Here is a 144,179-nt window from a genome sequence, read left to right as displayed (position 1 = left end):
ACCTTAAGTGTATTCCCTTTAATTTAGCCATTTCTGTCTTGGATAAAAGTCACCAGTTCTCCGCTCGACCTTGATCAAGTCATCTCTCAATCTCCTTTGCTCCAAAGACAAAAACCCTAGCTCGCTCAGTCTTTTCCCAAAGGACAAACTCCTCCCCCACCAACTACAAATTCACAAGACTTTAGCATGAATAAACCTGGACTAGTGATAGTGCCTGTGGAAGGGCATACCCAATGGAAGGGTATACTTGTACTTAAATAAATGCAATATAAGTTGGTTCTTGAGATGGACAGGAACAGATTAACAAGTCATGTGGTTAGTGTCTCAAGTTCAAAAGTACAAGGGATGATCTCATTGAAGCATACAAAACTCTTACAGGACCAAACAAGCAAGATGACCTTACAGGACTTAAGGTCGCTCTAAAGGGGAGTTTAGAATCTTGGATCACAGTTTGAAAATAAGGGGTGGCTATTCAGACAGCGCAGAGAAGAAATGTCTTTGTGCTTAGTAATTGATTTATTATTGTCACATGTACTGAGGGACAGTGGAAAAACTTTGTTTCGCATGCCATCTATATAGTTCATTTCACCACATCAGTACATTAAGGTAGTACAAAGGAAAAGCAATAACAGAATGAAGATTATTGTTTTACATTTACAGAAAAATTGCAGTGCAGACAGACAATAAGGTACATGTCCATGATGAGGTTGATATACCAACAGCCTACCTTATTATACCGGGGGTCCATTCAATAGGCTTAGGACAGCAGGATAGAAGCTGCCCTTGGGTCTATTGGTACATGCTTCTAGGCTTTTGCATCTTCTGCCAGATGGGAGGGAGAGAAGAAAGGATGAGGTTGCCTGATGTGGGTGGGATAAGACCATAAGATTTAGGAGCAGAAATAGGCCATTCATCCCATCGAGTCTTCTCCACCATTCAGTCATGGGCTGATCCAATTCTTCCCGTCATCCCCACTCCCCTGCCTTCTCCCCATACCCTTTGATGCCCTGGCTAATCAAGAACCTATCTATCTCTGCCTTAAATACACCCAATGACTTGGCCTCCACAGCCACTCATGGCAAAAAATTCCACAGAACACCCTCTGACTAAAGTAATTTCTCCGCATCTCTGTTCTAAATGGACATCCTTCAATCCTGAAGTCGGGCCCTCTTTTCCAAGACTCCCCTACCATGGAAAATAAATGTCATTTCTAATCCGTTCAGGCCTTTTAACATTCAGAATGTTTCTATGAGATCCCTCCTCATTCTCCTGAATGTCAGAGAATACAGCCCAAGAGCTGCCAGATGTTCCTCATACGGTAACCCTTTCATTCCTCGAATCATTCTCGTGAATCTTCTCTGAAATGCCTCTCCGATGTCAGTATATCCTTTCTAAAATAGGGAGCCCAAAACTGCACACATTACTCCACAGATGGGCTCACGGGTACCTTATAGAGTCCAACATCACATCCCTGGTCTTATAGTCTCTTTCCAGTTAACCTTGGCCAGTTCCCCTCTCATGCCATTGTAATTTTCTTTATTCCATTGAAATACTGACACATTGGAATTTAGTTTCTCCTTCTTAAATTTCAAAGTGAACTTGATCATATTCTGATCACTGTTCCCCAAGGGTTCCTTAACCTTAATCTCTCTTATCACCTCTGTATCATTGCACAACACCTAATCCAGCACAGCTGATCTTCTAGTGGGCTCAACAACAAGCTGTTCTGAAAAGCCATCTTTCAGACATTCTACAAATCCTCTCTCAAGGTCTAGTACTAGTCTGGTTGTCCCAATCCACTTTCATGTTAAAATCCCCAATGATTATCATGACGTTGCCCTTCTGACACACCTTTTCTATCTCCTGCTGTAATTTGTAATCCACATCCCGGCTGATGTTTGGAGGCCTGTATACAACTGCTATTAGGGTCCTTTAACCCTTGCCATTTCTTCACTCAGCACATAGAGACTCTGCACCTTCGGATCCTATGTAATGATTTAATGTTTTTCTAATATTTTAATTTGACTAATATGATTTAATATTATTTCTTATACACATGGCCACACCATCCCCTCTGCCTACTAATCTACCTTTCTGAATAACCGTATATCCTTGGGTATACCACATTCCTCATCTTGTTCTCTCCCTTCTGCACCACGGAACGAGGCCCAGTGCTAGAGACCTTATTGCTGTGGTCGTCCTCTGTCAGGTCACCCCCCCCCCCCAACAGTATCCAAAACAAGATAACAATTACTGAGGGGGATGGCCACAGGGGTGCTCTCTACTATCTGACAGTCACCCACTTATCTAACTCCTGCAGCCTTGGGGTGACTAACTCTTTTTAGCTCCTATCTATCTCCTGCTCACTTTCCCTAATAAGCTGCAGCTCATCGAGCCACAGCTCCAGATCCCTAACACAGTCTCTCAGAAGCTGCATCTTGGTGTACCTGGCACAGATGTGGCCATCTGGGAGACTGGAAGATTCCCAGGATTCCCATATCTGATACCAGAGCAAAGTACTTACCCTACAGACATGCTCTTCATTCCTTCAAAAAAACAAGGAGAAAACGAAGTCCACTTACCCACTTACCTCGCTGAAGCCCGGATGAGCCAAAGCCCTTTCACTCTGCCTCAGACCACCCCGTCGATGACCTCTCCTTTGACCTTTGATGATGCTGGCTGCTTTACTAAGGCTGTGAAAAGTGTAGACAGAGTTGATGGAGGAAAGGCTGATTTTCAGGATGTGCTGAACTGTGTCCACAACCCTCTGAAGTGTCTTGCAGTCTTGGGCAGAGCAGTTTCCATACCAAGTTGTGATCCGTCCACGATGGGATGCTTTCTATGGTGAATGGATAAAAATTGGCAAGGGTTAATGGGGCCATGACTTGGAAGGTAGTGAATTTTTGGAGACTAAGTTGTTCAGTATGTTCAAGACAGAGACCAACCCAACAAGTGTTTAAATATTAATAGAAACAAGGAATACAAAACTAAGAAAGGATACTGGAATGAATGATCTGGCAAAATCTTGTAGATTAATGAAGTAAGCATGAGAGCTAGGATGAACAACTCCTGTTATTCCTAATGTTCTTGTGCTTTAAATCTTATACCATTAACCTTAATTTTTCACCCCAGTCTTGTTTCTTCTCACCATGTTCATAGAGCAAAATTCTCTTCATTAGTTTTCATTTGCCAGTTTCTTCCCAGCTCATCAGAATATCCAACTTCTTGCAGTCTAAAGCTTTGCATCCTCACTACCAATCTCACAGCCACCCTATGCATCATCTTCAAATTCAGATCTAAGTTATCATTATATACTTTTTAGTATGTAAACTGGGAGAGTGAGTTTTTGACCTTGTGGAAATCTATTAGTAACAGCTTTCCAATAAAAATTGCACCCATATACCTTTACTCTTCCTGCAACTGAGTAGATCTTAGATTGAATTTCCTACTTTCCCCTGGATTCCATGGGCTTTTACTTTTTTGGAACAACTTATTATGTGGGATTTTATCTAAAGCCTTGCCCATATCTATGTAGACTACACCAAATGTTTTGCTTTCATTAACCTCTTCGTTGCTTCCTCAAAAAGTCCAACCAAGTTGGTCAGACTTGCTTCCTTTACAAAATCCCTTCTCTCTGTGCTTTTCCAAATGGAAATTCACACTGTCTCTTAATGTGGATTCCAGTGGTTTGCTCAGTACTGAGGCTGAATTAACTCGTCTATAATTACTTGATTTATCCCTTCCTTTTTAAGCTATACAATCCTCTAGAACCACTTCTGTAGACAGAGAGAATTGAAAAATTGTAGTCAGAACCTCTGCAATTTCCCCTTGTGCTTATTTTAACAGCTTGGGATATATTTCATCCAAGTTTGATGATTTATTCACTTTCAAATAAACCAAATCCCTGAATACATGTATTTAATGCTTATTCTATACAATACTTGACACTTAACTACCTTACTCACCTTATCTACAATATTGACATAACTTCCTCTTTTGTGAAGATGGTTACAAAGCATTCATAAAGAACCTTATCCACCTCCTCTGTCTCCACAAACAGTTTACCTTTTTGGTTCCTAATAGGCCCTGTTCTTTCCTTGGACATTAATTTTTATGGACATAGAACGTCTTGAGATTTTATTTTATTTTATTTCCCAATATATTGTCATCTCTTTTGTTTTCTTTCCTAATTTCCCTTTTAACTTCATTATTAATCTTCATACTTCACTAGTAATGTCTGGATTGCTGCCCATGCCATGCGCCAGTGAGGGCAAGAGTATGATTTGGCAGATGAATGTGTGGCTGAGGAACTGGTGCAGTGGGGCAAGGTTTCCTATTTCTGGTTCACTGGGAACTCTTCTGGAGAAGGTAGAAAAGGGGCAGGTTAAACCTGAACCTGAAGGGGACCAATATCCTTGTGGGCAGGTGTGCTATAACTGTTTGGGAGAGTTTAAACTAATTTGACATGGGGATAGGAGCCGGAGTAATAACGCTGAGGATGGAGTAGTTGGTTTACAAACAGAGACAGTATGTAGTGAGACTGCTAGCAAGAAGAGGTTGATCAAAGGGCAGAATTGCAGTCAATGGGATGAGTTGCAGTTTAAAAAGTGGGCAAAATCAATAAGAGTGAATGCAGGACTGAGGGGGTTATATCTAAATGAACACAGTATACAGAATAAGGTAGATGAACTTGTAGCACAATTACAAATTGGCAGGTATGATGTTGTAGGCCTTACTGAATCATGACTGAAAAAGGATTATAGCTGGGAGCTTAACATTCAAGGATACAGATTGCATCAAAATGACAGGCAGAAAGGCAAAGGGTATGGGGTGGTCTGTTGGTAAAAAATGAAATCAAATCATTAGAAAGAGGTGACATAAGATTGGAAGGTGTAGAATCTTTGTGGGTAGAGCTAAGGAACTGCAAGGGGAAAAAAACCCTGATGGGAGTTATACATAGACTTCAAAACACAGAAATAAAAATGTAGTCTTCAAATTACAATGGGAGATAGAGAATGCATATTAAAAGGGCGATGTTATGATAGTCATAGAAGATTTCAATATGTAGATAGTTTGGTAGGTTGGTGATGGATCACAAGAGGGGGAGTTTCTAGAATGCCTACGAGATGGCTTCTTAGAGCAGCTCATGGTTGACCCAACAAGGGGATCAGCTTCTGGATTGATTGTTGTGCAATGAAACGGAATTGATTAGAGAAATTAAGGTAAAGGAACCCTGAGGGGCCAGTGATCATAATATGATAGATTTCACCCTGCAATTTGAGAAGGGGAAGCTCAAGTCAAATGTTTCAGTACTACAGTGGAGAAAAGGGAATTACGGAGGTATGAGAGAGGAGCTGGGCAAAAATTGGTTGAAAGGGAACACTAGCAGAGATGATGGCAGAGCAGCAATGTCCAGAATTTCTAGGAGTAATTCAGAAGGTGCAGGATATATACTGTACTTCCCAAAGAAGTATTCTAAAGGCAGAATGATGCAACCACAGCTAACAAGAGTAGACAAAACCAATATAAAAACCAAAGGGAAGGCCTATGATAGAGCAAAAAATAGTGGGAAGTTATAGGATTAGGAAGCTTTTACAAACCAACAGAATGAAACTAAAAAGTCATAAGAAGGAAAAGATGGAATACAAAGGTAAGCTAGCCAATAATATTAAAGAGCATACCAAAAGTTTCCTCAGATATGGAAAATGACACTGGAGAGGTAGTAATGAGGGACAAGGAAATGGCAGACAAACTGAATAAGTATTTTGCATCAGTCTTCACTGAAGATACTAACAGTATACTGGAACTTTGAGAGTGTCAGGGAGCAGAAGTGTGTGAAGTTACTATTACTAGGGAGAAGGTTCATGGGAAACTGAAAGAGCTGAAGGTCTGTAGGTCATCTGGACCAGATGGAATACACCCCAGGGTTCTGAAAGATGTAGCTGAAGAGATTGTGGGGGCATTATTAACGATCTCTCAAGAATCAATTGATTCTGGCATGGTTCCAGAGGAATGGAAAATTGCAAATGTCACTCCACTCTTTAAGAACGGAGAGAACTGAAGAAAAGAAATTATAGGCCAATTAGTCTGACCTCAGTGGTTGGGAAAATGTTAGAGTCGATTGCTAAAGATGTGGTTTCAGGATACTTGGAGGTACATGATAAAATAGGTCATAGTCAGCATGGTTTTCTTAAGGGAAAATCTTTTTTGACAATTCTGTTGCAATTCTGTGAAGAAATAACAAGCAGGATAGACAAAGGAGAATTGGTTGATATTGCTTACTTGGATTTTCAGAGGGCCTTTGACAAGGTACCACACATGAGGCTGCTTAACAAGGTAAGAACCCATGGTATTACTGGAATGATACTAGAATGACTAGAAGATTGGCTGATTGGCAGGAGGCAAAGACTGGGAACAAAGGGAGCCTTTTCTGGATGGCTGACAGTGACTAGTTTTGCTCCATAGGTTTCTGTATTGGTTCCACTTCTTTTTAAGTTATATGTCAATAATTTACATGCCAGAATTGGTGGCTTTGTGGTCAAGTTTATGGGCAATATGTTGATAGGTGGGGGTGCAGACAGTTTTAAGGAAGCAGAGAGGCCACAGAAGGATTTGGACAGATTAAGAGAACTGGCAAATAAGTGGCAGATGGAATATAGTATCGGGAAGTGTATGTTCATGCACTTTGGTAGAAGAAATTTAGACTATTTTCTAAATGGAGAGAAAATTCAAAAATCTGAGGCACAATGGGAATTAGGAGTCTTCATGCAGGATTCCCAAAAGGTCAATGAGTCAGTGGTGAGGAAAGCAAATGTGATGTTAGCATTCATTTCAAGAGGACTTGAATATAAAAGCAAGAATACAATATTGAGGCTATATAAAGCACTGGTGAGACCTCACTTGGAGTATTGTGAGCAGTTTTTGGCCCCCTATCTAAGAAAGGATGAGTTGAGATTGGAGAGAGTTCAAAGAAGGTTCACAAAAATGATTCTGGGCTTGAAAAGCTTGTCATATGAGGTGCGTTTCATGTCTCTGGACCTCTACTCACTGGAATTCAGAACAATAAATGATGAACATATTGAAACCTATTGAATGTTGAAGGACCTCCATAGACTGGATGCGGAGAGGATGTCTCCTTTGGTGCGGAAACCTAAGACCAGAGGATACAGCCTCAGAATAAAGGGACATCCATTTGGAATGGAGATGAGAAGGGATTTCTTTAGCCAGAGAGTGGCGAATCTGTGGAATTCATTGCCACGTGTAGCTGTGGAGGTTAAGTTTTTGGGTATATTGAAGGCAAAGGTTGACCGATCTTGATTAGTCAGCGCATGAAGGGCTGCAAGGAGAATGGAGGAGATTGGGGCTGAGAGGTAAAATAGATCTACCATAATGAAATGGTGGAGCAGACATGATGGGCCAAATGGTCTAATTCAGCTCCTGTACCTTATGATCCTTTTCACTTTCCATACTGTTCAAGATATTCTGCTGAAAACTCTCTTTGTCTGGCACAAACTTCTCTTTTCAGCTTTATCTTATCTTTCATGGATTTTGTTAACTGAATGCACTAGATTTGGTAACCCCACCCTTGTTCATTGTACGAACATATTTACACAGGGTCCCTTGAATGTCCTTCCTAAATTCTTCTGAGACTGGTTTTCTTAATGTAGCTCATTTCTGCTAACTCAATTTCCAATGTAGGTTAAAGAGAGTGAAAATAAAGGAGGAAACGTGGCAATATTATTTCTACATTTCTTGGCTTTATCTCAGTTTTAAAAATCGGCCTCATCCACATTAGAACCATTACTGCTATCTCACTTTTGTCCCTTCTCTCACCATGCTAAGACTAACCCAATTATGAATACAACCACAACGAAGTGATGCCCCATTGGCTTTGTTCCCGAAAATTAAAACTAAAATCTCCCCTACACCCCAACCTCCTTCCATCAGGTCTTGCCAAATGATATCTAAAAATGTCTGCTCAATGAATTCCATGTCACCTTTTACACTGACTGTATCTCCCAGTGCATAAGTTAACCTTCACCATGACCGCCCCATTGCTTTTGTACTTGACAGAAGTTTGTTTACGTACTTCCTTGTCCAGCTCCCCAGATAGTTTGGAGATCTGTGGTACACCCTCAAAGATGCAACTGGCACTTTTGTGCTTTGAATTTAACCTTCTATAATGGTCCTTTGAAACTACCATGGATTTAAACAGCACTGATTATTTCTTTATCTAATGTTGCCATTCCACTCCTTTTATATCTTGGTCCTATATCAAATGAAAATCCTTAATGAAGAATGTTAATCTTCAACTCTTGTTTAATTGATAGAATTAAATAGGTCATGCAAAAGAAGAGGAAAAAACAAAATAGTAAGATAATGTACATCTGATGGCGGAGGGGAAGAAGCTGTTCCAGAAACACTGAGTGCGTGCCTTCATGCTCCTGCACCTCATCCTTGATGGTAGCAGTGAGAAGGGGGCATGTCAGGGTGATGGTGGTCCTTAATGATGAATGCCATCTATTTGAGGCATTGTCTTTTGAAGATATCCTCAATACATGAAGGAGCAGGAAGAGTTTGACACTTTCTGCATCGATTGTAATTTTTTGATTTTGTGCAGTGTTCGATCCATACAGATTGGTGATACAACTAGTTGGAATACTCTTCACAGTACATCGGTAGAAATGTCCTCAAACTCCGAATGAAATATAGCTGCTGCTGTGCCTTCTTTGTAACTGCATCAATATTTTAGACCCAGGATAGACACTCAGAGATGTTGACACCCAGGAACTTGAAATTGCCCACTCTTTCATTGCTGATTCTTCGATGAGGATAGGTGTGTGTGTGTGTGTGTGTGTGTGTGTGTGTGTGTTTTCCCTCGACTTCCCCTTCCTGAAGTCCACAATCAATTCTTTGCTCTTACTGATGCTGTATGCAAGATTGTTGTTGTGACACCACCCAATCAATTGACCTACCTCACTCCTGTACACCATCTGAAATTCAGCCAACATTATAGTCATAGAACTCTACAGCTCAGAAACAGGCACCTGAGCCCTTCCAGTCTGTTGAACTATATATCTGTCTAGTCTCATCATTCTGCACCTGGAACCCAAACAATAGCCCTCTATACCCCTTTCATTGGTGTAGCTATCCAAATATCTCTTAAATGTTGAAATTGATACGATGACCACCACCGACAGCTAGTTCTGTACTCTCACCCCTCTCTGAGTGAAGAAATACCCGCTCATGTTTCCCTTAAACATTTCACCTTTCATGCTTAACCCATGCACGACTTGTAGTTCAATCTCATCAACTTCAGTGGAAAATGCCTGCTCACATTATACCCCTCATAATTTTGTATATCTCTATCAAATCTCCTCTCATTCTTTTCCGCTCTAGGGAACAAAGTCCTAACATATTCAACATTTTCCTACAACTCAGGTCTTCAAGTGCTAGCAGCATCCATGTAACTTTTCTCTGCACACTTTCAATCTTATTGACATCTTTCCTGACCAAAACTGCACACAATATTCCATATTAGGCCTCACCAACATCTTATACAAATTGAGCATAATATCACACCTGTTGTATTCAATACTGGTTTACGAAAGCTAATATATCAAAAGCTTTCTTTATGAATTCTATCTACCTGTATTGCCACTTTCAAAGACTAATAGATCTGTATTCCCAAATCCCTCTGTCCTACCACATTTCTTGGTGCCCTATGTTCATCATACAAGTCCTATTCTGGTTTGTCCTCCCAAAGTACACCACTTCGGACGTGTCTACATTAAATTCCATCAGCCATTTTTTCAGCCCATTTTTCCCTCTGGTCCAGATCCTGCTGCAAGCTTTGATAGGCTTCCTCATTGTCCAATATTCTCCCAATCTTGGTATTATCTGCAAACTCACTGATCCATTTTACCACATTACATCCAGATCATTGATATAGATGACAAATAACAACAGACCGAGCACCAATCCCTGCAACACACCACTAGTCACAGGCCTCTAGTCGGAGAGGCAACCATCTACTACCACTCTGTAGCTTCTCCTGTGAAGCCAATATCTAATCCAATTCACTACCTCATCTTGAATGCCAAGTGACAGAACCTTCTTCACCAACACTCACTGTGGGATCTTGTCAAAGGCTTTGCTAAAGTATATGAAGATTACATCTACTGCCTTGCCTTCATTAACTTTCCTTGTAACTTCCTCGATCAACTCTATAACATTGGTTAGACATGACCTAGCATGCACAAAACCATATTGACTGAACATCCACAGAACTCTGAGGTAGAAGATTTCAAAGATTTACCATTCTGAATGAAGAGAATCCTTTCCATTTCAGTCCTAATTGGCCCATACCCTATTTAGAGATTGTGACACTGTTTCTAAACTGGTCAGCCAGAGGAAACATTTGCCTGTTTCTGCCGTGATGAACCCTCCAGTATTTTGTACATTTCAGTGAGGCCTTCTTTCATTTTTCTGAACTCTGGAGAACAGAGGCCCGGGATACTTAGATTCTCCTCATATGGTGGAACTGCCATCCAGGAAAGATCCAGCTGAATATTTGTCACGTTCGTTCCATAGCAAGTATATACTTCACCAAAAATTCAAAGTTTTGATAGAACAGGGAGAAAATATTTCTCCTTGCTCATTGACACAGAGCACAAAGCTAGAGTTGATGGGAATATGAGATAAATGTAGAATGGTTGGTGAGGGTTCAGTGTATCGCAGGGCCTGTCTCCATGTTGTATCTCTCAAAGACTCCATGACATAGGGATAAATGGCCCTTTCTGCATGTTGTCAGAGACAACTAGGTTCAGAGCTTGGAGCCTAGCAGCACAGAATGTGAATTTAATGAGGAAACTGAAAATGTTATATTTCAATCTTAAAATGATATTTTAAGTTTGCCAATGCCAGAAGACTGAATAGGATTATGAGTTGTGAGACAGACATAAAAAAAGACTTCAGAATCAGAATCAGATTTATTATCACCTGGTTCTAGGAAATTGTGAGAAATTGAGTGAATGTGCAAATAGATAGCAGATGTAATATTACATGAATAAATGTAATATTAACGACAGACTTTTGGCCTGTACTCACTGGAATTTAGACAAATGCACGTGGATCTCATTGAAGCTTACTGAATGTTGAAAGGACCAGATAGGGTGGATGTGAAGAGGATGTTCCCTGTGCTGTAGTATCCAGAACTAAAGGGTACAGCCTGTAATTTGAGGAGCGACCTTTCAGAACAGACTTCAGGAAGAATTTTTTTAGTCGGGAAGTAGTGAATTTGTCGAATGCTTTGCCACAGACTGCAGTGAAGGCTAAATCTGTGGGTATACTTAAGGTAGAAGTTGATCATTTCCTGATTAGTCGGGGCATCAGAAGTAATGGAGAGAAGTTATAGGGTTGAGTGGGATCAGTGATCAGCCATGATGCAATGGCAGGGCAGACCCGATTGGCTGAATGGCTTATTACTGCTCCTATGTCTTAGGGTCTTATCAAATTTCCTCTGAAAAACAGAAGCCGAAGTATGACTTAATTGTTGGCAGAGAGAAATGATGACGTGCAGATGTTCTCAGGCTAACAATTAAAACAAAAATCAGTTTACACTGTGAAGCTCAAATTCTAATTGTAAAAATAAATATTAACTATTTTATTACTGCATTACTCACTAATGTGGAGAACACAATATTTGAATGAAATAATTTGATTTTCCTCTCCACACTATCTTCTTCTAGTATCAGTTTAGATTCTGTACTTAAAGCAAACTCAAGGCTAGAAATTGCTCTCATCTGTTCACAGCAATGCATTGGCTGAGTAACTGCTCCATGGTGGGTAATACTTGCTGACCTGGATAAATAAAACAAGATTTCAGTAGTTTTACCTTACTTATTGCAGAAACACGGCAGGTTATCATGGCTTAGTGCTGATAGTGCCAAATTTGATCGCAAAATTATTTTGAAAGATTGATTGTAAAACATTCTTCCCTCATAGTCCCATTATATAACGTTGGCTAATCTCTACCCTCTCCCTGGTCTGGCTGGCAATTCTTCTCCCACTTCTCCTCACACCTCTGTTCTTGCTAGTGTATTTTCTCTGGGTGCCCATTCAGAACTGGTACCTGAGCTTACCTGATCCTGTTGACTTGCTATTTGAAAACTAGAGGAAGCACGTTTATGGGGAAGTAGCATGGCAGAGGAACTAAGGTAGAATAGATCAGCTGTGATCCTATTGAATGCCAGGGAGGCCTGAGGGGCCTGAAAATCCACTGCTCCTCCTATTTTCTTGGTTTGTTATGCTCCAGGGATAGATCCCTGCTTGAAACTGTGATCAGAAATTTCCAATTCTATCAAAAATCATTAAAAGTTTTTGTCAGCATTGGATCTGAAATTGCCAAGTGAGATTGAAATGAGAAATGGAACAGTTCCACTGAGCCACCTTTGACATCCACAAGATTGTGCAGGAGGTGTAACCCGTATTGTTTTTTTTTGTTCTACAAGGTTTCACAGGTTGTCTGCGAAGACCTTATTAGCTACAGTGCAAACTAGAACAACCACAATATTGTGAAATACTTCCCCAAACAGTACTTAATGATTTTGCAAATTTCCAATATTATTCATACTGATTTTGAAGCGTGATTATTCAGAATAGTTCCTTAAAATCTAAGTAAATAATTACTTGAAGTATAAAATTTTTTTTGAAAATTGCCGTGTTATCAAATCTTAAAAATGAGGTAATCCATATGCAGCAGAGCCACACGGCATTAAGTGAGAATTAATCAAATCCTGACAGATCTCTCACTTTGACACTTCGCTAACATTGAGATCATGGCATCCCTGAATGGAGTTGCCAGGTAAATCTGTGAAGTCGCTGGAAGTTGGTTCACCTTTGACATCTGGTGTGAGTAAACTGATGTCAGAGAGTCATACACTTATCCTGCTTGAGGTCTACATCCACTTACTTTGTATTGCCTCTGTACCTTAAACAGAAGAATCGCTGTGCCATTGATACAAGTAGTTAATAGAGTAAACTATATAGCAAATTCTATTTAATATCACATTGCATTATTTGGGCTGGCAGTAAATGTTATCAGGATAACTAGGAAGAATAACTAATTGTAGATGAGGAAATATTCAGAGATGGAGAGTGTGCATTGATTTAATCTCTTTCCGATACAGGATTTAGCAATAGTATCTATTTTCCAATTCTAACTTCATAAGACCACCCATGAACCTTGAGTTGCTGCATTATGCAAGTGATTGAAGAGTTATTTATTCAGCTTCTAAAAGAATGTAGTCATAGATGGAAAGATTTGTGAATTCTACCACCCAGTTCACTAGTTCAGTGTGAGTTTCAGCTCTGGAAACTACTGTCCAGTGCAGTAAAGCTTTGCTAGTCCTACATCTGATTGTTTGGAAAACCTGATGTTTGGCATCTGGTCAATCATTAGTCCAAAATGTGAGCCAAGGAATCCACAGTCAATTAGGAGGGGCAACCGGAGCTGGAAACCCCAAATGTGGCCAAGGTCAGGATCGGGACCAGATGTGCAGCCAGAGCCTGGGTCAGAATCGCTCGAGCAGTATTTCCTGCTCCCTTAAAACTCACTGTATTATACTACTGCAATAATAAAATATGTGTTTGGCTATCCATCAGAGTGGCATCTAGTAGTCCAAGCAAAAATGTCGGTTTGGCAGTCAAAGTCCCAAGTGTGCTGGATTATTGGAGTTTGCATTATTGGAATGTGCATCATCATTGGCTTCTGTAAAAGAGCTTATCCAGTTAGATGAAAATATATAATTTCTCAGAAATATTTTTCCTGTTATTCATTGACTGCTGTTCCACATTCAGTGTTATCTTATCTCTTCAATAGACTGGAAGGTGAAATAGAAACAAAAAAATGATTGATAAGTTCAGAGACTCCATATAAGTGAACAACCAGGATGCAAATCAACCAATTAGCAAGTGAGTTTCTCAACTACACCTGTTCTAAGTAAAATGATTCACACCAGATTGAAGTCTGTGAAATGAAAGTAAAACATGTTCTAAAAGAGGTGCATGATCTTTAGGTAATTACTGCAGACAAAATGTTAAAAATGAATCAGAGTCAGAACCAGGCTTATTATCACCGGCATGTGATGTGAAATTTATTAACTTAGCGACAGCGGTTCAATGCAATACATAATATAGAAGGAGGAATAAATAAATAAATTAGTTATACATATGTTGAATAGATATTGAGCAAAAAACACAAATAATATATATTTAAAAAGTGAGGTAGTGTTCACGGGTTCAATTTCCATTTAGGAATCGGATGGCAGAGGGGAAGAAGCTGTTCCTGAATCGCTGAGTGTGTGCCTTCAGGCTTCTGTATCTCCTACCTGATGGTAAGAGTGAGAAAAGGGCATGCCCTGGGTGATGGGGGAACTTAATAATGGACGCTGCCTTTCTGAGACACCGCTCCCTGACGATGTCCTGGGTACTTTGCCAACTAAATCTACGACCCTCTGTAGTTTCTTTTGGTCCTGTGCAGTAGCCCATCCCCCACCGCATACCAGACAGTGATGCAGCCTGTCAGAATGCTCTCCACGGTACATCTACAGAAGTTTTTGAGTGTACTTGTTGACATGCCAAATCTCTTCAAACTCCTAATGAAGTATAGTCGCTGTCCTACCTTCTTTATAACTGCATCGATATGGTGGTATGAGTTCCTTCATCTTATCCTTTCTGGAGTCCTGAAGTAAACAATCAGTTCTTTCACCTTACTGATTTGAATGCCAGTAACAACTGCAGCATTCTCATCCAGATTCGAAGATGAATCCCTGAATACAATCCAATCCACCAATTCAAAGCAGTCCTATAAGCACTCCTGTGCTTCCCTTGTCCATACCTTCTTGGTCCTCACTACTGGTGCTGCAGTCTTCAGTATCCGACTATACTCAGGGAGTAGAAGTACAGCCGGGTGATCAGACTTCTCAAAGTGAGGGCATAGAATAGCATGGTAGGCATTCTTGATGGTGGTGTAGCAATGGTCCAGTGTGTTGTTTCCTCTGGTATTGCGAATGATCTGTTGATGGTAATTGCTTAGTGACTTTTTCAGACTGACCTCGTTAAAACCCCCCAAAACCATGACATCCAAAGAACTAATGCAACAGGATTTTCCTACATGCAATAAGATCTGTGCAATGTTCAAGTGATGAAAAAGATTTTTCAAAAGTAACATAGAATTGAAATAAAAAAACAGAAGAACGCTGGAAACACTCAATAGATCAGGAAGTGTTTGATGTTCATTGCATAGAAATTAAATAGGATTTGGAATTCATAATGACTTGGACATATTTTGGCAGGGATAGGAGCACAGCTGACTGATTAATGATGAAGAAATGCAAAGTAAAATGAATCGGGAGGACCCATATGGAAATAATACTATACAAAGTCTGGAGGGAAATTCTTCAGGATGGTGCCTTTTTTTAAAAAAAAAGGCACATGATGCCTAAGTTATTATTATTATAAACTGGATATCTAAATTTGTTGAGTTCATTACTCCATATTCAAACCTCAAAAATATGGAAAATTGTTTGCACCCCACAAAGCACCAAAATTTAGTGTCAGCCCCTCAGTGATGAGGATGGGTGTTTATTAGTCTTTGGCCTGTGCAGCACAACTCACCCTTGCCATGAAAATTCAAACCATTTCGGGCAATGTGCATGGTAGTCACAAGACATTTGTGTCATTTGTAGACTACATGGATTTCAATAAGGCCTTTAATAATATCTCACGTGGGAGATTGGTCCAAAATGTATGTAGGCCGGTATGGAAAATTGGGAGGTGTATGGAGGGATATGGTCCGTGTGCAGGTCAGTGGGACTAGGCAGAACATGGTTCAGCACAGCCAAGAAGGGCCAAAAGGCCTGTTTCTGTGCTGTAGTTTCTATTAGCTCGTAATAGGAGCCAGGGAATGACTTGCACAGTCTACTGCAATTGGTGTTTGATGCTGGGATCCTTGCTGTTTAAAAGATCTGAATGTAAATGTAGGGACTATAATTAGTAAGAATGCTGGTATTGTTGATAGTAAGGTAGCTAGTCTTCACCAACAGAATTATAGTGATGAATTAGTTTGATAGGTAGAAAGAGAGGCAAGATATTTGAAAAGGACTAATAAGACAGGGGTACATAATGAATGGTGACATCCTATGAAGTACTGAGGAAGAGAGAGATCTTGGTGCACGTGTCCAAAAATCCTTGAAATCAGCTGCATAGGTACAACAAAGTGGTTAAGGAAGCATATGGGACTGGTGCTTCCTTTAGCTATGGCATAGATTAGAAAAGCAGGAAGGTTGTAGTAAAACTTTACAGACATTGATTATGCCACAGGGTGGGAGTACTGAAGAGTGGTGTAGGAACAGGGGGTCTTTTCTTTTTGATTTTCCATTCATCCAGCTGGTCTTTGCATATATTTTTTTGCTTCCCACTTGAAATTCATGCAGTAACCTTAATGCACGCTGAATAAATTCTGTTTCTTTATACTCACAGAAGCTGAATATTTGCAACTTCCCTTAATTTTCTTGAACTCTCTTCTAGCTTAAAACCAAGCCACATGTTGCAAGTTATTGCCTGATTCTGGTGGTGCAGTGACATCGGCGCCGGACTCTGGAACGGAGGTTCCTGGGTTCGAATCCAGTCGGGCCGCTCCCGAGTACGCCTTCCATCCGTGCTGGGTTGAGTGTTGAGCTTGCAACTCGACCTCGTAAAATAAAGAAAAATATTGCGAAGTGTCTGTGCGAGATGTGGCACCCCACACAGCTTTCCGATCCGCGACTTGTAAGGCATGAAAATGCCCAATGCTGGCCTCTCAGGCCTGAGTCGACGTTATCATCATCATGCCTGATTTACATATCATAGGCTTTCGCAGATAATTTGCCCACAATAACTATGGTAGTCAGACCACTGCTTTCATCACATTTATGGTTCTTCTGAGCAGCATTGTCCTTCCTTCATCCAATATATTGTCTAACTAGAGGTAGAGAGGTTGACATTAACACTTGTTTCCCTCTAGTTTGACAATGGTTCATGGTGTACAGCATGGAGATGGTTATGGCACTATCCAGTACCTTCCTTAATTCAGTATCAGTTGGCTCCATTGCAGGAGTTATGGGATGCAAATGGTGGATGGATCTACAGTGAAGTTGAAGTTGCCTTACCCAATCACATCTGCAAAATGCTGACCCTTCTGTTTTTACCACATCCAAGCTCAACGTGGCTTATTTCTTGTTCCGTTTCACTGTTATGAATGTCAAACCCACAGGTGTTATCTTCTCCCCTGTATAAGTTTTTAGATGCATATCCAATGGATTCAGTTCAGTATCTTCGAAATGCTATTCAAACTCATTTTGTGGATGACTGAAACAGCCGAACCAGTGTCCAATTCCATTTTAATTAATTTGCTGCTTACTTCTGGTGTAAACCATATTGTTCATTGTTAATTTTCACACTGTAAATCTCAAAGCTACGAAGTCCATTTGTCAGATTTTTCATCAACAGCATGCAGATTAGTGCTGTTCTTGAAACTGCAACTTGATTTTCTCTTCCTTGAGCAGTCCATTGTCTGCTTGACATACAAAGAGTATCTTTGAAAGTGTCCTACTTTGTCACATTTCTTGCAAGTTTCACCTTCAAGTGTACATTTGTTTAATGTATCTGAGTTTCTGCTAAAATGGTAACACAATTTGAAGGCCAGGCTGTTTTCTGTTTAGACGTTGCAATTTTCTTCATGCTTTCTTTCATTCTTGACTGCATCTCAATTTCATCTCTGTCTGCTGTCTCCATTAAAACAGCAATTTCAACTGCTATATTAAATGTGAGCTGTGCTTCAGTTATGAACCTTGTTTGAATGCTTTCTTGTAAGTTTCCACAAACTAATCAATCTCTCAATGCATCACTAATCCCACTACTAAGCTGAAAATGCTCAGTGAGCTGAAATGGACTCCCTTTCTTTTTGATTCCACTTATGAAACCTAAAGCAGTCCACAATCAACAATGGCTTTGGTTCAAAATATTCCGGCATTACTTTGACAATATCAGTAAAGCACATTTTTGATGGTTTGGTTGGAGCAGTTAAACTTCAAAGTGAACTCTATGCATTTAAACCCAATGCATTCAGCACAATTGGTACTCGTTTCTTGTTGGCTATTTCATTTGCTCCAAAATATTGTCAGATTTGCTCAGTATATAAAATCCAATTATCTGTTGTGTAATCAAATATGTCAAGCTTTCTGATGTAGCCAGCCACTTCTGTTTTTTTATGATTATTATCACCTAGTACTCTTTATGAATCCATGAATTCTTCCATTTTCTGACTTAAAAAAACTCGACCATGTCTTTGCTTCTAAGGAACATGTGCTGTGGTGCATTGAACAACCATTCCTCACTGTACTGTTTTGTTATTTCAAGTGTCTTGCTCTGCTTTAACAAGTCAATGGTCATCTCATTTTAAAAATACCTCATTGCCAATATTATGTTTTGTAAATTCAAAAATTAAACTAATTCAAAAGGAAGACATGGGAGTCCAAGATGCAGGTCGAACTTCAACTTTAAGCAAGGTGTGCACATATCGCATGGTAGCGTGGTGACATACACAATTCACATAGTTATATACATATGTAAATTGTAATGAATTACTTAAATGAACAAGAATGCTTAATCAATCAATATATACAGTATATTGGACCACACTTGTGTTCAATTTTGGTCACCTTGCTATAGGAAAGAATCATTTAAGCTGCAAAAAGTGCAGAAAATAATTATGTGGACAATGCCAGGACTCAAGGGACTCAGTTATAGGAAGGGAGTGGCAGGCTAACACTTTAGTTCTTGGGGCATAGGAAACTGAGGAGTGAACTTATAGAGGTGTATACATAATATTGTGAGGGGCATAGATAGGGTGATTAACTTTTTCACAGGTTTGGTGAATCAGATCCCAGGTAGCATTGGTTTAAGGTGAGAGGGAAAAGATTCAACAGGAATATAAGGGGTATCTTTATCACCCATAGGATATTTCATATATGGAACAAGCTGACAGAAGAGGATTGAAGCAGATGCAATAACAAGATTTAAAAGATATTTGGATTTGGTATATGGATAGGAAAGGCTTAGAGGGATATGGGTTAACCAAGGGAAAATGGGATTCATTTAGATGGTTGGCATGGACCAGTTGGGTTGAAGAACCTTGAGGTTCTAGTTCAAGTTTATTGTCATTTCAACCATCTACAGTACACATATACAGCCAAACGAAACAATATTTCTCCAGATTAAGGTGCAAAACACAGTACATATAACTCACACACAATATATAAAGTAGTATTGCTACAAATAAATTAATAATTAATAAGGTTCACTTACAACCCAAGTTAAAAAGTAAACAGTATAGTATTAATGGCACTTCCTACATGGTGAAAACCTGGGCGGTGGCAAAGAGTTCAGTAGTACCTTGGTCTAGTGTAAAATGCTGTTTTCCATATTAACAGTCCTTGTCCTAAAGCTACGATACCTCCTATCTGATGGCAGGAGCTTAAAGAGATCGATGGACAGATGGGAGGGATCATTGACAATGCTGATTCCTACATTGCAATGAAAGATTCCTGTTTTCTTGTTGTATGGAAATACGTATGAATCTATGCAAGGCTATGAGTAGCACAGATAGAGTAAATAAGGAGAAACATTTCTCTTTTGCTTTGTTGTCTGGGTTTAAGGCAAGGGGTGGGAGATATAAAGTGGATTTGAAGAAGGATATTTTTCACCCAGCAGGTGATTGAAATCTGAAACACTACTTGTAGACACACTCAGAATTTTTAAGAAGTATTTGGATGAGCACTCGAAACACAATGACATAGAAGGCTACAGATGAATACAGGGAAATGATGTAGTGATGGGCAAGAAGCCATGCCAATCACCTTATCTAAGAGGATCTCTTCATTGAAGCAGTATTGTTTCATGCATTGCTTCTTTGTAAGGTGCACGTAGGAGATTTATTCTCTGAAAACCCTTGGTAAAGAGTGTTTCCACTGTGTACACTACCTCAATTTCCAACATATTACACTCCTTTCACATTTCCCAAAATGTTGCAGACTTAGAGGAAAAGCAACTGAACGAGCCCTGGAAGAACAAAATTTTGTTTAAGTTGTGAAAGGAAAATAAAATCCTTGCTCCGTCAAGTATCTTAATATAGGGATTATAATCTGTAACAAGCTCTGTAGATGCAATCAATTCACTCCAACCAAAATTCATTTAAAAATAATCCCTGCAAGTAATTAATGATCCCTTTAAATAGTGATGATGAGGGCCTTTCTTGGGTTTTCCCATTTCAGTTTGACTGTAGAAATCCAGTTTAGCAACACTGGCATAACATTAATTAATTTCACCTTAATGTGTGGGTAATGTGACTTATGCTACAAATGTGCATCACATGACACACTGGAAGAAAATTGTCATAAATAGACTCCAACTATTGGGGCAACTCTGGAGGTCTTTACAGACTTTATCAAAACATAGAAGACATGGAAATCAATAAGTAATTAGTAATCTATTTTCTTGATTCGCTGCATGATATTAGTGCCAGGTTTGTGCTGTTGCTGCCTTCTACTCGAGATCAATTTGTAGTAGTTACTAAATTCAATATGAAGAGCAAACACATAAATCTACCCCTTATCAAATGACTCTGTTATCACTATGTTAGTGCTTAAATGCCACATAGAGAAATTTGTGGTTTCTTTAATGAAATGAAAAAGATAAGAAGGGGTATTTGATTTCAGTCCTATATGCAGTCATATAACCAGGAAGTAATATATTGTAATTACCATATTAATATAGCTGTGATGAATGCCCCAACCTGTTCCATGCTGATAAAACGCAAGTTACAGCAGCAGAATTATATTCTACCATAATATCCAATTTCACTATTTGGCATGTTACCACCTTCACTGGACCAGCCCCAGTTCAATGTGTGACAGAGCTTGCCAGGAATGATATCTTAAAAATACCTGAAAGTGCAGTACAAGAAAAGGGTCAGCAACATGCTAAACATCAGGAACAATACACCATAGACAGAGATAAGTAACCCAGTGAATATGGACCATATAAAAGTTGCATGATTCTGGTACATCTAATAAAGAGCAGTGGGCAATTAAACATCTAATGGGAGGGGGAAACCTTGGGAGCAGTCCTCTCTTCAATAAGAACACGCAGAAAAATGAAAGCAATTGCAACCATCTTATACTGGAAATGACAATTAGATGATTCATCTTGGATTCTTCCTAGTGCCCCTCTTCAGGTCCTGATAACATTTGTGCATCAGACTATTCTCAACCATCAGAAAAAATGATGGGAAGGGGTGCAGAAAAATGACCTTCACTTATAATCAATGTTCCACTACCTCCAGCCCTCATTATAGTTAAGATCCAGACAGGGAGTGTCATATGGTACAGTAGCTGACAGGAAATTTCTAACTAAAATTGTGATATTCAACTTGTAGTTCCTAGTGTATTAAAACCTGGTGATGCGTGCAGTTAATATTGTTAAAGACTATTAATGTGGTGATGGTTAATGTAGTAGGAATGTAGTAAACAGCTGATAGTGATTGTGATCTGTCATGCGACATCAAGTACTTGTCATGCAACCAGACGCCTTTTGATTGTGTTTATCTAAGAAGATTATTTTTCCACTGACGTGATGAATAGCATCACAGGAGTTGCCAGTCAGCGTTGAACTCAACATAGGACTGCCTTAGGGACTCCAGCTGCGGGGTTTTTCTTGTGGTTTACTCCTGAAGCCTTCCCATGAGTGGGTACAGCTGCATGACAGTGGAGATTTGAGAACAGAGTTTTCCTTCTCCTAAATGAACTGCCAGCCACGACTGATGAGCCTCATCTGCCCTGAGTGACTGGTTTAAGGCGCCAATAACCTACCATTTGCCTTTCTCCCGTCAGTAGGAATAGTTCTGCAGGGCTGACTAGCTGAGCCACACATAAATGACAGGAGCTGGACTTGGTTGTCAGAGACTATTTGAGATGCTCGTCATTGGGATTGTTTAATAGTTAATGGGAGCTTATCCCCATTATGCCCCCTCCCCCCGAGCTATAACAACCTTAAGTAGCCATTACATTGTAAGTAAGCATTAGCTCCAAAGCATAAATAATTTTCCACTTAGTTTTGATGGATGGACAAGTTGCTTTAAATCAGAATTAAAGAATTTCTCAGTGATGAACTTTCATTCAGAGCTGCTTACAGAAATGTAGAAACATTGAGACAGGAATAGCGCATTCTGTCCTTTGAGTACGCACTGCCATTCACCACAAGACTGATCCTGTATCTCAATTCCTGTACTCTCTGCATACCTCTTAATGGTTTCTATCTATATGTTCAGGTACTGGATCTGCACACTTTCTGTGGGAGAGAATTCCAACTGTTCACTATCCTCTAAATGAAGAAACTTATCCTTATCTCAGCTTGAAGCGACTTGCCTCATATCTTCATACTCTGATTCTGGCTTGAGACCTCACAGTCAATGGAAACCTCAGCCACAATTCTTGCAGATCTATGTTCTGAAAAATATAATTTTCCTGATTAGCAGTGACAGCTGAATTCTGTTGTAACAATCTTACCAGTTACACTTTCACAAAACTTGCTCTCCTCATCTCCTCTCCTCTCTCAGATGCACTGATCTTGGACTGAAATCAATGTGTTCAATGATTGCAGGGAATTTGGTCATTTTCTCTTCCTGTTCAATTGGATTCTAAATGGATTATGTTAAAAAGTTGATGTGGATGGCAGGATCAGGACAGGGAAAGGAGGAACTCAGATCGATGGAGAACAATTCTGTGGATCATGTACAAGATCTAAGTAGCTTATTATTGTATGGGTTGCATGCATGATTATTCTGGGAGTGAAATACATTGCATAAAGCATGCATGCATCCTGATGGTAATGCTGATTTTGATGCAATGCTTCTGTTTAAGAGTTTGAAGCTCCAGACTGCACAATCAAAACCTGATCATACTTTCAGCAACAAAAAGAAGTCTGTCTTCACTGTATACTAATATAAGGCTTGTTGTTGCAGTTTAGTACATTTCTCCAAGTCTGTCGCTTTTCAGATTTGATTCAAGCTACAGAAGTCTACAGGGAGTTAGGAGATGAGTGGTGAAGGACTTCTTTTCTTGTCTTCAAGCAGGAACTCAAAATCTGCTTGTAGGCACATCGTGCCAACTCTACCCTATTACAGGACCAAGTGGAATTCCCTTCTTTCATCTTCAAGTACTTAAGTAGTTACGCACTGTGAACATAAGCAGCAGATCAGGCAGTTAGCATTTGGCATCTTGGCAGCAAGGATAAAACTTCATTCTGTGCCTTTCACACTTGGACCACCATAAACACAAGATGACTAGAGCCATTATCCAATGGCACATGGCTCAGGGGCAACCGATTCACAGAATGTATAGAGTGAAAGGTACAGTGTGAGACTAAATCATAAAGGGCAGACCATTTATGTCCTGAGCAGGAAGAACAAAAGCAGAAAAGTCCCCCCTTTATGCCTTATTTCTTCTTCAAGACCTTACTATTTGATTTAGGCATAAATGATTGCTATGGGCCTGACATTTTGATGACATTATACAAGAGAAATTTACTTAGAAACGTAGAGCATCCGAAGGGTCAATGGAATGAAAGGTATATCCCAGAGCTCATCTTATTGTATGTAACAGCATCACAAAAGCCGTTAGGGAGAAAACAATAAGCTTGATGAGTGCTGAATATCAGACTATAGATCCCTTTTGAATGATACAATATAGTTTCTCTGACAGACGCCAGTGAAATTCAAAAGCATTACCTTTTCATCGAAGAAAAATAAAAGAACCTGTAATTCACACTTTTAATGCAACACATTTAATAATGTATACATCTGCAGGATTCTTGTTCTACCCTGCTTTTATGTATCAACTCCCTCCTGCCCCTCTCCTGTCAAAGCTGCTCCAACATCACCTTTAATTGTAGGAGCTTCTGATAAACGTAACAACATCTCCTTTAAGTCTAAGCCTCCAATCTAGTGGAAGACTGTTTTTATTTCATTCTGGTAATTAGCCAGTCTTTTAAGATACCTTGTTGACTAAAGGTTAATAAGCATTGGTTTGTGATTTTCCAAATGATATTCCTCAATTTACAAGAAAGTCATAGGCTACACAGGGCAAGCTTGAAGAGATCAGCCCAGGCAGTGCAGTGAATGTTTATGGAGGATGAAAAGGATCTCCCAGGGGGGTTGTGACAACTCGTCCACTTCCGGACTGGAATAGAAAGGTAAATCGGGTAACTCATTGGCCAGCCAATCTCCTGCTGTGTGTTTTGTGCTCCACCATTTCACTGCTGAGGTGTACAAAGTCAGACAATACAGGGCAACATTATTAGGGCTGTCACTGTCTATTGTAGCTCCTGGCTTCCCAGTGCTTGGTACTAACGTTATTGTCAGGCACTTCAGCTGCTTCGTGCACCACAATACAACGGTGACACATTCTGTTTAAAAGCTCAGAGGTTATTGCTTGTGAATTGGGAGTCTCCGTAAATCGTTTTCTTCACAGATTATTCCTGGATACATTCATCCTGTTTCTGGGTTAAAGGTGTTCAGAGTAACACATAACAAACATCGATGGAGAGGAATAAACTGTCAATGTTTCAGGCTGAGACCCTTCATCAAATTCAGTTTCACGTTCATTTATCTCAATTTGCACAACTTTGAAGACCATAAGACCATAAGACAAAGGAGCAGAAGTAGGCCATTCGGCCCATCGAGTGTGCTCCGCCATTTATCATGAGCTGATCCATTCTCCTATTTAGTCCCACTCCCCCGCCTTCTCACCATAACCTTTGATGCCCTGGCTACTCAGATACCTATCAATCTCTGCCTTAAATACACCCAATGACTTGGCCTCCACTGCTGCCCGTGGCAACAAATTCCATAGATTCACCACCCTCTGACGAAAAAAGTTTCTTCACATTTCTGTTCTGAATAGGCGCCCTTCAATCCTTAAGTCATGCCCTCTCGTACTAGACTCCCCCATCATGGGAAACAACTTTGCCACATCCACTCAGTCCATGCCTTTCAACATTCAAAATGTTTCTATGAGGTCTCCCCTCATTCTTCTAAACTCCAAGGAATACAGTCCAACAGCAGGCAAACGTTCCTCATATGTTAACCCTCTCATTCCCGGAATCATTCTAGTGAATCTTCTCTGTACCCTCTCCAATGTCAGCACATCCTTTCTTAAATAAGGAGACCAAAACTGCCCACAGTACTCCAAGTGAGGTCTCACCAGCGCCTTATAGAGCCTCAACATCACATCCCTGCTCCTATACTCTATTCCTCTAGAAATGAATGCCAACATTGCATTCGCCTTCTTCACTACTGACTCAACCTGGAGGTTAACTTTAAGGGTATCCTGTACGAGGACTCCCAAGTCCCGTTGCATCTCAGAACTTTGAATTCTTTCCCCATTTAAATAATAGTCTGCCTGTTTATTTTTTCTGCCGAAGTGCATAACCATACACTTTCCAACATTGTACTTCATTTGCCACTTCTCTGCCCATTCTTCCAATCTATCCAAGTCTCTCTGCAGACTCTCCGTTTCCTCAGCACAACCAGCCCCTCCACCTATCTTCGTATCGTCAGCCAACTTAGCCACAAAGCCATCTATTCCATAATCCAAATCGTTTGTGTACAATGTAAAATGAAGCGGCCCCAACACTGACCCCTGTGGAACACCACTGGTAACCGGCAGCCAACCAGAATAGGATCCCTTTATTCCCACTCTCTGTTTCCTGCCAATCAACCAACGCTCTATCCACGTATGTAGCTTTCCCATAATTCCATGGGCTCTTATCTTGTTAAGTAGCCTCATGTGTGGCACTTGTCAAAGGCCTTCTGAAAATCCAAATATACAACATCCACTGCATCTCCCTTGTCTAGCCTACTGGTAATCTCCTCAAAAAATTGTAATAGGTTTGTCAGGCAGGATTTTCCTTTAAGGAATCCATGCTGAGTTCTGCTTATCTTGTCATATGCCTCCAGGTACTCTGTAACCTCAACCTTGACAATGGGCTCCAACATCTTCCCAACCACCGATGTTAAGCTAACAGGTCTATAATTTCCTTTTTGCTTCCTTGCCCCCTTCTTAAATAGCAGAGTGACATTTGCAATCTTCCAGTCTTCCGGAACCATGCCAGAATCTATCGACTTTTGAAAGATCATCGCTAATGCCTCCGCAATCTCCACAGCTACTTCCTTCAGAACACGAGGGTGCATTCCATCTGGTCCAGGAGATTTATCTACCTTTAGACTATTCAGCTTCCTGAGTACTTTCTCTGTCGTAATTGTGACTGCACACACTTCTCTTCCCTGCCACTCTTGAGTGTCCGGTATACTGCTGATGTCTTCCTCAGTGAAGACTGATGCAAAATACTCATTCAGTTCCTCTGTCATCTCTTTATCTCCCATTACAATTTCTCCAGCATCATTTTCTATCAGTCCTATATCTACTCTCACCTGTCTTTTACTCTTTATATACTTGAAAAAGCTTTTAGTATCCTCTTTGATATTATTTGCTAGCTTCCTTTCATAGTTAATCCTTTCTCTCTTAATGACCTTCTTGGTTTCCTTTTGTAAGGTTTTAAAAAGTTCCTAATCCTCTGCCTTCCCACTAATTTTTGCTTCCTTGTATGCCCTCTCCTTTGCTTTAACTTTGGCTTTGACTTCTCTTGTCAACCACAGATGCATCCTTTTTCCACTCGAAAATTTCTTCTTCTTTGGAATATACCTATCTTGCACTTTCCTCATTTCTCGCATAAACTCCAGCCACTGCTGCTCTGCTGTGTTTCCCGCCAGTGTCCCTTTCCAGTCAACTTTGGCCAGTTCCTCTCTCATGCCACTGTAATTTCCTTTACTCCTCTGAAATACCGACACATCAGATTTCAGCTTCTTTTTTTCTAATTTCACAGTGAACTCAATCATGTTATGATCACTGCCTCCTAAGGGTTCCTTCACCTCAATCTCTTTAATAACCTCCGGTTCATTACACAATACTCAATCCAGTACAGCCGATCCCCTAGTGGGCTCAACAACAAGCTGTTCTAAAAAGCCATCTCGCAGACATTCTACAAATTCTCTCTCTTGAGATCCAGTGCCGACCTGATTTTCCCAATCCACTCGCATGTTAAAATCCCCCACAATTATCATAACACTGCCCTTCTGACAAGCCTTTTCTATTTCCAGTTGTGTGCAGTTGAAACGTGCAGTGAAATATGTTGTTTGCGTTAACAACCAAGGCACCTAACAATGTGCTGGGGGTAGCTTGCAAATGTCACCACATATTCTGGTGCCAACCTGGCATGGCCACAATGCTCAGCAAAACAACACAGGATACAACAAGCATTAATACAACAGCAGCAAAACAAGCCCAGTTTTCCCTCTCATCCTCCTACCCACGCATCCTCAAACCCTAGGAGGGGCCGAGCAAAGTCAAGTTGGCACTAAACAGTGACTCCTTTGCTTGTATCTTTGGAAACAGCTCTATTTCTATCTTTGATATCTCTTTTTTTTCCTTTTCAAGGTTCTTTTGAAGACCTTGACCTGGAGTTAGACTCTGACTTCGTTTTTTTGCGGGAATGGGACCTGCTCTCGGGGCCTGATGACCGGCTGCTTTTTTATATCCCAAGGATGCGTCCTGGAAGACTAGTGTGCCTTCAGGGTTCTGGATTTTCGTGACTCTGGAGACAGGCTGATTCTAGGCCGGTGCCCCTGACTGAAGTAACATGGGAGAACACGGAACTTCAGGAGCAGCGGGTTAGCTGCCATGGGCTATGTGTCTGGAGAGCTGTGCCTTTCTGGGGCTGACTCTCTGAGCACAGAGCTCAGGAAAAGCTATGCAACAGTCTTTTAACCTTGTAAATCAGCAAGTTGTTTGTTATTTCTCCCCTCTCGCTGTGAAACTAGGACACCCCTTTTTCCCTTATTAGGGAGAGGGAGAGAGCCTGGGGTATGTCGAATTACTGGGTGAACGAGTAGTTTTTGGGGTGCTGCAAGTCTGTGTCTTTATGGATGCTTGCTACATGCTTGAGTGCTTGGTGGAGGGTGCTGATTGTCTTTGCTGGTGGGGGGGGCATTGCCGAGCTGGGGAGGGGGCTTTGGGGTTCTAAAATTTAACTCATTCTTTGGGGCACTCCTCTGTTTTTCGTGGATGTCCGCGAAGAAAAAGAATTTCAGGATGTATATTGTATATACATTTTTCTGACATTGAATGTACCTGTTGAAACTTATTGACAGGCTATCTTCGGCCACTGGTCTCCAGCGGGCTCAGGTTCGCAGACATTGGGCTTCAACTTCTCCAGTGGAATTGCAGGGTCACTGGTCATCAGACCTCAGATTCTGGACTTCCGATCGACCTTTGGGCATTGATTTTTGGGATTGACCCCAGTTCTCGCCAATGGCGATGAACGAGGACCCTGAACAGCAGATTGACAGGAGGTCACCATTACTGAAGCCTCCTGCCGGGACATTAGTCCAATCCTGGAACTGGCTGATGACTTGCTGACCTTGTTTATTGTCCCAGATAATAAATGAGAAATTTTCATAATTCAATAACAAAGCTATCAACTTGTGAATTCAGGAAGGACACAACAGTGACAAATGCTTTCAGTGCATATCTGCAGCTTAACTTAACCGAGGTTAGTGAGCAGAAGAAAAGGGCAGCCAGTAATTACAGAAGCCTGAAAAGACAGCCCATATTAAGATCTTTTTCCCTGGGCTCAGATTACAATATTGAAGGATTTCTGTCATTGAAATCTAAGCTGCACCAGGGATGGTGTTATCCAAACAAACCAATAAACTGGGGGTCAGTGATACAATTCGTTGCCAATTTTTTCACTGCCCTGAATATTGACTGCCTCAGTTTACTTCCCAGAAAATGTTTCCTTTCCATGGATAATCCATGGTAGTTCAGGAGAATGAATGGATTCCATTTATGACCATCTGCAGCAAGATAAAAGCAACAAAAATTTGCTATTAATCTGCATAGAATTGTGCAGAATATACAGACGTTTCATCCCAACCACTCCATGATGGTGTTTGTGCTCCTTTCCAGTTTTCTTCTTTCCAATGTTTTCATATAAACTTTTATTCTCTTCTCTACTGGGTATTTCTCTAGCTTCTCCTTAAATTATGTTGGAATTTCCCGATTCAATGGCTTATTTTCTGAGGCTACGTAGCTGGGCCTTAGCATCTTGTGAAATATTAGACAGAGGTTTACACTAATGGTAGAGACTGGTGTTTCAGTGTAAACCCACTCAGCATTTTCAATGCCATTGTTAATTCCAAAGTACATTTATTATCAAAGCATGTATGAATTATACAACCTTGAGAATTGTCTGCTTACAGGCAGCCACAAAACAAGAAACCAGAAAAAACTGATTAAAAAGAAAATGACCATCACCCAATGCGCTGAAAAGGAGGAAAAAAAACATAGATCATGCAAACAATAGGACTAAGCAACAGCATTCTGAACCACATTGAGTCCCTGGATCTGAATCCCTGGAGCAGCTCAGTAGGCTCAAAACCTCAGTCTTAGTTTGTCATATTAGCGGGTGAAATCGCCACGAAGTCCGCACACATGAAGCACAGCAGCTGAAACAGTCTTATTGCTTCAGTGTCATGGAGAGAGGAGTGAACATCATGTGAGAGTGAGAAAAATTGGCCCAACCCTTGCCTCCAGTCTCGACATCCTGCCTTTCCAGTCTACCTGGGCCGGTGTTTAAATTGTCCAAACAACAGATCATATCTTGCATTAGGACCCGGACCCCGGCACAGTGATATGCTGTGGGCCTAGCCCTTGCCACCCAGTGATGCACTCCCGGGCTAGACCTCAAGTCCCAGCCTGAAGCCATTCTTGACCTCTCCAAGTCAGCTCAGTGATTCGAGCAATCCAACCTCATACCTGGGTTAGGTGGATGGGCATCAAAACTCCTCTGTTTCAACTCCCCTCCAAATTGCTCACTTCAACTCCATCTGTGACCCTGTCCCAAACACATTACGCTTCGACTTTGCATTGCACCAGCATGGCTCTTTCCTCCAAACAGCTTCACCTTCGCTTGCCTCTTCATTGTTTGCAGTGATAATTAACCACAATTTACTTCAGAAAAGTTGTTATTAATATTGTTTTAGTCAAATTTATTGCCTTTCAAGCAACCAGTAAGCTGTCGTTCACCTTCAGTAGCATTATCTTAAACCAGAAGATTTTATTCAGTAGTTAGTTGTTCACAAGTTAATTTCGCATTATCTATTGTTTTGCCAAGAAAATGTCAACAGTAATGAATCAACATTTTCAAATCCATACTGAGTACAAATTGTGATGAACATATTCAAAGTGCAAATCTTCAGAACTGCAAATGCTGCCAACAGCACTTGCAAATGCTTTTCAATGATTGATTGATCTATTCCATGACTCAAAGTATCAAAGACGATAAACAAACCACTGAATCCTACACTTTCATCTTCATTATTTCTATCATCAATACGGTGGACTTCTGCTTCATTGTAAGTAATGGCCAATAAATTACTAGGATTTCGTTTAAGTCTCAGTGCTATGCAGTACCTGACTATCAACGTCTTGAACTGGAATTGGAAATGGTTTATTATTGTCATATGTACCAAGATTCAGTGAAAAACTTGCCCCACATACTGCTCACACAGATCAAATCATTACACAGGGCACTGAGGTAGAACAAGGCAAAGCAAAAACAATGTTGATTAAAATATAACAGTTACTGAGAAGTGCAGTGCAGGTAAACAATCAGGTGTAAGATCATAACGAGGTAGATCGTGAGGTCAAGAGTCCACCTTACCATATTAGGGAATCATTTAATAGTCTTATAACAGCAAAGTAGAAGCTGTCCATGAGCTGGGAGAAACCTACTTTCAGACTTCCATTTCTTCTGCCCAGGGTGGGTGGGGTCTTTGATTATGCTGGCTGTTAAACTGAGGGAGAGAAATAGAAACATAGAAAACCTAGAGCACAATACAGGCCCTTCAGCCCACAAAGCTGTGACAAACATGCCCTTACCTGAGAAATTACCTCGGGTTACCCATAGTCCTCTATTTTTCTGAGCTCCATATACCTGTCCAGGAGTCTTAAAAGACCCTATTGTATCCGCCTCCACCACTGTCGCCGGCCGCCCATTCCACGCACTCACCACTCTCTGCGTAAACAGAACTTACCTCTGATATCCCCTCTGTACCTACTTCCAAGCACCTTAAAACAGTGTCCTCTCGTGCTAGCCATTTCTGCCCTGGGAAAAAAAAACCCTGACTATCCACACAATTAATGCTTCTCATCAGCTTACACACCTCTATCAGGTCACCTCTCATCCTCTGTTGCTCCAAGGAAAAAAGGCCGAGTTCATTCATTCTATTCTCATAAGGCATGCTCCCCAACTAGGAAACATCCTTGTAAATCTCCTCTGCACCCTTCGTATGGTTTCCACACTCACAGAGTCCATGGAGGGGAGACTGGTTTCCATGATGTGCTGAGCTGTGTCCACATTTCTCTGTAAACACATTTCTCTGTAGTTTCCTTTTGCAGTCACACGCAGAACATTTGCCATTCCAAGCTGTTATGCATCCAGATAGAATGCTTTCAATGGTACACCAATTTAAAAAACAAACATTGGTAAGGGTCAATGGGAAATGCTAAATTTCTTTAGCTTCTTTTTCACCAATGTTTCAGGTTCCCAGTTGGCTGGAATTAAAATCAAGGGTTAAGTATATTCTTTCCTCATGTGCTAGTGTTATGTCAAAAAGAATATCTACATGGCACTGAAGAAAAGACATAACTTGATAATTAGCTGCTTAACAGCCATTTGTATGTGCAAATACCTTGACTAATGAGAAAACTCAATTCCCAGGCAATAAATTTTCACTAGTCAAACAATAATCTAAGCCTTAACCTTACATTTTCAAATCTTTTTCTTGCATTTTTAGCATTAACTCTGCTGCTATTTACACAGGGCAAAAATCACACCACTATAAATCACACCACTATATATCTCGAGTTCATTGAAAATTGAGTAGTCGAAAACCCCCCAAGATACAACTGATTGGAGTACCAAAGACAGCCTTTGTAAATATGTGAGTTTGAAATATGGAGTCTTGAAAATTCAGATCCTTTTGAATACGAATCAAGAATTTTACATGTTGGAAACAATGCCATGAGGGACCCAACTTTCTTAGAGTGGTAAGTCTGTAATGTACTGTGATTACACACCCTGGAATCAAACACTAAAATTCCTTCACCTCCAATAAAAGCAGTAAAAATGAAATGCATTTTTCCATCACTGACTATCAATCCTTATTCACTTCCGCCTTAGAAGTGAGATGAATCCAACCCTTGGGTGCCTTAAATATTTATTTAAATATTCTATAACAAAGCTTCAGAGAAAACCACAAAGACCATTGGAGCCAGGTACCAACAATAAAACAGACAGTGTGCCAAACATAAACATCTGTCACTATTTCTATAAGATGCATGTTTTAAAGCTACCACCAAGCAGAATGGAGGTAAATTGCTGCTCCAGTCAGTATCCTCTATAAACCATTTAAAGTTCTGTTGTCCACTTTCTATTCCATTTCCTCACCCCCTCATAACCAGACACTGTTTTAGGTGACATGGTTCTCATTTCCTACTACTGTATCTCTGACATAAATTAACTGGCAGCCTTTCCCATTTGAACTCCTTGCCTTTGAACTTTGATGTCTCCCATTGCAAGTCCCAAGATCTATTTGGGTCAAATTTGTGCTCTGGAATGCCTTCATTAAGCGTCTAAAATAGCACATGCACATAGTGGCTACTTTATTAGGTACACTTACTCATTAAAGAACTATCTAATCAGCAAATTGCGTGACAGCAACTGAATGCATAAAAGCATGCAGATATGGTCAAAAGGTTCAGTTGAAACACCACAATGAGAAAGAAGTGTGATCTACATGACTTTAGCTGTATAATGACTATCGGTGCCAGATGGGGTGATTTAAACATCTCAGAAAGTGCTGATCTCCTGGGATTATCGTGCACAGCAGATTCCAGAGGTTGATGCAAAAAAAACCAAAAAAACAACACCTTGTTAATGAGAAAGGTCAAAGGGGAATGGCTAGACTGGTTCAAGCTGACAGGAAGGCAACAGTCAAGCAAATAACCACATTTAAAACAATGGTATGCATAAGCACATCACGGAATACACAACATGTTGAAGATTGAGGTGTATGGGCGACAGAAGCAGAAAACCACAGATGTACACAGTGGCCAGTTTATTAAGGATAGGAGGTACCTAATAACGTAGCCTTTGATTGTAGTTTTTAAATTAGTATCCAGTTTTGTTTGTGTCTAATTGAAATGTATATACTCTAAAAACATTATAGCAAAAAAATGCAAGTAGTATCTGAAATCTGATTGAAAGATGAAAGTGGGGCAGAACATTCGGTAGTTCAGCTGAGTGGCTAATATTGTTCTGTATTCAAGAAGAGAACCAGGGCTAATCCTGGAAATTATAGACTGCTGAGTCTCACATCAGAGGTAGGGAAGTTATCAGAGCGAATTCTTAGGGATAGGATTCATGACATTTGGACAACCGTGGTTTAATTAGGGAGAGCCATTATGGCAAGTCATGTTTTACTAACTTGAGTCTTTGGTGCGATGACAAGGATGATTGATGAAGTTAGAGCTGTGGATGGTGTATAAATGGAATTTAGTGAGGTGATTGGTAAGGTCACTCATGGGAGACTCATCAGAAGATTAAGATGTACGGGATCAATGGTGAATTGGCCATTTTGATTTAGAACTGGTTTGCCCGTAGAAGGCAAAGGGTAGTGGTTGAAGGGACTTATTCTAGCTGGTGGTCTGTGATTAGTGGTATTCCCCAGGGATCTGTACTGAGACCTCTGCTGCTTGTGATGAACAGTATATAAATGTCCCCGATAAAAATGTAGATGGGTGGGTTAGTAAGTTTGCAGATGATATAAATATTGGTGGTGTTTCAGATAGCATATTTGACTGGCAAAGTGGAATATAGATCAGTTGAAGATATGGGCAGAGAAATGGTGGATGGAGTTTAACCTGACCAAATGTGAAGTGTTGCACCTTGATAGGTCAAATGTTAACAGACTGGAGACTTTTAATGGCAAAACCCTTCACGTTGTTGATAGGCAGAGGGATCTTGGGGTCTAAATTCATAGCTCCCCGAAAATGACAGGTTGATAGTTTAGTTAAGAAAATATATGGCATGCTTGCCTATATTAGTTAAGGCACTGAGTTCAAAGGTCAGGAAGCTATGTTGCAGCTTTATAAAACTCTAGTTAGGCCTCTTCTGGATTATTAAATACAGTTCTGGTCACCCCATTATAGGAAGGATGGTGAGGTTTTGGAAAGGGTGTAAAGGATGCTTACCAGGATGCTGTCTGGATTAGAGGGCATGTGCTATAATGAGAGGTTGGACAAATGTGGGTTGTTTTACCTGAAGTGGCAGAAGTTGAGGGGAGATTAACAGAGGCATAGATAAAGTAGATGGACAGTTTCTTTTACAGGGTTGAAATGTCTAAAACTAGAAGGCATGCATTTCAGATGAGAAGAGTAATTTCGGAGGTGATGTGAGGGGCAAGTTTGTTTTATTTTCTTCCCCTCCCCCACATAGAGTAGCGGGTGCCTGGAAAGCACGGCCTGGGTGGTGGTAGAGGAAGATACATTAGAGATTTTAAGAGATGGTTTGCTAGGCACATGAATGTGAGGAAAATGAAAGGAAATGGACATTGAGTAGGCAGAAGGGATTAGTTTAGTTGGCTATTTGTTTGCAAATTTATTTGGTTTGACACAACATTATGAGCCAAAAAGCCTACTTCGGTGCTGTATTGGTCTATTTTCAATGAGTCAATGAAACATAAAAAAGGTTAATATTTCAGGTTTAAGTGCATTCATCAGAATTTGTAAAATAGGGTCACAAGTCAGTTTTAGACTGTAGAGAGATAGAAAAGGGGTGGATGGAACAAAAGGAATATCTATGTTAGGGAGAGATCAATTGATATCAATCTTGACATAATTGTCTGGTTAAGAGATCAAAGAGGACAATTAACGAGAAAATAATGAGACATGTTTAAACTGTGAAGTTACATTAAGTGAGAAGCGCAAGACCAGAACAAAAACAAAACATGCTGGAAATGCCCTGCAGATCAAGCAGTGTCTGGGAGAGGAAAACTTAGTGGATGTTACAAAGTAGAGATAGCTAGATATTGTAGAAACAGGAAACATGAGGTATCCAAAATTGTTGAATTACTGAGTTCTAAAGATGCCACATGCCTAGGTGAAAATGAAGTGTTATTCCTCAGATTTATGGTAGGCTATGTTTGAACAGAGTAGGAGATCACAGGTAGGTAGATCAGAAGGCAAATGCGATGGAGAATTAACTTGACAGGCAAACTGGTGGACAGAACAGAAGTTCTCTGCAAAGTTGCAATCCAATATCTTGGTTTATCTAATGTAGAGGATATTATATCTGAGTAGGAAACCAACATTTGCTAAAATCAATTATGTTTTTTTCATTAAAGACAAATGCTGTACTCAATGGAACTGCTAGACTTTTAAAATATACATTTAAAAGAAATAATGTAATATAATTTCTCAAGCTATAGATCATAACAACACAGAGGGCCACATTTAATTCCACACGGGGACACATTATTGAACTTACTTCCATCTGTTATTGGAATCTGATCTCCAGAAGTTTGAGAGTGCCAAACTTCTCCTTCCTTGCTACTGCCTCAATGGCTGGAGACAAGTAAGCATTTCTTTTTCCCCCCATGTACTATCAAAGCCTAGGATTGGCAGGAACATTCTAATCCCAACAGCCTCTTGAGCTAAAGGGTATGAAAAAGAAAGAGTTGAAGGAGTGTGTCTGGGAACAAACAGAGAGAGATAATGGGAGAATGGGAATGTGGATTTTGCAGAAGAGAGGTAGTAGAGTCAAAGGAAGGGAGGGGCATTAAGGTGTGAGACTGGGCAAGCTCCAACATCTTTCCCTCAGCCCCCTACCCCTAACTCCACATATCTTTCTACTGAACCCTCTCTTTTTTGTCTTACTCTGTCTGCCATCTACCAACTCCTCTCTTCACACACCTACCCTTCAATCTGCTCTTCCCCTTTCTCTTTTTCTGTGCATTAATTTCCAAAAGTGAGTATCCTTCTGACACCTAGACACTGAAGGTTATGACCCATGGGATTTCCCACTCCACTGACACACACTTAGTACAGGGAAGGGTACAAATTTCAATCATTTGTTTTACCAGCATATTACCAGATTTCACATTCTGTGTCCTGTAGGTGACATGAGCAACACTCATTTAGATTGGTATTGTGAAAAGGTGTTGAGGACTTCTAAGAAAATTGAAATCAACAGTGGAGAAATTAACTAGTATTTAGGAGCAACCTATGAGCTGGATTTTGTTGTAGCTTAGGAAAATTTGATAGATCTGTTGTTCTGATGTTCTTTCAGGTTAGCCTCCTCTGCCTTTGCCTATCTATCTGATAAGCAGTGTCCATTTCTGTGGATTATCATTTGGGAATCACTACTGCTGCAATTAGCCAGTGTAACTACCTTTCCAACTCCATCAACTTCAAAATGTTTAAAGTAAATTGCCATGTGAGCACTTTATCCATGGTTATCTATTTTTCCAACTGCATTTCTAGTTCTTCCAATGAAGCACTTCTAATATCTAACATGGGCCCAGTTTCTCTGTGCCAATCATGCCATTCCTACTGACTTAGTGAGTAACAAAGACATTTAACAAAGTGATGACATTTAGCTGATACTCAGTAGAAACCTTTGTCAGCTCCAGTTTTAACCAGAAGCCTTTTGTTTCATTCTTGTTGATTCATAAATGCATATTGTTGCCTAATTGGTACTGAATTACCAATCAATCAGAGCCCACTGCAGCAAAATATAGCAGTAATTGGAGGCTCATAATTTCAACTGGCATGCGTGATGATTACCTAAACTGATGCAGCATAACTGGCAGATATTCATGAAACTGTCATGATACCATATTCTAAGTTTGATTTTCCAGTCACCTTATTCCGTGAGGTCTCAATTGTGGAACACCTTCCTGTATTCAAATCGGACTTTGCAAATATTGTAGTATACTTTTCAAGTAATGGTCCAAGAATGTTCTGATCTTCCAGACACGTTTCAGTCGATTTCCTTGAGCTAATTTATAGTTACCTTTGTACTCTATCATACTGACTGAAAGAATAATTATAAACAGTAGAAACATTAGCTTCTTAGATGCAATCAAATAATCCCATGCAATTTAGAATTTACAACTACATTTGTGTTGGCACATAAACTTGTCAAAGTCTTATTAATATATCATCAGCATTCTAGTCCCCCAATTGTGATTAAAAAGGTCTGCAATGATATGGTAAAGCTTAACTATATTTCTAGTATGTTGGGTGATAATACCCATAGTCATTGTCATTCAAGATGGGTATATTGTAGCTGCTTCACAGTGTAGCAGTGCAAACTTTCAGGCAAAGCATGCAATTGCTGCTACAAACTACGATATTTTATGACTAAATCAAGTGACTGAAATCATCAAGATGCTGGCCCATGAAAAAAGAATTACAATTTATAACTGTCCTTTTTCATCGTGACTCATAATGAAACTGTATTGAAGAGTTTTTAATATAAGTGTGTAATATCCATTTTGATATTTGTTTTTCTGCTCACTACAGTCTTCTCAAACCCCTCAGATATCATTCACTTTGTGTAATCACGTAACATTATGTATGATTACAATGTATGACTATATAAAACCATAAGATCATAAGATATAGGAGCAGGAGTAGACCATTCAGCCCATCGAGTCTGCTCCGCGATTCAATCATGGGCTGATCCATTTCTTCCAGTTATCTCCACTGCCCTGCCTTCTCCCCATACCCTTTGATGCCCTGGCTAATCAAAATCCTATCTATCTCTGCCTTAAATACACCCAATGACTTGGCCTCCACAGCCACTCGTAGCAGCAAATTCCACAGATTTACCACCTGCTGACTAAAGTAATTTCTCCACATCTTTGTTCTAAATGGAGGTCCTTTAATCCTGAGGTTATGCCCTCTTGTCCTAGACTCCCCTACCATGGGAAATAACTTGGTCATATCTAATCTGCTCATGCCTTTTAACATTCAGAATGTTTCTGAGATCCTCCCTCATTCTTCTGAACTCCAGGTAATACAGCCCAAGAGCTCCCAGACATTCCTCATATGGTAACCCTTTCATTCCTGGAATCATTCCCGTGAATCTTATCTGAACCCTCTCCAATGCCAATATATCCTTTCAAAATAAGGAGCCCAAAAGTGCACACAATAGAAACATAAAAAACCTACAGCACAATACAGGCCCTTCGGCCAACAAACATGTCCCTACCTTAGAAATTACTAGGCTTACCTATAGCCGTCTATTTTACTAAGCTCCATGTACCTATCTAAATGTCTCTTAAAAGACCCTATCATATCCACCTCCACCACCGTTGCCGGCAGCCCATTCCACGCACTCACCACTCTGAGTAAAAAACTTACCCCTGACATCTCCTCTGTACCTGCTCCCAGCACCTTAAACCTGTGTCCTCTTGTGGCAACTATTTCAGCCCTGGGAAAAAGACTTTGACTATCCACACGATCAATGCCCCTCATCATCTTATATACCTCTATCAGGTCACCTCTCATCCTCCGTCACTCCAAGGAGAAAAGGTCTATTTCACTCAACCTATTCTCATAAGACACGCTCCCCAATCCAGGCAACATCCTTGTAAGTCTCCTCTGCACCCTTTCTATGGCTTCCACGTCCTTCCTGTAGTGAGGCGACCAGAACTGAGCACAGTACTCCATGTGGGGTCTGATCAGTGTCCTATATAGCTGCAATATTACCTCCCTAGGCCAATACACCGTACGCCTTCTTATTCACAGAGTCAACCTGTGCAGCTGCTTTGAGCGTCCTATGGACTCGGACCCCAAGATCCCTCTGATCCTCCACACTGTCAATAGTCTTACCATTAATACTATATTCTGCCATCATATTTGACCTACCAAAATAAACCACTTCAGACTTATCTGGGTTGAACTCCATCTGCCACTTCTCAGCTCAGTCTTGCATCGTAACAATATCCCGCTGCAACCTCTGACAGCCCTCCACACTATCCACAACACCTCCAACCTTTGTGTCATCAGAAAACTTACTAACCCATCCCTCCACTTCCTCATCCTGGTCATTTATAAAAATCACAAAGAATAAGGATCCCAGAACAGATCCCTGAGGCACACTACTGGTGACCGACCTCCCCAATCCAGGCAACATCCTTGTAAATCTCCTCTGTACCAATGTTCCCTCTAATTTCTAGTAGTTAGTGTGCTCAAAAATCTTATGTTGTGCAAATTTTTTTCCTGTGACGAAAATATGTGCGCACTGAATGTACACATGGCACATTTTATGTAGCTTTACAAAATATAAGACATAAAACTACACAAAATATCAACAAAATATCATACATATTTAAGTCACTCAGTTATTCTTTCTCTCTCCTGTCTTTGGCATTTACCCATTCTTTGTAAACTCTATCTAGACGAATGGAACTTCCATCCAATTGATAGCTTTTGATTCTCATTAACGTATCCAAATAACATTCACCTAAACAGTTTCTCAGCTTGTTTTTAAGTTGGTTCGTTAGGCTAAAACCTCACTCACAGTCCGCACTAGACCCAAGAAAGGTTCCCCCAATGTCCATCCACTGTGCAATGTCACAAAACTGTTCATTTTGAAGTACAAATGCCACCATTTGAGCAAGGTTTGAAATCAGTTTGGATTTAATTTTTTCTTGCACTGAAAATTTGAAATCATTAAACTGTCTAACTATTACAGTATTTTCAGCTAGAAAATCATGATATTTTAAACATAAGGCATTAACTTGTTCATCGCCAAATGTGAAGTCACAATCTGCAACTGCGGAGAAATCAAAAGCTGACCATTCTTGTACCTCATCTTCAGGAAACCTGTAATGACCTCATGAGCTTTCGGTGTAGCGGTTTCTACTATTTTGTTAAGCCATTCAACTTAAAACAAATTTGCAGTTCTTTTGCGCTTCACACCCTTCGATTCTTTTGAATTTGACATAGTGAATCAATTTCTTTTTTCAATAAAATCTTAGTAAGCTATCTACAGGATTTGAAACAGATCCTTGTAAACTTTACGATATGAACACTGTCCGCCAAAGATGGCTGCTGCCGTGATGCAGCTGTACAAATCTGGACAGGAAAGGTGAGGTGATGTAAATTAGTGACGTGCATTATGGTATTTGAAAAACTGACTAACTAGTTTAACAGAAACATTTAGCTAAAAGATTATTTTCAATCAGTGTAATTATTAATTACTGCATTATTTATGGTAACTAACCTTTTGTGCGTACATTAATTTCCTTTGTGCGCTGGTTGAAAAACGTGTGTGTGCGTGCACAAGGACACAGTTTAGAGGGAACATAGCTCTGCACCCTTTCTATGGTTTCCACGTCCTTCCTGTAGTGAGGCGAACAGAATTGAGCACAGTACTCCAAGTGGGGTCTGACCAGTATCCTATATAGCTGCAACATTATCTCTTGGCTCTTAAACACAATCTCACGATTAATGAAGGCCAATGCACTGTATGCCTTCTTAACCACAGAGTCACCCTTCGTAGCAGCTTTGAGTGTCCTATGGACTCAAACCCCAAGTTACCTCTGACCCTCCACACTGCCAGGGGTCTTGCCATTAATGCTATATTCTGCCATCATATTTGACCTACCAAAATTAACCATCTCACACTTATCTGGGTTGAACTCCATCTGCCACTTCTCAGCAACGTTTTTCATCCTATCAATGTCCTGCTGTAACCTCTGACAGCCCTCCACAATATCCACAACACCCTCAACCTTTGTGTCATCAGTGAGTTTACTAACCCATTCCTCCACATCCTCATCCAGGTCATTTATAAAAATCACAAAGAGTAGGGGTCCCAGAACCGATCCCTGAGGTACACCACTGGTCACCGGCCTCCATGCAGAATATGACCCGTCTACAGCCACTCTTTGCCTTCTGTGGGCAAGCCAGTTCTGGATCCATAAAGCAATGTCCCCTTGGATCCCATGCCTCCTTACTTTCTCAATAAGCCTTGCATGGGGTACCTTATCAAATGCCTTGCTGAAATCCATATACACTACATCAACTGCTCTTCCTTCAATGTATTTAGTCACATCCTCAAAAAATTCAATCAGGCTCGTAAGGCACGACCTGCCTTTGACAAAGCTGTGATGAGTAATCCTAATCATATTATACCTCTCCAAATGTTCATAAATCTTGCCTCTCAGGATCTACTCCATCAACTTACCAACCACTGAAGTAAGACTCACTGGTCTATAATTTCCTGGGCTATCTCTACTCCCTTTCTTGAATAAAGGAACAACATTCACAACCTTTCCGTCCTCCGGAACCTCTCCCATCCCCATTGATGATTCACAAATCATTGCCAGAGGCTCAGCAATCTCCTCCCCCACCTCCCACAGTAGCCTGGGGTACATCTCATCCGGTCCCGGCGACTTATCCAACTTGATGCTTTTCGAAAGCTCCAGCACATCCTCTTTCTTAATATCTAAATGCTCAAGCTTTTCAGTCTTCTGAAAGTCATCACTACAATCACCAAGACCTTTTCCATAGTGAATACTGAAGTAAAGTATTCATTAAGTACCTCTGCTATTTCCTCCGGTTCCATACACACATTCCCACTGTCACACTTGATTGGTCCTATTCTCTCACATCTTATCCTCTTGCTCTTCACATACTTGCAGAATACCTTGTGGTTTTCCTTAATCCTGCCCACCAAGGCCTTCCCATGGCCCCCTCTGGCTCTCTTAATTTCCTTTTTAAGCTCCTTCCTGTTAGCCTTATAATCTTCCTGATCTCTAACATTACCTAGCTCTCTGAACCGTTTGTAAGCTTTTCTTTTCTTCTTGACTAGATTTATTACAGCCTTTGTACACTGCAGTTCCTGTTCCCTACCATAACTTCTCTGTCTCATTGGAACCTACCTATACAGACCTCCACACAAATATCTCCTGAATATTTGCCACATTTCTTCTGTACTTTTCCCTGGGAACATCTGATCCCAATTTAAGCTTCCAATTTCCTGCCTGATGGCCTCATAACTCCCCTTACTCCAATTAAATGCTTTTCTAACTTGCCTGTTCCTATCTATCTAGTATAATAGATCAATGAAAAATTACACACAAAGACTGACGAGCAACCAATGTGCAAAGGAGACTAACTGTACAAATTACTCAAATGAAACAAATATTAATAATGAATAAATAATACAGTAGTGATAACATGAGTTGATTTCAATGACTAATTAGTTCAGTGCTGTGGTGAGTGAAGATGCCACACTGATTCAAAAGCCTGATGGTTGAAGGGCAATCACTGTTCCTGAACCAGGTGGTATGAGACCAAAGGTTCTGGTGTCTTCTTCCCAATGGAACAGTGAGAAGAGAAAATGGCTTAGATGGTGTGGGTCCTTGATGATCGATTCTGCTTTCTTGCAGAAGCACTGATTGTAGAAGGTCCATCACCTTCTGTGAGCAAAAGAAAATCAATTGATCTATTTTTAAAGAATAACTTGTATTTTTAAACAGCTCCCCCAGTTCTAGATTCCCCCATGAGGGAACCTTCTGAAAACATCCAGTCTGCCAAGACTCCTTTAGATCTGGTATGTTTAATCACTCTCTTCTCAGTCTTCTTAATTTCAGTAGGTATAAATCTAGCCTGGAGTATCCATCAATCCGGGTATCAGTTTTGTAAAGGTCCTCTGAATTTGTTCCAGTGTATCAGCATAGTTCCTTGAATAATGAATATGTTCTACCACAAATGAGGTTTCACCAAGCTCCTACTTCATTGAAAAATAACCTCCATGCTTTATCATTCAATTCCTAGAGCATTATTCTGCTATGCACTGACATAGGTTTCTCTGCATCTCAGAAATCTGTAATCTCTTACTATTATAATATGATTTCTTTTTCCTGCCAAAGTTGGCAATTTTGCATGTTATACTAAACTTACCAAGTCTATGCCCACTTACTTAACCTATCTTTAACCCTTTGTAGTCTCATTTCCCCTGCACAATTTGCTTTGCTACTTTTGACTCAGCTGCAAATTTAACAACTATGCCTAAAGTGCCTTCATCCAAGTCATTTACATAAATTATATGAAATTCAGGCCCCAGCCTTAATTTGATTCTTGTAGTATTCCCCATATGCTAATATGTTATCTTCTACACCATGGACATTTATTTTCTGCAATAATTACTTATATAGAACATTACCAAATACCTTCTTGAAATTTCAATAAATCCAGCAATTCCTTTTTAATCTATAGTACATATTACTTCTTCAAAGAATTCTAGCAGGTTGATCGAACATGAGGTTTCTTTCAACAAAATAAATTGAATTTGCCCAATTACCCTGAACTTTTCTTCATGCCCCATGTCTTTAATAATAGATTCTGACATTTTCCCTCTGACAAGATGTTAACTGGACAGTAGTTGCCTTATTTCTTAACCCTCTCATGAATAAAGGAGTTGATATTTCTATTTCCAACCTAATACAGCTCCCTCTGAAACTAGGAAATTTTGGAAAATAAATGCTAATGTATGAACCATTTTACTAACTTTTTTTTAAAAGCTAACTTTAATTTCACGTGTAAACTATCAGTTTGGATAGCATAAATAATTCTTAGTTTTAGTACAAAATTTCTTGTAAGATAGTGAATTGAGTGATGACTGTATTATTAAATAAGATTTACCAGCAGTGACAATCAGAATATTAAAGGTAAATGTTAGGAAATAATGGTGAGATTTTTCTGAGAAATGGTAAATCTATTTATATTTCCTGAAAACCCAGCGGGAAGATCAGCGGTATGCAAGCAAATGTGGAAGCCTCAAATGACCACTAAGGTCCACATGACTTCTCATTAAGTCAAGCTTTGGAACGCTCTTCTTCAAAGGGTCAAAGGGCAATAGAAGCAGAGTCTCTGGATATTTTAAGGCATATGTAAGCAGATTCTTGATAAGCAAAACACTGAGAAGTCACTGCAGTTCCCAAATATTTAAACCAAGGATGTTTTGCTGAGGAATCCAGGGAGCTCAAGAATAATGAACATTTTAGGTCAGGGAAGTTTCCACATTTGACAGTATATTTGCAGAATCTCTTGTCTAAATGGCTTAGAATCAACAGTTCTGCTCTGAATTGCCTGAAATCTCTAACAGACCCAGCCCATTATTTTCTCTGCACTCAGCCAGGTCTATATTCAAGCTCATAGTAAAGTAATATTGGACTTCCACACTTCTGTTCAGGGTGTTTATGGAAACAAAAATATTGAACATTGGTTCATTTAATGCCATGTAACACCTCAAACAAATCAAAGGCAGAATTACTTTTATATTTTGAGAGTCCAAATCATATCATCCCCAGTGAGTATGGTTGTTGGGAGCTAAATAGGAGGCTAAGGCACTGGAGGGTGTTGTATTTTTTGGACGTATAGAGGCGCTGAATAAAGTTTTCATCTTTAGCTCAACGCATCTTTGAGTCTCCTAGTCAGGACTTATTCATCTTTACTAGAGTTTCCTTTTTGGTTTAAAATCCTTTGGATGGCCTGAATGGAATGCAAAACAAACACATGTCTTCCATCTCCATGTGATGCCAAAGCCCCATCTAACTTTGATAGTATGTGGAAAAGAGTCAATGTTTAAGTTCAAAAAGGTTTAAGGAAATGCTTTTGTTCTGGCTATCATTTGTCCTCTAGCTAACACATAAAGCAGACTAAACCTTTATCTTACTGCTGTTTACGGGCACTTGCTCTGTAGAAATTGGCTGTTGTTCTTCTGAAGATCACAAAGATGCCTGCAACTGGGAAGTGTGTTATAAAGTGTTATGTGATGACCTGAAGTTGTGAAATATACTGCATAACACCATTTGCTTTCACTTTGGAAAGAACCCATGATAAAAAAAAGGTTGGGCCTTGACTAGCACGAGCATTATAACCCCAAACTAAAGCTCTGTGTCTTGCATGATCAATGATTTGAAGGTGACAAAAGAACTGCCAATGATGTGCAGCTGAGAGTATGCAATGGTCTGATATACAAGGGCTGTAAAATAGTGTTTAATGTCTACCTACAATGACAATTAAAATTCCTAGCATACCAACATACTCTGTTTTTCATCTACTTCATCCAGTTTATTTGTGTGTACTGCTATGTACATTATGCTAATATTTTCACTTGTAGTACTGAACTTGCCAGCTTCAAACTAGTATGGTCTTATTGAAGTGGTAAACCTTACAAGTTTTCATGCTTTGGTGAATAAACATCAATTCCTCAGTCATTGTCATGTTTTTTCTTTAATTTCTCTCTTTAAACTGTCAATGTTTGAATCATGAACAAAAATAAACTGAGCCCACCTTACGGGGGAACAACCAACATGAGAAACAGATGGATCTGCAGAGCAACTGAGTGATATTATTTGTCAAATTATACTATAGTTTCAAGTCCTGCTGCACAAAAAGTAGAAGAGATCTGATTCAATGATTAAATATCCCATCGGTTGTAGACCTGATTTCAGGGATCACCGTCCTTTGATCTACTTACTAAAATTTAAAAAAAAATTCTTTTATATTTATTTCTTCTGGTTAAGATGGTGCCGAGCTGCAATCTCCATTAAGGCCGTGGCTCAGATGTAATTGTTGGTTAGGTTCACGGGGGATGATTTTGGGAACAGTGAGAGGAGTTAGGGGTCAAGTTAGGGATTAATTACAGTAAATGAGGAGTTGGAAGTTAAATTGGAGTCTAGGCCTCTGCTCTGCACTGTGCTGAAAGGCTAGTGATGTGGATGTGTGACAGATGTCAGGCCAGCACACCAGTGAGGATAAGGGCTGGTATTCCTTCCCCCCCCCCCCCCCCCCCGTCAATGAGTCGGTGCAGTGTTCCAGAATTTGAGTTTCATGAGGCAGGAAGCATGAGGTCAATGAACCTCTAGGTAGGTGAGTCAATGAGTTGGAGTTCTAGGCCTAGTGTCCAGAGTTTCCATCCTTCAGACAGACCAGAGTTTGAGGCTTAGACTTTGGGGTATTGTGATTGGCAAGTGTGAAGTTCAAAGCTTTGAGCTCAGGGTCCTCATTCATTGTCGTCAGCGAGTGTTGGGTCAATACCAAAGATCGAAGTCTGGAAGTTGAACTGCAATGGCCAGAGACCTGGATCTGCGAGCCAGCGAGTCTACTGGGGAATATCAAAGGCCTAATGCCTGCAAGTCAACGAGTCCACTGGCAGAAATCGAAGGCCTAATGCCTGTGAGTCAGCGAGTCCACTGGAGAATATCAAAGGCCTAATGCCTGCGCATCAACTGGAGACTGAACAGCAGAGTCAGCCCGTCTTGGGGTGGAGGACTGTCTGTGTGTGCGAGTGGGTGGGTCGGAGGAACAGGGCTTGTTTTGTTATTATTCCATTGTTGTTACTTCTGTTGTTCTGTGAACATGATGGGCATGATTTGTTGCCACTGGAATGTGTGGCAACACTTGCAGGCTGCCCCCAGCACATCCTTGGTTGCCAACTTAAAAGACACATTTCACTGAATGTTTTGGTGCACATGTAATAAATAAATGAATCTGATTCTGAATCTGAATCTGCATCCTCAAATAAGCATACTTGAGGCATAATGGAAATCAAAAGAAGACACCATAAAAATTCTCATTAAATTTTGGTGATAGCAAACTGGAATGTTTTAATATCTTAATAACCATGTGCTGGAACTTTCAATGTGGTTGGGATGTAAAATGAGCAATCTGATTTGCAGCCAGCTATAACCTCCTCGATCTGCAATGAAAAGAAAAATTAAATTCGTTCTGTATTGAATGGCCAATGCAACATTAAAATCCCAAACTACATGTTTTGCTAATAATCCATTTTTTGCACTTTGTATACAGTTGTCAATTGATCAAAGGGTATATTTAACTATATGAACATTAATGAAATTGGAATGCATATCTAGTTTAATCCTAGACTAGCAGACATATTACATTATTAAAATAATCTATGGCTCTATTTCAGGCATCAACTTTAGGCTTTTAGGAAATGTTAGCTTGAAAATAGATATTCCAGAAGCAGCTTCATAGCTCTTGGCCTAATCATCATTCCTTCCCTGCTTTATTGATTTTCAGAACAGGAAATTTCACCAAAGTTTAATGACATTACAAAATGTCAAATATCAACTTTATGTGACATTCTTATGAAACGTTTTGCATATCATGGTGGGTCTGTGCACTGACATTATATCATGCTTGCATATGAAGATTTAAACCATTCAGTTTGAATTCTTCTGTAAGCTATTTTGGTACAAATGTCTACCCTTATAAATCAGTTGGTTAATATTCCATTAGTAGGGAAAGAGAATTTCAGAATAATGTGTGAAGCATTCATGCATTAATATCTTATCTTCCAAAGTCTTTGTAGAATTGAACTATACTTAAGCTCATCACTTAGAAGTCTGCCTGATATTAACTTTGATAAACTAGCACACAGGAAATGTTCAAGAATCTTTCTATCAAATTGCAAACCATGTGCTGTTATTTTTATCCATAAATGCTATCAATAGAAAATTTGGCAGCAGACTACATATCAGCAAAGTATGATAATCATGTATGTGGGAAAAAGTGTTTCCCACTGTAAAGTTACAGTCTAATGCCAAATAAGGTGTTTTTTTACAAAGTTTCAAAGTTGGTAGGATAAAAAAGATTAATAAATAATTTCAGTCACCTGTATAATGTAATATAATTATAATTCTTTCCAAATAATTTCCATAAACAGGAGATGCAATTGTTTGCTTTATATGGAGATTTTAAAAATATAATTTTCAGTGCTTGTGTGCCATTGGCAAGGCAAAAATTTATTGCCTATCTTTACTCGGCTATAAACAGATATGCTTGCAAGACCATTTCAGCAGCTCTTTAAAAATTAACCACATGGGGACATTCTACAATCACACTTAGACCAAATTGGTTAAGGACTGCAAACTTTTTTCCTGCAGTACGTTGGTGAACTGAATAGACTTTAATGAAAATGCAATAGTATTTGAGGTCATCTTTACTCTTTCCATATTCTATATTATTAACCAAAATTAAATGTAAATTGTCTTAAACAACATAGAGAAAATGCTGGAGGAACTCAGTAAGTCAAGTGGCATCTATGGAGGGGTGTAAACAATCGAAGCCTCAGGCCAAGACCTTTCAGCAGGACTGGAAAGAAAGGTGGCAGAAGCCAAAATAAAAAGGTGGAGGGAGATGGGAAGAAGTATAAGCTGCAGGTGATAGAAAAGTTGGGTGGGTAGGGGAGGGAGGGTGAAGTAAGAAACTGGGAGATGACAGGTGGAAGTAGTAAGAGGTCCAAAGAGACCCCTTAATAGGAGGACAAGGGATCATGGAAGAAAGAGAAGAAGGAGTAGAACCAGAATGGGGAGTGGAAAAGGAGAAGAGAAGTGGGGATAAATTACTGGCAGTTAGAGAAATCGATGTTCATGCTATCAGGCCAGAGAATATGAGGTATTACTCCTCCAGCCTGAGTATGCCCTCATGGTGCAGTAGGAGAGGCCATGGACAGACATCAGAATGCGAATGAGAAGTCGAATTGAAACAAAAAATAAAATAATCGGTGGACACCAGGAGACCCTGACTTTTCTGTTGGATGGAGCAAAGGTGCACACATGGTTATGGCACACATCAACCACAGCCTACTAGTCAACCTCGACGCTTTGCAATTCACCTACCAGAGCAACAGGTCAACAGCAGATGCCATCTCTCTGGCCCTGCATTCCTCCTTAGAACACCTGGAGAATAAAGATGCATATGTAAGGCTCCTTTTCATTGACTACAGCTCTGCCTTTAATACCATCATTCCAAATAAACTGATTCCTAAGCTCCTGAACCTAGGCCTTAGCACTCAGATCTGCAGCTGGATCTTCAACTTCTGCACAGACAGGACCCAGGCTGTAAAAATAGGGGACAAGTTCTCCTCTACAATCTCTCTGAGCACCGGTGCCCCACAAGGTTGTGTACTCAGCCCCCTGCTGTACTCACTGTACACCCATGATTGTGTAGCCAAGTTTCCACCGAACTCAATATACAAGTTTGCTGATGACACAACAATTGTAGGCTGTATCTTGGGTAATGATGAGTTTGAGTACAGAGAGGAAATTAAGAACATGGTGGCATGGTGCAAAGACAATAACCTATCCCTCAACATCAGCAAGATGAAGGAATTTGTTGTTGGCTTCAGAAGGAGTAGCGGACCACACGAGCCCATTTACATCAGTAGTGCACAAGTGGAACAGGTCAAAGGCTTTAAATTCCTCGGGGTCAATATCACAAATGACCTGACTTGGTCCAACCAAGCAGAGTCCACTGCCAAGAAGGCCCACCAGTGCCTTTACTTCCTGAGAAAGCTAAAGAAGTTTGGCCTGTCCCCTAAAACATTCACTAATTTTAATAGATGCACTGTAGAAAGCATTCTTCTAGGGTGTATCACAACCTGGTATGGAAGTTGTCCTGTCCAAGACCAGAAGAAGCTGCAGAAGATTGTGAACACAGCCCAAATCAATCACACAAATCAATCTTCCGTCCTTGGAATCACTTTACACTGCATGCTGTCGGAGCAGTGCTGCCAGGATAACCAAGGACATGACCCACCCAGCCAACACACTTCTTGTCCCCCTTCCCTCCGGGAGGAGGCTCAGGAGCTTGAAGACTCGTATGGCCAGATTTGGGAACAGCTTCTTTCCAACTGTGATAAGACTGCTGAACGGATCCTGACCCGGATCTGGGCCGTAGCCTCCAAATATCTGGACCTGCCGCTTGGATTTTTTGCACTACCTTACTTTCCCTTTTCTATTTATGATTTATAATTTAAATTTTTAATATTACTATCGATTTGTACTCCAGGGAGCGCAATACGCAGAATCAAATATCGCTGTGATGATTGTATGTTCTAGTATCAATTCTTTGGCGACAGTAAAGTCCTTCAGTCTACCTTGAGTCTCACTGATCTCGAATGGGTCACCCCACAGCACTGGATTTAATAGAAGACCCAGGCAGACTCACAGATGAAGAGTCATCTCACCAAGAAAAACTGTTTGGAGTCCTGAATGGTGGTGCAGGAGGAGGTGTAGCAGCAGGTGTGGCATGTCTCGCTTGCAGGGATAAGTGCTAGAAGAGAGATCAGTGGGGAGGGACCAATGGTCAAGGGAGTCATGTGGAGAGTGAACACTGAGTAAAACAGAGAGTGGGGGTGGGAGGAAGAGAATGGTGTACTGGATACAGAGGCTCGTGGGGGGTAGGTAAAGACAAGAGGAACTCTAACTCTGTTATGGCAGTGGGAAATTGTCTCAAATTTGTCTCAAAACAGCAGAGCACAAAATTAATTCTCCAGTCAATCTCAAATGAAATCTGAAAATTGGCATTCTGAGCTGTATCTTGTTGCATTGTTCTATATTGTGACATGGAACGGCTAATGGTAGACATCCACACTGACCTCCCACTGTGAGTTGGATTATTTTTGAGATTATGGTGGGAATTATATTTGATTACTTCTGGCAGATTTACAGCATGACTTTGGATGTTTTTCGTACAACCTGATAATAATCAAATATGTTTTGAACAAGGGTTCTGTAGTCTGTTTGAATTAATTAAAGATTAGTTTGCTAAATCTAAAAGTCTTATTTCTGAAAATAGCAGGTGTGTTGCTTGGAAAATAACAAATGTTTCACATTGAACACCTCTCTTCCTTCACATACTAATTCATTTTACAAGTTCTATTTATTCTAACTAATTTTGTATCTACGTATTGTCAGCAAAATTCACATCATCTGTCACCTGTGCTGATTGGATTTTTTTTTAAATAAACAGAGCGTTTTTAGCAGCCAATTCAACAAAGTGGCATTATGAAATGGAAGGGGGATTTTCATGTTGGATCCTATTAGAGACAACATGTAGGAAGTGAAAACTTGACCCTAGGCTTGTCAAGTCACATTCAAAAGTAGACTGAAATAGGAGAGAGAAAGGCCCTTAGCATCAGGGAGAAGGGGAATGAAGCTGGAGTCTAGGCATTTAGCTGGAAACGGGCAGAAGGAAATTGTACGGGCTGCGGTACATGAAAGGCATTTCCAGAAATTCTAGTCAACAGACTTGCACTAACAAAGAGCCTTGCATGAACTTTATGATCTCTCAAAGCACTTCAGACCAGGAAATATTTTTGAAGTGCAGTCACTGTTTTGCAGATGCATCTCAATATTCTCTGAGCTAAATGATAGTTCAAAAGAATCGGGCCTGGTCCACATGTTTGAATGACAATCATGTCAGCAAAGTATTCAAGTGAGGACAACAATGCAGTGAAACATAATACTTACTTTCAAATTGTCCTTTGTTTCTTTTGTCTTTAATTCCATGAAATTAAAGAAATTGTTACCTTGACAATCTTAGTCTGCACCCTATTGCAAATATTCTGTACGTTCTTTCTACCTCTCACCCTCTCTCTCAGTTAAAACATGCCAGCTTTGTTACCTTTCCAGTTCTGATAAAGGGTCATTAAACTGAACAGTTGACACTGTTTTTCTCTTCACCAATACTACCTGGCCTGTTGAGTGTTTCAAGTATTTTCTGTTTTTGTTCAGCCAAGTACCATGCTAATCATGTCCCTAGAATAGTCATGACAACCTGCACTCGGCACGTTGTGCAGCAGGGAGGATTGGAACTGTAGGAGGAATAAGGCACAGAACCTGCTCAACTTGCAAACATTCTGGGGTACAGGAATGAGTGGAAGGCAACCTATATTTGTAAATTCAGAGACAGATGTAATAATTGGATTTAATGGCTATTGTATTTCCTGCTCAATGAACCATATCTATAGCTGATCAGCTACGCATTTTATATACTGTACCTATGTTAGCTATTCAACCCACTAGATCCATGGCAGCTCCCACAGGACCAATTCCATTAGTTCCATTATCCAGCTCATTTTCATGTACCTTTGAAATTTACTCTCCTTGTCATGACAAACAACTTCTCTTTGATAGTCCTTTCCACATTAAGGGCAATTTATGAAGTGAATTAACCTGCCATCATGTCTATGGGATGTGGGGAGAATCGCTAGCACCCATTGGAAAGTCAACAGTCAACAAAAGCACATGTGAGCCCAACACTGACAGCACCTGAAGTCAGGATTGAATCTGAATCCCCAGAGCTGAAAATAAGCAGCACTGACTGCTGCAACATCCCGCCACAACAAGCATCTTGCATCACTTCAGGTTTTTGTATCAACTAAAAACAACTGAAAAGGCAAATTGTCCTCTAAGTCTGAATGGCTATCATACCCTCTTCTCCCCATCAACGTCAACTATTTAGAGGCTTTACTTTGACCGTTTGGTAATTTTCTCCTACTTTAATTTTAATACTGCTGTACCACTGTAATAGCACTCTCTATCTCTTACCATCCCACAATTATTACCTTTGTCACTACAATGTACTAACATACTTCCTTTTTCCTTAACTTTCTAAATTTCCTCACTTATATTCATCTATTATTTTAACAGAAATTCTTAACTACAGCCTTTGTAAATTATTTTGTCTCTGGACTGAGCCCAGTTCTTTTAAACCCTATACCAACATGTTAGTTACTTCTATACTATCATGTCTGCCAGTTCTTTGCCAGAAATAAACCCCGTTCTGCAGTGCCACGCTTCGAACCATGCACTTAACTCTGATCTGTTTGACTACATGGTAGTATTCACAAAGCTTGAGTAGAAATCTAGAGAATATTAACTTTGTAGTTCTGCTTGTTGATTTAAACTTTGGTTCCTAAAACTCCTTCACCAGGAGTTTAAGGAACTAAAGTTTAAATTAACAAGCATCAATTCCATCAGTTCCTATGTAAGCCATAGCAACTGGATCCTCTCTCTACTTCCTACTCAACTATCATCTTCATTCCATGGAGATGTCCTTAATCCTAGCACTGGTCAGGCAGCCTACCTTTTAAGATTAAGCTCACGGCCTAATTCACCAATATTCACACTGACTACATAAAAAAAAAAGTCTGCTGGAGGAGCTCAGCAGGTCAAACAGCTTTTGAGCTTGGAAAGGAATTATTACTGTTTCAGTTCAAAACCCTACATCAGCACTATGTATACAGAGGGAAGATAGCCAGCATAAAGAAGAGAGGAAATGGTATCTCTATTTACACTGAATATACTGTTTTCTACTGTTATCATTTTTATTTTTATTTCCCCCATCAGACTGGCCCTCTGTATCATAGTTGGTTCACTCATCACCAAGTGTAAAGACTAAGGTTTCTCTAGTACTTCCCTCTGGATGTCCATATCTGCTTGACATAGTCACATTCCTCTCAGCCATGAAGTGAGGATTATTTCCTAAAAAAAAGTGTAAAGCTAATTACCTGGTGTCAGGCATGCTTCCACTGATACCTCCAAAACTGCACAGGCAGGCACCTCCCAGTCTCCACACAGCTAATAGGATTCACCTGCCACTAATTCTAGATGCATCACCTGCAGCCTATTTAAACCTTGTTCTCAGCCACAGCCCTTGTTTACACATTGAACCAGCTAGACTCAACCAGTTGCTCCTAAAGTTTACCTGATCGGCTGCTGTGTTTATTTTGTGTTCTCCCTTGTTTTGTGCCCTGTTATTTAGTGGTCTATTTTTAAAGTTATTTTTCATTTGCTGAATCATCACCGCTGCTCTGCTTTTGGGTCAAGCTTCCTCTATGTTATTGGATACCTGGTGTATTACAATGTCAAATCTCAGAGCCCAACTATTAAGCTGGAGCTGAAGTATACTGAGCTGTAGACACTTTCCTCAGGATCACAGTGGTCTCCAGAAACACCCTTGTACCGCAGCCACAACCTGCTCTTTAAACCCTAGCTTATTTTTGTAATTCTGTGAAATACTTCATAAAGTTTTGAATATATCATACAAACAAATAGGTTTTGATTGAATAATATTCTTTGTTATTTTACTTATTATTAATTTTAGTTGTTGACTCTGCTTTAACAGACTCCAAAGAACTAACTCAAGCCACACTTCAGTCCAACCACTTTGCTGGAACACATTTGATGTAGATCAGCGACTGTGTTGCGAGGACGTGACCAGTTATTTGTTATCCTATTTAAGGTGAAAGGCATGTTGGCATACAAAGTCTGATGATTGATGATCTATAAAAAAGGCACTCACCCATTGAAGAACATGTCCTTGCAATGCCCTGAAACATCAATCAATCAAGCAGGGTTAAATTGTTCCATTATCTCTGTATTTTTGGGTTATATACCTGGAATCCTGTAAATGTATCACATATTTTCTGAAGCCCTCTATCATTAACTGTTTTTTTTCTATCAATGGCATCTGTGAAATGGTATCTGTGTCCAGTTGCATAGAGCTTGGAGCGGGCAGGGCCCTTCATTGTGGAATATTGCATTACCATCCCTCACATAACCATCTGCCGACTTACTTTTGAATTGTGGATCATTACATCAAAGTTCGATTGCTTGGAAAAAGAAAACAGGGAGTATTTCAACTATGACATGACAAGCATGAATTGCCATTTTGGAGTATCTACACAAGATCTATGTGAAAGTGGGAACCACTGAAAAGAGCAATTCTCATTGTATGTGAGTTTCACTTGGGCCAATAAAAAGAAGTGTTTAAGTGGAATGACCACTGTAGGAATCGTCATTGTCACAGTGGAATGACCACTGTAGGAATCGTCATTGTCACAGTGGAACGACCATTGTAGGAGTAGTCATTGTCACAGTGGACAGGGCTAGAGTCAGGAACAGGAGCTTTGGCTAAAAGACACTTCAACAAGGAGGCAAAGTGAGAAGCAGATAAGAACAAGTATGTGTTTTTTTAAAAATAGTAGTTAGCAAAATAGAAACCAAGTTACTATTAATTAAGAAGGAAGGAATGCAGGATGAGGTAATGTGTTGTAGCTGCATTGTGTGGGGCTGGTGGACCCATTGTGGTTGCTGTTGGCCACATCTGCTGCAAGTGTTGGTTGCTTTAGGAACTCTGGCTCAATGTTGATGACCTGGACAATTTTAATTCACTTGGTCTATTCTGAGACCTCCCTCCCCTTTCTTGATCTCTGTCTCCATCTCTGGAGACAAACTTTCAACCAAGATCTTTAATAAGCCTACCAACTCTCATAGTTATCTTAACTATACCTCTACTCACCCTGTCTCCTGTAAAAATGCCATCACTTTTTTTTTATTTCCTTTGTTTCCAGAGCATCTGTTCCCAGGATGAGGTGATCCTTTCCAAAACATCAGAGATGTGTTCCTTTTTCAGAGAATGGGGTTCTCTTTCTCCATCACAGGCATCTCCTTCATTTCCTGGACATCTGCCCTTACCCCATATCTCCACTGTCTTAACAGGGACAGAGTTCCTCTTGTCCTCACCCACCACCCATGAGCCTCCACTTCCAGCATATTGTTCTCTGCAATCTCTGTCATCTTCAATGGGATCCCACAACAAAGCACATCTTTACTACCACCCCCGACCCCCCGTGCTTTCCATAGGGATCACTCCCTCCATGACTCTCTTCTCCATTTGTCCCTCCCCACTAATCTCCTCCTGGCACTTATTCCTGCAAGCACAAATGGTAAACCTGCCCATTCACCTGCTCCCTCACCTCCAATCAGTGATCCAAACAGTTCTTCCAGGTGAGACAACACTTCACCTGTGAATCTGTTGAGGTCACCTATAGTATCTGGTGCTCCCAATGCGGCCTCTTTTACATTGGTGAAACCCAATGTAGATCAGAGGACTGCTTTGTGGAGCACCTTTGCTTCATCCGCAAAAAGCAAGATTTCCCGGTGGCCAACCATTTCAATTCCAATCCCCATTCTCATTCTGACATGTTGATCCATGGGTTCCTCCACTGCCATGATGAGGCCGCTCTAGTTGGAAGAGCAACACTTCATCTTCCATCTGGGTAGCTGCGAAATTATGGCATGAACATCAATTTCTGTAACTTCCAGTAATTTTCCCCCTTCCCTCTTTTTAAAATTCCTCACTCTGCCTCCCCTCTTACCTCTTCTCTTCTTCTCACCTGCATACCATCTCCCACTGGTGTCCCTCCTCCTCCCATTTCTCCCATGATTAACTCTCCTCTTCTACCAGATTCCTTCTTCTCCAGCCCTTTACCTCCCAGCTTCTTCCTTCATCCCCCTCCCCCACCAACCTGGCTTTACCTGTCATCTTCTATCTTGGGCTCCTTCCCCTCCCCACACCTTGTTATTTGGCCATTTTCTCCTTTCCTTTCCAGTCCTGGTGAAAGCTCTGGGCCTGAAATGTCAACTGTTTGTTTATTTTCTTCAATGTGGCCAGACCTGCTGAGCTCCTCCACCATTGTGTGTCTGTGGTTATGGATTAGTTGTTATGTAATGAACCAGATTTGACTAGGAAGCTGAAGGCAAAGGAACTCTTAGAAGACCTTGCTAACATTCTCCCTGCAGTTTAAGAGTGGAGTAAAGGGAACTACAGAGGCATGAGCGAGCAACTGGCCAATGTTGATTGAAAAGGGGCACTAGTAAGGTGTTGGCAGAACAACAATGGCTGGAGTTTTTTGAGAATAATTCAGAAGATGCAGGATTGGTTCATTCCAAAGAAGAAGAGGTATTCTGAACAAAGGATAAGGCAACCGTGGCTGACAAGGGAAGTCAAGGCCAGCATAAAAGCAAGCGAGGGGGAATAGAACAAAAAAATGAAAATAATGAGAGAAAATATGGAAATATGTAGGTAAGCGAGCCAATAATATATAAGTGGATACCAGAAGTTTTTTTTTCAAATATACTGTATAAAGAGTAAATATGAATCAGGTTGGACATTGGACTGTTGGAAAATGATGCTGAAGGGTTAGTAATGGAGAACAGAGAAACGGTGGACAAAATGAGCAAGTATTTTCCATCTGCTTTCACTGTGGAAGACACCAGCAGCATGCCAGAAAATTGAGTGTGTCATGGGGCAGAATTGAGTCTAGTCTTTCTTACGGCAGAGAAGGTGCTTGGGAAGCTGATAGATCTGAAGGTCGATATGACACTTGTACCAGATGGGCTACACAAAACTGTTCTGAAAGAGGTAGCTGAAGAGATAGTGGAGACATCAGTAGTAATCTTTCAGGAATCACTATACTCTGGAATATTTCTGGAGGACTGGAAAATTGCAAATTTATCTCCACTTTTAAAGAAGGGAGGGAGGCAGAAGGCAGAAAATTTTAGGCCAGTTAGCCTGACTTCAGTGATTGCTGCTAGTGACCCACGAGGGTCAGTTTTGGGTCCACAACTTTTCAAGTTTATATGCTAATGATCTGAATGATGAAATGATGATTTTGTGGCCAAGTTTGCAGACAATATGAAGATAGGTAGGAGAGAGGCAGTGTTGAGGGAGCAGGGAGTCTGCAGAGCGATATGGACAGATTGGGCAAAGAAATGGCAGAGGGAAGTATACCGTCATGCATTTTGGTAGAAGGAATATAGGAGTAGACTATTTTCTCAACAGAGAGTGAATTCAGATAGCAGAGGTGCGAAGGGTCTTGGGTTCCTAGACAAGAGAAAATCTGCAGATGCTGGGAATCCGAGCAACACACAAAATTCTGGAGGAACTCAACAGGCCAGGCAGCATCTATGGAAAAAGGTAGTTAATGTTTTGGGCTGAAACACTTCGGCAGGGTTCCCAGTATAGGATTCCCTTAAGGTTAATCTGCATGTTGAGTCAGTAGTACAGAGGAGATGACAGGGGTAAGGTAGAGAGTGGTGGGTGCGTGCAAGGGGCTGCTGGCGGCGGTGGTGGAGGCAGAAACGATAGGGTCTTCTAAAAAACTCCTGGATGGCTACGTGGAGCTTAGTAAAATAGAGGGCTATGGGTAAAGCCTAGGTAGTTCTAAGGTAGGGCTATGTTCGGCACAGCTTTGTGGGCCAAAGGGCCTGTATTGTGCTGTACGTTTTCTATGTTTCTATGTTTCTAAATACAAGTAGCATTCACTTCAAGAGGAATAGCAAAGAAGCAAGGATACAGTTGGAGTATCTTGAGCAGTTTTTGGGCCCCATGAGTCCTACCAACATCTTAGATTTGCCCCAAAAGAATTCCCATGCTCACACTAAATAAACTACCTTTCTCATCCTTCTCAACGTTCTTTGAACCACTGATAGGAATGGTGGAAAAAAATCTGCAGTTGCTGGAAATCGAAAATAAAAACAGAAAATGCTAGAAATACTCAAAAGTGAGGTCCTATTTGTGCTTATGCTGAAACATTGTTCATAATCTCTTCCCATAGATGCATAGTATTTTTATTTATTTACATATTTTTGTGTCTATGTATATCTAGCTCTACCTCATTACCCCTCTCAACATCAACATCCTAAATTTGGTACAACTACATTTTGAAGACTGAACCCATTGCCCACAGTCTCTCTAATAAACTGTGTTTTATATCTATGAACTCCATCTCTCCTCTGCCTATTATCTCAGGGTAATCCAAACTGTTGGTACTCTTGGTGTTAAATTTGCCCAAGATGAAAATCCTGCTTTAGAACATTATTATTCCCATAGCCACTGATTTCTACATCCATAATATTAGTCAATACTACTTTTGTCCCATTTTATCTTTACTGTAACTCTCAACTTTACATTTGTTACTTGTTGCTTCGATTCTCCCAACGGAGACTTGGCCTTTTCTCATATCCCATGCTTTGTAAACATGAGATGAAGACTCTGTTGAAAATGTCCTACCTTGCACTATGCCTTTGAGACCACAGCCTCTCAGCCCATTGACTCTATTAAACAATCTCTTGTTTTTAATATTCACATCCAAGTTTATTTATACCTACATACACTAGCTTCACCCTTCACCCATCACCATCTCGGTAATCTTCTCCTGACCTATATCAGTATGAAATATCCACACTTGACCATCCAAGATATGATGGTGTATTCATTGATGGTGGTTCTTTGTGCTGACAAAGCCCTAAACATTAGAATGCCCTCCTTAAACCTTCTTGTCTCTCACCCTCTCTTGCTTCACTTCACTCTTAGTGTCTAACCAAGGTTTTCCTTCTCTGTTACAATATCTGCAACTTCATCTTGGAATCAAATTTTGTTTATAACATTTCTGTGAAAGCCTTTGGGCATTTTACTGCATTAAAATACACACTATTATTCATGTAGTTGGAAAAATGCACAACCTGCTCCCACCTTAATTTCAGCCGAGAGAGCCCATGTCCCTGATGGAGATGCCAGTGGGGAAATATTTGTCACTCAAATTTATTAAGTTATTTATGATGGTAAGGAATTCAGAAACAAAATTAAACATATAAAATATTTATTTTAAGTAGTCTATCTTCATAGGCAATGTTATTTGAATTTCCATTATGTACTTCCAGGTGGCAAGACCATTCACTGTATACATATGATAAAAATATTCTTATAACGTAATGCTCATTGTGTGAAAATATTACCAAAGGTATAAGTGGAATTTTATTCATTGAACATATGTAGAAAATAAAATGGGCTGAATCTGAAGGCCTGAGACCTCTGACATCAGGAATTATAGCAATTAAATTAAGAAGCTTATACCAGCTTCATGTAAGAGTCATCTATTCCAATCCTATTTCCAAGCTCTTTAATCATGTGTTAATAGCTGGAATATGCCAAACACATACAGATTATTATGTTTTACTATGCCTGTCTTTGGTTAGTCAGTTCAAAGGTTTGGAGGAAAGCACAATCCCAAGTGTGGAGGACATAACCAGGAGAAAAACTTCTAAAAAAACTCAAGTTCTGTAGATAAAAAGAAAGAAAGAAGGAAGGGTGTAATGATATGTATAAAATATTAAATGGTATTAATAAGGGAAATGTAAAATAAAGCAAAATGGGAATGTCTAAAGCTTGTAAATATGTGTAAAAATGTTTCAAGCAGGTGAAGGACTGGACCGTGCACTCTTTGCCACAATTTCCACCCACCTATATTTTTCCATAATCTAGGAGCAGCCAGGCTCATTGGATCTGCAAGGCAACTCAAGACATGGAGTATGCTCTGTGAATAGGCCTCAGGCAAGATACTGCAGACGGCCCATCCTCACAGCCTTTGGCATTTTATTCCTTTTAGTTAACTTTGAACAGTTTTTGAATTAATCTAAAGACATTTAAATAATATTCACAGAGATTTAAACAATATTCCAAGACATTAAAAATGTTTAAAAAATAAATGCACTGTGAAAGATTAAATAAAAACTGAAGTAGCATTTACTTAACTTTGCTTTTTCCACATGTCAACAACACATACGTAAAGAGCATTCAGACCCTCTCCCTAGCACATAAGTGCTTCACAGCTGGACTTAATGGTAGGTCCAGTACTGAAATGGAAATTCAAATATAGTCTGCTTGATTACATTAGAACAAAATACTACTCCAGTTCTTCAGTCTGCAGTCTCATCGAGGTAGTGAACATTTGCTGCTAGTAAAGCCCTGAGCTTTTGTGTACCGAAGGATCTTCCACTTTCTTGTTTTCTTTTCTAACTAAATTATGGTTAACTGCATTAATGATTCGTCAATTAAATCCCATAAAATCTTGATTTCTTAAGCTAATAATCTTGCTATGCAGCAAAGCATGCTGATACTTACAAAGAAGCTTTTATTCTATATTTATATCAATTTAATTATCCGTTACATTTCATTTACCAACAGCAAAGTTCAGCCAGCTTCATGCTTCCTACAGCAGTAGCTTGTCTGGGAATGTACTGCCATGTTTATTTTGTCTGTATAGATTCTGTTATCTTAGAGGCGATTGCTGTTATCGACAGGATGAAATGTAATTGACTCCCTTGTTGTAAGTATTCACTAGGTGACCTGTAATGTGGTGATGTGATTTTTAAGACAAGGGTACACTTGTTGAGATTAGAAGCTGCAGTGTAGCACAACACATTTTTCAACCATTACAAATTCAAAGTTTTACATTCCAGAGTGCTGGATAACAGTGAACTATCAGTAGAGACCCTGTTCCAGAATCACATGAATTCACATTTCTAACAAGGTTCCTATCACTTTAGAAGCAGATAGGTAAAATAAATATCCTGTGTTTGTCTGTGTTTAAGAACTATTTACATCTTTCAAAAGAGATCTATGTTCCACAGCTTTTCTCCCCCCCCCAGGATATTTATGTCCCAACACTCTTCTCAGTTTCTTTTCTCATACGTATACCAAGATTTTCAATTCATTCCCAACCACCCACTCGTCCTTGCCCCAGAACCAGGTCACAAGGCAGAGAGATTAATGTTATTGCAACATTATTTGTTTTCTAGAGTTAACCGATTTTTTTCCACTAATGGAGACGATAGCCGTGGTCAAATACACTTAGATAAGGAAACTTGTTTCTTCATAACATATAATGCCATAATGATTTTTTTCTCATTATGTCTATTATGTGGACTGATAGTGAGAATTAAGAGCTGCCCTCTGTTACAGGCCCAATTCTGCCTAAATTTGACAGGTTAAACGTTTCCTATCTGGAACTTTTGTAAGGATCCTTCATGGAAAGGTATTGCCAACTCGATCTGGTTGGAGTGATAACTCCGACATTGGGAGACACCAGAGCATGGACAATAATTACCTCACCATTTCCTTATGCTTATCTGTATCTTATTTAATATTGACTTTAATAGAAACAGGTATTTCAGGGGAAATGGGTATTAAAGTCTGGCAGGTGAGGTAAAGGAGAATACTAAAAGATTCAAAAAGTATGTTCAGAGTAAAATGGTAGGTGGGGATAGAATGGTGGACAGGGGATTGACAAAATGGTAAATAGGGGGTCCTTTTAAAAGTCAACATGGTACTCCATGTGTGAAGTCTTTGGAAAAGGACAAGGGGTTTAGATAAATGCTTCATTTTTGTATTTACTGTGGAGAAGGTCATGGAATCTAGTGAAATGATGGAACATTGATATCATGCATTATACCAATATTAAAAAAAGGTGGTGTTGGAGGTCCTGAAACACATAGAGGATAAATCCTCAGGGCCTGACCTGATGTTCTTCAGATGTCAAGAGAAGCAAGTGAGGAGTTCCCAGGGACCTAGCAGAGATTTCGTAATTTTGGTATACACAGCCTAGGTATTGGGAGATTGGAGGACAGCTATTATTGCATCATTATTTAAGAAGAGCAGCAGGAATGAAGAGCAATGAGTCTTACATCAGTATGACAAGTTATTGGATGCAATTCTGTGAGCCAGGATATATTTGTATTTGGAAAGACAAGGACTGATTAGGGATAGGTAGCAGAACTGTACATGGGAAACCGTACCTGGAGTTTAGTAAGGCCTGTGACACTGAAAAATGGTTAACCACATAGTTAGAAAGATCTGAATCAAAGGCACATGCTGCTGAATTTGAAGATGATCTAACATGAGGCAATACTGTAATGGCATGGCCTAAAAGAATGGAAGACAGGTGGTGCATTTCAGAAAGTGCTGATATATTAAAGGTCAATATCAACAATCAGAAAGAGAGGATTCCAGGGAGGCAAAATACTTTCCCAAGGACCTAAAATGACTTGAGGAATATGCTGTTCTTCTACGCAAGTGTTTAATATAGATGAGGTTTTGGAAGAGAACATCCTCAGGCACATTCATCTCAAGAGATGAGAGCAATGCTCCAGACTTCAAAGATAGTCTTATTCTTCTCTCTGGAGGCAACGCCAGGAGTAATCGTAATCTTAATCTTGTCGTATTACTGCTCAGAGAACTTGAGAACTCCAGAGGCTCTAAGCTAAAAGCTAAGAGGCATTTAAAAAGGCACATGAACAGGCAGGGAATGGAGGGATATAGACTATGTGCAGGCAGATCTGATTTAATTTGTGTTATAGTTAGCATGGACATAATGGACTGAAATAACCATTCTTGTACTGTTCTGTACCATATTCTGAGATTGCATAACTTAAAAAAAAAACAAATGTATGATGGTAAATTAGGCCATAAGACATAGAATTAGAAGTAGGCTATTTGGCCCATTGAGTCTGCTCTGACAATCTATCATGTCTGATTTATTATCCCTCTCAACCCCATTCTCCTGCCTTCTTCCTTGATGTCCTTAATAATCAAGATCCTATTAACCGCTTCTTAAAAAATACCCAATGACTTAGCCCCCACAACCATCTCTCACAATGAATTCCGCAGATTCACCGCACACCAGCTGTAGAAACTCCTCACCATTTCTGTTCCAAAGGGATGTACCTATGTTCTGAGGTTGTGCCTTTTGGTCCTAGACTCCCCCACCATAGGAAACATTCTCTCCACATCCACTTTATCTAGGCATTTCAATATTTAATGATTCAATGAGATTTTCCCTTATTCTTCTAACCTCTGGTGGGTAAAGGCCCAGAACCACCAAACAGTCCTCATATATTAACCCTTTCATTCCTGGAATCATTCTCATGACCCTCCTCTGGATCCTCTCAGATGCCAACATATCTTTTCGTAGATAAGGGGCTCAAAACGGCTATAAAGCCTCACTATTACAAACTTACTCTTATATATACTATACAAATAGAAATCATTATAATACAAGTGATTTAATATTGGTTCTCTCCTGCTTCATCCAGCAATGTTGTGTGACTGCACAATACAGACTGGCCTCCTCATTGACAATATCCTTGGATAACTGATTAATAGTGGAGCAAAAACTGCTGGAGGAACTCAGAAGGTCAGGTGACATCTGTGGAAGGAAACGGACAATCTTTGTTTTGGGTTGAGATCCTTCATCTAGACCAGTATCTGCAGTCTCTCGTGTCTCCAATTAATAGCGGACATTTCCCCAAATTCCAGTTTGCTATTACAGCCCCTGTTGCCATTGCTTCAGTCAAGCATTACCATGGGCAGTGCATAATGGAGAATGTCATTTTCAAATTGAGCAGCAAAGACAAATCTGCCATTCAGAAAATCTGGAAGAAAATTTTCTGAAGAATTTTGCATAAAAATGTGTTTTACTATCCTCATGTCATGTAGGAAAAGAAGAGGAATTAGATTTTTCAAGCAACTGTTTGTTAGCAATGGAAATGTGCTGTGTGAATGCCATCTGTATGATTTCTACTTCAAATACCACAACGTGTTTAGTATCTATCATTAGAAAAGTGCCCTAGGGTCCTAGTGCCCTTAGGTTATTCCATTTCTTCCTCACTTCCCTCGCACACTTCAACCCCTCAATTTAACAAATGCTTTTAGTAGTCCAAAACAAGATTAGAATAGAAATTACCAATTGTAAAACCAACCTGTTTATCATTAAAAGGGCAATTCTGGTCTGTGAACTAGCAGGGATTATTCTGTTTCTCCGTGAAAAGGATGCTGCTGAGGCTACAAAAGATCATCACCAGTAAGCAAAGGCTCTTACTTTAAGCTGTGTGCATCTTTGCTCTGTTTGGTGTAATAGTAGGCATCATGGTAGCATAGTGATTAATACAATGCTTTACATGAACAACTGTAAGAATGGGGTTCGATTCCTGCCACTGTCTGTAAAGAGTTTGTACAGTCTCCATGTGACTGCGTGGGTTTCCTGTAGGTGCTACAGATCCCTCCCACATTCTAAAGACATTTGATTCGGGGTAATGAGTTACAGGCATGCTACCTGGCACCACAAACATAGTGACACTTGTGGGCTGCCCAACACAGTCCTCATTTCACCGTATGTTTCAGACACTAACCTTCTCCAGCAGCCTAATGCAATGGATTCCAGGTGATCCAATCTGACACTTGAGGTCCTGAAGCTCACTTACTGAACGGATGCTACAATCCTTTTTTTCCTCTTCGCCTTAGTTTGTCATTCCCTCTCACCATCTACGATGGAGACTAAATGAGTATTTTTCTTTGGTCCTTGTGTCTTATAAGAGCATGACATTTGGTGTCACATGCAATGTTCTCAGCTACATGCTGCATAATAGAATCTTTCAGTTGTAAATTCATTGACCATTCACCTGAAGTCCATTGTCACTACCAAAGAATTTGAGTTGAGAAGTTTTTGAAAATCATTAAATGAAAGTAAAAAGTTTATAGGATCAAAATCGCACAATAAGGCAATAGACCCATTGGCTCCCTGGAGCTACCCTAATCCCTTTTTCCATGTTGCATCTCCATCAATTTCCCCATTCCAAATACAGAAAGCAAACACAGCAGGACTTACATTTTTTTAATTGCCTTTTACCTTTTCAGGATGCCATGATGCTACTACATGTAATGAAATTAAATTGTGCTCATTATAAACATACAGGAAACACAGAAACAAGTCTGTGCAAGTGATTTTTCACACAATATAAGAAGATTAAAGGACTGTGGATTCATTTCCCATGTAAAAGACACCACTTTCAATGGTGGAGCATCCCTTAATAGTACAGTGAACAACCAGATAATACAGTATGATCTCGTCTTTGGAAGCGAGCAAACCCATCACCTGGTTTCTCAGAGTACCTACCACTTTTATTACTCTCTGATTACATCCCAGAGGACATTTAATAATTTATTAATGTACTCTGGGAATAAGTAAAACCTGCGTGTAATTGAGTGTGATTCCATTATTAAATACGTGGAATCGATTATGTGTGGTGTCAAGGAAATTTAATTTTCCAGCAGATTTGTGACAGTTCAAGAACATGGCTCAGCACTATCTTACCAAGGATAACTAGAGATGAGAAAAACTGCTGCCTTCCCAAAAAAATTCCATAGTCAATAAATGAGTGCAGGAAAAAAAATTACATCACAGATCCATAAACATTATCTAGGGAGAAATTAAACTGTCAAGGCAATTACAAGTCTTAAATTCAGGATAATTGTTATAAAATGGAAATATCCTTATTACAAAAGAAAGAACTTTTCTGGTACTGTATGGCACAGTTAACTATTGTTGAAAAGCAGAATGGGGTTTTGAGAAAATGTGAATGGCTTGATGTGTAATGTGCCAACATCTGCAAATATGCTGAGGATGCTGAATATTTTCCTGAACCAGGACAAGTTGAATATCATTGGGACAAGAATCATTCCCTAGACGTTCTATATATACACCAAGAGCAAGAGGATAACTAGGGAGAAGATGGGACCCCTCAAGGATAAAGGTGTGAACATCTGCTTGGACGTCAAGATGTGAGTGAAGTTCTCAATGAATACTTTAATATGCCAAGGCTTTTCAAAGTAAAGGAAGAGTTAGAGTTTCTTAAAGAACATTGAGGTTGTAAATCCCCGTGGCCTGATGGGATATACCCTTGTTTATTGAGAGAAGCGAGAGAAGAAATTGCTACGGCTTTGACCAATAACTTTGCGTCCCCTCCTTTCACAAGTGAGGTCCTGGAGAACTGTTGAGAGTTACTGTTGCCGCATTATTCAAGAAGGAAACCAAAGACAATCTTGGAAGCTATAGACCAGTGAGTCTCACATCAATGTAGGAAGTTACAGGAGAGAATTCTTAGGGATACGATATATGAGCCTCTGAAAAAAACATGGCCTATTTAGGGAGAGCCAGCATTTTTTTTGAAGAGGTGACGAGGGTGATTGATGAAGGTAGAGCTGTGGAGATCACAGTCCTGCCGAAGGGTCTCGGCCCAAAAAGTTGACTGCACTCTTTTCCATAGATATTGCCTGGCCTGCTGAGTTCCTCCAGCATTTTGTGTGTGTTGCATGGAGCTGTGGATGTTGTTTACATGGATTTTAGTAAGGCATTTGACAAAGGTCCTCATGGGAGGCTAATCCAGAACATTAAAAGACATGGGATCCATGGTAATTCAGTTATTTGGATTCAGAACTGGCTTGCCTATCAACATCAGAGGGTAGTTGTTGAAGGCCTGATTCTAGCTGGAGGGCTGTGATTATATAAATTGTATATATACAATGTATGTCCTGGATGAAAATGCAGATAGGTGGGTTAGTAAGTCTGCAGATGATGTGAAGATTGGTGGTGTTGTGGATAATGTAGAGGACTGGCAAAGAATACAGTGGGATGTAGATTAGTTGCAGATATGATTGGAGAAATGGCAGATGGAGTTTAACTTGAAGTTGAGGTATTGAGTTCAAAAGTCAGGAAATTATGTTGCATCTTTATAAAGCTCTAGTTAGGCTTCTGAAGTATTACGTACAATTCTGGTTGCCCCATTATAGGAAGAATGTCAAGGCTTTGGAGAGGATGCAGAAGAGGTTTACCAGAATACTGCCTGGATTAGAGGGCATGTGCTATAATGAGAGGTTGGACAAATTTTGGTTGTTTTCGCTGGAGTGACAGAGGCTGAGGGGAGATCTGAGAGAGGTTTTTAAGATTATCAGAGACACAGATAGAATAGACAGACAGCGTCTTTTCCCAGTTTTGAAATGTCTAAGACTCAAGCACATCCATTTAAGCTGAGAGGGGCTATTTTCAACGGAGATGTGAGGGGCATGTATTTTTACACAGACAGAGCTTGGTGCCGGGAATGCGCTACAGGGAGTGGTGGTAGAGGCTGACACATTAGAGGTTTTTATGAGACATTTAGATAGGCACGTGGATATGAGGAATTGTGTAGGCAGACGGATTAGATTAGTTGGCCATCTGATTACTAATTTAAGTGGTTAGGCACAACATTATGGGCTGAAGGGCCTGTCCCATGCCGCACTGTTCTATGTTCTTTGTTCAATGAACAGAAGAAAAATGGATCAAGATAGGCTAATACTCAAGGAATAATCTGTGTGGATTCTTTTCTATTAACATAACACAGCAAGACAGCAAGAAGGTCTGCCTCATTATATACAGAAGTAAACATTTTGTGTATTTTGTTATGTTAGCATCAGATCATAGTTTGAGTTTTCAAAACCCTGCCAAAGGCAAGTTTGTATACATCTGGATTGGAAAGATGTTCTCTCCTCCCATTTTTCAAATTTTCTTTGAATTCTGTTTTTTTAATGTATTCCTTCACAGAAACTGGACATTGTAACATTTATTGCCCATCACTGGCAAAGTAGTGATGAGCATCATTCCACAACTATTGAAATCCATCTGTGCAATTAGATAAGGAGCTTCTGCAATTTCCATCACTAGTTCCAGTACCAGGCAAAAATGAAGGATAAAAATGTGGGCCTTAAGTGGGAACTCACAAGTAACATGTTGCCAGTTGCTGCTGCCTTTATTTTTTCTAGTGGCAGAGGCTGAAAGACTGGAAGGTTCTTTCGAGTAATTGCATTGCAGAAGAATGAGAACATACCGCAACCATGTTGGGTTATAGCAGAGGATGCAAATGTAAACGTAGAGGCTGTTTTATCCTGGATGGTATTAAAAATTTGCGACTGAGCTTACCCTCGTTAACAAAGAGTTATTATAATCCTTGTTTCTACCTTGTAGATACTGGGAGTGTTTTGAATAGTGAGGTGATGGAGAGAAATGCAATGATAAAGCAGAAAATGGTTAGACCCTGATGAACTTCTGCAATGACATCCTGACTTACGGTGATTACCCTTCAATGACCACAGACATCTACTTTTTTCCATTCTAATTATGAGTCAAGTCACTTTAAAGATTTCCCCTGGTTTCCATAATAGATGTGTTGTTAAATTCTGAATTAAAAGAGAAAGATGACACATACTCAGCATGTCATACAGTGGCTCTGAAGAGAGCAAGAAACATTTCAGGCCAATCATGTTTCTATAGTTCTGTTGAAAGGACCTAAGATTCTAAATACTTAGCTTTTTCTGTTTTTTAACATCTATACATCTTTTCTGTAGCATGGTGAGGGATGTAATTCTCAATTCATCTTGGAATCCGCCTCTATTATCAATGGCTGATCCAGTTTTTAATGAGTTCTGGAACTCTATTGGAACAGTTTGACCATAGTGGTAGCTTATTCAAGAATAAAAGTCTTCTGCACCATAGTCACAATATTGTTGGATCCTTTACCTTTTTTAATTAGTGGGCTTAGCCATTTTGCGATATCATGTTGAGTGACTCAGATTTTCTGATGACTACTCTGCCTGATAGTGAGCACCTCAGAGAAAGGCTGAGATCAATCATTCACGGAAAACCTCTTGTTTGTTTGAAACAGCGATCTTTCAGAAGAACACGATTCCTGGCAGAGGGTGTGCTGTGCTGTTCCATCTATCTGGCGTAAAGCTGCTGTTCACCCAGTTGGAAGTGAAAGTGTGAAAGAGTGAGTTCAGAGGCATAACACCATATTAACCTCCATTTGTTATGGTTCCTTGTACACTAACTACAACACAATAACAATGACAGGAAGTCAGAGCTGAGAAATGTGGAGAAGTTTAAGGATCATCAAGTGAGAATTAAACAGGTTGGGAGAAATTTAATGCTTAAACTTTATACTCATGAAAAATTGGTTGTTTTCCATAAATAGGATGATTAGAAATATAGTGAATTCTGGTCAATCAGTTAATCGGGACAGCTGCTTAGTTGAGCTGACACTTAAAGAGCAAAAACTAATCAAGAAAATCGCTGGAATTCCCTTCATTTGTTTGGGCCACTAAGTCACTTACCTGGGGTAGGAGACTGCCACCAAACAGTTTCTAACTAGCATCAGACACACGCAAACTTGTCCGGCCACTGGACACTATACTATCCTTAGAGCAAGTGCTTTTGTTGAAAAGACAGTGTTTTTTGTGACTGTTAGCTGTCAAGAAATATCCAGTAAGGCAGGTCAGAACTGTTTTCTTCACTGTAGTTTCAAACATTCAGACTTGGAGATGCCAGAAATGGCCAGAAATTAAAATGAAAAGATTTCACTACTTCAATAAGTTAGGATCTACAAAGAATCTGAAGATATTGACAATCATCTGGAATGTTACAATGAAGATGAAAATTTAGAGGGTGCAATTGTCAGTAGCATTGTATGAAAGCTGTACATTGTTTACAAGAGGTGTCTGTGCTGATTTTTTAATCAAACGTATGTGACTGGAGTTTGGAGGGGGTGGGCAACTTGAAAGGCGCAGGATAGATACATCCTGAAGATGAAGAAGTATTCTAAAAAGAGCATGATGTAACCATGGCTACGAGGAAATTCAAAGACAGCATAAAAACTAAAGAGAGGGCATATAATATGGCAAAAATTAATGGAAAGTAGGAGGATTGGGAAGTTTTTAAAAAACAACAGATCTCAAAAATTTTCAGATATATAAAAAGTAAAAGAGAGGTAAGAGTGAATATCAGACTGCTGGAAAAGATTGTGGAGGCATTAATAATGATTGTTCTAAAAACTTTATTCTGGAATGGATCTTGTTGACTTCAAGACAGCAAATGTTACTCCACTCTTTAAGAAGGGAGGGAGGTAGAAGAAAGGAAATTATAGGCCAGTTAGCCTACCTTCAGTAGTTGAGAAGATACTGGAGTCCATTATTAAGGATGAGGCTTCGGGGTCCTTGGAGGCTTTTGATAAAATAGACCAAAATCAACATGGTTTCCTTGAGGGGAAATCTTACCTGACAAATCTGTTAGAATTGTTTGAGGAAATAACAAGCAGGATAGGGAAAGGAGAGTCAATGGATGTTGTTTACTTTGATTCTCGGAAGGCCTTTGCCAAATGTCGCATATGTGGCTGCTTAACAAGATAAGAGCTCATGGTGTTACAGGAAAGTTTCTGTCATGTATAGAAGATTGTTTGACTGCCAGGGGGCCTTTTTTGTTTGGCAGCCAGTGAGTAGTAACGTACTGCAGGAGTCGGTGTAGGTTCCACTTCTTTTCATGGAACTGATGGCTTCATGGCCAAGTTTGCAGATGATATGAAGGTACATGGAGGGTCAGGTAGTGTAAGCAGAGAGTCTGAAAGTGGACTTAGACACAGTAGGAGAACAGGCAGAGAAGTGGCAGATGGAATATAGTGTAGGGAAGTATATGGTCATGCACTTGGTAGAAAGGAATAAAGGTGTAAACTTTTTAAATGGGGAGTAAATTCAAAATTCAGAGGTGCAAGGGGACTTGAAAATCTTTGTTCTGGATTTAGTAAAGTTTAACTTGTGGGTTGAGATGGTGGTAACCAAGGCAAAGGCAATGTTAACAGTCATTTCGAGAGGACTAGATTCAGGAATAAAAGGCTTAATTTGTTGTCTCTGACCCTGTGCACACTGGAGTTTAGAAGAATGGTGGGGGGGGGGAGGATCTGATTGAAACCTATCAAATATTGAAAGGCCTAGATAGAATGGATGTGGAGAGGATGTTTCCTACAGTGGCTAAGTCTAGGATCAGAGGGCACAGCCTCAGAATAGAGGGACATCCATTCAGAACAGAGATGAGGAGGAATTTCTTTAGCCAGAGGGTAGTAAATCTATGGAATTCATTGCCACAGACAGCTGTAGAGGCCAAGTCATTGAGTATATTTAAAGTGGAGGTTGATAGGTTCTTGATTAGTAAGGGCATTAAGAGATGTGGGGAGAAGGCAGGGAATGGAGTTAGAGGGCTAATAAATCTACTACGATGGAATAGTGGAGCGAGCTTGATGGTTTGAATGGCCTAATTCTGCTCCTGTGTCTTATGGTCATCCACAAAGAATTTAATCAGGCTCATGAGACCCTGCACTTCAAAAAGCTATGCTGATAATCCCTAACCAGACTATGGCTCTCCAAATGCTCCTAAATCCTTCCTCCTTTCTCTAAGAATCCCCCTCAATAACTTGCCCATGGCTGATGTAAGGCTCATTGGTCTATAATTCCCAGAATTATCACTATTATATTTCTTAAACAAAAGAATAACATCTGCCAGCCTCCAAGCTTCTTGTACTACACCTGTAGCCAGTAAAGAAGCAAAAATCATTACCAAAGGCACAGCAATCTCTTCTCTTGCCTCCGGTAGTAACCTGTTGTGTATCCCACCCGATCCTGGGACTCCTGTATCCTAATGTTTTTCAAAGGTTCGAGCACATCCTCTTTCTTAACGTTGACATCTTCTAGCATATCAGCCAGCTTTATGCTATCCTCACAAACGTCAAGGACCATTTTAATGGTGAATTCTTAAACAAAATATTAATTAAGGACATCCTCTACCTCCTTCAACTCCAAGCATGTTTCATCTTTTATTCCTGACCAGTCCTAATAATCTTTCTGCTCTTCATATGTGTGTAGAATGCTTTATGATTTTCCTTAATCCTACTTGCCATGGCCGCTGCATGTCTCCTTCTAGCTCTCCTAAGTCCATTCTGAAGCTTCTTCTTGGCTACTTGTAAATCTCTAGAGCCCTGCTGATCCTTTCTTCCTAAACTTTAAGTATCCTTCAATCTTCCTCTTGAACAGACTTTCCACATCTCTTGTCAACTATGGTTCTATCTCACTACCTCCCTTTCTCTGCCTCATTGGGACAAACCTATCGCAATTACTCCCACAATAAACTCCAGATTTTCATTGTGCAATTCCCTGAATAATTGTTCCTAATTTTTGCTCCTAAGTTCCTACCTAATAGTATCATAATTCACCCTCCCATAATTAAATATTTGCCCATACTGTCTGCTCCGATCCCTCTCCAAGGCTATGGTAAAGAGTCACTCCCTCTGAAATTATGTATTTTTCTATTTAGAGACACAGCATGGAGTAGGTCCTTTCAGCCCTTTGAGCTGCACTGCCAGCAACCCACCGATTCAACCCTAGCCTAATCACAGAGCAATTAACAATGACCAAATAACCTACTAGCCGGTATGCCTTTGAACTGCAGGAGGAAACCGGAGCACCCGGAGGAAACCCATGCATTCCACAGGAAGGTCTTACAATTTCGTTACAGAGGACGCTGGGATTGATCTCCAAATTCTAACGGCCCGAACTATATTAATGTCATGCTAACCCCTATGCTACCTTGGTACCCTCCAAGAGATCCACTCTCGAAATACTCACACACAAAGAGATCTGTCATCTGACTACGTTCGTTGTTTAGTGCCATTCAATATGGCCTTTCCTCTCGCTCACCCATCTACGTATTGTGTCAGGAATCCTCCTTGGATACACCTATCATATTCCACCTCATTTACACATTTGCACTAAGGTGGTGCCAATCTATATTCATCATCATCATTATATAGTGTGTTATATGATGTGAGTGATCATGGTCTTCCATCTGTACCAAGAATGTTCTTGGCAAATTTCTCTACAGAATTGGTTTACCATTGCCTTCTTCTGGACGGTGTCATTACAAGACGGGTGACTGCAGCCATAATCAATACTCTTCAGAAACTGTCTCCCTGGCCTTAGTGGTCTCATAACCAGGATTTGTGATATGCACCGGTTGCACATACAACCATCTACCACCTGCTTCCATAGCTTCACTTGACCCTGATCAGGGGGCTAATCAGATGGTGCATCTTGCCCAAGGGGGACTGCAGGCTAGCAGAGAGAAAGAGTACCTTGCACCTCCTTTGGTAGAGACATATTTCCACCCCAAAACCCATATCTATATTAGGGAAGTTGAAGTCACCCTGTTACTTTTGCATTTTTTCCAAAATATGCCCCCCAATTTGCTCCTCAATGTCTCTTGGAATTGTGGGGCTTCTATATAATACTCACAATAGCGTTATTGCTCCCTTCCTTTTTCTGACTTCCACCCACACTGGCTCAGTCGACATTCCTGACATTATATCCTCCTTTTCTGCAAATGTGATATTGTCCCCAATTAGCAGTGTCATTCCTCCACCTCCTTACCTCCCTTTTACTCCATTTTGTAACATCTAAAACTTGGAACATCCAGCAACCATTCCTGCTCTTGTGACAGCCAAGTCTTTGTAATGGCCACAATGTCATATCTCCATGTACTGACCCATGCTGTAAGTTAATCATCCTTGTTCCTAGTACTTCTTGCATTAAAGTCGACATTTCAACCCATCTTGTTCATTGCCTATCCTTCCTCACTGTCTCTACTCATTGCATCTAACTTTACATCAATTGCTCTATGCTGTAGCCTAGCAAATGGTTCCCCAGTTAGTTTAAACCTTCTTCAACAGCTCTAGAAAACTGGTCTACAAGGATATTGGTCTCCCTCAAGTTTTCGTTCAGGTTAAATCTTATTTATACAGGAACAGATTTGGAATGTAAATACATTATACTGAATGTGTATCACACCTTGTTCAGAGTATTGCACATAGTTCTGGTCTTCAAGTTATATAGAGGGTATCAGGAATTGTCAGGAAATGTAGAGGAATCTGACCCAAATACAGAGCCGTGGAGATAATTTAAAGGTGAACAATGTATTAAATAATAACCTGCAAAATAACAAGCCACGGGGGAGTGAAGAGGTACTAATCACAGTAAGGCTAGCAAATGCTGGTTGAGGCAAGCTGGTTCAATGGGTGAACAAGACTGTGGATGAGAGCTGGGTTTAAATAGGCTGCAAGTGATGAGTTAGAAATGAGGGGCAGGTAACTCCCTGTCTGGATGGAGACAGGGAAGAAGAGCCTGCATGTGCAGGCCTGGCAAAAATTGGAGCGGATGCCAAGATTTACAGACATGGTACTAAAAGTCTGGGAATGTACAGATCAGGGATTTCCCTCTCTTGCAAAAGCGAGCAGGGAAGGTAATCTCGTCAAGATCTGAGGAATTCTGTAAGAGTGGATTCAGAATACTTCCAGTTGTAGGGAAAACATAACTGATGACTAACAAATAAGATGAGAAATTCAAAAGGTTATTCAGAGGAAATGTATTGATGTAAAGAAAAGCGAGAATGTGAAACTCTCTGCATCATCATTTAAGGGCAGTCTGGTATAATATATTAAGAAGGAAGGAAACATAAATACAAGAAAAATAGAAGCAAGAATAGATCACTTGCTTTGCTATGCAATAAAATCATGGTTGATTTCTTGTTCTAGGTTCCTTAACACCTATTACAGCCAGAAGTATCATCTCTACTGTTTAAGTCAGTGAAGATTTTTTTTAAATGTAGTTTAATGTGGTTACTTCCAATTCTCTTAACTCAATCAAGTATAGGCACAGTTTGCTTTACAAATGAGACATCTATTATGGCTAAGAAACCTCTTTGTCAACACTTCTCACTGGCTCAGCAGAACAGCCAACACAATCTAAGACCCCACCTACCCCAGGCATTTGCTTTCTTTCCCCTCCCTTTGGACAGAAGATAGAAAAGCCTGAAAACACATACCACCAGGTTCAAGGGTAGAATCTACCCTGCTGTCATGATTATTAAAGGTTTCCATAGTAAAATAAGATGGACTCAACCTCACAATCTACCCCGTTATGAATCTGCAATTATATCTTCCACCTGTACCACACTTACTCCGTAGCTTTGCACTTTGTTCTGCATTTTATTATGGTTTTACCTTGTACGATCCCAATGCACTGTGTGATGAACTTATCTGTATGAACGGTATGCAAAACAAGTTCTTCGCTATAACTCAATACATGTGACAATAATAAACCAATTCCAATTCCAGTCCTAGAAACCAATCAATTTTTCTACTTCTTCTGTCGGCATCATGCAATCATTCATACAGATACGGAGATAAGACTCTACAAAATTTTCCAAGTAAAATGCCACCAGTGCCCTATATAATTGGAGCAAGATGCCCCTACTTTAGTGCTCAAATTCCATTGCAATAAAGGCCAAATTACCATTTGCCCCTCTGCTGCATTCAGCTTCTATATGTTTGATTTTAGTGATTGATGTTACAAAACATGTTCTCACCCCAGTTAAAAACCACTCCACCTCTCTTACCATATCTTCCAAAATTAAAAATCTCATATTTTTTAACTTCATATTCTACCTGCCATGTCCTTGCCTTTTCATCTAATCTATTTATTTTCCTGGCCTCCTTTCTCACTTCTGTTTACCAATAATTAATTGGGTTACTCTGATGGACTTAGATGAGGAAACAAAAGGGGAGGTTCAAGTGGCATTGGCTAGTTGGACCAAATATCCTGTTACTATTCCACAGATTCTGTATAATCCTTTGGGTATTATTCCTATAGGTGTAGGGTAATATTAGTTGTTGATTTATCACACAGCAATATTTGAAAACTAATGGAATGAACTTGCTCCATGTAACAGATGATACATTCCTATGAAAGGTAGAAAGATTTATGCTAGAATGTTGGAAGTATGTTTACCAGTTTCAATCAGATTATTTTCATTTTTAAATAAAATAATTATAATTCAAAATTGTTGTTTGAAAAATCTATCTGATTTTCTTTTACACAAGATAGATCACTTTTCTGTAAGTAAGTTCCAATATGCTCTATTTTCTGAATTAGTTTGTTGTTTTGAAGTATTATGCTCTTCCCTTCTAACCTAAACAAGTTACAGGAAATAAATCTTTCTTTGAAGCTTGTTTAAGGTACTGATTAATAATGTATTTTAGATATTTCCTGTTTAACCTTTCTTTAATAATTCTTGCAAAACTACAGTAATTGTTGGAAAATCAAGGCTGACCAAATATCTAGTTACTACTAGAACTCTCATGCTCTGTTTGTGTTTGTGATCTCCAATTAGCGCAAACGGTGTATTACAGCGGCACTATTTTTGGCTAAATCGACTTAAAATGCACTAACTTACAGAATGCAGGCAAGATTCAGGGTTATATATTCATTAAAAATTGTTCACTCGCCAAAAACAACAGCTCCGCTTTCACCCGAGAGCCAATGTCAGCCATGATGGAAACCGTGACGTGACACCATGATGCATGCGCACAGCCAGCCTCAGCAGTGCCTCACGATGCTCACAGCAGCAACGACACCAACAGCAGCAAAAGAGCAGGGCTATCACATCCATTTCAGAGAGTGCCAATCAGCATCTTGGAGGCTTTGTTGTTACTGCTTTGTATCTTCTATCAAGCATTAGGATAAAAAAATATGGACAGCCTAATTATACCGCGTGGAAAGAGGAGGGGGACATTATGGTCAAGAGATGATACCAAACATCATTGGGAAGTGGCAAGGAGAGGGGAGAACAACAATCAGATGAGGCCAGGACCGCACAACTCCAGGATCAAAGAGTCAGGATAAAAAAGATGAGAGAAGGAGAGGCATGCACATCTCCAAAATGACAACAATAGGCACAGAAGGAGGTGAGGACAAGAATCGGATCAGGCCAGGGCCGCATGACTCCAGGATCAGAGAGAAAGGACAAATGGTAGAAGAGATGAAGAGACGAAGGATGAAAGGGCTGTGGGTCTCCAGAATGACAAAAACAGGCAGAGAAGGAGGAGAGAAGAGACAGAGGAGAAAAGGAAAGGTCAACTTGAAGCAAAGAGTAATTATTGTGGGAGTTGCTGAAGAAGACAATGGCCACTTTCAACAATAATACCTACCTCGACTGAGAAAGAGCAAGGCAAAATGCACGACTCACACGGCGTGGCATTTCTGCTGATGTTGGTGCAATGACCAGAGTATGCACTCACTGTCGTGCCTTCCTATTCACTGGAGAAATCGCAAGTTTCTGCTGTATGAAGGGAAAGGTCAGGATAGGCAATTTGCAGCCTCTACCTAATGAACTCCTCAATTTATACAGCAATGATGAACCTCTTGCAAACGAGTTCAGGAAGAACATCAGACAATATAATTGCCGCTTCCAAATGACATCCTTTGGTGCCAAAGAAGACCTTCCAACTAGGAATGGATGGAATCCTTTTGTGATTATTCAAGGCCAAATCCACCATTACATCGGACATTTAATGCCAGACCCCAACCAGCAAGCCTGATTCCTTCAAATTTACTTAATGGATCCTCAAGACAGCATAGAATTGAGAATGGGGATACTCCAGAATGATGGAATTCAACGTGAGGTTATTCAATTATTGGAAAACCTACTATGAGAACGAAACCCATACGTTGCGTCCCTTCGACTTGCAAAAGAACAAATTCGAGGCATGCCAGAGGCATCTATTGTCATTGATCCTGACCAGAGGCCGGCATTTGAACATGAGAGAAGATGCTTCGATGAGGTATCCAAGCCGAGACCACAAGATTATGATAGATTCGTGCAAGCAGAAATACCAGACCCAAATGAAGATCCAGAGCTGCATGAATTGATCTTGAAGCGCATGACACATGGTCTGTATTGCACCACTAAATCACTGTGTTGGCAAAATGGTACATGCAGTAAGAGGTACCCGAAGCCATTCAGTGAGCATACAAGGTGTGGGGATGATTCATATCCTGTGTATAGGAGACGGTCTGTGGAAATGGGAGGATTCGAAGGTCATAAAGTAGGACGACAAAATCGAACTATATCTCCTGAATGGGTGGTCCTCTATAATGCCCAACTATTGAAGCTGTTCAATTGTCATCTAAACGTAGAAATATGCTCATCTGTCAAGTCCATCAAATACGTGATCAAGTATACCATGAAGGGGAGTGATCGGGCAATATTTAGAGAGAATAGTGAAGACGAAATCACACAGAATTTGACAGGCAGATATATCGGGCCTCTGAAGCTGTCGGATGGATACTTGGATTTCCAATTCACGAGAGGGAACCAGCCGTTGTTCACCTTTAAATGCACCTTCCCCAACAGCATCAAGTATTCTTTCGAGAAAATACTGTTGTGCAACTGAATAATAATATGGCAAGAACCACTTTAACAGAATTCATGGATCTTTGCACTCGCGATCCATTTGCAAGAACCCTGTACTATGTGGATATTCCCAGATTCTACACTTGGACTGATAAGAGATGGGAAAGAAGGGGAATTGGGAATAGAGTGAAGGAGTACTCTGGGACTTTTGTAGCAAATGTTCTGGGTCGAGTGTATACCATTTCTCCACGAAGTGGTGACCTCTACTATTTGAGACTTCTTCATCACATTAAGGGACCAGTATTTTTCGAATTATTGAAAACACATGATGCACATATCCTTCCATCATTCAAAGAGATCTGCAGAGAGAGAGGATTGTTGCAAGCTGACGATCATTGGCAGCAAACTATGGAAGAAGCAGAGAGAAGGCGAATGCCCAGAGTAATGAGAGATTTGTTTGTCGTCTTGCTAACAAACACTGAAATCAACAATCCACAGCAATTATGGAATCGGTTCAAGAATGCAATGTCTGAAGGTTTCTTACAAATGGAGAGGAGAACTATCAATAATTCTAATATCATGATCGATGAGAGGCATCATGGACAATCTCTTCTGTATTTCCAAGAGACACCTGAGATCTTGGGCAGAACATTTGAAGAATATAACTTGCTTACTCTGAAAAACGGTGCAATTCCTCAAAATGCTGGCAATCTGGAATTATTGCGTGAACTATGCAATAAATTATGGCGGGAGGAGAAGATGGCAGCGCGCCTGCGTGTGCGCAGCTCTCCAGTGAAAAATGATATCGTATCTGTTAAATAGGGGCCGTGGACAATTCTGATTTGATGGAGAATGGACATGAAAGCACAGAGGAACATCTGGTAAAATTTCTGAAACGCCTGTTTGCTGCTGTCGTTACTGTGTGGTCGGAAATCTTTCGGAGGGTAGGCCTCAAAATCCCCGGCCTTGCCTGCTTTTGGCGACCGAGACGGAGGTCGAATCTTTCGGCAGAGATGCCACGCAGTACTCGGTGTTGGAGAGCTGATCAGAGCTCGAAGTTTTCAGATGACTCAGAGTCGGATTGTGGTCGGCATGGCAGGGAGAGTTTTTCTTCCCCTTCCCGTCTGCGTGAGATGTGGGACATTTGAGAAACTTTGAACTTTACTGTGCTCACGGACCTCCTCATCAAGTTATGGTCTTATGCATTGTTGTAACTATACATGGTTTTGTCAGTTTTTTCAGTCTTAGTTTGTCCTGTGTTTTGTGATATCACACTGGAGGAAATAATGTATCGTTTCTTAATGCATGCATTACTAAATGACAATAAAAGGGGACTACGTGTCTTCATAATCTAAAACTGCAAAACAACGGAGACGAACAGCAGGAATTTGTTTCATAGGAGGAGCCCCTATGGAATAATGAGCAAAGAGAAGTATATGAATATGTGTGCCACTGCCTGGAAAGGAATCTCTCTTCAATGATTTTCTCTGATGCACCAGGAGGAACGGGCAAGACATCTATCATCAACTTGATCCTCGCTAAAGTTAGGGGAGATGGAGGTGTTGCTATTGCTGTAGCATCATCAGGTATTGCAGCAACATTGGTGCCTGGTGCTAGGACAGCGTATTCAAGATTCAAAATACCCCTCAAAGTCAATGAAGATGCCCTTTGTAACATCGATAAAAACATCAATACTGCAAATTTACTCCAAAATGCAAAGCTTATTGTCTTGGATGAATGCCCCATGATTAGGAGGGAGAGCTTTGAAGCCGTGGATCGCACTCTTTGTGATGTATGCAGCAAGGATGAGGCCTTCGGGAGTATTTTAACCATTTGCTGTGGCGATTTCCGTCAACTTCTAGCAGTTGTGAAGCACGGAAATGATGCTGAAGTGGAGGATTCATGCATAAAAAAATCCTACTGATGGAGAAGCTTCATCAAGTTTCAATTGAAGAGAAACATGCGATTGAGTGAGGGAGAAGGATGATATTCTGTTCTTATTGGATGTTGGAGAAGACAAGATTGCGAATAATGAAAACGATGAAATCGAATTACCTTAAGATACGATTCTGCCAGCAAAAACTATGGAAAAATGCATCGATTTTGTCTACCTGATATTCGACAATCCTACAGAACTGTTCTCAAGGAATTCTATCTTGGCTCCTCTCAATGAAATGATGTGAAAAATAAACTTCACATGCATTAGACGCATCCCTGGAATCATGAAAGAATACTGTTCCTTCAATGCCGTATGTGAAGGAGCTAACGCCACTCATTTTCCAACAGAATTCCTTGATTTGGTCAAACTCTCTGGATTGCCACCACATAAACTGGAATTAAAGGGGGGATCTCCCACCATTTCAATGAGGAACTTGGATCCACCAAGGTTTTGCAATGGAACGCGAATGATGGTGGAATAATTGCACGACAATCTCATCGTAGTAAAGATAAACATTGGTGCGTTCAAAAATGACATTGTCATGATCCCAAGAATTACTCTCAGTTTATCGGAAGGGGAAGATGTCCCTCTTCAGCGGAGCCAGTTCCCGATACAGTCACGCTTTGCTATGACTAGACATGAGGCACAAGGCCAAACCATGGAGAGTGTGTTGATTTATCTGGAGAAACTGGTATTCCAGCATGGTCAGCTGTATGTGGCTTTAAGCCGGGGAAAAAGAAATGAAAACATTAGAGTATTCTTGAAGAGTGGCAGATCAACCAGAGATGTATTCATCAAAATTGTCCTTCATTAACCGAGGAGAAGCTACATTTGTCTTGCTATGCGTCTTTCTTCTTTAATAAACTGAGTTTTTCTTCTTTAATTTCCAAAGCACATCACATCAGACTGCACTACCTTTCTCTGAAAAGGTGCCCCAATGGGTCACCCTGTTGTCTAGTTTCTAGTACAGGTGGCCCCCGTTTTCCGAACGTTCGCTTTACGACACCTTGCTGTTACGAAAGACCTACATTAGTTACTTGTTTTCGCTAACAGAAGGTGTTTTCACTATTACAAAAAAAAGGCAGTGCATACCCGAACAGCCAAGCTCCTCCCCCGGAACTGCATTCTGGCCACCATTGCTTAAACACGTGCTTTACCTCGATTTATTTTGTGCATCCATTAGCAAGATGTGTTCTAAGGTATCGGAAAAGCCCAAAAGAGCTCGTAAGGGTGTTACACTTAGCATAAAACTAGATATAATTAAGTGTTTCGATCGTGGTGAACGAAGTAAGGACACTGTTGGGGCATTAAACTTGCCTGCGTCCACCATTCGCGCTATTTATACACAGAGAGAAAGAATTTTGAAAGCTGCCGATGTTACTGTTGGTTCTGCTCATAGCAAAGTGGTCTCTCTTAGTCCGCATCTAGTAATGGATAAAATGGAAAGTCCATTGCTTGAGTGGATTGACGGGTGTACAAAGCATGGTGTTCCGTTAAGTTTTCTTATACTTAAGGAGAAATCGGTCAGTCTTTTTAATAAGCTGAAACAGAAAGTACTGGACGATGCTGATGAAAGTGTTGCGAAAGTGGAATTTAAAGGTTGTCATGGGTGGTTTGATCGGTTTCTGAGGTGAAGGCAGCTTCACAGTTTAAGCGGTGGTCCCCAACCTCTGGGTTGCGGACCGATACATTGTCACGAAGAATGCAGTGGTGCAACGGTTGTCGGAATGCACCCAGCACATCTTTAAGAAAAAAGCTGAAATAAAGAAGCTAATTAATGAGGTGCCACCCGGCATGTAAATGTCGGCCCAGATCAGAGGTGATTGCCGATTGCGTCAGGTGGTTATTCGTATAAGCAAGTGTTTAACTGTGACGAAAATGAAATTTATTGGAGTCTTCTCGATTCTGGTAAGTGAAACTACACTGTACATACATTATTTCTACCTCATATAGGCTGTGTATTTTTGTGTTATTTGGTATGATTTGGCAGTTTCATAGCTTAAAGGTTACCGGAGAGAGTGTTTTTACTGAGAGCGCTTCCACGAGATTTTCGCTGTGCTAGACAGTGCTGCAGAAAAGTATTTCTACTTTATATAGGCTGCGTATTTATCATATCGTTCCTGCTTTTACTATATGTTACTGTTATTTTAGGTTTTATGTGTTATTTGGCATGATTTTGAAGGCTATTTTTTGGGTCTGAGAACGCTCAAAAATTTTTCCCATATTGATAAATGGTAATTGCTTATTCACTTTACGACATTCCAGCTTACGAACCATTTCATAGGAACGCTCTACCTTCGGATAGCGGGGGAAACCTGGTATTTCTGACTCAATAGTTAAGTGACCAAGCTTTACCTCAACCATCTAAACCAAATCTGTCATCTTTTCCATAATATCATTACATTCTCATATATGTTATTTGTAGTGACTGCTATGGTAAAGATTGCTTTGTGCTTTTCCAGACTATCCCAGCTTTATTTCGTTTAAGAAAGGTGTGGTTGGAAGATAATAGATTTTGAACAATATATACATGTCAGAAATTGAGGAAGAAGGAAGCCACTTGACTACTTGAGTCGGTGCCGCCATCCAAAGAGATTGTGTCGATCTTTTGTCACAATGTTAACTTCCTATTCTAACCACACATATCTTGATTTTTTTTAATATTCTATGAACTTTTAAATGTCAAGAAATGTAAAAAGCTATTGAAATGTCATTTTGATGAAACCCAAATTGAAAACCAAAATTTTTTTTTAATTTTCCTGAACTCCAGATTAAGTTTGAAATAATTTGATGTTTTATGTAAAAGTATCTTTCTGATATGGTAAAGCGTTATTTTAATCTTGTCATGGAAATCTTAAGTTTAACTATTTCCTTTGGCAGCAGTAAGTATTATTCTAAATAAACTTATAACATCGCAAAATGTAATCAAATATAATTATAAGCTTGAAAACAATATTATTTTATTCAAAATACAATATAAAGTATCTCCAATGACAAGCATTAGACTTTCAAACAAAAGATTAAGTATTGATGAGGGATTATGCTAACAGCTCTGTACGAATTACTCTGTAATTACATGTGGTACACCATGGGCTTGATTAAATGTCTTTGAAAATAAATGTCAAGGAGGGAGTAGTTACTTGTGCATTACAATTTCTTTGGAGCAACTGGAATTTGAAATGAGATATTACCAAGATTAAATTAGCCACTGCAAGCTGCATTTCGAGATTACTGAAATACAATATTTCTCAAACATATCTTCAATGTTAAAAAAAAGTTTAACAAGTTTTTGCAACAGAATTATGTTCTACTTCATCATGTTTCAAATCATCAGATTATATTTTCAGCATTACCTTGTAAACCAATATAAGCAGGGAAAAGTGTTCAATTTAGCCTATTGATCCATTATTACTTCAGTCCCCAAATGCTCTGGCAAGTACTCCCCCAAGTTCCATTCTTATACGATCAACTCAGAAAACCAATGAGAATTAAGAAGTTCCCTTTCATCCAAATTTAATTGTAATCAATTAGATTTGCAGCCAGTAATATTAAAGAAATATTAGAAGGTTAGTTGTTTTACTTCAAAACATCATTTAAATGAGGAATTATGATTGAATAAAATCCTGTATAAATCATTTTACATTATCGCTGTAATGTAAATGTTATTTGACAAATCCTTCATCTGTCAGTGATCTCATTATTATAAACGACCTTTGGAATAGCCATATCAATCTCTCGATGAGCATTTTGTTGAGCATTATCCTATTCTGTACCACCTCTTCTAACCCATCTATGGGCGCCTATTGTAATTCATCAACATTTTCATCCCCTAATTAGAATGATAATTTATTTGCATTAGGAAGAAATCAGATATGATGGATCAAAAAATCTAGTCAATTAGTGGAAATGAAAATCAGTAATGAGAGATCAGAATGTGCAAAAAGGTACTTTAGTACAGATATTCAAATAAAATTCTCTCATGCAATGTGATTATCGGTAAAAATAATGATATTTAAATATGACTCATATTGCTGTCATGTGCAGCATTGATCAATTTTCATTCATATTTTATAATAAGAAATACTCATCTTGATTTATAATCACTAATATTTACAGTGCGTTTTCAACATAAATTCATTAGCCTTCACATTCCAACTGGTGTTACTTTTAATCCAATATTTCTATTGAAAAACAAGAGACCACCTACAACAAATACAACTAAGCAGGATATAAAACATATGTATGTTGGACTCTGTTTGTAAAATCTGCTTTTGGTGTAATGAATTTTTAAAATGATGTTGTAAAGTATCATCATTTACTAATCAGTATTGGATAAGGAACTCTTATGAGCTTTGATCAATCAATCAGGGAACAATGACTACAATAAAATGTCCATTAGGACTTCACTGAGCTCACCCATAAATTCTGAAACTCATTAATGCCTGTTTGTATAGATTACTACAATACTGTGATCTAACTGATTGGCCAGTGGCCACTAATTGTTAGTAGTCCTCCTTGACTTATAATAGTGCATTCCAAATACCCATTTAAAATTCAAAGTGTAGCTGTCTTCAATCTAAAACAGCCATTGACAAAGGTCATAATTTAACTTGTCGTGACTATTTAAGACAATAAGCATCCCTTAAGCTGACTAAATGCCAAAAAATGCAGAATGAGCTGTCTAATTAAGGATAAGTACTATTTACTGCTGTGGAAAAATATCAAAATTGTTCATAAGTCCATAAGACTGTCAGATATAGGAGCAGAATTAGGCCATTGGGCCCATCGAGTCAGCTCCTCCATCTTATCATGGCTGTTCCATTTCCCTCTCAACCCCATTCTCCAGCCTTCTCCCATAACCTTTCCTGCCCTGACTAATCAAGGAACCATCAATCTCCACCTGACCTCCACAACTGCCTGTGGCAACAAACTCCACAGAGCCCCCACCCTCTGGCTAAAGAAATTCCTCCTCATCTCCATTCCTAATGAACATATCTCTATTGAAGGGATATGGGGAGAAGACAGGAAAAGGGTACTGATTGTGGATGATCAGCCATGATCACAGTGAATGGTGGTGCTGGCTCAAAGGGCTGAATGGCCTACTCCTGCACCTACTGTCTATTGTCTTTTCTCAAACTGTATCCTCTGGTCCGCTACTTCCCCATTATAGGAAACATCCTCTCCATATCCTCTCTATCTAGGCCTTTCAATATTTGAAAGATTTCAATGAGATCCCCGCTTCATTCTTCTAAACCCCAGTGTGTACAGTCCCAGAGACATAAAATGTTCCTCATACAATAAATGCTTCATTCATGGAATCATTCTCGTGAACCTCCTCTGAACCCTCTCTGGTATCAGCAGATCCTTTCTTAAATAAGGAGTCCAAAACTGCTAACAATACTCCATTTCAGGTCTTAACAGTGCCTTAAAAAGTCTTAGTATTACATCCTTGCCTTTATATTTCTAGTCCTCTCAAAATGAATGCTAACATTGCCTTCCTCACCTCCGACTCAACTTCCAAATGAACCTTTAGGGAATCCTTCACCAGGATTCCTATAACACTTTGCATTTTGAAATTTCTGCCCATTTAGAAAATAGTTTCTGCTTTTATTTCTTCTACCAAGATGCATGGCCATACACTTCCCTACACTATATTCCATCTGCCACTTGTTTGTCTATTCTCCTAATCTGTCCAACTCCTGCAGCCTTCCTGCTTCCTCAATGCTACCTGTGCATATACCTATCTCCTTATCATCCACAAACTTGGCTACAATGCTGTAAATTCCATCATCCAAATCATTGACATACAATGAAAAAAGAAGTGGTCCCAACACTGACTCCTGCGGACACCACTAGTCACTGGATGCCAATCAGGAAAGGCTCCCATTATCCCTACTCTTCACCTACTACAAATTACCCAATGCATATCCATGACAGTATCTTTCCTGTAATACCATGGGCTCATATATTTAAGGCAGCCTCATGCATAGCACTTAGTCAAAGGCCTTTGTAAATTCCAAATGCACAACATCAACTGATTCTCCTTTGTTATTTTGTCATAGAATTCTATCAGATTTGTCAGGCGGGATTTTTCCTGAAGGAAACTATGCTGACTTTGGCCTATTTTACCATGTGCCTCCAAGATTCCCAAAACCATATACTTAACAATTGACTCCAAGACCTCCCCAACCATTGTGGTCTGACTAACTGGCCAATAATTTCCTTCCCTCTGCCTTCCTCCTATCTTAAAGAGTGGAGTAAAGTTTGCAATTTTCCTGTCCTCCCCAACCATTCCAGAATATAGTGATTCTTGAAAGAACATTACCAATTTCTGCACAATCTCTTCAGCTACCTCTTTCAGAACCCTGGGGTGTAGTCCATCCTGTCCTGTCTCCTACAGTGAAGACTGCTGCAAAATAATTATTCAGTTTGTCCACAATTTCCTTGACCCCCCCCACCCCAATACTACCTCTACAGCCTTTTTTTCAGCTCTCCATTACCTACTCTCGCCTCTGTCTTAATCTTTGATATCCTCTTTGATGTTGTTGGCTAGTTTACCTTAATATTTCATCTCCCGCCCCATGGCTTTTTATAGATCCCTTCTGTGGTTTTTAAACATTTTCCACTCCTCTCACATCCCATTAATTTTTGCTCTATAATGTGCCCTCTTTTTCTCTTTTAAGTTCGTTTTCACTTCCCTTGTCAGCCTCAGTTGTATCATCCTGGCTTTAGGATACTTCTTCTTCTTTGGTGTGTCTCTATCCTGTGCCTTCAGAATTGCTCCCAGAAACTCCAGACATTGTTGCTCTTCAAAGCATTGCGAGTGTCTCCTTCCAATCAACTTTGGCCAGCATCAATCTGAATTTCCCCAATATTAAAATCCCCCTGTGACTATCGCAACATTGCACTTTTGATAAGCCTTTTCTTGCTCCCACTGTAATTTGTAGTCCACATCCTGTCTATGGTTTGGAAGCCTGTATATAATTCCCATCAGAGTCTTTTTACCCTAGCGGTTTCTTAACTCTACCCACAAGGATTCTATATCTTTCGATGTGATATCAACTCTTTCTAAGGATTTGATTTTATTTTTTTACCAATGGAGCCACATCATATCCTGTCTACCTGTCTGTCCTTTCAATACAATATGTATCTTTGGATGATGAGTTCCCAAATATAATCTTCTTTCAGCCACGACTCGGTGATGCCCACGATGTCATACCTGCCAATTTCTAGCTGCGCTGAAAGATCATCTAATTTATTCCATATACTGAGTGCATTCAAATATAAAACCTTCAATTCTGTAGCGTATAACTTTTTCAATTCTATCCCCAAACTGCAACTCTCCCCACTGACTGCAATTTTGCCATCATCTACCTGTCTTTCCTAACAGTCTCATTATACACTGCCTCAGTTTGTAACCACCTTGTCCTCAGCCCTGTCACTCTAGTTTGCATTCTCCCCTGCCAAGTTAATTTAAACTTGCCCAACATCTCCAGCAAACTTCCCCACAAGGATATTGGTCCACCTCAGGTTCAGGTCTAACCTACGTAACACACACAAAATGCTGGAGGAACTCAGCAGGCCAGGCGACATCTAGGAAAAGAGTACAGTCGATGCTTTGGACTGAGACCCTTCATCAGGGCTAGAGAGAAAAGATGAGGACTCAGATTTAGAAAATGAGAGGGGGGAGGAGGAAACAGAAGGTGATAGGTGAAACCAGGAGGTGGGGAGAGGTGAAGTAAAGAGCTGGGAAGTTGATTGGTGAAAGTGATGCACAGCTGGAGAAGGGGGAATCTGATAGGGAAGACAATAGACAATAGGCCATTCAAACCTTCGAGCCAGCACCACCATTCACTGTGATCATGGCTGATCATCCACAATCAGTACCCTGTTCCTGCCTTCTCCCCATATCCCTTGACTCCCAGAGGAAGGACAGAGGGCTGTGGATGAAAGTAAAGGGGTAGGTGAGTAGATAAGGTGAGAGAGGGAAACAGAAATGGGGAATGGTGAAGCTTGCTCCTTCAACCTGAGTGTGGCTTCATTGCGACAGTAGAGGAGGCCATGGACTGACATGTTGGAATGGAAATGGGATGTGGAATTTAAATGTGTTGCCACTGGGAGATATCACTTGTTCTGGTGGATAGAGTGTACGTGCTCAGTGAAGCGGTCTCCCAATCTAGGTTGGACGTCATTGATATACAGGAGGCCGCATTGGGAGCACCGGATACAGTAGATGACCCCAACAGACTCATAGGTGAAGTGTCACCTCAACTGGAAGGACTGTTTGGGGCCTGACTGTTAGTGAAGGAGGGGGCGTAGGGGCTGGTGTAGCACGTATTTCACTTCCAAGGATAAGTGCCAGGAGGGAGATCAGTGGGGAGGGATGAACAGACAAGGGAATTGCATAGAGACCAAACCATTTAGAAAGCAGGAAGTGGGGGGTGGGGGGGGGGGTAGGGAGGGAAAGATGTGCTTGGTTGTGGGATCCTATTTGAGAAGGTGGAAGTTATGGAGAATCATACATGTCATACCTGCCCCAGATCTCACACAAAGAACACAATACATGAGTCATTCTATATCTATGTATTAACAGACAAAGATTGAAGAATAAAGAAGAAAAGAACTTACCAGATTCTTACTTTGTCCAAGTCTGTTGTCACCTAAGCCTGATGAGCAAAAGCTGCCCCACACTCACACTGGCCCACTCACACAATGGCCACTCCAACAATGGCTGTTCCTCTTGTTCCTGGCTTATTTTTAGCTTTGTTTGTTAATGCCTGAGGCCTCTTCACCAATTTGACTGTGACTGTGGCTGTAGTGGATGAGCAACGTATTCCTCAGGGAAAATCCTGCCTGATGAACCTATTGGAATTCTTTGAGGATATTACAAGTAGGATAGATAAAGGGGATGTAGCCGATGTAGTATATTTGGACTTTCAGAAGGCCTTTGACAAGGTTCTGCACATGAGGCTGCTTACCAAGTTAAGAGCCCATGGCATTACAGGAAAGTTACTACCATGGTTAGAGCATTGGCTGATTGGTAGGAGGCAGTGTGGGAATAAAAGGATCCTTTTCTGCTTGGCTGCCAGTGACTAGTGGTGTTCCGCAGGGGTTAGTGTTGGGACCACTTCTTTTTATGCTGTATATAAATGATTTAGATGATGGAATAGATGGCTTTGTTGCCAAATTTGCATTTAGTGTTGAGGAAACAGGTAGGATGCAGAAGGATTTCGGCAGATTAGGAGAATGGGCAAGATGGTGACAAATGAAATACAATGTTGGAAAATGCATGGTCATGCACTTTGGTAATAGAAATAAATGTGCTGACGATTTTCAAAACAGGGAGAAAGTCCAGGAATCTGAGATGCAGAGGCACTTGGGAGTCCTTGTGCAGAACACTCTGATGGTTAACTTGCAGGTTGAGTCGGTGGTGAGGAAGGCAAGTGCAGTATTAGCATTCATTCGAGAGGTCTAGAATACAAGAGCAAGGAGGTGATGCTGAGGCTTTAAAGGGCACTGATGAGTCCTCACCTTGAGTATTGTGAACAGTTTTCGGTCTCTCATCGTAGAAAAGATGTGCTGGCATTGGAGAGGGTCCAGAGGAGGTTCACAAGGATGATTCCAGGAATGAAAGGGTTACCATACAAGGAACGTTTGATAGCTCTGGCTCTGTACCCACTGGAATTCAGAAGGTTGAGGGGGGATCTCATTGAAACCCTTTGAATGTTGAAAGGCCTAGATAGATTAGATGTGGAAAGGATGTTTCCCACAGTGGGAGAGTCTAGGATAAGAGGGCACAGCCTCAGGATAGAGGGGCGCCCTTTCTAAACAGAGGTGCAGAGAAATTTCTTTAGCCAAAGGGTGGTGAATTTGTGGAATTTGTTGCCACATGCAGCTGTGGAGGTCAGGTCGTTGGGTGTATTTAAGACAGAGATTGATCTTGATTTGACAAGGCATCAAATATTACAGGGAGAAGTCTGGGAACTGGGGTTGAGGAGGAGAAAAATAAAGGATCAGCCAAGATTGACTGGTGGAGGAGACTTGATGGGCCAGATGGCCTAATTCTGCTCCTATGTCTTATGGCCTTATGGTCTTTATTTTCAAGAGAAGAGTCAGATAAATTCACTAGTAACACTTAATTTTATTCACTTTAAAAATACTTTGCATTTTAGTACTGCACATGAAAAGATATCTTTAAAAACTGAATATAACATATGTTATAACCTTGATGTGTTGTGCCAAATACTGCTGTTTGAGAATTGCTAACTTCAGTAAGATTTATTTTTGCTTGAGAGGGTGTCTTTTAATAAGTTAATGCTCTGTTGACTTATTTGTGGGAGCAACAACAGAAAAAGAATTCACGGATACTACATTGTAATTAAGTTTGGGATGTGAGCATTTGAAAGAGTTAAATGATAATGATGTACTGTGGGAACATAGAGACTAGCATTCTCTAAAAGTTAGCAAAAAAGTGCAGTGGATGTTGTCTATTTGAACTTTAGCAAGGCCTTCAACAAGGTCCTGCTTTGTCAGTTGGTCTGGGAGATTAGGTCCCATGAAATCCATGGAAAGCGATTTAGGTGCGTTCAAATTTTCTTGGAGATAGGAAGCAGAGGGTAATGATTGAAGGTTGTTTTCAGAATGGAGTTTGGTGAATAGTGGTGTGCTGCTGGGATCAATGTAGGGACCTTTGTTATTCATTATTTATACAAATAATTTGGATGTGAAAGCACAAGGTCTCATTGATAAGTACACGAGCGACTGTGGAGGCCAAGTCATTGGGTGCATTTAAGGCAGAGATAGATAGGTTCTTGATTAGCCAGGGCAACAAAGGGTATGGGGAGAAAGCAGGGAAGTGGGGATGACTGGAAGAATTGGATCAGCCCATGCTTGAATGGTGGAGCAGACTTGATGGACCAAATGGCCTACTTCTGCTCCTATATCTTATGGGCTTATGGACTTATAGGAAGTGTTGATAAAGAGGAAAGTTATCTATCAGTCGTAGTTTACAAGGGAACCTTAATAATTTAGGAAAGTGGGCCAAGGAGTGGCAAATGGATTCAGTGCAAATAAGCGTGGGGTGATACATTTTGCAAAGTCAAAGCTATGTAGTTGGACTTAAGCTATGAATGGGAGTGTAATGTAATAGAGGGACTTAGAACTAAAAGGGCATTGCTTAATGCAAGTAGTGGTACAAGTAGACAGGGACGGTGGAAGTGTTTAATATGATGACCTTCAGCAGATGGGGCATTGGGTTAAGGAGTTGGAACGTTGCAGTTGTATAATTATTTGTGAGATCACATAGAGGACTGTGTGCAGTTTATGTCATCCTCTTAGAGGAACGATGTGGCTAAATTTTTTAAAAATGCAAAAGGGATTTATAAGAAAGATGCCAGGACTGGAGTGCCTGAGTTATAGGGAGAGGTAGACCAGGTCTGGTCTTCATTACTTGGAATGTAGCAGAATGAGGCATGAGCTGTTTACAATTATGACAGGAATAAATAAGATGGGTGGTGGCGGTCTTTTCCCCAGGTAGGGAAGAACAAAACTAGTGACGTAGCTTTAAGGAGAGAGGGGGGGAAGATTCAGAGGTGACCGGAGGGGCAACTTTTTAATGCAGAGTATGACGAGTATATGAAATAAGCTGCCAGAGGAATTGGTTGAGGAAGCTACAATAGTATCATTTAATAAGCACTTGAATAGGCACATGGAGGGGTGGAGTTTAGAAGGTTCGGGCCGAGTGCTAGAAATTGGGACTAGCTGAGGGGGCACGAAGGCCAGCATAGGCAGATTGGGCCAAGGTGCCTGTACCGGTGCTGTATTGCTCTATAACTATGACTTACATTTTTATTTCATTATCTGATCTGCAAGTACAATGATTTACATTTTAATTTGCAACTACTTCCAGTATGCCTTTTATTTGATTTTGTGGGAATGAAGAATTTCATGACTGATCATATTTTACCATCCCACTTAAATAGTTCAGATTTTTCATCCAAAAATAACGGTCAAAATTTATTTCAGTAGCTCTCTCCAAAGAGCACAACAGATATATCCTACAAAATGTTTGTTTCTAAATATTTCAGTGACAACAAAGCAAAGCAGAGGTGGAGAAAAAATTGGAGGTGTAACAAAGAGTGGTGCTGCTGCCCTGACAATCTTGCAGTTCCTCTGCTGCTAATTTTGCGATGACATTCACTACAATTCCAACAAACCGTCTATTTAACTTGCAACTTTGGCATGTGTGTCCATTAAATGCCCTTCACACAGCAATCATTCTGATTTGAGTTTGCTTCACAAAGCATATTAAATACTCAGAAATCTTAACTGTAGGATATATTTAAGGATGAAGTGGGATGAGCTATTGAAAGTACCTTCATAGCCACACTAGAACATTGTGTGTCGCATTGTCTGCCCTTTAAGCTGTTCTTTAGAGTAGGCAAAAGGGATATCTGACAGAAGACAGCAAAGCCCTTCTTTACACATGCAGACCGAGCTCACATCAATTCCAGATCTGACTAAATTTTAACTGTGAAGTCGAGTGCAGTTGCATTTTCCCTTCCAATTTACCAAGTGAGATTTAGAGCTGTGTCAGAAGGACAACAAACTGGACATGTAAAAGAAAACTTCATTCAAAGTTCATTGTATTCTTCTGGGCTTAACTTTCCCAAGGCACCTTCCCATTTGATCCAAATCAAAACTCCTAGCTGAAGGCACTTTGCAATAATTTACCGTGTCATCAACATTCTTTCTGTCCCTGAGAGGTGACTGTGGCTACTGACGGGGAGGGGTTGTCACATGCCACAGACTGACTGTGCTTTCAGTTAGAATCAGCGTTATTAACACGCTACGTAAATAATGTTTTCATGTCACCAAGTGAGTTCCTTGTTAGAGGTTTCTGTGTTAATACAGGTTAAAAGAGTTATACATCACTTAGAGCTAGAATGTTACAAAAGTTCATGGCCCAGGTTTACCACTGAACTTGAGAACTGCAGAAGACCCAATCTTGCTGATCAGAACTGGAATCAAGTTACTGAGTGACAGATACAGTGAAGTTTTGTAATTATTTATGTATTAATTAATGTTTGTATTTATTTTTAATAATTTAAGTTTTAGTTTTATATTTGCTTTTTATTCCTAAAATTGTTTTCATTGTTAATTTTATTTTAAAACTTTAAGAGTACTTCTTGATGTCAGTGCAGTCAGAAGCATTAAAACAAAATACTGTTGGCTTCAACTGGCAGCCAAGCTGAGGGTTGGTGTGCGGAGCTAGTTCTGGCTCCGTCCACGCTCACATTGCGCAGTTCCTTGTTGGTTCTCGATACACAAAATTGGCTACCTGGACTCTGAATGGTGAATGAGCAATGCAAGGGCCACTCAGCAAAGTCTGACCAGATGTTGTGCACTTTATTTTGAGCACTTCCTGTATTTGTGCACCAAAAGGCTGGATGAAAGGGAGCTTATTTAAGGTTATTTAATAAGTAACTGTTCACCAGTGGGGGCACTGGTATTCCAAATGTAGTTCAGTCTTTTTCCCACTCTGCATCCTGTTGGGGTCTTGGCTCTCTTCCAAACTCGTTTTAAATACATACACAACAAAAGTACAGACAGTTCACTATCCTGTAGACTTATGACATATCTTTTTGCCATTACTGCTGATGACTACAAGTTAAGTGTTTCAACAAAGGAGCTAAATGAACATTTGAGGTTGATACTAAGATTGGTCAGTCCTGGGTATGAAGCTAAACTGCAACTGGTGATGAGGCTCTGATTGGGGACTTTCAGAGCTTTGGGGAAAGTGGAGTTACCCCTTAGTCATTCATTGCTCCCAGGGCCGCTCTGACCCAGAACGGTAGCACCTGCAAGGGTTCCTGCTCAGGATATGAGCGAAGGCCAACGGCAGATCCGGCAGGTTCAGTAACTGAACTTATGACGGAGAAGGCGGATGAGCTATGACCTCAAATGTCAATGGCTATAGTATAGGCAGATGAACATTTGGGAAGAGAAATGGCGATTTCTTTAGTTCACCCAATGGTAGGCAATAGCAAACCATGGTTGCAATTTCCTATGAAAACCATGGTGAAACTCACAAAATGTATCACACAACAACAGCGTCAAGAAGATCTTCAAGACAACTCTGTAGATGTTTCACTCAGTAGGGTTGATTCTGGCCAGCAGGGGATCCCCGACCATCATCAAGCTACTGCTCATAAAATTAAAGTAGCACAAAAGAAAATTATTGCCACTTGGAATGTAAGAACCCTATATCAAGCAGGAAGATTGGACAATGTGATAAATGAAATGGAAAGACTAAAGATTAACATCATGGGAATGAGCGAAGTTCGTTGGATAGGTGATGGAACATGTCAGATTAGAAATAAAACACTAGTTTATTCTTGTGGAACATCCCATACTAATGGAGTAGGAATTCTTATGGATGAAAACATGGCAAAAAGTGTTTTAGGACATTGGGCAATATCAGAAAGAGTGCTCCTTGTTAGATTCAGAGGACAACCATTTGATTTAGCAATTATACAGGTATATGCACCAACAACAGATGGAACAAATGAAGATATAGATGAATTCTATGAAGAGCTTGAACAAGCAAAGAATGGATGCAAATCTCAAGATATTGTTATTGTCATGGGAGATCTAAATGCTAAAGTAGGACAAGGTGCTGATGGAAATACCATAGGAAAATTTGAACTAGGGGAAAGAAATGAAAGAGGTGAGAAATGGATAGAATGGTGCAAGATGAATAATCAGGTCATTATGAATACCTACTTTAGAAACCATCCATGACACTTGTGGACCTGGAAAAGTCCAGGTGATAACACTAGAAATCAAATTGACTTTATTACTACAAACCAAAGATTTAGAAACTCAGTGACTCAATGCAAAACATATCCAGGTGCAGACTGTAATAGCGACCATAACCCAATAGTATGTCATGTAAAAGTAAAATTTAAAAAACTAAAGAAGCAAATACCTGAGCAATCCCTTGACAACTTGCAATTAATTAAAGAAGAAAACTTAAGACAAAAATTTACAATTGAAGTAAGGAATAGATTTCAATGTCTAGAAATAGAATCTGTTGAAGATGATAGCAATCATGTAGAAATGAACAGATTGAAAAGGAGGAGGTCCTTGCTGTCTTGAGGAAAATTAAAGTGGATAAATCCCCGGGACCTGACAGGGTGTTCCCTCGGACCTTGAAGGAGACTAGTGTTGAAATTGCAGGGGCCCTGGCTGAAATATTTAAAATGTCGCTGTCTACAGGTGGGGTGCCGGAGGATTGGAGAGTGGTTCATGTTGTTCCGTTGTTTAAAAAAGGATCAAAAAGTAATCCGGGAAATAATAGGCTGGTGAGTTTAACGTCGGTAGTAGGTAAGTTATTGGAGGGAGTACTAAGAGACAGAATCTACAAGCATTTGGATAGACAGGGACTTATTAGGGAGAGTCAACATGGCTTTGTGCATGGTAGGTCATGTCTGACCACTCTATTGGAGTTTTTCGAGGAGGTTACCAGGAAAGTGGATGAAGGGAAGGCAGTAGATGTTGTCTACATGGACTTCAGTAAGGCCTTTGACAAGGCCCCACATGGGAGGTTAGTTAGGAAAATTCAGTCGCTAGGTATACATGGAGAGGTAGTAAATTGGATTAGACATTGGCTCAATGGAAGAAGCCAAAGAGTGGTAGTAGAGAATTGCTTCTCCGAGTGGAGGCCTGTGACTAGTGGTGTGCCACAGGGATCAGTGCTGGGTCCATTGTTATTTGTCATCTATATCAATGATCTGGATGATAATGTGGTAAATTGGATCAGCAAATTTGCTGATGATACAAAGATTGGAGGTGTAGTAGACAGTGAGGAAGGTTTTCAGAGCCTGCAGAGGGACTTGGACCAGCTGGAAAAATGGGCTGAAAAATGGCAGATGGAGTTTAATACAGACAAGTGTGAGGTATTGCATGTTGGAAGGACAAACCAAGGTGGAACATACAGGGTTAATGGTAAGGCACTGAGGAGTGCAGTGGAACAGAGGGATCTGGGAATACAGGTACAAAATTCCCTAAAAGTGGCGTCACAGGTAGATAGGGTCGTAAAGAGAGCTTTTGGTACATTGGCCTTTATTAATCAAAGTATTTAGTATAAGAGCTGGAATGTTATGATGAGGTTGTATAAGGCATTGGTGAGGCTGAATCTGGAGTATTGTGTTCAGTTTTGGTCACCAAATTACAGGAAGGGTATAAATAAGGTTGAAAGAGTGCAGAGAAGGTTTACAAGGATGTTGCTGGGACTTGAGAAACTCAGTTACAGAGAAAGGTTGAATAGGTTAGGACTTTATTCCCTGGAGCGTAGAAGAATGAGGGGAGATTTGATAGAGGTATATAAAATTATGATGGGTATAGATAGAATGAATGCAAGCAGGCTTTTTCCACTGAGGCAAGGGGAGAAAAAAACCAGAGGATATGGGTTAAGGGTGAGGGGGGAAAAGTTTAAAGGGAACATTAGGGGGGGGCTTCTTCACACAGAGAGTGGTGGGAGTATGGAATGAGCTGCCAGACGAGGTGGTAAATGCGGGTTCCTTTTTAACATTTAAGAATAAATTGGACAGATACATGGATGGGAGGTTTATGGAGGGATATGGTCCGTGTGCAGGTCAGTGGGACTAGGCAGAAAATGAGTCGGCACAGCCAAGAAGGGCCAAAAGGCCTGTTTCTGTGCTGTAGTTTCTGTGGTTCTGTGAAATTTAACTCTCTAAAGGAAGCCTTGGTAGAATCAGCAAAGTCAGTCATTCCTAAAAAAGAAAAAAACACAAAGAATAAATGGATGGCAGTTGAAATCAAAAATCTAATGGAAGAAAGGAGACGTAAGAAAGCAAATCCTATAGAACATAAGTCCTTAGATAAAAAAGTTAAAAGCTTATGTCAAAAAGCCAAAGAAGAATGGTTAAACCAGGAATGTGAGCAAATAGAAAGAATCCCTATTACTGATCCAAAAAGGTTACATCAACAAATCAAGCATATCACTGGTAAGAAGCTCCTCTGCTCTTCAGGTGGATGTTTGAAAGCAAAGGATGGTATCATTATCGTGGAAAAAGATGAGATTATGAACAGATGGACTATATTCAGGAATTGTTTGAAGACGATTGAGGCAAAAAACCAGAAATTAAGAAAAACATTGAAGGTCCAAGTATTTTAAAATCTGAAGTTCGTAATGCAATAAATAAGATGAAGAAAGGAAAGGCAGCAGGTCCTGATGAGTTAGTAATAGAACAAATTATTGCCCTTGAAGATTATGGAATTGAAAAACTTACTGATTTAATCAATGACATTTATGAGACTGGAATAATACCAGAAGAGATGGAAAAAATCAGTATTTATCACTCTTCCCAAGAAAGCTGGAGCAACAGAATGTGAATTACATAGGACCATAAGTTTAATGAGTCATATCACCAAGATACTTCTAAGAATTTTGATGACAAGAGCTAAAAGTAAGATACAAGCTAAAATAGGCAAAGAACAATGTGGTTTTGTGAAAGACAAAGGTACAAGAAACGCAATATTGATGTTAAGGATACTATCAGAATGAGCTATTCAAGTGCAAAAAGATTTGTTTGTTTTATCGACTACACAAAAGCATTTGATAAAGTGAAGCACAATAAGTTATTTGAAATATTAGAGAAAACTCTAGATCTAGATTCGAAAGACCTCTGCCTAATCAGAAATCTGTGCTGGGAACAAACTGCTTGTTGTAAGAATAGATGGAGAAGTGAGTCAGTTTACGAAAATCAAGAGAGGTGTTAGACAAGGGTGTGTTTCCTCCCCTGATTTATTTAATGTGTACAGTGAAACAATATTACAAAAAGTAAGAGACATCCTGGGAATCAAAGTTGGTGGTGAAAACATCAATAATTTCAGATATGCAGATGACACTGTGTTAATTACAAGTATGGAGGAAGAACTGCAAAACTTAATTGATATAATTGTTGAAAGATGTGCAAAATGGGTCTATCTATGAATTGCAAAAAGACAGAATGTATGATGATACCTAAAAAGAAGGAGAATCCTATCTGCAGGCTGAGAATAAATGGGGAAGACATAAAACAAGTACAGAACTTTTGCTACTTAGGAAGCTGGGTGACATCAGATGGCAGGTGCGACTTGGACATCAAAAGAAGAATAGGGATGGCAAAAGACACCTTTACGTGAGTGAAGAGTATACTGCCCAATACTAAACTAGGCATGACAACCCACCTCAGAGTACTGAAATGTTACGTTTATCCAGTTATGTTATGTGGCTCAGAATGTTGGACAATATCTAGTAACATGAGGAAATGAATTGAAGCAGCAGAGATGTGGTTTTTGAGGAGGATGCAGAGAATATCATGGATGAAAAGAATATCTAACGAGAATGTCATGAACAGAGCAAACACAAAAAGAGAAATAATGTATGAGATGATGAAAAGGCAACGTAACTTCATTGGACATGTGATTAGGAACGAGGAGTTAGGATGCATGGTAATTATGGGAAAGATTGAAGGGAAGAAAGCAAGAGGAAGGCAAAGACAAATGATGATGGAGTCAGCAGCCAGAGAATTGGAAATGAATATCAATGAATTGATCCACTTGACCCAAAACAAGAGTGTGTGGGCCATGGCAGTCAAAGCTCAAACTGGGCACGGCACCTGATGATGATGATGACTAAGACTGGGTTTAAACACAAACTGAGAGGAAGAAACAAGTAGCTCATTGACAGTGAAGGCACAAGATACTGAAGATGCTGAAATAGGGAGCAACAATGTGCTGGATGAAATCAATGGGTCTGGAAACATCCATGGGTGGAAGGATGTTTCCTCTTTCCTAGACCTACTCCATTATCCATTTTTGTCCTCCTACCCCTCCTGGCTCCACCTGTGTACCACCCACAGGTTTTATCCTGGAGCTTTCCTGTTCCTGGTGTGCTTTTGGTTCTGTTTCCATCCCTTCTCCTAATGGTTCACATTGTAGACCATGAAAAGCTTGGAATATGGAAAACATATCTGTTTGAAACAGAACAAAAGCAGTGGAAGTAGACAAACAAAATGCTTTTGTTCTTGCCATGAGGTGGAAAGAATGGAGGCTGCCATTTTGTAAGACTGTTCTGCAACCTGAATTTTGTGAAATCGGGGTTAGCTGGTTTCAAATCAATTGAAAGTGGACACAAGAAACCCCTGCTGGTAATCTGAGAAACTAGAGAACAATTCCAAATCAGAAGTTGTTTGTGAGATATCCTTTGGTAAGATACAAGATACGGGCTTTTGAATAGAGCAACGTACTCAAAATGCTGGAGGAACTCAGCAGGTCAGGCAGCATCTTAGGAAAGGAATAAGCAGTTGATGTTTTAGACCAAGACCCTTTGACTAGGTTCAGGCTTTTGAGAAGGACAGCCTTCATCTGTGACTTGAAGTAACCTGAGCCCAGCAACTGGCAGACCTAGCTAACCTAGTTTGAACTGATCTGAAGCAGGTAGAACAAAGAAAGCAACATGAGGCACAAGTTGGTGGAAGAGAAATAAAGTAAAAATGCTTCATGTCTTAAGCCAGAACAGAGCAATGAAAAGCTGACATATGTGAACTATATAGGCCAGAACCAACAAAATCGAAACACAATAGCTTAACCTTATAAGGAAAGAGGATAAGAATGACGAGCTTTAGATCCAAAAGCAGTGAGAATTTTAGAGACTAATTATCACAAGGATGATCCCAGGTTTAGGGACAGAGAAGAAAGACCAATCATTTGGGCAGTGTGAAATCCCCCATTTCAGTGATATAAATTGGAATGGTGGTCGTATTGAGCATTGGTACAAAGTGAATAAGGACATTCAGGGACTTGTTAATGACCAGGAATCAAAACTTTATGTAAATATTTGCACAAGTACAATAGAGTTTTAAGTTCTGAATTAAGTTTGTGTGGTATCATACTCAAATCAGTTTGTAATTATCTTCCTTACTTATAAGATACCAGCATTAGTAGCTTTTTGTGTTAATCCGTATTACCCTCCTAGCTGTCTCCACCTTTACCTTCCCATCCCCTTCCTTATTCCACCTGTCTGTTTTTGTCTACCTTCACCTGTCATCCGCCTGCCTTTTTTTCTGTCCTTCAGCTCTGCCTCGCGCCCCCCCCCCCCACCTCTTCCTGGCTTGATTTGCCTATCATCCTTCCTTCCTCCTTGGACCACCAGTCACCTCCTCACTGCTGTCTCATAGACTCATCCCCACCCTACCATGTATGCTGCTTGAACCACTGAGTCCCGTCAGCAGATTGCTTGTTGCTGCAGTTCACAGACAGTGACAGATTAAATAAGAGTGCAAAACCTGGCAAATTGAGTATAATATCTGAAAATGTGAAGGAGAGTTTAAATGGAAAATTGATAAAGGAGATTATTATTTAAATAGAGAAAAATTGTCAAAATTGTAGCATATGGAAATCTGAAGTATAGCAGAGAGGTGCAGCAAGTAATTGGGAAGGCAAATGGGAAACTGACTTATCACTTCAAAGGAGTTGGAATATAGAAGTAATGAGACTTCATCCATAACATCAGAGAAGCAAAGCTTATTTCTGGCAAGGGCAGTCATTTCTTCAAGGTCTGTTTCTGGGAATTAACCCATTTGATAAAATTGCAAACCTTTTCCCTTTGCTTCTACCAGCAAAACATATCCTGCAAACTGCCATACGACCATTACTGTTACTGCTAAAAGCCTGCTTGGTATTCAGCAGTTATCTCACGGAGCAAAAAGCAGCATCGACATATTTTTTCTTCTTATTGTGTGAATCCAAAGAACTAAAACCTACAAATTCAACATTGTGTAAAATACTAACCTGCATGTTCAAGCGAAACAGCAAACCTTCATTATCACCTTCTCAGCTAGTCTATGTAGTGCAATATCCTCTGCTATGAACAGAGGTGGAGGGAGGTTGGTTTGAAGTCTCTGAGTTTTGGAACCTGTGAGGGCCCACCATAAAATCTGCAGGAGCAGGATCAGAACAAGTTTCATTTATCCAGTATTTGTGCTCTACATTTATTCCTGGTTTGGAACGATTCTTCTTTGGATTGCAAAGTCGTCCATTGGTTCGATGTTCCTGACTTTTGTAGCCTCCTCCAGAGGTAGCAAAGTTATTAAAATTGCCCAAGCAATTAAAATGCAAAATATGCCAGATGCTGGAAATGTGCAAAATGGGAAAATATTGTAAATGCTCAACATGTAAGACAGCACCTGTAGAGAGATAAGAAGAGTAAAATATTACTCTTTCTAAAAAAAATCTGATTTGAATTGTTGGAAAATTTCCAGCTTTCTTCTTTACTTCAGGTCTCCTCAGATTCAGGTTCATTTATTTGTCACTTGTGCATCGAACTATGCAGTGAAATGTGCTGTTTGTTTTGACAGCTGCAACCACCTAAGGAGGTACTGGGGCAGTCCACAAGTGTTCCCACAGATTCCAGTGCCAACATAGCATGCCCACAGTGCCCAGAAAAGCAACACAGAACACAACAAGCAACAAAACAACAACAGCAAAAGAAGTCTCTTTCCTCTCTCTCCATCCTGTAATTGCTGTGATCTGTACTTCATGGTCCCAGTATTTTCTCTCTCTATTCTCCCTCTGTTTATACTTTTTCCAGAAAGATCAGCTGAGGTAAATATGCCTTCACTCTCCCTGCTGGTATCATGGCTATCTGTGTCATTCAGTCTCTCAAGCCTGTCATTAGTATTTTCTGTGACTCTCCACTCATTCCCCTTCTTACTTGCTTTCCAACTTTTTCTAGTTCTGCTATAAGATCATAAATCTGAAGTGCATTCATTAAGGCTGCTGGTGAACTCAGTGGCTTCCTGGAAGAAGGTTGTGTACCGTATTTGGGGGTGATGGTAACCTTGACAGCTGATAGAAAGTAGAGCTTGATGCATGTATCTGTCATGTTCTGTGTTAAAGTGATTGCTTTACTGACATTAATTAAAGATATTTTCTGTTGATATGGTTAGTTAGCTGGTTGGACCATAACTTCCATGCGTATGGATGGAAATCAATAATTATTTCTCCATATGTGAATTTTTTAATATTATTAACATTTCAACTAAACTGTATATCCGTAGCTAGAAGCGGCTTATAACACCCTTCAGAGTTCATGCATCAGAAGTAATTTCCTGATCCCCTTCAGTAAATGTTGTAGGTGTCGACACTTCCACCCCACTTTAGGTTGTTGTATGCTGAGGAACAATGCTTGTCAGATGATGAATGCAGTCTCTCTTTATTCCTGACAGATATAATATTTTCAACTGATAGATGCATTAATGCACACTTCGGGCTCTCTGGTTTGCTTCCATTATCATTCAGACAAATTAGATTAGGATCAAGTTTCTGGTACTCTCAAAGATTCTGGAAATAAATACATATGAGAGGGATCCTTCTCTTTCATCCATCCAGTCCATTTCCTCTTAAAAATCTTTGCTCCCGTCCCTGCATTACAGCACATTGATATGTGTTTAATGACTTCTGCAGAACCCTCAACAAATCTTTACATCAGTGTATAGTTTTATTCTAAATTTATTGAATCACTTTAGCATCCGTATTAATTCTATTTACACAGCAGAACAGATTACAAAGGAGTTCTCAATGACCGGACAGGGTCACCTCACCCTGTTTCCTCAACAAGTTGTGCACTCTGACCATAATCTCCCAACCTCATCAAATTGGCTCCCACATTTCCAGGTATACTATGTATTTTCAAACTTTCATAAATACTTAAGTATGTGCAATAAGACCATGAGATATAGGAGCAGAATTAACCCATTTAGTCCATTGAGTCTGCTCCACCAGAATTAACAAGGAAATTCTACCACAGAATTTCTCCAGCATTCAGAATACACTCATGGCAAACCCTCTCATTGCTCCTTGACAGGTCGGAAAGTGTTTCTTTCAGTCAGGACGAAGGGTCTCTGCCTGAAACGTCGACTGTACCTCTTCCTAGAGATGCTGCCTGGCCTGCTGCGTTCACCAGCAACTTTTATGTGTGTTGCTTGAAATTCCAGCATCTGCAGATTTCCTCATATTTAAGGTTTCTACTTTGGGATGTTTTCCTTTATTTCCATTGGGACCTCATGGAAAACAACACTCTAGAAGTACGTTCACTACACTGCAAAATTTCAAGAAAAGGAGTGCACATGATTTCTTCAAATTTTAGGGTCGTTTTAGGTCAGGAGAACCTGATAAGTTTCTAGCTTAACAAGAATAGTTCTACCTGAGAATTTCTCCATCCTTCAGAACACAATCATTGTAAACCCTCTTCTTGCTCCCCTACAAGTTAGAAAATGTTTCTTTCAGTCTTTGTTGATAACCGCACTCTTCCCCACTCCTGCCTGTGGAACTCCACAACATCCCTGCTGACTTCAGGAAAGGATCAACACTGTGAAATCCATACGAGGTCCTAAGTAAAACTATTTCATCAGGAGCACAGTTGTCTCAACCTCTATAACTCACACATGCACTTCAGGTTAAAGTCATGGTTCTTGTTAGTATTTATGTAGCAAAGGTTAATCTGGAGCACTATTAATATAAAATAAAATGTTCCCACCTACAAGCCAGTTTTGTATTCATTGAAATCTTCTCTTGTATATTTCCTCCATATTTAATCAACCCAATTTTTCTAGACAGATCTACAAATCATTTATTATGAAGGACACCCTGGTGTGGATTGTTGTAAGGAACTGTGATGAACAGATGATCATACATCATCTAGTTTCTAGGGTCTGCTAATGCTTTGCCGTGTACAATTTAATTAGCACCTGCAATAAAACACCCATATCTGAATTACTTTCAAAATTAATGAATTTGGCCTTATACTAAAGGCAATTAATTTATGACCTTTATCTTGCATTTTAATTAAAAAGAGACCTTCCAGTTTAATCCGCTGTGTCAGAGCTGCATGAGATGAAATGTACAAACCTTCTAATTTGATGCACGGCATTATTGATCAAGAGCATGAAGGTGTTATCTGTGACGTACAAGGCAATACAGTGTTGCATGTTGTTTACTTCCCTGATTAAAATGATTGGGAGAAGGCAAGTGAGCCTACTAGATTTCCAAAACTTATTCAACTCTCTTCCAGATCAATTTGATCCATTTCACTGAGGAAGAATAAACTTAATTTTATCTTTCTAGATGTTTCATGATGTTACTTCTTTGTTTAGTTTGTGGTGACAATTTACAAACACTTTCAAAAATTGTCCATTGTTCTAGAGCCATAGATAAACAGGCCACTTGGCCCATCCCATCCATGCTGATCCATTTAAACTGCCGGATCCCATCAGCCTACATCCAAATGCTAGCCCTCCATACCACTCCAATCCATATACCTATCCCACTTCTCTTAAACGTTGAAACCTATATTGCATCCACCACTTGCACAAACAGCTCAGTCCACACTCTCACCACCCTCTGATTGAAAAAGTTTTTCCTCATGGATGTTTCACTTTTCACCCTTAGGCTATAACCTTTAGTTGTAGTCTCAGCCAAACTCAGTAGAAAACCCTGCTTGCATTTATCCTATTTGTACCCCTCATAATCTTGTACACCTCTATCAAATCTCCCCTCGGTATTGTACATTCTAGGAAATAAAGTCCTAGCCTATTCAACGTTTCCCTTTAGCTCAGATCCCCAAGTCCCGGCAACATCCTTGTAAATTTTCTTTGCACCCTTTGAATCTTATCTGCATCTTTCCTGGTGTAGATGACCAAAAACTGCACCCAATATCCAAATTAGGCCTCACCAAAGTGTTATGCAATTTCCACATAACATCCCAACTCCTGGCCTCAATGCATTAATTTATGAAGGCAATTATGCCAAAAGTTTTCTTTATAACCCTATCTACTTGTAACACCATTTTCACTGAATTATGGACCTGTATTTCCACATCCCTTTGTTCGACCACACTCATCAATACCCTAGTGTTCACTGTGTAAGGCCTACTGTGGTTGGTCCTCCCAATGTGCAAGCCCTCATACTTGTCCGCATTAAAATTCCATTTACTATTTTTCAGCCCATTTTTCCAGCTGATCCAGATCCTGCTGCAAACTTTGGTAATCTTCCTGGCTGTCCTCTACACCACCAATCTTGGTGTCACTTGCAAACCTGCTGGTCCAGTTAACCACGTTATCATCCAGATCTAAATATAGATGACAAGCAACAGATCCTTATGCCACTCCACTCGTGACAGGCTTCCAGTCAGAGGGGCAATCATCTGCCACCACACTCTGGCTCCTCTAATCCAATTTACTACCTCAACATGAACTAGAGGGCACAGCCTCAAAAATGAGGGTGATCTTTTAGAACAGAAGTAAGGAGGGATTTTTTTAGCCAAAGTGTAGTGAATCTGTGGAATGCTCTGCCACAGACTATGGTGTAGGCCAAATCCATGGGTATATTTAAAGCGGATGTTGGTAGATTCCTGATTGGTTGGGGCATCAAGGGATTTGGTGATGGGGCAGGTGTACGGGTTTGAATAGAATCTGGGATCAGCCTGGAATAAAAACTCTATAAAGCTGGTTAGACATGATTTACCACGCACAAGGCCATGCTGATTATCCTTAATCAGTCCCTGTCTATCGAAATATATCATATATCCAGTCTCTTAGAATACCCTCCAGTATCTTTCCCACTACTCACAGATCTATAATCTCCAGGTTAATTTTTGGAGCCTTTCTTAAACAGCAGAATAACATTAGCTTTTCTCCAATCCTCCAATACCTCACCTCTCACTAAAGATGATTTAAATATCTCTGTTGGGGACCTTCTCCAATTCATAATCTCATCCCAAGGAAATGACCCATCCTTTTCCATAATTGCTTTGAAATTAATGGCATAATGATTACTAGATGCAAAGTGTTTTCCAAAACAAACTTCCGTCCACTGCCCTATCTCATTCCCTAACAGGAGATCATGTACAGCACACTCTCTCATTGGGACTTTATGTACCGATTAATGAAACTTTCCTGAATACATCTGACAAACTCTATCCTATCTATTCCTTTTACAATATGAGAATCCTAGTCATTATGTGGAGAGTTAAAAATCACCTACTATCTCAACATGTTTCTTGCAACAGTCTGAGACCTTTCTATAATTTTGTTCCTTTAAATCCCACAGACTGTTATGTGGTGTATAATATAACCCCATTAACATAGTTTCACCTTCCTAATTCCTCAGTTCCACCCATAAAGCCTCACTAGTTGAGTTCTCCAGTCTGTCCTGACAGAGCACCGCCATGATATCTTCCCCGACTATTAATACAAACCCGAGCCATTTAATCCCTCCCACTCTGTTGCATCTAAAACAAAGGAATTCAGGCATATTGAGCTGTCAGTCCTGCCCCTCTTGCAACCAAGTGTCACTAAGGGCTACAAAATCATAATTCCTCAGCTCATCTGCCTTTCCTACAATACTTCTTGCATTGAAGTATATGCAACTCAGAACATTAGTCCAACCATGATCAACCTTTTGTTTCCTGACTTTGTCTGAGGTCTTAACAACATCTGTCTCCAGAGTCATTCTAGTATCTGTTCTAGTAGTCTGGTTCCCAACTCCCTGCAATGCTTGTTTAAACCAACCCCCACCCAATGCAGTATTAGCAGACCTTCCCATTAGGATATATATGTCCACCTCCAATTTAGCTGTAACCTGTCTTTCCTGTACAAGTTCCACCTTCCCTGGAAGAGAGCCCAATGATCCAAAAATCTGAAGCCCTCCTTCCTACATCCACCAAATCCTCAGCCACCATTTAAGCTGTAAGAACTTCCTATTTCTGGCCTCCTTAGCATGTGGCAGGGGTGGCAATCCTGTGATCACAACCCTGGAGGTCCTGTCCTTTAACTTAGCACCTAACTTCCTGAACTCCAGAACCTTGTTCCTCTTTCTACCTATGTCATTGGTACCATGTGGACCACAATCTCTGGCTGGTCACCCCCTCCCCCCACTGAAAAACGCTGAGGACTCGATCCAAGATGTCCGGGATGCTGACAGCCAGGAGGTGACATACTATCCTGGAATCTTGTTCCTATCCACAGAAACTCCTGTACGGTCCCTTAAGTAACAAATCCGCCATCATCACAACATGCCTCTTCTCCCTCTTTCCTTTCTGAGCCACAGAGCCAGACTCAGTGCCAGTGACCTGACTCTGCTTGTTCAACCCTCCCAACAATATACCTGTTGTTGAGGAGGATGACCACAGGGGTACTTTTCACTGGCTGTTTAACTCCTTTCACTCTCCTGACTGTCACCCAGTTTCCTGTGACCTGCATCTTGGGTGTAACTACCTGTCTATATGTCCGGTTATACCCCCCTCAGCCTCCGAAGGATCTGGAGTTCATCCATTTCTCAATGCAACTCCTCCAACTCCTCGATGCAGCGTGTTAGAAGCTACAGCTGGGTGCAGGTGAAGTCATCAGAAACACTGGAAGTCTCCCTGCCTTCCCACATCCAGCAAAAGGAGCATTCCACTACACTGCCCAGCATTCCTACTGCTCTAACTGTGCAACTATAAAGAGGGGAACAATAGTTCGTGAGTGAGGCCTCCGTCGGTGGGGGTCAGCCATGGACGTTGCATCCTGGCTGTCTAGATACACAATCCTCAGCAGAACAATATGGAGAGCAAGCTGTTGCCCCTGTAGCAAGCTCCCCCTCTCCAAGCATCTGTTGAACCCAAAGGGACAGCAGAGACTGATACAGTTTTGTACCAGCAGCATCGCGGAACTCAACAAAAGACTACCTTTGGGACTCCACTTCTGGATTTTTCCCTCAAGATTGACTCCTGTAGGCTTCCCCATGAGTGTGTATAGCCCCTAGGCAGCAGAAGTTTGTAATCAGAGTTTTCCTTTTCCTCAGTGAGCTGCCAACCACGACTGATGAGCCCCATCGGCTTTTAAGACACCAGTAACCTACCCTTGCCCCTTCTCCTGTTAGTAGAAACATTTCCACTGGGCTTAGTAGCTAAGCCACACATGAAGGGCAGGAGCTGGACTTGGTTATCAAAGGCTATTTGAGGTGCACAACATTGGGAGCATTTAATAGGTAGTGTGAGCTTGTCCCCATTGCCACTCCCAGCTATAACAACCTTAAGAAAACAATAAATAAACTGAAAAGAATCTACCTACAGCTTTTCACACACTCCCACTTAAGCTTCTCCTCACTGAAGCCTCAAAGAGCTAGAAACTCAAATTTCCCACTCTAGCACTGTCCACTCCAACAATGGCCACTGCACTTGCCTCTGAATAATTTAAATTTGCATTTGCTAATCTGATCTTTGATTGGCCGTTGTTTAAACACCAAAATTCCCACGAAGCACTACTTCATAATGCACACTCTTTCTCTCACTCCTGACCTCTGATTCACTGTTGTTTGAAGGTATGTCATTTAATTTGAGTTTTGATAAGTACCTTCCATGAATCTGGCTAACTTGCATTGTGCTTTTGAATTCACATTACTTATAGAATCAAGAAGCTGTCAAGATTCAAATACCCTTCACTCTGCAGACTATAGAGAAAAATTCCTTTGCTTGATATCATTTTACTTAATAGTGACAACCATGAGAGGGCTTAGAGAGAGGACACCACTAAAGAGGCAATCAATATGGAGAATGTTAGGAGAGGTCTACATCACCAAGTACAGATTGTCTAAAAAGTCCCTTCACTCGCCATTTCTGTTTCTCATCTGTGCAGTACAATTTCAGGACATGAACTATTGGTATTCATTGCCCTTCATCATGTGGCACATTTCTATCCCAGATAGAATTAGTCAGTAATTAATTTTGGTTGGAAACTCTTCAATAATGAGCTGATGTTAATCTATTTCATAAAAAAATATTTTCAGAAAGTAATCAATTAGTCTTCTGATTATGGTTGTTCATTGGTGGTCTACTGTAAGTTCTTGCAAATTCTTGCAATGTTATTTAACTCTTTCCAGGTCTTGGTAACATAGAAACATAGAAAACCTACAGCACAATACAGGCCCTTTGGCCCATCAAGTTGTGCCGAACATGTCCCTAGCTTAGAAATTACTAGGCTTACCCATAGCCCTCTATCTTTCTAAGCTCCATGTACCTATCCAAAAGTCTCTTAAAAGACCCTATCGTATCCGCCTCCACCACTGTTGCTGACAGCCCATTCCACACACTCACCACTTTCTGTGTAAAAAACTTACCCCTGACATCTCCTCTGTACCCACACCCCAGCACCACTGTGTCCTCCTGTGGCAACCATTTCAACCGTGGGAAAAAGCCTCTGATTATCCACACGATCAATGCCTCTCATCATCTTATATACCTCTATCAGGTTACCTCTCACCCTCCGTCACTCCAAGGAGAAAAAGTCCGAGTTCACTCAACCTGTTTTCATAAGACATGCTCCCTAATCCAGGCAACATCCTTGTAAATCTCCTCTGCACCCTTTCTATGGTTTCCACATCCTTCCTGTAGTGAGGAGACCAGAACTGAGCACAGTACTCCAAGTGAGGTCTGACTAGGGTCCTATATAACTGCAATATTACCTCTCGGCTGCTAAAATCAATTCCACGATTGATGAAGGCCAATACACCGTATGCCTTCTTAACCACAGAGTCAACCTGTGCAGCTGCTTTGAGCGTCCTATGGACTCAGACCCCAAGATCCCTCTGACCCTCTACACTGCCAAGAGTCTTACCATTAATATTATATTCTGCCATCATATTTGACCTACCAAAATGAACCACCTCACATTTATCTGGATTGAACTCCATCTGCTACTTCTCAGCCCAGTTTTGCATTCTATCAATGTCCCACCGTAACCTCTGACAGTCCTCTACACTATCCACAACACCTCCAACATTTGCATCATCAGCAAATTTACTAACCCATCCCTCCACTTCCTCATCCAGGTCATTTATAAAAATCATGAAGAGTAAGGGTCCCAGAACAGATCCCTGAGGCACTCCACTGTTGACCAACCTCCATGCAGAATATGACCCGTCTACAACCATACTTTGCCTTCTGTGGGCAAGCCAGTTCTGGATCCACAAAGCAATGTCCCGTTGGATCCCATGCCTCCTTGCTTTCTCAATAAGCCTTGCATGGGGTACCTTATCAAATGCCTTGCTGAAATCCGTATACTCTACATCTACTGCTCTTCCTTCATCAATGTGTTTAGTCATAGCCTCAAAAAATTCAATTGGGCTCATAAGGCATGACCTGACCTTGACAAAGCCGTACTGACTATTCCTAATCATATTAAACCTCTCTAAATGTTCATAAATCCTGCCTCTCAGGATCTTCTCCATCAACTTACCAACCACTGAAATAAGACTCACTGGTCTATAATTTCCTGGGCTATCTCTACTCCCTTTCTTGAATAAAGGAACAACATACGCAAGCCTCCAGTCCTCCGGAACCTCTCCTGTCCTCATTGATGATGCAAAGATCATCACCAGAGGCTGAGCAATCTCATCCCTCACCTCCCACAGTAACCTACGGTACACCTCACCCGGTCCCGACGACTTATCCAACTTAATGCTTTCCAGAAGCTCCAGCACGTCCTCTTTCTTAATATCTACATGCTCAAGCTTTTCAGTCTGCTGCAAGTCATTACTACAATCACCAAGATCCTTTTCCATAGTGAATACTGAAGTAAAGTATTCATTAATACCTCTGCTATTTTCTCTGGTTCCATGCACACTTTCCCACTGTCAAACTTGATAGGTCCTATTCTTTCATGTCTTATCCTCTTGCTCTTCACATACTTGTAGAATGCCTTGAGGTTTTCCTTAATCATGCCTGCCAAGGCCTTCTCATGGCCCCTTCTGGCTCTCCTAATTTCCTTTTTAAGCTCCTTCCTGTTAGGCTTATAATCTTCTAGATCGCTAACGTTACCTCGCTCTCTGAACCTTTTGTAAGCTTTTCTTTTCTTCTTGACTAGATCTATTACAGTCTTTGCACACCACAGTTCCTGTAGCCTAGCATAAATTCCCTGTTTCATTGGAACGTACCTATGCAGAACTCCACACAAATATCCCCTGAACATTTGCCACATTTCTTCCGTACTTTTCCCTGAGAACATCTGTTCCCAATTTAAGCTTCCAATTTCCTGTCTGATAACCTCATAATTCCCCTTACTCCAATTAAACACTTTTCTAACTTGTCTCTTCCTGTCTCTCCCCAATGCTATTGTAAAGGAGACAGAATTATGATCACTATATCCAAAATGTTCTCCCATTGAGAGATCTGACACCTGACAAGGTTCATTTCGCAATACCAAATCAAGTACAATCTCTCCTCTTGTAGACTTATCAACATATTCTGTCAAGAAACCTTCCTGAGTACACCTAACAAACTCCACCCCATCTAAACTCCTTGCTCTAGGGAGATGCCAATCGATACTTGGGGAATTAAAATCTCCCATCACGACAACTCTGTTATTATTGCACCTCCTCGGCATCTGTTTCCCTACCTGCTCCTCGATATTCCTGTTACTATTGGGTGGCCTATAAAAACCACCCAGGAAAGTTATTGACCTCTTCCTGTTCCTAACCTCCACTCACAGAGACTCCATAGACAATCCCTCCATAACGTCCTCCTTTTCTGCAGCCGTGACACTATCTCTGATCAACAGTGCCACGCCCCCAAATCTTTTGCCTCCCTCCCTGTCCTTTCTAAAACATCTAAAACCCGGCACTTGAAGTAACCATTCCTGTCCCTGAGCCATCCAAGTCTCTGTAATGGCCACCACATCATAGCTCCAAGTACTAATACACGCTCTAAGCTCATCCGCTTTGTTCACAATACTCCTGGCGTTAAAATAGACACATCTCAAACTGTCCATCTGAGTGCGTTCCTTCTCTATCACCTGCCTATCCTCCCTCACACACTGTCTCCAAGCTTTCTCTATTTGTGAGCCAACTGCCTCTTCCCCAGTCTCTTCTGTTCTGTTCCCACCCCCCAACAATTCTAGTTTAAACTCTCCTCAGTAGCCTTAGCAAACCTGCCTGCCAAGATATTGTTCCCCCTGGGATTCAAGAGCAACCCGTCCTTTTTGTACAGGTCACACCTGCCCCAAAAGAGGTCCCAATGATCCAGAAATCTGAATCCCTGCACCCTGCTCCAATCCCTCAGCCATACATTTATCCTCCACCTCATTCTATTCCTTTACTCACTGTCACATGGCACAGGCAGTAATCCCGAGATTACTACCTTTAAGATTCTGCTTCTCAACTTACTTCCTAACTCCCTGTAGTCTTTTTTCAGGACCTCTTCCCTTTTCCTACCTATGTCATTGGTTCAATATGTACCACAACCTCTGGCTGTTCTCCCTCCCACTGCAGGATATCTTGGACGCAATCTGAAACATCCCGGACCCTGGCACCTGGGAGACAAACTACCATCTCATTTTCTTTCCTGCATCCACAGAATCGCCTGTCTGACCCCCTAACTATAGAGTCCCCTATCACTACTGCCTTCCTCTTCCTTTCCCTACCCTTCTGAGCCACAGGTCCAGACTCTGTGCTAGAGACATGGCCACTATTGCTTCCCCCGGTAGGCTGTCCACCCCCCCAACAGTACTCAAACAGGAGTACTTATTGTCAAGGGGTACAGTCACAGGGGTACTCTCTAGTACCTGACTCTTGCCCTTATCTCTCCTGACGGTCACCTACTTGTCTGTCTCCCGTTGCCCCGGTGTGACCACCCAACTATAAGTCCTTTCTATCACGTCCTCGCTCTCTCTGACCAGGCGAAGGTCATCGAGCTGCATCTCCAGTTCTCTAACGTGATCCCTTAGGAGCCGCAGCTCGACACACCGGGTTCAGATATGGCCGTCCAGGAGGTTGGGAGTCTCGAGGACCTCCCACATTTGAAACCGAGCACAGAAAACTGGCTTCACACACATACAGCTTCCTTTCCGCAACTAACACGGTTAAACCTACCTCGCCTCATTATTGCCTAAGCCTGTTGAGCCAAAGCCCTATCACTCTGCAGAGATGAAGTTGAATGAAGTTATCCCCTCTGATTTAAGAGCCTGAATGTGATGTGTGTCCTGAGGCTCCTAGACCTTCTTCCTGATGGCAGCAGCAAGAAGACAGCATGGCCTGGATGGCGCGGCTCTTGATTATGGATACTGTGACAGTGCTCTGTGTAGATGTGTCCAATGGTGGGGAGGACTTCACCTGTGATGAACTGGGCCATACTCACTACTTTTTGTAAGCTTTTTCATTCAGGGGTATTGGTGTTTCCATACCAGACCATTATGCAACCAGTCAATATATTCTCCACTACACAGTCTACAAAAGTTTGTCAAAGTTTTGGATGTCACGGCGAAGCTTTGCAAACTCCTGAGGAAGTAGACGCACTGCCATGCTGTCTTCGTAATTGCACTTATATGCTGAGCTCAGCCCAGATCCTCTGAAATGATAATGCTGAGGAATTTACATTTGCTGACCCTCTCCACCTCTAATCCCACAATAAGGTCTGGGTCATGGAGCTCCTGTTTCCTCCTCCTGAAGACTATAATCAGTTCCTTCGTCTTGCTGATATTGAGTGAAGGGTTGTTGTGACACCACTCAGCTAGATATTCAATCTCCCAAATATGCTGACCTATCACTGTCCTTGATTCAACCAATGGCAGTGGTAGTGTCAACAACTTGAATATGGCATTGGAGCTGTGCTTAGCCTCACGGTCATAAGTATAAACCGCGTTGAGCAGGGGACTAAGCTCATACCCTTGTGGCGCACCTGTTTTGATAGGGATTGTGGAGGAGATATTGTTGCCAATCTGAACCAACTGCAATCTGCTGGTAAAGAAATTGAGGATCTAGTTGCACAAGGTATATTGAGACCAACGTCTTTAAGCTTATTGATCAGTTTTGAGAGCATGAAAGTATTGAATGACAAGCTGTAGTCAATGAAGAGCATCCTGATGTATACATCTTCACTGTCCATGTGTTCCAGGGTCAATGAGGTGGCATCTATTGTGGACCTTCTGTGACAGTAAGCAACGGAGGCAGATCCAAGTTACTACTCAGGCAGGAGTTAATATGTTTAATCACCATCCTCTCAAACTACTTCATCACAGTGGATGTAAGTGCTACAGGATGATAGTCATTGAGGTATGTTACCACGTTCTTCTTAGGCACCGGTATAACTGAAGCCTGCTTGAAGCAGGTGGGTACCTCAGACTGCCAAAGCGAGAGGTTAAAGGTCTCAGTAAACACTTCTGCCAGTTGATCAGCACAGGTGTTTAGTACTCAGTCAGATACCTGGCCTGGGCCAGATGCTTTCTGTCTGTTCACCCTCATGAAAGATGTTCTCAGGTCAGCCTCAGAGACTAAAATTGCCGGATCATCAGGGGCTATGGGAATTCATAAAGGTGCCTCCATGTTTTCATGGTCAAAGAGAGCATAAATGGCTCTTCTGGGAGTGGAGCTTTGTTGTCAACTATGTCGTTTGGTTTCTCTTTCTAGGAGGTGTTAGCGTTCAAGCTCTTCCTTCCACTGCTGTCAAGCATCCTTCTTTGATTCATGTTTGGTCTGGAATTGCCACTGCACACATTAGGTGGTTTTCCAGCGATAGTAATTGGACCGCTAGTATTTTACTTGGTCACCAGCCCTGAATGCCACTGATCTGGCCCTTCTCAGATTGTGGCTGTTATGGTCCATCTAGGGTTTCTGATTGGGGAAGGTTCTGAATGATATTGTGATGGTTAGCTTTTCCAGTTAAAATCTTATCACCTATTGAAATAAAAGACATTTATTTGAGCAAGCACTTTACCGCTGCAATGTTTGAATTAACCAGATAAGAGCGAAAACAAACTGTCTGAATGTAGCAAATACTTCGTTTAACAACTGAAACTTTTAACATGCAGTTTAAAAGATTTCCCCTGGTTTCAACTCTCCTTGGTGCTAAATTATTAAGGCTTCTTTATTAATGGATCAGTGTATACTCTAAATATTGTATATGCTAATCAACTGTGCTTCCCTATGCTTCCCGAACTTTCTATAGCAATTTTTTCTGCAAAATATCTTAGTACATGACAAAACTTTTGTCGACATATTTACAGTTTTCAGTACATATTTGTTTATGTAACAATTTGCAGAGCTCAGTTCTCAGCTGTTGCTTTTTGAATTGTACATTTATCACTTTAATCCCAGATAATGAAGGAAAGTGAAATAATTGATTAATTTTAAATAAAATTCTAATAATGAGAAACAGAAGGGTTGGATGTAACTGGATCTTCAATGTGTTTATGTGCGAAGCTAAGACAATTTTGCAGCTTTTAAGGATTGCAGGTATACGTCTCAATGTATTCTACTTGTTTTTTTAATTATTACATTCGGTCTTAAGATTCCACGTATTTTAGCCATTAAATGTTTTTCCACTCGTCAATCAGAGCCAATTGGAAAGAATCTAAGAAGAAAGGAAAGACAAGTGTACAAGACCTTTCATAATCTCAACATTTCCTGAAACATTTAGCAGCCAATTGAGTAGTTTGGAGGTGTACTCAACATAATAACCAATACCATTCTATATAGAATGAAAGAGTTGTATACACAGATGAATATTCAAAATGTTATGCCTTACTACATTAATTCTGTTTGCTGCATTAGGTCCATATCTTTCCTATCCAAGTACCTGTCCCAGTGCCTCTTAAACATTGTAATTGTATCTATCTCTATTACGTCTTCTGGCAGCTTGTCCCTTATCCACCTCACGCTGTGATGAAGAACATGCCCCTCAGACGAACATGCCCCTCATATCTCCTTTAAATTTCTCCTCCTCACCTAAAACCTATGGCTTCTAGCTTTAGACTCTCCTACCCTCAGGAAAAAGACCTATGTTCATTCCTCACTGTGTTCCTAATAGTTTTATAAACATTTATAAGGCCACTTGCCTCTCGCCAATGGAGAATAAACCCAGCCAATCCAATTTCTCCATTTATTAAAGCCTTCCATTCAAAGCAACATCCTGGCGAAGCTCTTCTGCCTTCTTTCTGAATCTACCATCTCCTTCCTGTAGAGTGATGACCAGAGTTGTAGATGATAATCTAATGTTTTCTGCAGGTATAACGTGATCTCAGCCTATGAGGGCACACATGGTCTATATATTCTTCATTAGCCTATCCACCTGCATCACTATTTTCAGTGAGCAAGGAACTTACACCACAATATCCCCCAGTGCATCAGCACTCTTGAGGACCCTGTCATTTACTGTATATGCCTTATTAGTATTTGACATCCTAAAATGCATCTCACACTTCTCTGTATTAAATTCCACCTACTACTGTCTGCCCAACTTTCCAACAGATCTCTGTCTCTCCGCAGATTTCCATAAGCAACTTTTCTATCTACTAATCCACCGATGTTTGAATAATTAGTCACTTTCTAATCAATCCATCTTCATTTCAAAGCAAGTCACTATCACTAAACAAATTTCAGTCAGATTCTAGCAAAACACCTTTAACCCCATAAGCTCTAACCTTCTTGACTCAGCTTTGGTGTTTGACTATGCGATGAGCTGTGCACCATATATTTGTGCAAGTCTTAAAGCCATTTACTTTTATATCTGTAAAAGCTAACAACACTTACTTCACCTGTGACAAAAATCTACATACTTGTCTTTTTTACCATTCAAACATACTCTCACCATCCTTCTGCATTCTACTCTTCTTTAATCTTGATGTTTTCAAAAACTTAACTCTTATGCCCCAACTCACTCAAAATCACGTCCAGTCCTTCTGAGCTTCCTATTCTACTTTAATTTCTAGTTATGTTACACCTCCATCTTAAATTTGAGATTTTAAGCTCAGCTAAGCCTTCATCATTCCCTATATTTCTAATTTTCTTCAGACATAATATCCTCAAAGCTCTGCATCCACATTTTCCAGATCTTTCAAATATCCCTGAAATCAGTTGCTACCCATAGATGGCCATGCTTTCATTTACCAAGGCCCTATTTTCCCGAATTTACTCCCCTAGCATTATACTGTGTGCTTCTACCTTTCTTTCCCACTTCAAGATTAACCTTGCAACTATCAATAATTACATTTTTAGTCACTTGCTTTGAAATTTCATTGTTCTTCTTGAACTTTCTTGGATGTTTTGTTATGATAAGGATGCTACACAAACACAAGTTATTGATATTAAAACATAAAACGTGTCATAGCAACCACATTGTCCAATGCCATAGATTACCTATTTTGTTTGTATTACTTAGCCTGTAGCTTGAATAGAATTCATCTGCCTCAGAAATTGCTATCAGATATTTCACCAGGCACACTGTTAAATTCTTGAATGGACCATTTGTATGATAAGATGGAATCTTGGCCTTATGATCTACTTCAGTATGATTATTTTCCTCCGCTGCACTTTTTCAGTAGCTTTTACATTTCCTTCCACATTGTCACTGTTTTACCTTATTCCAGCTAATAATTTGATCTGTATGAAGTATGCAAGACAAGCTTTTCACTGTAGTCTTTGTATGTGACAATAATAAATGTGAACTAAAAAAAATGCATGTCCAGGCACCTTGAAAATTTGACATTGACGCTATCTTAAGTTGGTTTTGTTCCAGATTGATATGTAAGTGGCCTGCCTTATCTTGTGAAGAGAAATGCAAAGTTATAACAGAAAATGACAGCTATAAGTGGCTGATACAGGAACAATAATGATAGTTCTGTGGATGCAATTTTCAAATCTCTCTCTGAACCACTGGAAAGAGCATGTTGTTTGTAATGAAAGTGATCACAAGGAAATTGTTTAGTGCCTGTATTCTTCAGAGCTAATAGCTGTCAGTTTCCATCAAGAAAGGTATTGGACAAGACAGTACAGATCTTTTAAGTTACATCAAGGGTATTAGTCATATTTCTGTGATGGCATCTTTGGTCATTTGGTTGTGGTTGTCTTGACTGAGAAATTGAATTTATGATGACTACTTATGCAATGTTAGGTATATTTAAATGTATTTTACTTAGTAACTATAGTATTGATTCAAAAGAATCAAAAACAAGAGTCAAAATGGGGCAAGTGACTCATGGACTCTGCCAAAGCTTCCCAAGTACCTACTAGCCAGGTGGGAACATGCTAATGTGTTTTTTTTTCATGATTAACTAGTAAATCAGTGGGATTGGCTTAACTGCAGTCCATGCCATTAACTCTGGCCTTCCAAGGATCTATTTTTGCCCCTCCACCATATACTTCTTGCCCTCCGTATTTCCCCTCAGCAATAATAACATGTATTTCTGATAACACTCAGCTCTATCCCATGCTATCACTTAAGTGTCATTCTGTCTACCTCACTTGCATTGCAAGGAGAAACTCTTTTCAAGTAAATTCTGACACTGTTTGCAATATAAAATGAGAATCAGAATCAGGTTTATTATGACGTGGAAATTGCTATTTTATGGCAGCAGTACAGTGCATGACATAGAATTTACTATCATAAAAATATAGTGCAAAGGATGGTAATGAGCTAATGTTCGTGGGTGCCAGAAAAATGTAAATTGTACATTGACATGTATGATTCTTAATTTTAATAAATGCCTGCAGATAAATAATCCCCTGTGATTGAAAATAATTAACACTTATGCTTTTAATTCCACTTAATATCATGAAAACATTGATCAAATCTCTTTCAAGCCACTAAATTCCAAAAAATATACAGAAAAAATTACAAAATAAGCGTGCACAATAAATGTTAGCTCTGCTCGTGATGTCTGTATCTCATAAATGAATCGTAGCAAAACAAACCCAGATGCAGTATGTAGAACCATTGAATTACAGAATTATTGTCATTCAGGAGACCTTTCAGCCTTTCAAATCTGTATCAATTTCTTGTAGTAGTTAACTTATGCAATTCTTGGAAAGCAGGTACCATTCCAGTAAATCTGTATTATATTCCTTCCATGCATTTCCTAAAGCTAAGGACTGTCACAGCAATGATAGTTCTAGCTCTCCACTTTATTCTTTGGTCTAGCTATAAAAGTCAGCATACATTAGGAAATAGAGAACTATGACTGGGGATTGTTGACATTCCAGAATTTGTCATTTACATTTTTCCTAGCAGTTCAGTAATATATTATCCCAGAAAATTTTGACAAAATATTTTGGGATACACCTTCCATTAAGAATGGGATTTTATAAATATTTTCAGCAAAGAACAATGGTCAGTTTTTAACAAAGTTGCACAATCTCTAAGCATGCCAGTGCTTTCTTTATTTCAAGATGAATAAAATGCAATATGCTGCTATATGTTCTGCAAGATGAGCCCATTTCCCAAGATTATTACAGAGAATATTGGCTATTCCAGAATATCGTTCACAACTATAACCTGATTGTTGAACCTTGACACAGCCTGTAATGTCCTCAGTCAAGCATATGGCACAAAATGTGAGGAATTCGCAATAGTTTTTAACAGGAAAATTATTTCCATTAGGGAAGATATAGCTGCAGATACTCTACAGCCAACCTCTTAAAAAGATGGCAATCATGTCAAAATTGCAAGTATTTCTGATTTAGAACTCTATAAGATTGTAACAGAGAACCTGCCATTTACTTGCTGCCTTGACCCTGTCCCTACCACACTTTTTAAGGATATTTCAATAGTGCTTTCAATTCTGTTAGGAAAATTATTAACACATTCTTTGAAAGTAGAGTTTTTCCAGATGCCGTCAGAACTGTAACTGTCAAACCCCAACTTAAAAAGCCAAACCCTGTTAGTGAGGTACTAGCTAACTACAAGGCTATATCAAATCTTCCCTTCCTTGCAAGATTCTTGAGAAAGTAATTTTCAATGAACTCAACAACTTTCTGAATGAGAAACATATTCTAAAAGAGATTCAGTTAGGTTTTAGAGCAAACCACAGCATGGAGATGACCATTACCAAAATCATCAGCAGCCTTAGACTCTGCACTAATGTCAACAAGAGTCTCAGTTCTAATTTTTCTAGATCTAAGTGCTGTCTTTGACTCAATTGACCACAACATTCTCTTAGATTTCCTTGAGAACTGAGTTGACCTCCCTGGTAGTGTCCTTGATTGGTTTTGTTTATATATCTTAGAAAGAAATGTTTTTGACCGTCTTGGAGACCAGTTTTCGAGGAGGTACAATGTACGTTTTGGTGTTGCTCAGGGAAGCTGTCTTGGTCCCAATCTCTTCTCCTTATACATGCTCCCCTTAGGAGACATCATTTGAAAGCATCAACTTGATTTCCACTGTCATGCAGATAACACTCAATCGTATATCTCAGTTGAGCACGATGATGATAACACTATCATCTTTGACGTTTGGAATAACTAGCCTTGGTGTTAGCCTTGATTCAGATTTGAATTTTATATCCCACATAACCAATGTGACCAGAGCAGCATTTCTGCTCTTCAGAAATATTGCAAAGGTACATCCATTTCTGTCACATAATGATGCTGAAAAACTAATTCACGCCTTTATACCGAACAGACTAGATTACTTCAGTGCAATTTTTACTGGCCTTCCAAAGCAATCCAAAGACGAACTTCAACTCAATAAAAAAGCCACTGCTAGACTTCCGATCAAAACAAGGATGAAGTAACATATCACTTCCATACAAGCTGTTCTGCATTGGCTTGCTGTAACTTTTAGAATTTATTTCAAAGTTCTCTTACTTGTCTTTAAAGCTCTTTATTGTCTGGGACCAGAGTAAATCACAGAATTGTTTTTGTTTTATAATATTACTCGAGCTCTCAGTTCTTCTTCCGCTAGTCTCTTAAATTTAAACAATCTCCTTCAAAAAATAATTGACAAGTCAGCGTTTATGAACCATGTTCCTAAACTGTGGAACTCAATACCTAAAACCAGAGGAATGCAGAATCAGTGACACTTTTAATCGCCGGCTCAAAACATATTTATTCAACCCTGCTTTTAACTAACACCCTTTTGTCTTCTATTTTTTCATTTATTTTTATTTTTATTTTTAATTTCATTTTTAAGTTTGCACTTCATCCCAGTGTAAAACACTTTGAACTACGTCATCAGTATGAAAAGTGCTCCATAAATAAAGCTATTATAATTATTATGCTTTTATCTTTGTACTATTTTTCAAATGTGCAATCAAAAGGTCAAACTAACTTGCATAGGAAGTGTGGACATATGTGGAGAAAGAATGTTTATATTAATTTCAGTTAAAACCAAGATACATGTAACTTACCATTTGTGAAGTTATAGAGATTACATATGTTCCAAACTCTGTATTACAGAAAATGCATAGTAAAGCTAGGTCTGTATTTAGTTAAGTTAAACTATAGGGTGTGAGGGTAAATTTGAGTTTATGCCAAAAGCTACTATAAATATAATTTTAAGCTCAAGTGTCCAAAGTATGAGGTAACTGTACATGGAACATGTGTGCAATATGTGCATAATTCAGAATTAATTATTTGGTGTAATTAGTATTAATTTTTTAAAAAATGATCATACTTGTGTGGATTTACAGCAAGGTTCAAACTGATACTGTTCTGAAATAATTGCAAATATTTTATATCAAAACTGCTATTATTCTTATCTCTCAGATGAATAAATTAATATGATTAATATTCTAAGATGTTATTAGATTATGTGTTCTGTATGGCTCCCAGTTGTCAATTGCGACCAGTGAACAAAAGCTATTTTATGTTACCAAGAGATAAAAATGAAAATTAACCTTTTAGTATTTAATTTGTATAATATGTGCATTTGTAATATTAAAAAATAGATTCTCAAACTTAGTATTATTGTATATTGATTAAACAGTTTTAAATGACTGGACTAAGGGAGAGGGGATCATGAGGAGGGATAGAAGCAAAAGGTTTGTGCAGTGCAGCAATATTCTCACATTCGGTAAATACTCTGAGGTAGCAACTGCTTCTGAATTGCAATAAAAATTACGAACATATGGGAGAAACTATTGAAAAATGAGCCTGAAGCTGATCGGCATGTAACTTCACTTCATAGGCTTCAAGATGATGGGAAATGTGGTAAGGCTACTGGTCATGCAGTGGTCTATAGCCAAGTGCGTGCAGAATTGGTCCCCATGAGTGGGTCAGTGATGGTATGCCACATGTGATCATGATGGAGGAAAATTCTAGTCAAGACAACTGCTTATTACTTGTTCCTGCTACTGCCAGGAAATCTAGTTTCTCAATTGTTTTTGGACTGCACAGATCTCTAACACTCAGTATTCCCTGCAGGGCTATCACCAGGTGGCAGACAGAAAACATGGTTTTAAAATCATCTTGGGATCTATGTTAAATCACCAGACCTTGACCTTTGGATTCCATTGAAGTCTTCAACTCCCTGAGGCAGAGGCCCAAGGCACTGCCTGAAATATATCTGATGGGTAAAAAAACAGGTTAAATGTTGAAATAGTGAGTGCCAGCATTGTTCCTTTTAAAATTACAATTCAGTAGTACTATAATAAAGTCAGATTTGATGTATATATGGTCTCTTTTATAAGGAGGATAACATTAGGAAAGGAGAAATTACAATACTTGCAAAACATTTGGGATTTTGAGGAAGTTTTAAAAAATGAGTGACATCAAGATGTTCTAGAAATTGAAGTGACAATATTGGACAAGTGTGGCTGAAGGTTTTTGTTTGAAGATGTGTCAAACTCAGGTTGCAGTTGACTCATGAAGCTTGTATCATAACAGTGGTGTACTCTTCACAAGATGAAGGCAGTACTAATTGAACACTCACCCATTATCCTCATTGAAATATTTCAGATCTCTAAAATTTTAAAAACATTACCTTTAGGTTCCTCATGGCATTTTCTCCTGTTTTTTTGACGTAACTGTCCTTTACCCTGCCCTTTCGGAATTGCTATTGTCATGATCATTGATCCATCGGACATGATCAACCATGCCATCCTATTCCAAATGCTTGTGCTTCCACACTTACCTATTCAATTAGTCCAGGTGTGTCTACATCATTTGTCATCCCATATTTTTAGCTCTGGAGTTTGCTAAGAATTATTCTTGGAGCTATCTGTTTTGTCATCTGAGTAAGATTATCCAAAAGCTTCGCAACTGATTCTACACATAGTACAACAGTACTCATCTCTATAACTTTCTCACCCATCCGGATTTCCCGACTTCTGTGCATCCTAATCCAACTAGTCAAAATCTTCATCCTGAATAAGTCAATAAATCTTCAAGCATGCACAATACAAAATAAAATTACCACAAAGAGATACAATTGTCAAGCACTGAGAAACTTGATGCATTGGCATTAGAAGATTGATGTCCTCACAAATATGGTCAAGGTCAGTGAGTGGATCATTAAATGCCATTTTCTAGCCAGCTGCACCATAAGGCTCAGACATCAAGAAAATATAGCTCCCAACCATATTACAGCATTCAAATGTGGTCCAAGAATTTGAATTCTAGTGATGACATGACACTATCTGCTCTTGACATACTGTAAAGGTAGCTTTTGACCAAGAGTGGTATCACAGAGCCCTGGTAAAACTAATGTCAATGGACACCAAGGGGAAAAAGACTTCAGTAGTTGGAATTGTATATAGCATGAAAGACTGACAGAGAGTAATCATCACTGTAGAAATTCTCAGGGTATTATCCTTGGCATAACTGACTTCAATTGCTCCATCAGCAATGTTCTTTCCATCATACTGAAGGAGTAGCGAATGTTTGCAATAGTATTTACATGATTACACAATGTTGGTTTCTATTTGCAACTCCTTGGAAAATTATGCACTCCATCTCAGCAAGACCTTACTGATGTACGGTTATGGGTTGATATGTGGAAAGCACCAGGTAGACCACTCAAGTGGTGGATAATGATAAATGCATCTAAGAGAGGATCTAATTATTTTCTTAATATTTAATTACCATCTTTAAGTTCTAAGCAGCAATGTTCTCATTAGGCATGTAATATCCATTGATGAAAAACTCAACCCAACCAGCCACACAAATACCAGAGTATCCTATTGTGAGTAATACCTGAAACTTCTTCCACCACCTTACAGAGCAGTGCTGACATGTGTGATTGTGAATTAAACTTATACTAGCAACTGACTGTATATTTCTGCAGTGCACTCTCAGTGGAACACTAATTTAACATCATGCTCTGTGATTTTAGACTGTAAGGCCATAAGATATCAGAGCAGAATTAGGCCATTTGGCCCATTGAGTTGCTCTACTATTTCATCATGGCTGATCCATTTCCCTCTCAGCTTCAACCTCCTGCCATCTCCCCATATCCTTTGTGGAAGATAATGCAATAAACTCTTAAAATTCGAGTCTGGTTTTCTGACAAAAAGGTACTTTGAGAGAGAAATGAAACTTCACAGTAGAAATATTTTGAAAATAGTTGGTGATCACTTCACAAATTGCTAACTTTGCTCCTTATTAAAAGGTCACCCTTTAATACTGAATATATGAGATTGTTGCCTTCCATTCATAATAAAGTAATAATATCAAAGACCACATTGATGGCCTCTGCTAGTAGCCAGAGTGATCAGAATTTTCCACTATTGTTATTTTAATTTATTCATTGGAATAAGGCTATTCCTGGTAAAGGTGTAAAGCAAAAGTGATTGCTATCTATTTATTGTCCATTTATAATTTCCTTGCTCAGCTACCTTGGATGAATCAGTGAACGGTGGACACGGATGCAGCTTTGCTTCCTTAAAGGACATTAGTGAAGCAGATGTGTTTTAATTTTCTGGTCAACATTATTAACAAACATCTTTTTAAAAATCATATTCCAGATTAATAACTTCCAAGAGTGGGATATGAACACTTTCCTCTGGGCTATTAACCCAGTCCTACGTCTTGTTTTTGCTAATTACCACACTATCATCTATACCTGTCACAAGGTCTCCACAAAAACTCATCTTGATGGTCATTGTAAATTTGATTTTTTTAACAGGAGTAATTAGGTCCAGTTAAATATCGGCTGCCTGTGTTCAAGGCTTACAGTGCTGCCTAATTGCTGTATTTAGTGTCCAGTGATTGGTGGGTAGGTGCCAATATGCAGATGAAACTCAGTAAAAAAAATGTTGCGAATAATATAATTCAGTCTGAAGAAAAAAAATCAAGTAACAGTTGTCAAATGCCATAATTTTACAGAGGAAACAAGAATAATGAAACATGAACATAGTGACCAAATATTTGAAAATACATATACAAATTTCTAAAACATTTGTGATCCTCACTGTCATATATAGAAGCACAGGGAACAAAAACCATGAAGTTAAATTGAACTTAAATATAGCTCTTGTTCATCCCCAACTCTATTATTTTTTCAGTCACCAGCAATGACATAAAGCATAAAGGCTTAAAAAGGGAGCTACAATAGTGATTTACTAAAAGGATTCTCGGCATGAGGGGGTGAAATTACATGGATAGATTGGAGAAGTTATTGGATACTAGCTGGTAAGGACTTTCTCATGATGACAGATCTCTTGACTATGAATGCATGGGTGTGAATGAAAAGACAAGCCTTCGTGCAAATTTTAAAGAGTAGAGAGAGGAATGTCGTGTACCATGATCCTGCAGCATGCAACACTTTGGAGATAATATTGAACGCATGGCAAAAGAGGGAGGGGCCTCAAGATTTGTGCTGGAATTTTGCCTCTGCAAAAGTTTGCAAACCTCCAACCACAGTCTTTTGTCCAGCTATATAAATAGAAGCTATGGCACAGAAAGAGGAGGGACAGGAGAAGAATAAGCAGGAAAAAAGGAGATGAATATGGAGGTTGTGAAGTTGCTGATGTCACAAGTTTTGCTTAACTGCATTATCAAATATGGAGCATATAGTGTGTCCAGGGAAGGGGAGCATTACTGGTGAAGGGGCCTGTTTATTGTGTCTATTCTGGGGCTGTTCACTCAACTTTGATCCCAACCAGATTCTCATCTCTCACCTATGGCTCCAAGTAGCTGTTAGCATGTGACAGTGGCCACTCCCTGGTACATTGCTTTGACGGGAGGTGGCGGTGGTGAAATAGAGAGATGCCTGATGTAGCACACAAAGTTAGCTCCAGTGAATTGGGTGCACAAGATCAATAGGCAGATCCAGTGACCAGGTAGACATGGCGAGGCACAGAAGAAATCATGTTCATCCACCGCAACCAAAGAAAACCCCAATTTTGATGACTATCTGTACCCCTGGGCTCGGACTTCCGAGGTTGAGAGAATGGAACTTCCCCAGCGCAACAGCTTTTCCACTTCATAAACTCTCCTGCACAGGTTCAAAAACTGTTATTGTTTGATAAAACAGACAACAAATCAATCAATTAATCATCATTATCAAAATAAAAACCCATTCAAGATAAACTTCTCACTCCAAATGTATAATAATTAATATTAGTCAACTTAAATAAAACATTTCAACAAATCACTCTTAGTATCTGCATTCCATGCATCTGTGGCCTTCAACTTCATAGGCTGTAACATGACTGATGTTATAGCCTGGCTGCTGACATGTAGAACATGGAAGAGCACAGCACAGAAACAGGCCCTTTGGCCCTCAAAATCAGTGATGCCGAATTAAACTAATCCCTCCTGTCTGTAAATAATCCACATCTCTCCAACTGCAGCGGAGCTTTCTGACGCTTACAAATACTGTATTCTCAGCCTCCAGCAATAACCAAGCCTACTATATGCCTCCTTTAATACCCTTACCTCCTTGAATTGCCACTTTCAGGGAGGCATAGACTTGGGTGCCAAGATCTCTCTATACATCAAAGCAGCTAAAGGTCCTGCCGTTAACCTTACATTTCATCTTCCAAAGTGCAGCACCTCACTGATTATTAGACTACAGGAGGAGACCAGAAGTCCTTGAGCCAGTCCTCACTGGGCGATTAGAGGTGGAGTGGGTCAGCAACTTTAAACTCCTCAGCGTTATCGTTTCTGAAGACTTGTTCTGGGTCTAGTGCCATTACAAAAACCCAGTACAAAGAAAGAACAGCAGTGCTTCGACTTTCTTAGAAGATTGCAAAGATTCTGCGTGTGTTGGAAAACTTTGACAAACTTCCGTAGATGGACACGTCAGGAGGGTGACTGTCAGGAAGGGGAAAGAACAGGCATCCAGTCCAGAGTACCCCTGTGTCTGTTCCTCTCAATGACAGATATACTGTTTGGATATTGCTGGGGGCGGGATGATGATGACCTAGCAGAGGAAGCTCACAGCACAGAGTCATGGCTCTGTGGCTCAGAAGAGAAGGGGGGAGAAGAGGTGAGCTGTAATGATGGGGGATTCATTGGTTAGGGGAATAGAAAGGAGGCTCTATGGATGAGAACGAGATTCCCAGATGATATGTTGCCTCTATGCTGCCAGGGTCAGGAATAGGAAGGGTGACGGGGTCCTGCAAAGTGAGTTCAGGAAGTTAGGTGCTAAATTAAGGGACAGGACATTCACGGTTGTGATCTCATGATTGCTACTCATGCCACGTGTTAGTGAGGCCAGAAATAGGAAAATTATTTATTTTAGCACATGGCTAAGGAGATGGCACAAGAGGGAGGGCTTCAGATTTTTGGATCACTGGGCTTTCTACAAGGGAAGGTGGGACCTGTAAAGAAAGGATGGTTTGCACCTGAACTGGAAGGGTTCTAATACCCTAGTGGGATGATTTTCTAGTGCTGCACATTGGGGTAGGTGTTTAAACTAGAGTTATAGAGGGATGTACCACAGTGCCAGGACAGATAGTTGAGTGGATGTGGAGAAAAATGTTGTTAAGCCTACATACAAAGTCAGGAATGAAAAGGTTAAGTATGTTATGAGCTGTGTATATTTCAATGCAAGGAGTACTGTAGGAAAGGTGGATGACCATTAGGTCATGGAACAGCATTGCAGCCATTAGTGAGACTTGGTTGCAGGAGGGGCAGGACTGGCAGCTTCTTGTTCTGGGGTTCCATTGTTGTAGAAGTGATAGAGCAGGAGGGATTAACAGGGGAAGGGTAGCGTTACTAGTCAGGGAAAATGTCACGGCAGTGCTCAGTCAGGACAGATTGGAGAGCTTGTCTAGTGATGCTTTATGGCTAGAACTGAGAAATAAAAAAGGTATGACCATGTTAATGGGATTATATTATGGACCACCAAGAGTCCATGAGATTTAGAGGAGCAAATTTATAGAGACATTGCAGACTGTTGCAAGAAACAAAAGGTTGTGATAGTAGTTGATTTTGGCTTTCCACATATTTGATAGCTAGATAGATAGGTAGATATTGATCCTAAAGGATATTGCAATGTCACAGTAGTATTACAAGTGCACAGATATAAATATTAGAAGCAAAGCAGAAAGAATAAAAGATAAATGATCACAAACAGGAGGGGGTCATCACTTCCCCAGCTATAGGTTGACTCATTATATAGCCTAATAACTGAGGGTAAGAATGACCTCATATAACGCTCTTTGGAGCAGTGCAGCTACCTTAGTCTATTACTCAAAGAGCTCCTCTGTTCTGCCAAGGTGGCCTGCAGAGGCTGAGAAATATTGTCCAGAATTACCAGGAATTTCTGTAGGCTACTTTGTTCTACCACAACCTCGAGTGTGTCCAGTTTGGCCCCTATAACAAGGCCAGCCTTTCGAGTCAGTTTATTGAGCTCGTTGGCATCACTCGTGTCGATACCATTGCCCCTGCACACCACCGCATAGAAGATCGTACTGGAAACAACAGACTGGTAGAACATAGAAACATAGAAAACATAGAAAATAGTTGCAGGAGTAGGCCATTCGGCCCTTCGGGCCTGCACCGCCATTTATTATGATCATGGCTGATCATCCAACTCAGAACCCCGCCCCAGCCTTCCCTCCTTACCCCCTGACCCCCGTAGCCACAAGGGCCATATCTAACTCCCTCTTAAATATAGCCAATGAACTGGCCTCAACTGTTTCCTGTGGCAGAGAATTCCACAGATTCACCACTCTCTGTGTGAAGAAGTTTTTCCTAATCTCGGTCCTAAAAGGCTTCCCCTCTATCCTCAAACTGTGGCTCCTCGTTCTGGACTTCCCCAACATCGGAAACAATCTTCCTGCATCTAGCCTGTCCAATCCCTTTAGGATCTTATACGTTTCAATCAGATCCCCCTCAATCTTCTAAATTCCAACGAGTACAAGCCCAGTTCATCCAGTCTTTCTTCATATGAAAGTCCTGCCATCCCAGGAATCAATCTGCTGAACCTTCTTTGTACTCCCTCTATGGCAAGGATGTCTTTCCTCAGATTAGGGGACCAAAACTGCACACAATACTCCAGGTGTGGTCTCACCAAGGCCTTGTACAACTGCAGTAGTACCTCCCTGCTCCTGTACTCGAATCCTCTCGCTATTAATGCCAGCATACTATTTGCCTTTTTCACCGCCTGCTGTACCTGCATGCCCACTTTCAATGACTGGTGTATAATGACACCCAGGTCTCGTTGCACCTTCCCTTTTCCTAATCGGCCACCATTCAGATAATAATCTGTTTTCCTATTTTTGCCACCAAAGTGGACAACTTCACACTTATCCACATTAAATTGCATCTGCCATGAATTTGCCCACTCACCCAACCTATCCAAGTCACTCTGCATCCTCTTAGCATCCTAGCTAACACTGCCACCCAGCTTCGTGTCATCCGCAAACTTGGAGATGCTGCATTTAATTCCCTCATCCAAGTCATTAATATATATTGTAAACAACTGGGGTCCCAGCACTGAGCCTTGCGGTACCCCACTAGTCACCGCCTGCCATTCTGAAAAGGTCCCGTTTATTCCCACTCTTTGCTTCCTGTCTGCTAACCAATTCTCCACCCACACCAATACCTTACCCCCAATACCGTGTGCTTTAAGTTTGCACACTAATCCCCTGTGTAGGATCTTGTCAAAAGCCTTTTGAAAATCCAAACATACCACATCCACTGGTTCTCCCCTATCCACTCTACTAGTTACATCCTCAAAAAATTCTATGAGATTCGTCAGACATGATTTTCCTTTCACAAATCCATGCTGACTTTGTCCGATCATTTCACCGCTTTCCAAATGTGCTGTTATCACATCCTTGATAACTGACTCCAGCAGTTTCCCCACCACCGACGTTAGGCTAACCGGTCTATAATTCCCCGGTTTCTCTCTCCCTCCTTTTTTAAAAAGTGGAGTTACATTAGCTACCCTCCAATCCTCAGGAACTAGTCCAGAATCTAACGAGTTTTGAAAAATTATCACTAATGCGTCCACTATTTCTTGGGCTACTTCCTTAAGCACTCTAGGATGCAGACCATCTGGCCCTGGGGATTTATCTGTCTTCAATCCCTTCAATTTACCTAACACCACTTCCCTACTAACATGTATTTCACTCAGTTCCTCCATCTCACTGGACCCTCTGTCCCCTACTATTTCTGGAAGATTATTTATGTCCTCCTTAGTGAAGACAGAACCAAAGTAATTATTCAATTGGTCTGCCATGTCCTTGCTCCCCATAATCAATTCACTTGTTTCTGTCTGCAGGGGACCTACATTTGTCTTTACCAGTCTTTTCCTTTTTACATATCTATAAAAGCTTTTACAGTCCGTTTTTATGTTCCCTGCCAGTTTTCTCTCATAATCTTTTTTCCCCTTCCTAATTAAGCCCTTTGTCCTCCTCTGCTGAACTCTGAATTTCTCCCAGTCCTCAGGTGAGCCACTTTCTCTGGCTAATTTGTATGCTTCTTCTTTGGAATTGATACTATCCCTAATTTCTCTTGTCAGCCACGGGTGCACTACCTTCCTTGATTTATTCTTTTGCCAAACTGGGATGAACAATTGTTGTAGTTCATCCATGCAACCTTTAAATGCTTGCCATTGCATATCCACCGTCAATCCTTTAAGTGTCATTTGCCAGTCTATCTTAACTAATTCACGTCTCATACCTTCAAAGTTACCCCTCTTTAAGTTCAGAACCTTTGTTTCTGAATTAACTATGTCACTCTCTATCTTAATGAAGAATTCCACCATATTATGATCACTCTTACCCAAGGGGCCTCTCACGACAGGATTGCTAATTAACCCTTCCTCATTGCTCAAAACCCAGTCCAAAATAGCCTGCTCTCTAGTCGGTTCCTCGACATGTTGGTTCAAAAAACCATCCCGCATACATTCCAAGAAATCCTCTTCCTCAGCACCTTTACCAATTTGGTTCACCCAATCTACATGTAGATTGAAGTCACCCATTATAACTGCTGTTCCTTTATTGCACACATTTCTAATTTCCTGTTTAATACCATCTCCGACCTCACTACTACTGTTAGGTGGCCTGTACACAACTCCCACCAACGTCTTCTGCCCCTTAGTGTTACGCAGCTCTACCCATATCGATTCCACATCTTCCCGGCTTATGTCCTTCCTTTCTATTGCGTTAATCTCTTCTTTAACCAGCAACGCCACCCCACCTCCCCTTCCTTCATGTCTATCCCTCCTGAATATTGAATATCCCTGAACGTTGAGCTCCCATCCCTGGTCACCCTGGAGCCATGTCTCTGTGATCCCAACTATATCATAATCATTAATAACAATCTGCACTTTCAATTCATCCACCTTATTATGAATGCTCCTTGCATTGACACACAAAGCCTTCAGGCGCTCTTAGCCCTTATACAATTATGCTGAAAAGTGGCCCTTTTTAATGCTTGCCCTGGATTTGTCGGCCTGCCACTTTTACTTTTCTCCATAGTACTTTTTGCTTCTACCCTCACTTTACACCCCTCTGTCTCTCTGCACTGGTTCCCATCCCCCTGTTGTGAACTAACCTCCTCACGCCTAGCCTCTAGAATGTGTGAAGGAGAGGCCTGCATCCTCCAAAGGACCTCAGTCTCCTCAGGAACTAAAGGCGACTCTGGCCCTTCTTACACACAGCCTCTGTGTTAGTGCTCCACTCAAGTCTGCAATCCAGGTGCACCCTCAGGTACTTGTAGGTCCTCTCCAGATCCACATCCTCACCATCAATAGTAATGTAGGCTTAGTCTTCCTAAAGTCTATCACCATTTCCTTTGTCTTACTAATGTTGAACTGCAGATGATTCAGCTTGCACTATTTGACAAAGTCCTCCACTAGGGCTCTGTATTCATCCTCCCATCCTCCCTTTATATACCCAACTACTGATGAGTCATCAGATGATTCCTGCAGGTGACATGACAGTGTTGTATCTGAAGTCCAAGGTACACAGGATAAACAGGAAGGGAGCCAAAACAGTCCCTTGTGGGGCCCCAGCGTTGCTTATAGCCATGTCTGACACACAGATCTGAAGCTGCACAAACTATGGTCTACCAGTCAGATAGTCCATTATCCAGGATACAATGGAAATGCCAGTCTGCATTGAAAAGGGCTTCTCCCCCAGCAATGAGTGCTGCATAGTATTAAAGGCACTCGAGAAATCAAAGAACATGATCCTCACTGTGGCGCCCTTCTTAGCCAAATGGGACTAGGTTTTGTTCAGCAGGTAGATAACAGCATTATCAACTCCAATGTGCTCCTGGTTGGCAAATTGGACTTCCATACTGTAAAAGAGCTGGATGAGAAAAGTTTCTCAATATGCTCAGGAAAATTTCTGTTTCCTTAGTCAGTATAGGCTATAGAAGTGCCAACTAGAGAGACTGTGATATGAGATCTCCTATTTCAGAATAAGACAGGGCAGCTCACAGAAGTTTGTGTAGAGAAACGCTTTGCATCTAGTGATCTTAATGCCATTTGTTTCAAAGTAATTATGGAGATGGATAGGTCTGGACCTCAAGTTAAGATTCTAAATTGGAGAAAGGCCAATTTTGATGGTATCAGAAAGGATACGTCAAGTGTGGATTGGGACAGGTTGTTTTCTGGCAAAGGTGTACTTAGTAAGTGGGAGGCCTTCAAAAGTGAAACGTTCAGAGTACAATGTTTGTATGTGCCTGTAAGAATAAAAGGCAAGGATAACAACTTAGAGAACTTTGGATTTTGTGAGGTATAGAGGCCCTGGTTAAGAAAAATAAGGAGGTGCAAAGCTGGTACAGGCAGGTAGGAACAAGTAAGGTACTTGAGGAATATAAGAAATGCAATAAACATTTAAGAAGAAAATCAGCAGAGCTAAAAGAAGACATGAGATTGCTCTAACAGACAAGGTGAAGGAGAATCCTAAGGTATCCTACAGATACGTTAACAGCAAAAGGACCGTAAGGGAGAAAATTGTTCCTCTGGAAGATCGAAATGGTAATCTATGCATGCAGCCGAAAGAGATGGGGAAATCCCCAAATGAATTTTTTGCATCTGTATTTACTTAGGAGTCGGACAGAGAAATTACACTAGCAGAGACATTTAAATCATACTCAGCCATGGGTGAGCTGCTGGAGGATTGGATAGATCATGTTGTTCTAATGTTTAAGAAAGACTCTAAAAATAAGCCAGGAAGTTATAGGCCAGTGAGTCTAATGTCAATAGTAAGAAAGTTATTGGAAGGTATTCTAAGGGACCGTATATATATGAATGAATTTACGAGGAAAGTTGATGAAGACAAGGCAGTGGATATTGTCTACATGGACTCTAGCAAGGTATTTGACAAGGTCCCACATGGGAGGTTGATCGAGAAGGTTCAATTGCTTGATATTCAAGATGAGGTAGTAAATTGGATGAGACATTGGCTTCTCAGGAGAAGCCGGAAGATAATAGTAGGTGATTGCTTCTCTTGGGGTGAAGGCAGGGGAGTGGGGATGACTAGAAGAATTGGATCAGCCCATGATTGAATGGCGGAGCAGACTCGATTGGCCAAATGGCTTAGCTCTGCTCCTATATCTTATGGTCTTATGATCTTGTGACTGAAAGCCTGTGACTAGTGGTTTGGTGCAGGGTCTGTCATCGTTTGTCATCTGTATCAATGATCTGGATGATAATTTGGTAAACTGGATCAGCAAATTTGTGTCTAACACAAAGATTGGGAATGTGGTGGACAGCGAGAAAGATTATCAAAGCCTGCAGTGGGATCTGGACCATTTGAAAAAATGGGCTGAAAAATAGCAGATGGAATCGGATGTAGACAAGTGAGGTGTTACACTTTGGGAGGACCAACCAAGGTAGGACTTATACAGTGAGCAGTAGGGCACTGAAGAGGGCGGTAGAACAGAGTGATCTGGAAATATAGATCCATAATTCCTTGAAAGTGGCGTCACAGGTAGATAGGGTCATAAAAGAAGCTTTTAGTACATTGGCCTTCATAAATCAATGCATTGAGCACAGGAGTTGAGATTTTAAGTGGAAATTGTAGAAAATATTTGTGAGGCCTAATTTGGATTATTATGTGAAGTTTTGGACACCTACCCACAAAAAAGATGTAAATAAGGTTGAAAGAGTGCAGAGGAAATGTACAACAACATTGCTGGGACAGTATGGATGGGATGGGTATGGAAGGTTATGATCTGGGTTCAGTTAAATGTGACTAGGCAGATTAATAGTGCAGCACAAACTAGATGGGCTGAAGGGCCTGTTTCTCTGCTGTAGAATCCTATGATGCTGTGACTCTATCTGCAGGGGAGATTATACTAACTGATTACATCAAGGCCTGCTATGGAAGCATCAATGCCCTCGAATGAAGAAGTCTGTAAAAAGTAATGGATTCAGCCTAGCCCATCACGGGTAACATTCTCCCCACCACCAAGCGCATCTGAAAAGAGCAGTGTCACAGGAAAGCAGCATCCATCATCAAAGACCCCCACCATCCTGGCTACACTCTCCTGTTGCTCAGGAAGGAGGTACAGGACCCACACCACCAGATTCAGGATCAGTCAACCATCAGGCTCTTGCACCAGAGGGAATATCTTCACACAGCTTCACTCATCCCAACACTGAATTGTTCCCACAACCTATGCACTCACCCTCAAGGACTCTTAATGTAATGTACTTGATATTTATTGCTTATTTATTTATTATTATTATTTTGTTCTCTTTTGCATTTGCATTTTGTTGTCTTTTGAACATTGGTTGTTTGTCCATCTTGTAGTGTGTAGTTTTTCACTGATTCTATCACGTTTCTTCATATTTACTGTGAACGCACACAAGAAAATGAATCTCTGGGTTTTATATGATGACATATATATTCATTGATATTAAATTTACTTTGAACTTTTGAACTCTGTTGTGGTCATTGCAGAGATCCAGAGTGGCAGTTCCCTAAGTGAGACAGCATTAACAAGAGTAAGGTAGGATGCAGATGAGAGATTAGAAATAACAACATGGGGTGGAATAATGTCAATTTTATGCTGGACACGGCTTCTGTAATTCATGTAGGCTGCACCTTAACTAACATTGTAATTAAACACACAAGAGATACTACAGATGCTGAAAACCCAGAACAACACACACAGCATATGCTGGACAAACTCAGTACGTCAGGTAGCATCTATGAGAATGAAAAAAACAGTCGACGTTTCAGGTCCAGACTCTTCTTCAGGACAGGAAAGGAAGGGGTTTGATGCTGGAATAAAAGGTTAGTGGAGTGGAAGGAGAACTGGCTAGTAGGTGATAGGTGAAGCTAGGTGAGTGGGAAAGATAAAGGGCTGGCAAAGAAGGAATCTAATAGGATAGGAGAGTTGACAGAAGAAAGAGAAGAAGGAGGGGCACCAGGGGAGGTGATAGGCAGGTGAGTAGAAGAGGTAAAAAGCCAGAGTGGGGAATAGAAGAAAAGGAAAGAGGGAGGGCAAAAACAATACTGGAAGGAGAAATTTGTTCATGCCATCAGGTTGGAGGCTACCTAGCTGGAATATGAGGTGTTGCTTCTCCACCCAGAGAATGGCCTCATTGTGGCAAAAATGGATGCTATGGACCGAGATAGGAATTGAAATGGTTAGCCTCACCTGGAAGGACTGTCTGGGGCCCTGAATAGAGGTAAGAGAGGAGGTGAATGGGCAGGTATAGCATTACTGTTACTTGTAGGGATATGTACCAGGACGGAGATTAGTGGAGAGGGGTGAATGGACAAGGGAATCACAAAGGTTGCAATCCTTGTGTACAACAGAGAGTTGGGGGAGATAGGGAAGTGCTTGGTGGTAAGGTCCCAATGAAGATGGTGAAAGTTGTTGATATTGATCTGTTGGACGTGGATTAAATTAAATTAAAGGTCATGACTATATAACCAGATTGTGTGCTAATTTTTAGGTACTGCTGTTGCTGTTCCTGAAATGCTCTTCAGCACTTCTTACTGAATCTGGCAGATTTGTTTGGCAGAGAATTGTGCAGCAGTCTGTTTGGACACAGGAGGCATGTACCTATACCCATCAATGATATTCAGTTTCTTCCTTCTACATAACTAAAAGCTGTTAGTTCTGAGATGGATCAGCATAAGCCAAAATTCAAATCACCATAAACAAACTTCTATATTTCTATTGATACCATTTGAGTAAACTGACAGCAAAAAAAAAGCACTAAGTACAGTACCTAAATTTCTCCCCTTAAAAAGAAGTATTTTTAATTATAACTTGTTTTGGCTCCCATACAAATGTGCAAAGCTGTTACGTTTTCCCTCGTTTTTTGGGGGGTGTGCACAGACAAGTTACCTTATCACTTCACATAGAATCAGAATCAGAATTAGGTTTATTATCACCAGCATTTGGCGTGATATTTGTTAACTTAGCAGCAGCAGTCCAATAGCATTCATAATATAAAAGAAAAGAATAAATAAATAAATAAATTTATCTTATTCAGTATACTTTACACAGTATACATATATTCAATAGATTAAAAATTGATCAAAATCAGAAATACTATATATTAAAAAAAAGTGAGGTAGTGTCCAAGGGTTCAATGTCTATTTAGGAATCGGATGGCAGAGGGGAAGAAGCTGTTCCTGAATCACTGAGCGTGTGGCTTCAGACTTCTGTAACCCCTGCCTGATGGTAACAGTGAGAAAAGGGCATGCCCTGGGTACTGGAGGTCCTTAATAATGGATGCTGCCTTTCTGAGACACCGCTCCTTAAAGATTTCCTGGATACTTTATAGGCTAGTACCCAAGATGGAGCCGACTAAATTTACAACCCACTGCAGCTTCTTCCAGTCCTGTGCAGTAGCCCCTCAACCCATACCGGACAGTGATGCAACCTGTCAGAATGCTCTCTCTCCACGGTACATCTATAGAAGGTTTTGAGCATTTTTGTTGCCATACTAAATCTCTTCAAACTCCTAATAAAGTATAGCTGCTGTCTTGCCTTCTTTATAACTACATCGATATGATGGGAGCAGGTTAGATCCTCAGTGATCTTGACACCTAGGAACTTGAAAATGCTCACTCTCTCCACTTCTGATCCCTCTATGAGGATTGGTATGTGTTCCTTCATTACTCAAAATTAAGGTTTCTTTATTTACTGATTTATAAAAATACGGTGAGCTGGAAACTAGCATGGCAGCTATTATGAAAAAATGGTCAAAACAGAATTACAATCTCTGATTTATAGTTACTAAAAGTGCCACGTGACAGTGAGTATAGGAATAGAATGAGGTGGAGGATAAATGCGTGGCTGAGGGATTGGAGCAGGGGCCAGGGATTCAGATTTCTGGATCATTGGGACCTTTTCTGGGGCAGGTGTGATCTGTACAAAAGGATGGGTTGCCCTTGGATCTGAGGGGGACCAATATCCTAGCGGGGAGTTTTACAAAGGCTATTGGGGAGAGTTTAAACTAGAATTGCTGGGTGGTGGGAACTGAACTGAAGTGACGGAGGAAATGGAGGTTGGCTCACAAATAGGGAAAGCTTGGAGATATGCAAAAGGGAGGATAGGCAGGTGATAGAGAAGGGACATACTCAGACCGATGGTATGAGATATGTCTATTTTAATTGAGGAGTATTATGAATAAAGCGGATAAGCTTAAAGCGTGGATCAGCACTTGGAGCTATGATTTGTGGCCATTACAGAGACTAGGATGGTGCAGGGGCAGGAATGGCTACTTCAAGTGCCAGGCCTTAGATGTTTCAGAAAGGACAGGGAAGGAGGCAAAAGAGGTGGGGGTGTGGCACTGTTGATCAGGGATAGTGTCACGGCTGCAGGAAAGGAGGAAGTCCTGGAGCCGTTGTCTACGGAGACTCTATGGGTGGAAGTTAGGAATAGGAAGGGTTTAATAACTCTACTCGGTGTTTTTTATAGACCACCCAATAGTAACAAGAACATCAAGGAGGAGATAGGGAGACAGATTCTGGAATGGAGTAATAATAATGGGGTTGTCGTGGTGGGAGATTTTAATTTCCCAAAAATTGATTGGCATCTCCCTAGAGTGAGGGGTTTAGAAGAGGTGGAGTTTGTTAGGTGTGTTCAGGAAGGTTTCTTGACACAATATGTAGATAAGCCTACAAGAGGAAAGGTTGTACTTGATCTGATATTGGGAAATGAATCTGATCAGGTGTCAGGTCACTCAGTGGGAGAGCATTTTGGAGATAGTGATCACGTTCTATCTCCTTTACCATAGCATTGGAGAGGGATAGGAACAGACAAGTTAGGGAAATGTTTAATTGGAGTAAGGGGAAATATGAGGCTATCATGCAGGAAATTGGAAGCATAAATTGGAAATAGATGTTCTCAGGGAAGCATATGGAAGAAATGTGGCAAATGTTCAGGGGGGGTTCTGCGTAGATCCAATGAGACAGGAAAAGGATGGTAGGGTACAGGAACCATGCTGTACAAAGGCTGTTGTAAATCTAGTCAAGAAGAAAAGAAGAGCTTACGAAAGGTTCAAAAAACTAGGTAATGATAAAGATCTAGAAGATTATAAAGCTAGCAGGAAGGAGCTTAAGAATGAAATTAGGAGAACCAAAAGGGGCCATGAGAAGGCCAGGCGGACAGGATTAAGGAAAACCCCAAGGCATTCTACAAATAGGAGAAGAGCAAGACAATAAGATGTGAGAGAATAGGACCAATCAAGTGTCACAGTGGAAAGGTGTGTATGCAACCGGAGGAGATAGCGGAGGTACTTAATGAATACTTTGTTTCAGTATCCACTATGGAAAAGGACCTTGGCGATTGTAGGAATGACTTATAGCAGACTGAAAAGTGTGAGCATGTAGGTATTAAGGAAGGGAATGTGCTGGAGCTTTTGGAAAGCATCAATTTGGATAAGTTACCGGAACTGGACGGGATGTACCTGAGGCTACTGTGGGAAGCGAGGGAGGAGATTGCTGAGCCTCTAGCGATGATCTTTGCATCATCAATAAGGACGGGAGAGGTTCCAGAGGAGAGGAGGATGGCAGATGTTGTTCCCTTATTCAAAAAAGGGAGTAGGGGTAGCCTAGGAAATTATAGACCAGTGACTCTGACTTCAGTGGTTCGTAAGTTGGTGGAGAAGATCCTAAGAGGCAGGATTTATGAACATTTGGAGAGGCATAATATAATTAGGAATAGTCAGCATGGTTTTGTCAAAGGCAGGTCATGCCTTACGAGCCTGATTGAATTTTTTTGAGGATGTGACTAAACACATTGATGAAGTTAGAGCTGTAGATGTAGTGTATATGGATTTTAGTAAGGCATTGGATAAGGTACCTTATGCAAGGCTTATTGAGAAAGTAAGGAGACATGGGATCCAAGGGGACATTGCTTTGTGGATCCAGAAGTGGTTTGCCCACAGAAGGCAAAGAGTGGTTGTAGACGGGTCATATTCTGCATGGAGACCAGTGACAAGTGGTGTGCCTCAGGGGTCGGTTCTGGAACCCTTACTCTTTGTGATTTTTATAAATGACCTGGATGAGGAAGTGGAGGGATGGGTTAGTAAACTCACTGATGACACAAAGGTTGAGGGTGTTGTGGATATTGTGGAGGGCTGTCAGAGGTTACAGCAGGACATTGATAGGATGCAAAACTTTGCTGAGAAGTGGCAGATGGAGTTCAACCCAGATAAGTGTGAGATGGTTAATTTTGGTAGGTCAAATATGATGGCAGAATATAGCATTAATGGCAAGACCCTTGGCAGTGTGGAGGGTCAGAGGTAACTTGGGGTTTGAGTCCATAGGACACTCAAAGCTGCTACGCAGGTTGACTCTGTGGTTAAGAAGGCATACAGTGCATTGGCCTTCATTAATCGTGGGATTGTGTTTAAGAGCCAAGAGATAATGTTGCAGCTATATAGGATACTGGTCAGACCCCACTTGGAGTACTGTGCTCAATTCTGTTCGCCTCACTACAGGAAGGACGTGGAAACCATAGAAAGGGTGCAGAGCTATGTTCCCTCTAAGCTGTGTCCGTGTGCATGCGCACACACGTTTTTCAACCAGCGCACAAAGGAAATTAATGTACGCACAAAAGGTTAGTTACCATAAATAATGCAGTAATTAATAATTACACTGATTGAAAGTAATCTTTTAGCTAAATGTTTCTGTTAAACTAGTTAGTCAGTTTTTCAAATACCGTAATGCACGTCACTAATTTACATCACCTCACCTTTCCTGTCCAGATTTGTACAGCTGCATCACGGCAGCAGCCATCCTTGGCGGACAGTGTTCATATCGTAAAGTTTACAAGGATCTGTTTCAAATCCTGTAGATAGCTTACTAAGATTTTCTTGAAAAAAGGAATTGATTCACTATGTCAAATTCAAAAGAATCGAAGGGTGTGAAGCGCAAAAGAACTGCAAATTTGTTTTAAGTTGAATGGCTTAACAAAATAGTAGAAACCGCTACACCGAAAGCTCATGAAGTCATTACAGGTTTCCTGAAGATGAGGTACAAGAATGGTCAGCTTTTGATTTCTCCGCAGTTGCAGATTGTGACTTCACATTTGGCGATGAACAAGTTAATGCCTTATGTCTAAAATATCATGATTTTCTAGCTGAAAATACTGTAATAGTTAGACAGGTTAATGATTTCAAATTTTCCGTGCAAGAAAAAATTAAATCCAAACTGATTTCAAACCTTGCTCAAATGGTGGCATTCGTACTTCAAAATGAACAGTTTTGTGACATTGCACAGTGGATGGACATTGGGGGAACCTTTCTTGGGTCTAGTGCGGACTGTGAGTGAGGTTTTAGCCTAACGAATCAACTTAAAAACAAGCTGAGAAACCGTTTAGGTGAATGTTATTTGGATACGTTAATGAGAATCAAAAGCTATCAATTGGATGGAAGTTCCATTCGTCTAGATAGAGTTTACAAAGAATGGGTAAATGCCAAAGACAGGAGAGAGAAAGAATAACTGAGTGACTTAAATATGTATGATATTTTGTTGATATTCTGTGTAGTTTTATGTCACATATTTTGTAAACCTACATAAAATGTGCCATGTGTGCATTCAGTGCACACATATTTTCGTCACAGGAAAAAAATTTGCACAACATAAGATTTTTGAGCACACTAACTACTAGAAATTAGAGGGAATATTGGTGCAGAGGAGATTTACAAGGATGTTGCCTGGATTGGGGAGCATGCCTTATTGAGAATAGGTTGAGTGAACTCAGCCTTTTCTCCTTGGAGCGATGAAGGATGAGAGGTGACTTGACAGAGGTGTACAAGATAATGAGAGGCATTGATAGTGTGGATAGTCAGAGTTTTTTTCCCAGGGCTGAAGTAGCTAGGATGAGAGGGCACAGTTTTAAGGTGCTTGGAAGTAGGAACAGAGGAGATGTTAGGGGTAAGTTTTTTATGCAGAGAGTAGTGAGTGCGTGGAATGGGTTGCCCGGTGGTGCCGGTGGGGGCAGAAACAATAAGGTCTTTTAAGACAGTTCTGGATGGATACATGGAGCTTAGAAAACTAGAGGGCTCTGGATAAGCCAAGGTAAGGACATGTTCGACACAGCTTTGTGGGCCGAAGGGCCTGTATTGTGCTGTAGGTTTTCTATGTTTCTATGTTTCTAAAATTGGAAAACTAACCTCTCTGTTAATGTGCTGCAATGAAAGATTTCAATACTCCTTTTCAGTTTTCCAAAATGACTTCTATACAACTTGAATTGTGAAATTGTGGACAAATTCGATAAGGAGAAAAAAGGCAACTGTTTCCCTCCAGTCTGTCACCTGCTTTGTACAAAATGCACAAGGAATGCCTGGTTCACGAATTTTGTTTTAAACAGAAGCAGACAAATCAGCATTGAATTATGTGCAAAGTGACATAAAATGTAGACAGCAAGTACTACACTCTGGGGTGGTAGAGATAATAACCAGACTGCCCTGCTTTACATGATTTCTAGCCACATACTGTAGATAAAGAAAAGTTAATGAGGTCATGTGAAATGTTTATAACAGCAAATGAGAATACATCATTCATCCAGATAGAGCGCTCTAAACAGCTGACATACATGATCTCCAAGAGAATAATAATTTCAAACCTTAATCTCTGATTTTCATATTTTCTGTTTTATCTTTTCAAACACTATGCCACAATATACATGGTAATTTTAATATTTATCATCTGATAGACAAATGTTTGGACATTATTCTTTTATGAATATATAATGAGGTATGCAAGCTTGGGATGGAACCTTTTTGTACCTGAATTTAAAGAATATAATACAGTATTTCTGTACAGTCAGATGTGCCATGACATCAGATGTGCCATGCAGAGCACCCCTGTAGCCATTCTCCTGAATAATAAGTTTACCGTCCTGGATACTGTTGGCGGGGACGACCAACCAGGTGTGAGCCACGGTGGCAGGGCCTCCAGCACTGAGTCTGACGCTGTGGTGCAGAAGGGTGGGACGGAGAAGAGGAGAGCTGTCGTCATTGGAGATTCTATAGTCAAGAGAGCAGACCGTAGATTTTGTGGACGTGAGAAGGACACCCACATGGTTTGTTGCCTCCTGGGTGCCAGGGTCCGGGATGTCTCTGACCAGGTGCACAACATCCTGGTACGAGAGGGTTAGCAGCCAGAAGTCGTGATACATGTTGGTACCAACGACATAGGCAGGAAGAGGGATGAGGTCCTGAAGTGTGAGTTTCGGGAATTAGGCAGAAGGCTGAAGAACAGGACCTCAAGGGTGACGTTCTCAGGATTGCTGCCAGTGCTACGTGATAGTGATGGTAAGAATTGGAGGAGATGGCAGTTGAATGCGTGGCTGAGGAGTTGGTGCAGGGAGCAGGGTTTTAGATTTTTGGATTATTGGGATCTCTTCTGGGGAAGGTGGGACCTTTACAGATTGGATGAGTTGCACCTGAACTCGAGAGGGAGCAATATCCTTGCAGGTAGGTTTGCTAGCATGGTTCGGGAGGGTTTAAACTAACTTGCAAGGGGGATAAGACCCGGAGCGATAGAGCAGCGAAAGAAATGCATGGAGTAAAGCCAGATCTAACATATAGAGAGGCTTTGAGGAAAGAGAAGCAGAATAAACGGTGTAAAGACAGTAAGGTAGAAGGGCTAAAGTGTGTGTACTTCAATGCAAGAAGCATCAGGAACAAAGGTGATGAACTGAGAGCTTGGATACATACGTGGAATTATGATGTAGTGGCCATTATAGAGACTTGGCTGGTACTAGGGCAGGAATGGATTCTCAATATTCCTGGATTTCAGTGCTTTAAAAGGGATGGGGGGGGGGGAAGGGGAGGAGGGGTGGCTTACTGGTCAGGGATACCATTACAGCT

This window comes from Mobula birostris, chromosome 3, assembly GCF_030028105.1.
Source record: "Mobula birostris isolate sMobBir1 chromosome 3, sMobBir1.hap1, whole genome shotgun sequence".
NCBI lineage: Eukaryota > Metazoa > Chordata > Chondrichthyes > Myliobatiformes > Myliobatidae > Mobula > Mobula birostris.
The sequence above is the reverse complement of the archived record's forward strand: the minus strand, read 5'-3'. Positions refer to the sequence as shown.